Source organism: Patella vulgata, chromosome 2 (genome assembly GCF_932274485.2).
Source record: "Patella vulgata chromosome 2, xgPatVulg1.2, whole genome shotgun sequence".
Taxonomy (NCBI): Eukaryota; Metazoa; Mollusca; class Gastropoda; family Patellidae; genus Patella; species Patella vulgata.
In genome coordinates this window covers 62,155,688-62,299,866 of record NC_065880.2, presented here as the reverse complement: position 1 = coordinate 62,299,866, position 144,179 = coordinate 62,155,688, and the positions used below count along the sequence as shown (strand labels likewise).

The window sequence follows — 144,179 nt, the reverse complement described above, 5'->3', positions numbered from 1 at the left end:
GACTTTGAAACTTCAGAAGAAATTAAAACGTTTAGGCTAACAAGAGAAAAATTCTGGATTGACAAATTGAAAACAACAGCCCCCCTAGGTTTGAATATTCATACGGCTACCGCAATAGCTCATTTTGTAGTTCCATTTAGCGCAACAGCAGCAAGTGCGTCCAAAATTATCAGAAAACACTATACTGATCTCCAAGAAAATCACCCGAAAATATTCACACAGTAACTTATAATTGCATATTCTAAAAATAAAAATCTGAACGACATCCTAGTGCACAGTAAATTAGATTAAATAAGACCAGTCTCCACCCTGACCCAAAACAAACCATATATCAAATCCTATGCCTAACCGTTAGTAATTAAAATCAATTAGATATAAGAATCCCTAGCCGTAACCCGGTGATGTGGAACAAACACGATTTTTTAGAAAATCCAATCCGTAGTAGGAAACACACTAATGTGGCTCTCTCCAGAGAGCCTCAAATTTATTTTCTTTTTTCTTCAGAAACAATAATACCAGAATACCAGAAGCACCACCCAAGGAAGACCATCAGCGCCACCAACACCAATAAACAGTGAAAACGCCTTTGTATATAAATCTAATGTATTGTATGTATTTTAATAAAACTAGGAAATATCACGAACTAATTTTTCATCATCCTAGGTCAGTGCTTATGTGGAGACTTAACCTCTCCCCCAAATTCTTAAACCTAACCCAGGCACACAGAGGACCACGCTCCGGGTTACCTATTTAGGGTGCCAGTCTCCGGGTTACCTATTTAGGGTATTTTCCGGTATTTAGTGTGTTTTCCGGTATTTTCCGGTAATCAATATAAAATGGTGTTTTCCGGTTTTGTCCGGTGTTTTCCGGTTGTTTTTCGGTGTTTTCCTGTGTTTTCCGATGTTTTCCGGTATATAGTATTGCCGTCGAAGAGGTACCCTCTTCTTCTTCAAGGTAATAAATAAATATCCCTAACCCGAACCCTAACCCTAAAAATATTTCGATTAATATAATCCTATCCCTATCCCTAACCCTAATCCTAACCCTATGTGACGATCGTGTCGATCGTATCGATCGCGCGTTTCAATTGAAAATCCACTGAGTTGATTGATTCGACAGATGACGTTCGATTGAGAATCCACTGAGTTGATTGATTCGACAGATGACGTTCGATCGTTGTCGTATCGATCGTGCGTATCAATTAAAAATCCACTGAGTTGATTGATTCGACAGATGACGTTCGATCATTGTCGATCGTGTCGATCGTATCGATCGTGCGTTTCAATTGAGAATCCACTGAGTTGATTGATTTGACAGATGACGTTCAATCGTTGTCGATCGTATCGATCGTGCGTTTCAATTGAAAATCCACTGAGTTGATTGATTCGACAGATGACGTTCGATCGTTGTCGATCGTGTCGATCGTGTGTTTCAATTGAGAATCCACTGAGTTGATTGATTCGACAGATGACGTTCGATCGTGTCGATCGTATCGATCGTGCGTTTCAATTGAGAATCCACTGAGTTGATTGATTCGACAGATGACGTTACTATCAAGTCGTCCGTTTTTAAAATCTATTGAGTTGATTGAATCGACATGTGTTGTTGAATCAATCGATTGTCGGATCCTGTACCTTAATGTTTTCCACGCGCTCCTGTTTCCACACTTTTCGTCATAGTTCCCTATGACGTCATCTCTGTTTCCTTAGAGATTGTTTTTAAATGTTTTATTTATTACCTTGAAGAAGAAGAGGGTACCTCTTCGAAACGTTGGTCTAATTATATCTGACTATGAAAACAGTGTTAGTGTCTCTTTTGTTTATCTACTTTAATATTTATCTAGTGAAGAACACTTCCGTATCGGATTCCTCGAGCCATTATTTTCATATTCCTGTTGGACCACCCGATGCAACTGAGGTACACCCTATAGACCAATTTACCGGAAATCGTCATGAGGGAATTCCCTCAATTGGTGACGCGCATGCGCAAGGCGCGTAGGTCAAAAACATAAACATTGCAGACGGCCGATTCTCGAGAATTTATTGTTGACTGTACATTTTTCAAGAAGATAATGATGAGTGAATATTTGACGAATCTCTCGAATCCCGATATAAATTTGTATTGTCAGAAACTGATATCTGTTGGTATCAGTATCACTGATCCTCAAGTAAATGATCCCTTTTTACACCAGTCTTCTTGGCTAGACGATGTGTCGAAGTGGCCCACGGTTGATTTCGGTCAACTTTACGTCTATCTTATTGACAGTCCTGGGATTTTTACCAGGGAATCCATGAAAACCTACAAATCCTTAGAAGCGTACAATCAGTATGAAAGTGGTTGGGTGCATACGTGTTTTACGAAGATTGTAGGCAAGAATATTATTTTCAAAGCCAAAGTCAACAGGTCACAGGCAGTAACTGAGAAGCCCTACGAAGCTTGGGTAGCTGTCAACAACAGTGATGGGTCCATTATCACAGGTCACTGTACATGCATGGCAGGGTAAGTAGGTTTAGCATTTCATGATTAAAGATCTTTTATGTAAGATTTACATAAAGAGATGACAGTTCTTGCTACTGTAAAATAGTTAAAAACTACATGGAAAGGGAATATCTTGAAAATTTCAGTCAAATTACCTTGGAGTCTTAATTTTCATTGCTACTATTGTTACAATGGTAAACAAAGTCTTGATTCTCCATTTTTTAATTAAAACATTAACCGCCAACCGGGTTTAAATCCGTTGAAAATCTAGAGCATCAGATTCGATGGTATCAATAGAGTTGATTATGATCTTGGCAAGTTAAATGTCTAATAATAGTAATAATTTATATAACATTTAAGGCATAAAAAAAGACCTTGGGTACCAATCATCAATTGAATAATAGGAGAGATATGCCTAATTCAGGTGTCATAAAATATGTTACAGGCCAAGTCAAGCTTTATAACTAATGTAGTTTATTGATTCCATAATTAATCATAAATTGTGGAATTTCTTAATTCTTCAAACAATATAATGGCATTACTTTTTTTTACAGGCAAGGATCTGTTTGTTCTCACGTAGCGGCCATCTTATTTAAAGTAGAGGCATGTGGACGTTTGGGATTTAATCTACAGCTATCATGGACATCTGTTCCATGTATGTGGAATCAATATTATACAAAGAAGGTATGTTGATAAAATGACATCAGATTTTTAAATGTTTCACCTCATTGTACCTCTGCTCATGCTAGAATTTCAATGTACTGCCCTTCCCCTACTAAAATTAGTTTTTCGCCCCCAAGTCAGTATGAAATACTATAATATTATTTGAATTAAAGCTAAAATAAACACATTATGTTTAAAAGAAGTGATGATTATCCATGTTAGCAGATAGTTGAGTTCATAATAATGCAACTGTTTTTTGAGTTCATAATAATGCAACTGTTTTTTAAATAATATTTTTCAGGTAACTGGAGATACAATACATAATATCAATTTTAAAAAACCAAAGCTTTCAGTCAAGTTAGTAGTAACAGTCACAATATATTACCTTTGAAGCGTTCTTATAGTTTTCAAGATCCTCAATCATTTCTTGCTAAATTGAAACTATCAAAGCCAGATGCAGTGATTTTCACAATTAGAGAGCCAAAAATAGCTATGAAGATTAAAGATTCAACCTTTCCCCCAATTAAGGACAAATTTTACAGTTTCAATTTCAGTACATTATCAGATGAGCAACTAATAATCCAGTGTGAAAACACACTGTCATATTTACTAATTAATACTACAAGCAGTCAAATAGAAGAGCTATCAAAATTTACTTGTCAACAAAGCTTGGTATACCTACAGGAGAGGGAGGCTAACGGCTTCGAAGTTTCATGAAATTTTACATACTGACAATGAAACTCTTAAAAATAATGCAGTATACGTTAATCAATGAAGTGAAACCAGAGGCTATGCAATGGGGGATTGCTCATGAGAAGGAGGCTATTGAGGAATATTTGAAGAAAATGCGCAATTTTCATTCTAATTCTAATATTCAGCCAACAGGTTTTCATATCAGTCTTGAACACCCATATCTTGGAGCATCACCAGATGGATTGACCAATTGTGATTGTTGTGGGACTGGTGTAATTGAAGTCAAATGTCTATTTTCTCAAAGGAATTCATCTCCATGTCAAGATCGACTTGCCAAGACCCATAAATATTTTACACAAATTCAGGGGCAAATGTACATTCTTAATTTAAACCACTGTGACTTTATAGCATGGACACCCAAAGGATTGCACATTGAAAGAGTTTTTCTTGATAGTGTTTTTTGTAAGAATACGTTTACTGAACTGAAAAAATACTTTTCTAACATTGTTTTGCCAGAATTGTTAACTAAGAAATATTTTAACTCCACTAATCTCTTTTCTTCACATAATAAAATGTATTGCTTTTGTGGTCAGGATGAAACATTTGATAACATGATTGGTTGTGACAGTAAAAAATGCAAAACCAAATGGTATCATATGAAATGTGTTGGTTTGAATAGTACACCAGAAGGAATGTGGGTTTGTTTAAAGTGTAGATCATTTCAAAAAGGTAAAACTACGCCAGAAGTATAACAAATTTATTAACTAACAACAAAACTACTGTCGTCCCTTCATTTGTAAATAATATATTAAATCGTATGTACAGTTAGGCTACATATAAAATTATTACTATGTACATTTTTAATATAGTATAAAGTCATATTATGTACAGGTTTACATACAAAAAGCCTTCAATATTAAAGATGCATTATTCAAGAGCTAAATCTGCCTAACGTAGATCATTAATTAGAAATTTATTTACATGTAAGGCCCATAATCAAATCTCTAGAACTTCGGATGGTTTTGATTTTCAACAGATTTAAATACAATTGGGAGTTGATGATTTGATTTGAAAATGGATAATCAAGAATTTGTTTATTATCATAACAATGGTAGAAATGACAATCAAAACTATACTGTGCAAATGATGATGTTCCTTTTTATTATGTAATATATAACTATTATAGCGAGAACTGCCAGCTCTTTATATAAATCGTACATAATGCATCTTTATTTACATGTATGTTTTTAAAATTAGTATTCAAAATTTAATTATATTAAACAAAATAATTGAAAGAGTTAAATTATATCCAGATGTGTCTGATTCGTTTTATTAAGAAATGAAGTCATTATTATTTGTAGAATCCTGTGAATGCTCAGACAACAAACTTTATCATCTAATCTGCATGAATTTTATGTGCAATAGTCACATTAATAAAGTGAAAAAGCCTTTTTATTTTTAACAATTTCCATTAAGAAATTCTAGAGTTAATGCCCATGTTTCATTTTGTAGAACCTTGTAAATGTTTAAATTTTAGGACAAAAGTTTTCTGATCTGTATGAAATATTTATGAATTTTTTTGAAATAATAAAACAGAGAATTTCAACAATTCCCATTAAAAACTTCTAGACTTATGGTCCATGTTTTACTTTGTAGAACCCTGTCAACTTAACTGCACGAATTTTATGTGCATTACCACATAATTTAATTTCAACAATTTCCATTAAGAACTTCTAGAATGCTCGAATGACAAAGTCATCATCCAGTCTGTTTAAATAGATATGCTCACATTACCTAATAAGGAATAAATATGTGACAACTCTTGTCGACTGCTTGGAAGATATGACACCTATTGACAACCTATATTTTCAAAGAAGTAATAAAAAAAATGGTTGTACAGAAAATTAGATAATAACACCATATAGATACTACATATAGATCTATTTACAAAATGGGGCTATTCATATTAATGATGGCAGCAATAAGATAAATTATTTTGTCAATACTTGGAACACTCCCTTCATCGGTTGTTTTTTTAATCATGGTAATCGGTAAAATTCCTTGCAATATTTCAAAATCTTTCATTCTGCCTATGACACGTTCCACATGAATTCTAGCCCTTGACAACTGTCTTGATTCCTCCACCTCCTTAGCTGATAGTTGAGACTTTCCCTTCGTGAAATGAGGAAATTCTAGTTTCGTCTGACGAAAAGCAAATTCTTCCACCATGGTGAAGCCGCGGTCGGCTAGAACTACATCACCAGAAAGTAATTTATCAAGAAAACCGGATTCCATTGTAATTTGCTTATCGCTGGCTCTACCTCCATAACATTTGGATAAGAATATAATAGCACCAGTTGGGCTAATTTTAACTAAAAACTTGACGGTGTTGTGTCGTTTGTAATTTGAAAAAGTCTGAGCTCGAGGCTTCAACCCTGTTGGTCTTTCCATAAATATTTCAGAGCAATCAATTATACATCTAGTTTTTTTAAATCTATTGTTCCGGAAAACATCTGGTAGTTCCATGACATCAGATTCTGGCCACATGACAAGTCCCCCTAAATGTATATACATTAAATCTTGCCATTTATGAAATACTCGTGTCACAAATGAAGAGCTTACACCAAATCTATATTCTAAGTCAGACACAGTTAAATTTCTCTTTATACGAATAAGAGTTAAAAAAGGCTCATTTTGTTTGGAAGGGAATCATTCTTAATAGTTTCAAAAATGGCATTGAATGTTGAAACATTAGGCAGTCCTGTATAAAATTGTATTTTTTTGTCGTCATCATCTTTGATATTTTCAAAAGCCAAAACTTGGGAACTGTTTTTCTGTATAAGCTGACAATTTTGGTCTTTCAAGTTTTGTACTTGAGTCTCTAATTCAAACAAATTATCTTTTAATTCTTGTTTGTCAAGACAAGCTTGCTTCTTAATATCTTCACATTCAAAACTTTTCTGATCTACAGAATTTTTCAAATATTGGTTTGTGTATAAAATATTTTGTAAAAGACTAGAATGAATGTCAGTTTGTACAGAATTATCAAATAATAGTTTTCTTTCAGTTTGAGTCGATGTTCCAGGGGAATTGGGACAATAAGGCATATTTTCGTTGTCGTTATTAACATCTACTAAAACGACACCAGCGGTAATTGCCTGTTCACTGTTTTCTTTGCCTTGCTCTGTATCTGGAGTGTCTCTCTATATCTTCACCATGTTTTCTCTTTCTGACTTCAGGAGTGTAACTGAAAACTGACGGTACAAAATCAGGGCTGTTTGAGTCTTCTGAAGGATAACCTACAATTGAGAAAAATGCAAAATAAAATTGCTTAAAAATCCCCCCCCCCCCAATTAATACCGATATTAAAAAACATTGACAAAAAATCAAGGCTTGGGGGCAGCTAGCTACAAAAGGTCAAGAATGTCACTAAAAACATTGAGATAAATCTTTTTTTTTTAAAATTTCCAAGTCAAAATGAAAATGTATGCCTCGTCCGCTTTGATTGATGTCAGGTCATTTGCGCCTGTGTCAGGTTGGAATATGATTATATGCTCAAAGGAATAAACGGCAATAATAAACGACAAAAATATCAATCTTTTTAGAAAAAAATAGCCTAGGTCTAGTTGATAGTTTTTCTCCTGTCTTCTGTTAATGAATGTTGTTGTGATAAAGCTATAATACTACTACTAGGCCTACCGTCCATATCTCGAGACATGATGGGTTGAGATATGAGGTACCTTATCTAGAGGGCAATATAAAAGATATTAATTATATTACTAGTTTAGGCCCACTACAAATTCAATAGGCCTAGTGTACAGACATTTTTTTAATTTTTTTTTTTAAATTCTATTATAAGCTTAATTAAACATTATTTTTATTCAGTATATCTGAATAGGATCGTTGAACAGGCTTAGCCTATGTAAGGTGTTGGGCAAAATTAGAATGATTAAATACTAGAAATATATAGTTCTCTCTCTAATTCATAAATTAAAAGAAATAAAAAGACAGCATCAAATTCAAAAAAGCAGACGACACATTCTTAATGGGCCTACCTTGAATAAAGTGTTCACTGCAAATTCGACTGTGTTCGTTTGTTGTCCAATTTTCCCTTCTTATTGCTGCAATCCACTTCGTCTGAACATATTGGTCTTTAGGTATTCTAAAAAATCTCACGTTTGAACCATGTGCGTGTCTATTTTTACACCCAACACAACAACAAGTAGCCGGCATTGGGATTTGTTGACGCGTATCGAAGGAAGTGGCAATGTAGGTCAAATCGTTTTCTTGACCTACGCGACTTACGCTTGCGCACGCGAAAAGCATTATGGGATACATTCCAGAAGGATTCCCCAAGTACGGTAAAATCTATTCAATAAGCCTCTATGATTCAGTTCCACCCGGTTGAACAGGGGGTATATTATACTATAATAATATATATTATTGAGGTTGGTCGATTGAGTAGGGTAGAATAATAATACCATAGCCTTATGTACATACACATTAGCCAATCAGATTTCGTGTCTACGTCTTCAGATTCGAATGACGCAGGCTGGTAGTTTTAGGCGCGATACGACATCTTGGACCAGAATGAGAATTAGAGGAGTACTGTACGAATTTATGTCGACGACGAAACAGGTTTCTTCTACCCCTACGGCTACACTGCCACAATCAGAGGTAAGATTCTAAATACTTTGCACAGGTCCAGATTCTAAAATAGAATGGAATAGACTTGACTAGGTCGTTAAACTAGGCTAGCCTCCTAAACTACGGTAGGCCTTTTTTTTTATTTTTAACTAGGCTAGGTTTTATTTCTAGATTTAGCCTAGCCCCTTGCCTTCTTTGGCCTCAAATCCAAGATTATATCGGCTAGACCTTGTGTACAGGGTTGGGCCGAGACTGTTTTATTATGACTGCCCGTTCAAAGAACTTAATTTCGGGAAATCAATCGACAGTGCTACGTATAAACGCTCTACGCTTAGTAAGGATGAAATTATATCCAATCACAGATCTGTACTCACTTCATTTGGTACTCCATCTGGAGATACCTATACAGATCTACCCTTGTTATATTGGATACCTTAACTACATAAAAATCCCTACAAGCAACGTTTTATAGCAGGTTCATCCCGTTGTTCCACTAAACCACTTTCAAAAGTATTGACATCCATACTAACGGCAGTGAAAGAGGGTATTCAAAAATACTGTGACAAAATATACTCTCGTAGTGGTTTTAATCAAATGTGGATATTAAACAATTCCAAAGAATTACTTGATGGTTTACAATCTAGATCACTTGCTTTAATCTCATCCATAGTAAATTAAAAGCTCGGTTAAAAGACATTATTCACAGTGTCTTTTCATCTAAATCAGGAAATGTTAGATATCAATATTTAGTTGTTAATTACAATTCCACATATTTTGTCAAGAACCATAGTGATTCGAAAAATAAATTCACCGCCAACAAGATAATTCAGATGTTGGATTTTTTAATTGATAATATCTTTGTTACTGTGCACCTTTACTTGCTGATTTGTTTTTCTATTCCTACGAAACCGATTACATACAGGCAGACATTTAAATTTCACTTATCGATATATAGAATTCATATATCCTGATGAGCTCGAAATTAAAAACACTACTGACGGTGACAATTACGCTTTCTACTTGGATTTGCGTATCGATTTTGAGAATTGCCATAAACTTATAGCCCGTTCAGACGCTTAAGTTGAACTGGTTTAAAAACCCCGGGGATCGTTAAACCAGTTTAACTTAAGCGTCTGAACGCACATGTGGGGCAAATAAACCAGTTTAAAAAACCCAGCTCGCGACCTGTCTTCGAGAAGGCTTTTTATTTTAAACCGGTTCATCTTAGCCGTCTGAACGGGTTGGCTTAAAAACCCCAGCTCCAGCTTTCTTTGGACATGCGCAATACGTTACATTCCTGGGAAAATGGCGGCTTCATGCAGTGCCGATGCCAGTAATTATTGAAAACGACCGTAATAATAATAGAGGGGTGAACTGGGGTGACGAAGAAACACATTTCCTCATTTGTGTGTGGGGAGAGGACGCCATTCAAGCACAGCTGGATGGCACCGTCCGAAACAAAAAGGTGTGGCAGTCTATTGCCAATAGACTTGAGGTTAGTTATTTATTTTCTTTCTATATTGAATATTGATTCAAATCGCGGGTTGACTTATTTCTGACCTGATCAGTTCAGACGAGCCAGTCTTTATTTCTAACAAAATTGTATTTATAATTTATACCTATATGTATTTTGAAGTAATACTGTACCTTTAGAGAATATAATGCCGTCACATGAGTAAGGCCTACATTGGCTACAAATGCAAAATTTCTTTCCTGAATCGATAAATTTTTGATTCATCACACCTAATAGTAATACTATTTATAACAGCGTAAGCATTTTTCATAAATCCCGGTTTTCTCATATTCTAGTAGTAAATGTATTTTATATTTTCTATCTATCAGGAAAATGGGTACAAAAAATCTGCAGACGCCTGCAAGAATCGCATAAAGAATAGGAAGCATTCTTATAAAAAAATAAAGGACCACAACAATAAAAGTGGGAGTGGCAAGAAAACTACCAAGTTTTTTGATGCTATGGATAAAATATTAAGAACCAGACCCGCTACCCGTCCAACACATATTCTGGAGACAAGTATTAATTCAGGTTAGCGTACATGTTATTGTTATTATATTGTCAGGAGCAAGACTAAATCTATAAGCTTACAAACATGGGATCAAACTCACATATACACACAAAACAAATTAAATCAATTTTTTTTGCATAATAGCCATTGGAGAATTAGTGTTTTAAAATCAAAACTTATGGAAATTATATAATGGTATTTTGGGGGTTTTTTTTTATAGAAACACAAGATTTAGATGATTTTGATGATGATGATAATGATGAGGAACCAACAAGAGTCAATTTGGAAAATGAAGAAAATAAGCCTACAGAAACCGTCCTCCGTAAACAGCCAGAAAAAAAAGGTTCAGTTGCTATTTATTCTAAATGGTTATCAATATTTGAAAAGAGTACAACACTGGAGCTGCTTTTTTGTCTAAGAAAGTGGTAAACCGGTCACTAATTCCTTCTGTGATTCAATATAAATTTTAAAAAATGCTAGAATAACATCCCACTGAAAACTAGCTGTACGTATAGATGAGTGTTGTGCAGGACAAATGGTATGTTTACTGGTTATAAAGTACACGGAACATTTGATTTTGTATCCCAATCAAATTAGAAATTATAGGTGTTCAAAAAAGTCATACCTGTGACAACGCCCTTCACTACTTTATATAGCTATTATTTACCTAGAGAATTGTGTTTATGATTTTAATACATAATAAGATCGGATTCAAAATAGTGTAGCCATGAATAGGTAAAACAAAACAGAGGAGTGACTTAATAAGGTGTATACCTATATGGAAATAAAATGCAGGACTTGAAATGTTCTCTGACAGGTCTGGCAGGTAGTAAGTAGGTGGACTAAATTTACTTATGTTCAGGAAATTGACTCCAGACCACAATAGGCCTACTCACATATGATGTCACATTTATTTAATTATTCCTTTACAATATGGTTATTTTTGGTACATGCCTGACCTCCAGGGACAGAACCACGCCCAATTATTGTATAAGAAGATTAACATACCATCCACACTAGTTTTCATCTATAGCATTTTGAAGTATCTACACAGAAGTACGTGTGTAACGGCACCATGGTAAATATTGTGGTTGTTTTTGGATAATTAAGAGTGACAGGTTAGTTACTGAAGGGATATTTCGAGGCCCGAATTGTCAATCATTGTTCATTTATTTAAACATTAAAGAGTTATTTTATTTACTTACAGGACCAGAAAAGAAAAAAAGAAACAGAGAGGATATAATTCAACGTGTTTTGAATCAGGCAACAACCAGCTTTATAAATTATCAAAGAGAACAAGAAAGATCATATTTTGAATTCGAAGAAAAAAGAATGAGAATGGAGGCAGATTCATAGAGACTTAGAGAAGAGCAGAGACGGGAGGATTGACTTAGAGCTGAGGAACAACGACGCGGGGATAGGGAAAGAGATAGGCAACATGAATTAAGATTATGGAGTTTGTTTGCCAATCAGGGATTTCAGCAGCATCAATTTTCTCAACAACAAAATGGACATGTTCCGCAGCCACAATTTTTACAAGGAGCTAATGGACACACATATACAAATTTATAAAACCATATTATTTTCAAGACCTATCATTTTGTGCCAAAAGTTCTGCTATGTAGAGCATTTATTTTCATTGATAACAGTTTATTTTTGTTTTATTTATCATTCCATTGTGCCAAGGCTAGAGTTTTAATAAATTAATTTCCATGTTTTAATTATTAATATCCATATCATTAACTTAATGTATCATGAAGCTGAATCATATTATTTTCAAGATATACCATTTTGTACCAAAATATCTGACATGTAGCGCATTTATTGTTATTGATAACAGTTTATTTTTGTTTCTACAAATACATGAATTTTATTTGTCATTCCATTTTACCATGGCTCAAGTTTTAATAAATTTATTTCCATGTTTTAATTATTAATATCCATATCATTATCAAATGTGTCATGAAGCTGATATATGTACTTGGTTGTGAAAGTTAACTGTAGTTGTAACACGTTTTATGTGATTTCAGTTTTTATGAATTTAAATTACCAGTATGAGATTAATTGTTTCAATGGCATTTAGCAATTGAACTGGGAATACACAGGACAATCCTTGTTTATATCTAAAGCAAAGTTTTGACTTGGCTTCTTATCGTTATCAAATAATGCGAAACGGTAAATCAATTGATAAGCCCCTAATAAGAACAAAACAGTCTGTTATGTTTTCAAAAATGGTAAATTCTCTTTTATTTAATACATTAATTGAAAGACATAAATTAAAAATTGATCAATAACTTTATAGTGTAGGCTTGTACAGTGGACTCGGAATATTCCGAATTATTAGACCAATTTGGGGACCCCCGTTACACGATTTCCGTTGAATTAACATTGGATAATCCGGCCTTCAATCAGTGGGTGTTAACCGACAAGCAATCAATTATCGGTGAGCTTAAAGTATGTGTCAGTCTTTGTTAATAAAACCTTGATAATTTTATAATTTCTTGTAAGAGAGCGCTTGGTATTTCATTTGATTTTTTCACGTCAAATACATCAACATTAAATATAAATTGCTGAGATGAAGAATCACTATCATTATAATATTTTGTTCATAACGACGCACAAGTGTTTTGTACGCACCCAAAGTAAAAACATAATAATTTTATATAATAAAGTTTTAAATGTACAGAAAGGTTTATCATATTTTTAAGTTCTGGGTATTCGAAGGTGCATTAAAATAATACTTTGGTATTCGAGGTACAATAATACTTGCGGTTTTGAGACAATTAAGTATTCCGTCATGCTGTATAATCCGGCATTGTATCGGTCCTGTACAATGTTGAAAATGAAAGAGTCCACTGTATATTTTTAATTACATACACTTCTTCAATGATGGACAACAAAGATGACCATTGGACCTCTTATTATATAATCCAACTCTGGCCTAATGAGATGCATGGATCAAAAATCAAGATGCCAAAAGGTGTCAATTTAAATTCTGTATCCAAATACCCTTAAATTAGTATGTGACTTAGAAATATGCTTGGAATATTTAAATTTGAATGTACCATAATATTACTTTTAAGAAAGAAGAGATTGAAAATTTTGGAAACAAATTGAACTCCATAGCAACCATTTGGCCAGAGCTGATCACATATATAGTTATAATAGACCCACTGTGTTATAAGATTATCAGTTATTTTTCTGTTGTATGATTTTTATTATGAAAATAAACCAATTTAGTTTGACCATTTTTTAGTTTTCTGCAAACACACAAAATGAAACAATAAAAGTAAACAAAAGATGGCATATACACATAGAAATTCTTTGTAGTGAGTGTATGTAACAGTATGGCCAATTATTACTTTCTTAATTATTTGTTTTGTAAAATTAAATTATTCCTGGAAGTATTCAGCCAGGATATTTCTAATGTTAGTGCAGTCTGCATTGATTGCCTCTTCGTTACTTTGATTTGGCTGAGGCATTTGGTTTTCTCCCTTTGTTACATCCTCTAGCCATTCAACCCTAAATGGGTCTTTTGCTTGTTCGCATATGTTATGAAGTATGCAACAGGTCATAATAATATTGGGGACCTTGTCAACATTCATATCCAATCGCTTTAATAAGCAGCGCCAGCGACCTTTTAGGCGACCAAAGGAATTTTCTACCGTCATGCGTGAACTACTTAGCTTATAATTAAATGTCTTTTGTTTTTGGGTCAGGTGTCCATTGTCTGTGTATGGTTTCATTAGAAAGTTGGATAATGGATAAGCCGGATCACCTAACAAGACGATAAGCAGACGCACATTATTGACATCAATCATCTTGCCGGCAAATAATGTCCCAGACAGCCCTTTTGCATATATTTTGGAGTTTGCATAGACTCGTGCATCATGAACACTTCCTGGCCACCCGATATTTAGGTCTGTGAATTCATAACGATCATTCACAACTGCTTGAACAATGATGGAATACCACCCTTTTCTGTTATGGAAGTCAGCATGGTTCATGCTCGGTCCTAATATAGGAATATGACTGCCATCTATTGCTCCACCGGCATTTGGAAATCCCCATTTTGACCGATACCCATTTACAACTCTATTCAGTTCTTTACCTGATGGAAATTTAATGAATTTGTCCTTGATCGAAATCAGGGACTCACAAAATATGTGTATAATTGAACACACGGTTGACCGGCCAACCCCAAATAATGCAGCCACAGTTCTGTACTCAGCATTGGTTCCTAAAACCCATAAACTTATGCCAACCTGAAAAAAAAAGAGTTACCATACTTTAAATCGGAGGGGTAGAAGAGTGTTCTCAATATTTACAATCATTTTAGTTCAGTGATAAAAGCTATTTTTCAGTCTAGTATTAAATTGACAAAACTAGATTTGTTTTTTACTAAGGCCATCTACATGTACAAACAAATATCTACAATCAATCCAAATCAGTAGGCGGCCAACATAGAAAATAATAGTATGTGTTGCATGTTCTTATACTCTCCAAGCAGAAGTGAATATCTCAACCAATACAGCGATCATAAAATGCAAAATAGCCTACCTGTCGCTCAACAGATATTGGTTCCCTCATACTTGTTACTTGTTTCTCAAGAAATGGTCTCAAAATTCTGCACAGATATTCAAATGTACATTTTGACATTCTGAAGTTTTCCAAATACTGTATATCATCATAAAAGCTGAAAATAAAATGTAAAGGAATTAGATTAGGTAAATAATTAAACTGAAAGTAGTCAATATCATCCAAAATCTTCGACATTGAAAACACAAAGTATTTGTCAATTTCAATCAACATTGATCTTGTGATCTTAACGGGGAAAAGATGGGTTTCTAATATCCAATATTTGAGACAAAACAAACATTTAACCATTGGTACACGAATTGTGTAATGCATTTCAGTGTCATTTGTAACAAGGGACTAGAAGAACGAGGCTAGACATATTCCCACAAGTCATATTTTTATCTGGAGTGCATGTACAATAAATACTATCAGTGTAGACTGGAATAACCAGTTGCTAGACATTGCCATTCGATTTAGACATCTAGAGTATTTCGACGAATATAACTAATTAGAAATTATGTGTTGCGACCCATTTGTGTCAATTTCTAGATCCCAAATATTAGCAATTTAGCTCTTTTAAGCATGCAACTATTATTATTCGAAATTAAAAATTGTCTATATGGCACATATAATAGCACAGGCCTATTTGTGTGAAGATTGTTTTGTTTTTTTAGGTTGGTTTTTTTGTTTTTTTTTGGGGGGGACGTTATATTTTCTATAAATATTTAATTGATGACCCCTTGGTTAATATTTTTTTTATACACCTTGTCCGTGTACATATTTGACTACATTATAATGATTATAAATTTTTTAAAAAAATATATGAATATATCAAACCAAACCTGTATGCGTGATTCCACCAATTGTCACTGTGATACCGTGACCATATTCTCCTGTTGGTTGGCATGAATATCACAGAAGTGACACTCATTAGCATCAGAAAGAAGTACCTTTGTTGACTCTGTCGTTGTCTAAACTGTTTAATTCTATGTCTCAAAGCATTAGTATTCATTTCTAGGAAATGTGTATAAACTATCCGAGAGTAAGAGAAACAAATTTCGCGGATTTTTTTTCACAGGATGTTTACATATTTTACCAGGAAATGGTATGTACGCATGCGTAGTTAACTCTAACCTCCGACCGAAGAGGTCAGAATAGTTAAACTGGTTTGACTTATAGTACGTGTGAACGCAACACGACGCTGTCTTAAAAACCCCGGCCATTTTGAACTGGTTTAGAAGTAAGCGTCTGAACGGGGTATTAGTGTTAAATTGTACGATAAACGTGATGACTTTGACTTTCCGATTGTTAAGTTTCCATTTATTAGTAGTAACATTCCGATATCACCAGCTTATGGAGTGTTTGTGTCTCAACTAATTCGTTACGCGAGAGTTTGTTCATTTTATTCTGATTTTTTAAGTAGATCGAGGCATTTGTCATCTAAGCTTCAACTACAGAGATACTTGCGAACTAAACTTATTAAAACCTTTAAAAAGTTTTATGGCCGTCATATTGACTTGATTGGTAAATATAACATATCTCTCTCAGCTATTATTCTAGATATATTTAATTGACGCGTATACTATCTCCCTGATAATGTCTGTCTACTACATCGTTAACACTGTTCATCACGTGCATTTTGCATACCGATAGTCCATTGGCCAATCACGCTATTTTACCGAGATTTCGCCTAATAGTCTGGATGCAGCTATGGCGGGTGTGGCGCCAGACAGGGTAAGCTTACTCTTCCGGACACCTGTTACCACTGTTTGTCGTGTATTTTGTACACGGTGAACAGTCCATATGCTGATTACACTATTTTGCTTTATTACACTATTTTGCCTATAGGCTACCGTTTTTTAGGACCTTGTCCGTGTACATATTTGACTACATTATAATGATTATAAATTTTTTAAAAAAATATATGAATATATCAAACCAAACCTGTATGCGTGATTCCACCAATTGTCACTGTGATACCGTGACCATATTCTCCTGATGGTTGGCATGAATATCACAGAAGTGACACTCATTAGCATGAGTTTGGATTGTTCGTACTTGGTTTTATTTTATTCATGTTTTCATGATGCCTATTGCAATGCTAATTGCCAAGGCCTATGCGTTGTGACAGGCTGACTAGGGGCCGTAGCGTAGGGCCACGAGGGCCAGGCCCAGTTCCTAAAATTTAAGAACTTTACCACGATGTAGAGCAATAATGGATTTACTGAGAATTAGCATATTATGCATGCGTATTATTACATTTCTAAAATATTGCGCCGGGTTTTCATTTTATCAATTCGACAAGACTGCCGTGTCGGTAGTCGATCCAAGGGTGGTATCGAGTGCGCCCTCGTACCTCGTTTTGAATTAAAAACTGACCTTGAACTAGAAAAAAAGGCTTAGGCCCAAGAAGCTTCGGTTAGATCTAAATATTAAGCCGACCTGCAATACAATTTTCGTCAAGGTCACGAGATGTAAACAGGGCTAGCGCTAACCCTAGACCTAACCGCAACCCACATTCCTCAGAAACAAATTAAATCACGTTCTCTCTATGGCTTAGGCCTGTAGTGTTTACATCTCATGACCATGACGAAATCGCCAGGTGGCCTTGATATTTACACCCGACGTTCCATAGGCCTATTCGTGAGTATTTGCTCTACAGAAGCGGCAATATGGGTCTCACTACGAAGATATTATGGCCCCTCTCAGTCAATATTATTAATACTGTCGAATTCGGTTAGATTATAGATAATTTTAAATTAAAAGGGAACGGACATTGTACCACTTTAACGTTCTCATTTCACAGTTCAACGCAACAGTTCACTGGTTTTGAAATTAATTTTTTATAATAATAATATAAGATATAGTTTTCTTTCAAACGAGTCTCTGTAAAATTAAATACTTCGAGAGTTTCTTTAAAACGGCTCTTCAAAACAAAACCATGAGTATGGTTTACGGGTGTAAATACTTCCTTGATTTAAGCTTTATAAGTTTATTACACATCTCCTACAGTGTTTTCTGACAGTGTCATTAATGGATTGTCTTCATTTTTTTTCTTTCCTTTTTAGATAACATCAATATTGAAAGAGTTTTATAACAAGGGTATGACAACCAGGGCCAAGGCCCACAGCAACCTACATCACGAGGTAACTGTCCGAACGGGACTTCCCCTCCAAACTATATTGGCAAGTTCTTTAAATAGATAATATCAATATTGAAAGAGTTTTATAACAAGGGTATGACAACCAGGGCCAAGGCCCACAGCCACCTACATCACGAGGTAACTGTCCGAACGGGACTTCCCCTCCAAACTATATTGGCAAGTTCTTTAAATATCCTGAAAAACTGTTAGTGTTACTAACGATTATTGATTTGTCGAATTAAACATCTCTAGGGAGTTTGTCCTTATTAAACATGCAATATGAACATGCCGATTGATAGTATTTGCGCAGAACAGTAGGACGTTAAACCCCATTTCATTTCATTTCATTTATAGTAGTTGCACATGTCACCCTGGGTTGGAGTTATCATTCCCTTGACTTGTGCGCGCGATGTCCCTTTTCTCTCTTAAAAAGGCTGATAGACACACCTTCGTTAACTGGCAACACAATAGGCTATTATTATTATAAATTTTTTATTTTTGTTTTACTATTTGTCAGAGAGTATAATAAATTAGATAAGAGATTTATTTCAATGGTTAATTTTGATTAGAAAAACAACGTATCAGTCGTATAAATAGAGAATCTCCTACCTGTCTTTTTTGATATCAAAAAATATCAACACAAGTTGATAAAGTAACAAAAAACGAGGCTCTGCCGAGCTTTTTTTAAATTTATCAACGAGTGTTGATATTTTTTGATATCAAAAAAGACGAGTAGGAGATTTTATTTATCACCCAATCCCTTCTTACATGCACAAATAGATAAATACGGTGGACTCTGTCACATCCGATCTCTGATCACACCGGATTGCTGTGACATCCGGTATGATTTTCATGTCCCGAATTATTTCCTTATTACTTCAGCCAAAAAATCGCTGGTAAATCCGCATTCTGTATGTTCCGGATTCCGAAATCAATCAGCCGTCCCGTCACATAATTTCCATTGAATCGACACCGTATAATCCGTACTTCAAACGGTGGTTGTGAAGCATCCAATTATCGGTGAGATTAAAACTCAGTGGGTGTGAAGCCAGAAAAGATTAACAAGTAATCACCAATCAATTATCGGTGAGATTAAAACTGTGTTGATTACTTTGATCGGTAAAGCAGTGAGCCCGAGTTGTTTTAAGGGAGTGGACAAGATCTACCTGCCAGTCAATTGGTCGGCCAATCGCAAAGCTAGGATGACAGGTGCCGTTTACTTTGATTGGCTTGAAAAACTGGACATAGAACGACAGATTATAAATGACAATTGACTGAAGACGGGGACGATGAAGAATATACATTAACGACAGACTTGACCTATTCAAAATTCCTACGCATGCTCAACGACATGAAACACTTCGCACAGATTAAGGACGAAAAGATGATCGCAACAATTCATTTGTTAGAAGATGTTGGCCAGGACTCCGCCTTACGATATGCTTCCGGTAATCTTAACCAAGCAAACTACTTTAAACGATTACATGCATTGATATTTATAAATATATTGTACGCATGCATTGATATTACATGTAAACGATTTATGAATATATTGTACGCATGCATTGTTATTGTTAATTATTTAATATAATCAAATTTTGAAAGTACAGAAAAGTTTATCATTTATAAAGGGAATAGCATTCTGGTGATTCGAAGCTACAATATATAAATACTTCCGGTTTTCGAAGTTACAGTATTTCCGGTTTTGGAGAAAACTCGGTATTCCGAAACGCTGTGTGATCCGAATTATTGTAACGATCCCGCACGATGTCGGATGTGACAGAGTCCACTGTATAATTCTTTGCTGTAGATTTCACTTTTGCTGAACATTACGGCGTAGTGATACATCCTTTTTTGACAGCAATTCAACCATTGCAAAGTCCTTTATATTGACCCAGTGTTTCCATCAAGGTCAATTGAATAACAATAGTTCATTTTTAATCAAAAAAAAAGTTACTTTTAATATGAAATGAACTGTTCATTGAAAATAAAAAAAGCAGTTCCTTTTCAACTGACCAATCAAATTCATGTAAAGCTATATATCCTAAGGAGATATCGCAGTAGATTATGAAATATATCACACAAGCGATATCTACTGTAGAATGTATTATTGGGTGATAATGTTTCTTATATTTTTCAGAACTGGATTGGAAACTGCCAAAAGAAAGGTCAGCGGAAGAAAGTATCCCAGAAAAGTAACCGACTCTCGTGGCATGACAGCTTTTAATCTGTATGTACACGAAAACAAAGGTGACAATCTTGACCTTCTATGAATATTCATAAGCTTAAGCATGTTAGAAATTAAAGTAGGTTTAATCTTTATAAACGGTTTAAACCTCTCTGTTTTTTACGCCAAAATTTAATGTGGTCAGGTTATTTGCGGATATTTTCAGGTTTGAAACCTGTCGGAATTCAGGCCTTTTCTTCAATCGACAAACCAAAGCACGATATAGGCGGTTACAGTCCGGATCCAGAATACATATTTTTGATTCTGCAGGCCTTTCTGAGTATTTTTAACGCTATGAAAGTTGCTTTTATACAGCTAGGAATATTTATGCCAGGAGATGGAACATATCGGCCTCTTCGCACATGTATAAATCATTGGAATTTGTACGTTTAGATTGTTTCATTTTAATGTTTGATTTACAGATAACTTTCTCTTGCATGAAAACCACTTGTTGTTGTTTAAAGATAGTTAAAAAGTTATATACTCATGTGCGTTTATACATATGTTGCAGTAGGTATGGGTCTTAATTTATTTGTCTCTAGTCTATTACAAGGTTCCAAACGTGAAAAAATGCCAATGCGCCATGCTGCAGTATGATAATTCTAATTTCTATTGATAAATAAAAAGCATATCTTTAAAACATATCATTGCCCCGTACTACACCAGTGGAAAATCGATGATAAACTATATTCTGTTTATCTTCAGATTACTGACTTATCCGATGTAGGAGTCGATCTGGTTTGGGTAGGGAAGAACATGGAAGGTAACCAAATCATGTTTGGGCATGGAAAACCACTTTTTGTCCCATGGGTATGTAACAATTATTTGAATTATTATTAAACATGTTAAAGGGCATGTAATGTATTTATAGGGTTACGTTTTGTTAAATGGCTGTAGATATATGCCCCCTTGCACTATAAATAAATCAAAAAGTGTTTTTTGTCTTAGCATAATCTCTGACGCACTTGTTACTTTTGCTTTCAGGAGCTGGTGATTCCCATCATAGCCATATTCCCGATCGGAAAGCAGCACAGGACCATGTAAATAATCTGTATTGTGAGTTTTAAAAATTGCATTGTTGTTTGGTACCTCCTATTACATTTTATATATCCGGAATTAAAACTGGATAAGTGGATCAAAACAAGAATTTATAATTATTTTTAATAAGTCTATTTTTCTCTATAATGTTCGAATTCTTGATGATAAAAAGGATTATTTCACAATAACATATCGTCTGTAACTAGATTAGCGATCTTTATAAGAATATGTTTTTTAGGGTGGTCCTTATTTTGCAAAATTTTTGAAAGTTAAGTGGCTACCCTCAATTTATGTTGGAATCGATGAGAAAAAAATTAAAAAAAATAAATAATAGAACATTTTAGAGGGTGCTACCGTCTATCAAAGTTCCCCCAAAAATGTGACTTTTTAGCATTTTTTTGTATTAAAAAAAAGTTATACATGAAAATAAATGTTGTTTCCTGGCTAATTAGAATATAACAAGGCAAAAATAATGTTTATAAAAATAATGTCTATACAACTTATTCCAGTGTTTTTTATACAGAGGTTCAAGAATTGGCGATAATCAAGATTTTCCCGGGAAATTGTGTCCCTAGACCTTCTGCTGTGGCTTCTGGTATATGTCAAAGGATCCGTCCTCAGACTGATCTTGTTTGGCTTATACATTAAACAACTTGGTCTCATAGTGAGTCATCATGAATTATTATTTCATCTACATATCAGATGATACACAATTATACATTTTTTTATTATTATTATAAATTTATTTATTTTTTAATTTCTTATCAATTCCAACATAAATTGAGGGTAGCCCCTTAACTTTTCATAATTTTGCAAAATAAGGACCACCCTAATGTTCATAGATTTCACTGTTAACAAAGCAACAAGAAAAGGAGAAACAAAAGGGCCGTCAAATTTTGACTAGGGAAATTTTAAATAAATGTTCCTCGTGTTAATCTGTTTCATTGTGCATTACTAATTTGAATAAATTGTGTTTCAAGGGACTCTAATGATATGAGGTTGTAGTTTCTCTGGCAGAAGCCCACTCAGATTAGTGATAAAAATATCTACAAACGTCATAATAATGTATCTCCAATAAAGAGTGGAAAAATGAATCACCTTGTATCGGCAAGGAAGGATCGTTTATGCCCTACAAGAATATTAAAGATGGTACTATATATATATCAGTGGACTGCCAGCGAATAAGGATGTTACAGCCACCCTCCCAGTATGGTGCAAAGAAACTCAAAGAGATAATGGGGGTGGATGAAATTAAAATTGTCAGGTAAATGTGCTCTATTGTTAATTCAAATTACGGTTGGCCCCTCCCCCCTCCCTTTTTTTTATCAATCGGCACGGCACGCGGGCATTACTTTAGCTGTCTCTCCCGACATATGAATCATTAATAATCAAATGAATATGATCCACCTACTGTTGTGTTGAAACCTTGAGAAGCATTTTGTTTTAAGTATTTAATCTTAATTTTCACGGTAATTAGTTGTGTCAGTTTCTAATATGTCAAATTTCAGATGAATAATTATCATATTTCCATGGAAAGAGATTACTCTTTAAAACAATTATTAATCTGGAGCAAGTCTTCCAGACTGTTCAAAATATATTTTATAACTTTTCTATTTCCAATCAATGTTTTGCCTTTGCTTATATATTAATTTCAGTGATGATAACGTCACTGATGCACAAGTTGAAGAAAATCCAGATACAATACAGAGATCGAAGGTACTAATTTTCATATTATTGTTTATGTGTAATGCGTGTATACTTGTGTGTCTGTTTTCGTAACCCAGGTCCGTATGTATACATCATATTTAGCCATTTCTAGTACTCTGAATAATTACATATGATATGACAAAAAAGAAAAAAAAATATGTTACAAATTTATTTTATTATTCTTTTTTTTTAGATGCTAAGAAGATCGGAGAACCAGCAATATTTAGGAGCAATTCGTTGGAAACCGATCAAAAAGAGTGACTAAAGGTATATTCAATTTAAATTAAAAAAAAAATAAATAAAACTTTAAGGGTCGTCTTCATTAGCCCGATCGGTGCATGTTCATATTTAGAAATATTTAGGAGCAATTCGGTGGAAACCGATCAAAAAGAGTGACTAAAGGTATATTCAATTTAAATTTTAAAAAAAATAAATAAAACTATAAGGGTCGTCTTCATTAGCCCGATCGGTGCATGTTCATATTTAGAAAGTTATAGTATTTTGATGATAAGAGATTAAAAGAGCTAAGTTTGTCTATTGCGGGATTTTTTTATGGTTTAAAAAGTTATATGAATTATTACTTTTATTCACATGGTAAGCACATAACCGACTTTCTGGGGGATCAGATAGCTTAGATATTTAATGGATTAAATAATGCCAACCATGTGTTCGTTAAACGCTAATATTTTCCGGGCATGTATGATGTCACTCACAGAATGGCAATCAAGGCGGCGTTTTGTTATATTGGCAATGGTCCTTTACAATCGAGGCAGAGTTTATTATATTGGCAATTGAACTTGACAATCGAGACAGCGTTTATTATATTGACAATGGTACTTGACAATCTAGGGAGCGTTTAGTATATTGGTAATGATACTTGACAATCGAGGCAGTGTTTATTATATTGGCAATGGTACTTGATAATCGAGAATATGGACGGTGTGGAGTTTCCTGGTCAAAAGTTGAAAGAGTCATAACTTCGCTCAGAATATCAATAAAGTAATTTGACTGAAAATTTCAATATATTCATTCATTATATTCAATTAATTACATCTGACCTCGGAATTGTCCACAACATTGGAACGAAACTTCCAGGATTATGGCCCCCGATTGTACGAAAAATGATTGGGATTGAATTGCGTGAAAATCAGACCGAAACTGGTTGACAAAATGGTCGCTTTTCATTGCATTTTGACGACGCTCTAAATCAATGTTTATATCACAAAGATGTCGGATCCTTTTGATATTTGCGCATATCGGTTAGTAACTTCCTGGATTAAAAAAAACGTTTAAATATATCACCGTGACACCTCGAATTTCGTGAAAGTCCGACCGAAACCGCCCAACAAAATGGCCACTCTTTGTACGCAGATTGTGTAAAAATATGTAAGACCAAGGTCTTGGACCCTTAAGAAGTCACAAGTTTTATACGATTTTATAATGAATCTTTGAATGTATGTTTTGACCCAAAGATCTTTACAGTTTTTAAAGGGGTTTCTTTTATATTTAATGTCATAAATGATGTCATTGCCCTGTGCTCAATACATCAGTTTCATCTGAATCGGACCAATACATGTGGCCTCTGGAGGGTCCACGATCATCGTGCATATTTCACAATTATACGTAAAAGTTAGGGGGCCAATGTTGAACCAAGTCGCTACAGTTTTTAAAAGTTCTTTCTTCATATTTGATGTCATTCATTGGGACAATGAAAGGATAAACCCTGTCGATTTTCTCTGTTCTTGAACTTTGTCTTACAAATCAAAAGCATGATTATTCATTTGTTAACTACCATAAGTATTAATAAATTATCTTCAACTTTGTTTTATTTTATTTTTTCAAGGAGCAAGAAAGCGCTAAAGAACCGTCACTAATAATACCAGAAAGAGACGAAGCTATGACTACTGGTAAGGTTTGTTTATATTTCCGAAAACCTTGGGAATTTTATAGCGGTTTCAGTATTTAAAGGTTTTTTTTCATATTTGGTGTGAAATATACATAAAGGGTAGGGAGGGGCAGAATCGAACCTAGAGGTTACAGTTCAATTTTTAAAACAATTTTTTTGTAATATTTGATGTCATTAATTGGGACAATGAAAGGGTAAGTCCCGTCGATTTTCCTTGTTCTTGAACTTTCTGTTACAAAGCAATTATTATCTTTTTATCTTCAACTTTGTTTTATTTTTTTTTCAAGGAGCAAGAAAGCGCTAAAGAACAGTCACTAATAATCCCAGAACGAGACGAATCTATGGCTACTGGTAAGATTTGTTTATATTTCCGAAAACCTTGGGAATTTTATAGAGGCTACAGTTTTAAAAGTTTTTTCTTTTATATTTGGTGTCTTGAATTACCGCCATGCATATTACACCTACGTCACAACCTGACTTTCAGGTGATTTTAGTTGTCTGTACAAAACAAATTGAATTTTTTATTGAAATAAACAGAATCTTAAAATTATATTTTTCAGAATATGAAGTAGAGAAAGTTATAAAGAGAAGAAGGAGAAGAGGGAAATACGGTTTCCCTCCTTCCTCTGATTCATGGGAAACAGAGGACAATCTAAATCCCTATTTTTTAAAAATGATAAAGCATTTAAAAAATTTGTACATTAAACCATAAATAGAAAGAAAAAAGTGTGAATGTTGAACATTTTTAATTATAAACCCCCAACCCCCACTCCCCGGAGCATACTTCATCAGAAAATTAAGTATTTGCATCATGTGTACATGATATTTCAGACATACGGTATTTTGGGCTACCTTTCCAAGTGCAGGAGGACTATACTACAACCCCAACAGATAAAACCACAAAAACCTAAGATATCAACTATGTTGGAAGTACACGCTCATTCTCGGTAACAGTATTGTGGTAAACTTTATCCGGAATATTAAACATTTCGGGTAAAGGGTGGATTTTCATCACTTTGTTCACTGATACAGTAACTGTCTGGTCCGAGGGGTAGGTTTTGGCTGTAAATTTTGCTCTGTTAAGCGGTGGTTACACTAGCCGAATAAGTAAATGTCTGGTTATAGTCCAGGCATTTTAACTCAATTTCGCACCATTTCGGACAGTTGCTGCAATAGAAATGCCGACCACGTTTTATGGTCGATCTAGACGTATATTATCACCAAAAAAATGTCCCAGTCCGAAATCCGTGCCCAAATGGGTCAAATTGGCAAAAATCCAAAATGGCCGCCGGTTTTGACTGGAAATTAGTTATACCGCGGAGTCAATATTGGGAAATAATTCCAGATGGTGGCCAGTTTTGGCGGGAAAATTCGAATTTTACAAAATTACCACATTTGGTGTCAAAATATATGTTTTGGAGGCAGCTGATCTCATTTTCGACACATTGTTTTCATCTTGGTAATTAACTGATTCCCCTGGGTCAAAATAATGGGAAATCCCATTGGAGATTTGGGGATTACGAGTGGTCGAGTTCGCCCCAGATCTAATACGATGGCATTCATCAAGCATTAACTAAATTTCATTTAGACGCTCTGGTCGACCACTGCTCACTACGGAAGCAGCGTAGCAGGCATGACGAAAGGGGTCACTCTCAGCCCACTGTGGACGCAGTGTCGTGGGCGTGTCCGACTTCGATCACCAACCTCGAAAATTGAGCCAAGATGGCCAAACCTATTGAAGCACGTGGCGAATTTATTTCAGAAAATGATTCAAATGTTGAGACAAAGATGAATACAATATCGCCTGTTTGTCAGATATGCAGTGAACTACCCATCGTCATTCCCAAAATGACGGAAAGATAACGGGTATTGGGGGCCGACAAATAATGAGCCGATTAAGATTCCTGGCTTACGTTCAATAATGAGCGGAGATACCAATTTCAATGGCAGAAAATGTAGGACAGAATAAAACTTGGTGTAAAGTCATGACTAAGTTCAACAATAAGCCAAGGGTGTGCTAGGGCCTCCGAGGGTAGGCAGACCAAAGTTAGGGCACTTTAGGAGGGGTGGGGTAGGATCGGGGAAAATTTGAGTTCTGTGGCACATGGTAGAAGCGATTTGACGTATATACCATGACATACCATACACTGACACTTGGTTAAGGGATTATGATTAAGTCACAAAGATCCGAACATGAACATAGTTAGCTGCAGCCAAGAACTGAACGACCTGTGAGTAAAGAAAAACAAGCATCAAAAGGGACTGGTATTCCTTATAAAGGGTACCTGCCAAGTTTCATTCGATTCTGTTCCCTAATGAGGGTAGGGGTAGGGAGGTAGAATTGACAGTAGACTGACAACCCCAAGAACGAGACGACGATCAAAATACACTTTAAGCCAGGCCAAGGAAGTTACTGGTGACAGATTAAATGTCATTCGTTGTGACGGTTTGCGTATTGGCCCTGAGTATGCTAACCGGCAATAATGGTTCCCGTCGCCCGTGTTGCAATTTTCCTAAATTCATTTAGTTAAATAAATAAAACTAAGACAAATTAGTTGATTCTGAATATTATGGAAATATTAATCCGTCTGTAAAATCTATTCTGAAAGTCATCCGTGGAAATCATGGTCTGATTGAGCTTGTATGGGGCCCTTACATCATCAATGAAAAACGGACATTGTAGTATCTCTGGAGTTAGTTGGAACAAGGAAAGGGCAGCAGAAAAAGGGGGCACAATATTCGATGGCACATTTTCGGAAGAGAAGGCACATAGCCACCCCCTCTCCTTCCCATATACCTTGTTAGGAAATCTCATCGGATTCGAGCGTTATCAACCATTTCGAGTTTCTTTTATTTTTGAATTGATGAGGGCAGGGTAGGCGGTTTACTACCTAGCCAGCATGCCTCTGCAATTAGATTTTTTGCTTAGGTTACACAGAGTCAAGAACAATTTCTGTGCTAGATGTTTTATAGATAAGTTAGATGTGCAAGTAATTAATGAGTGTCATCTATTTAGGGACACCAGCCTCAATGCTGATTTATTAAATACAACTAGATTAATGTCAAGTCGTCATTTGTCCTGTCTTGGCTTGTCCAAAAAATAGGCATTGCGAGTTCTACTGTTTACTGTTGTAACAGCGGTCACCGATTATATATGTTGTAATGGACCGTCTGCTAGTCTTTCCTACAGACCATGTGAAAGACAACGGTCCGCAAAAATGAATTTTGGCACCGCGGACCCTTTAGACCTTGATACAGACTCCTCCACTTCATTAACCTTAAAACAATGACCAATAACTATGGGTTGTTCATTATTAAATGGTTCACTGCATATCTAACAAACAGGTGATACTGTATCCATCTGTGTCTGAACATCTGAATCAGTTTGTGCCACGTGCTTCAAAAGGCACGACCCGCTTCCGCAGTGACCTGAGAGTGACCCCAGTCGACATACCCCTATGCCGCTACCGCAGTGAACTGGAAGACACTCCAAATGAAATTTAGTTGATACTGGATGAAAGTCATTGTATTAGGTCTAAGGTAGGAGTATCATTAATCTCCAATCCCTAATCGGAAATCTAAATCCCAAATTAGAATTTCTCCTATATTGACACAGGGAATCACTTAATCACTAAAATATGTACAAAAATAGATTCAGCTACCTCCAAAACATATATTTTGACACCAAACTTATTCCTTATGTAAAATACGAATTTTCCCGCCAAAACTGACCACCATCTTGAATAACCCCTAATATTGACCCAGCGGTAACACGTATCACAAAAATGTGTATGGAAATGGATTCAGTTACCCCGAAAACGTATATTTGGATACCAAACTCGATCATATTGTGATAATTGGGTGGAAATTGGAATTTACAAGCCAAAAGCGGTGGCCATTTTGGATTTTGGCCAATTTGACCCATTTGGGCACGGATTTCGGACTGGGACTTTTTTTTAGTCATAATATACGACTAAACCGACAATAAACCGTGATCGGCATTTCTATTGCAGCAACTGCCCGCACTTTTGCTATCTTGCCTGGACTATTAGAGGGGTAGGTTTATCTAGAGGGAAGGATGGGTTTGGGCTTTAAAGGTAGCTCTGATAGATTCTTACTGATGACTGGTTGGAGGTTTAGATTTTGTTTGCAAATATCACTGTGTTAGATGCACCCAATGATAGATTCATAAACTTAATATCTGAGCAAAAAGTCAACCGACAAAGTAAATGTCTGCCCGGAGGGCTAGGTTTTGGCTCTAAATATCGTACTGTTAGATGCACACAATAAATATCTAGAGGAAAGGATGGGTTTGGGCTGTAAAGTTCACTCTGATAGAAGCATATATTAAATATCTGGGCAGAAAGGCCTCTATTCAACTGATACAGTACATGGCTGGGCGGAGGGTTAGGTTTTGTTTATAAAAATCGCTCTGATAGATTCATACATTAAATATCTGAGCAAAAAGTCGCTCTGTTCAACTGATACAGTACGTGTCCGGTCGGAGGGCTAGGTTTTGGCTCTAAATATCGCTCTGTTAGATGCACACACTAAAATCTAGAGGAAAGTATGGATTTGGGTTGTTAGATGCACACCATAAATATCTAGAGGAAGGAATATTTTTGGGCTGTAAAGGTCGCGCTGTTAGATACACACAATAAATATCTAGAGGAAAGGATAGGTTTGGGCTGTAAATGTCACTCTGTTAGATGCACACAATAAATATCTAGAGGAAGGGATATGTTTGGGCTGTAAAATTCGCGCTGTTAGAAACACACAATAAATATCTAGAGGAAAGGATGGGTTTGAATTGCAGCGTGGCGCATTGGCATTTTTGCACGTTTGGAACCTTGTAATAGACAAGAGACAAATAAATTAAGACCCATACCTACTGCAACATATCATGTATAAACGCACATGAGTATACTATCTTTAAACAACAACAAGTGGTTTTCATGCAAGAGAAAGTTATCTGTAAAACAAACATTAAAATGAAACAATCTAAACGTACAAATTCCAATGATTTATACATGGGCGAAGAGGCTGATATGTTCCATCTCCTGGCATAAATATTCCTAGCTGTATAAAAGCAACTTTCATAACGTTAATAATACTCAGAAAGGCCTGCAGAATCAAAAAGATGCATCCTGGATCCGGTCTGTAATCGCCTATATCGTGCTTTGGTTTGTCTTTTTAAAAAAAACCACACAAATCACGAAGAACTTATATTGTGAACATAAGCGTTCATAAGTTTGACCTTAAACCTGTAGCCTATGGCGAATGTAGCTACGCGATTTACGATCGGAGAAAAGGTCAAATATCCGCCAATAACCTGACCACATCAAATGCTGGCGTAAAAAACAGAGAGAGGTTTAAACTGTTTATAAAGATTAAACCTACTTTAATTTCTAACATACCTAAGGTTATGAATATTCACAGAAGGTCAAGATTGTCACCTTTGTTTTCGTGTGCATACAGATTAAAAGCTGTCATGCCACGAGAGTCGGTTACTTTTCTGGGATACTTTCTTCCGCTGACCTTTTTTTGGCAGTTTCCAATCCAGTTCTGAAAAATATAAGAAACATTATACGACTCATACGTTAATAAACTATAACACATACTTATGGAAGAACAATTACTGATTTATTTGGGCGACGTTTCAAAGAGTATTCTCTCAACGTTTTCAAGCAAGTACAGTACAGTCGATAAATAGCCATGGCATGTGCAATTCTCTACAAATATATCAACTATTACAGCCGTAAAAAATCTATTGTTGACGATTTTAACTTCTTGGTTATTACAGCAGCTTTAGAAATTACGTTTGTTTTATTTTTTAAATTGATTTATCATTAACTGTACCGTTAAGAGCGGCATCTTTTGGTTTAGTACAAATAATATCTCTGAATCACTTTCGTTAGCAGGAACATGATACTAGCAGTAGTTTCATTTTACTTTTACAAGTTTCTTAAAACAATTGTTGAGTTGTCTAAAGTGCTTATTTCTAAATTCAATTTCTTGTTCTAGCTTTCTGTTATGTTTCGTAAAAAAGTAGTCTTGATTATCCCGACCTGTCAATCAGACGTAGAATGGTCGATAGACTGGTTAAGCGAGACTAATTTCAAAACAAGGTCACGTAACCTATCTTTTACTCAAAAGTGTCTGGATGTTATGGACGACATTTGGAACCAGTTTTCAGTCTATTATTTATAGATGATTAATATTCATAGCTAATTAAGTACAACATGATCGTTTATTTAGTGACTATAATTGTGTGAAACTGATTTGAGGCTTGGCATATATATAAATATTGTGGCGTAATTGTCGAGATATTTGGAGATATTTATTTATGGTGGGTCACCCTACCCTTGTTATAAAACTCTTTCAATATTGATGTTATCTAAAAAGGAAAAAAATGAAGACAATACATTAATGAAAACACTGTAGGAGATGTGTAATAAATTTATAAAGCTTAAATCAAGGAATCTGAAGTATTTACATCCGTGAACCATACTCCTGGTTCTGTTTTTAAAGAAACTCTCGAAGTATTTAATTTTGCAGGGACTCGTTTGAAAGAAAACTATATCTTATATTATTAAACATACATTATGCAAGAGCTAAATCTGCCTATTGCACTGAATTGCAAGTATTTCTTTAGGCCTGAAATGTTATCTAAATTATTAATTAGACAATAATTAACCTATCCAGACCGTAATCAACTCTAGATGGCATCGCTAGCCTGCGATCTTAAGTGGATGTTGAGCCGATTTACTGCATAACTTTCCTTCACGATTTAACGATTAAATGGATAATCATGACTATGCTGTTTATCGTAGTGACTTTAGTAATGATGATAGGGGTTAGGCGGAAATTTCAAACTCTTAGTTCTCGGTTCATAACTTCATAGTGGATCAATTTAAATGAAATTTTCAGCAAATTGCCTTTACATTATCTATACTATTCAAAAAAAGTAGGGGATATTTGATTTTTAAGTGTTATTAAAGTCACCTAATGAAACTGACGAAGAAACAAATGACAAAATGAAATGAAGTTCACATTCATCGATTTATTCCAAATGATCGTTAGACTAAGTAAGGCACAGACTGACCATTATAAGGGTAAAATGATACCCGGGGTCAAACAGCAAAGTTACCACAGCATCACAACCAAGTCAGTAACGGGTAAATCCTCCTCTGTTTGCCAAACAAGCATTGATCCGACGTGGCATACTCCTAATGAGACGTCTAAGGTCATTTTGGTCCAAGCATGTCCCAGACATGCTCGATGGGGGAGAGGTCGGGACTCAGTGCTGGCCAAGATAATGTGGTGATGTTCTGTTGTTGGAGGTAACCTGTAACGATCCTGGCCCTGTGACATCTTGCGTTGTCATCCTGGAAGATGAAACGGCGGCCATGACGTCGTGCGAACGGCACAACATGGACTGCCAAGATGTTGTCCCGGTAGTACTGGCCTGTAACACGCCCTGCAACAACATGTAAAGCCGTTCTTCCAGCAACAGTGATGCCTCCCCACACCATAACAGAACCACCCCCAAATCGATCATGTCTGATGACGTTAACGTCTTGGAAGCGCTCGTTTCGACGACGCCACACCCTCCTACGTCTGTCCAAAAAATCAACAGTGAACCTTGACTCATCTGAAAACATCACATTGCTCCAGCGTCGATTATCCCAGTGTTGACGATCCCTACACCAACGACGTCTTGCCTGAATGTGATGATCTCTCAAACAAGGGATCACGCGAGGACGTCGGGCGCGAAGGTGACCCCTATGCAGTCGATTCCGAATCGTCTGGCCACTCACTCTCACACCAGTGTCTGTTTGAAGACGAGCGCTGATCTGATTTGCTGTGATGACACGATTTCTCAAGGCCAAGGTACGGATAAATCGATCCTGGGCTTGAGTTGTCGCCCTTGGTCGACCTGAGCGTGGTCTGTCCTGTACAGATTGTGTATCACGGTATCTGGACCATAGCCTGCTTATGACAGACTGAGAAACATTCATCGTCCGCGCCACAACCGCCTGTGTTGTGCCGATCTGTAGCATGCCAAGGGCACGTAACCTTTCATTTTGGGTAAGCCGACGCATATCAAAATTTGTTTTCTGGTCACTAAAACAATTAAACTGATGTTTCCACCCTGGAATTCAATGCCACAATGACTGTAACATTCAAAGTCAGAGTCGTGCAAATCTTGGGTTGGACCCCCATGATGATCCCAAGCATCACCTGCATTCCATGCGGTAGCTATTGGTGCGTTTGGGCGTCACATGTAACTGGAAATGTTTCTTCTGTTAGGTTCTATAGTGACTTTTTCGTAGTCATTTGCATATTTTAGTATTATGCCCCCAAAATCAAATATCCCCTACTTTTTTTGAATAGTATAGTTTTTAACTATTATAGTGAGAACTGCCAACTCGTTATCGAATCTCCCATCATAATGTATCTTTAAAGGCCCAATACCACTCTTGTTGTAACTGAATACTATGTCCCAATCTTTATTATGGTCAACAAATTGTACTATTTTACAATATTCCAATTAATTGGTGATATAAATTTCATCTTAACACACCTAATTTAAACAAATTGGAAAAATTCAACTAAATGATTTGAAAAGCCTGACGTAAAGCTTTTCAAATGTGACTGGGATTTAAAAATATTTTTGAACCCTCTAGACAAGTAAAATAGGATTTAATGGATAATTTACACAACAGGTCAAGCCAACTAGAGTGTTATTGTCCCTTTAAATATTAATTTCAAAACCAGTGACAGTGAGCTGTTGTGTTGAACTGTGAAATGAGAACGTTAAAGTAGTAGCCTACCATGTCCGTTCCCTTTTAATTTAAAATTATCTATAATCTAACCGAATTCGACAGTATTAATAATATTAATAGGGACTAAGAGGGGTCAAGGGAGGCCATAAAGGCATAATATCTTCGTAGTGAGACCGATATTACCGCTTCTGTAAAGCAAATACTCGCGAATAGGCCTATGGAACGTCGGGTGTAAATATCAAGGCCACCTGGAGATTCTGTCATGGTCATGAGATGTAAACAGTAAACACTACAGGCCTAAGCCCTAGAGAGAACGTGATTTAATTTGTTGCTGAGGAATGTGGGTTAGGGTTAAGTCTTTTTTTCTAGTTCAAGGTCAGTTTTAAATTCAAAAGGAGGTACGAGGGCGTACTCGATACCACCCTTGGATCGCCTACCGACACGGCAGTCTTGTCGAATTGATAAAATGAAAACCCGTCGCAATATTTTAAAAATGTAATACGCATGCATAATCTGCTAATTCTCAGTAAATCCATTATTGCTCTACATCGTGGCAGTCACAACGCATAGATAAGCATAGGCCTTGGCAATTGCAATAGGCATAGGCATGAAAACATGAATCAAACAGACTAGGCCCAAGTACACAAGGTCTAGCCGATTTATAATCTAGGATTTGAGGCCAAAGAAGGCAAGGGGCTAGGCTAAATCTAGAAATAAAACTTAGGCTTGCCTAGTTAAAAATGAAAGTAAAGGCCTGCCGTAGTTTTAAGTTTAGGAGGCTAGCCTAGTTACGACCTAGCCAAGTCTATTCCATTCTATTTTTGAATCTGGACCTATGCAAAGTATTTAGAATCTTACCTCTGATTGTGGCAGTGTAGCCGTAGGGGTAGAAGAAACCTGTTTCGTCGTCGACATCGTAAAGGTAAATTCGTACCGGTACAGTACTTCTAGAATCTAATTTTGGTCCAAGATGTCGTATAGCGCCTAAAACTACCAGCTACGTCATTAGACTCTGAAGACGTAGACACGAAATCTGATTGGCCAATGTGTATGTACATAAGGCTATGGTATTATTATTCCACCCTACCCAATCGACCAACCTCAATAATATATATTATTATATTATAATATACCCCCTGTTCAACCGGGTGGAACTGAATCATAGAGGCTTATTGAATCCCTAGGGTATACCTCAGTTGCATCGGGTTGTTGGACGCGGATTCTACACAAGTTTTGCATTTAATTAAAATAAAATTAAATTAAACAAAAATACATTTTATAAATCTGATATGACAAATGTCTGATTTGTAAAACAAATTTTGATTTTAAGATACAAATGTTAATTTTAGTGTTACAATAAATGTCGAAATACGACAACAAACGAAGAAATAAGAATTAGGGAATATGATTAAGAACTAAGAATTAAGAACACTGAATAAAGAGCTGTTTGTTCTTCCATAAAATATCATTACCCAAACGCTTCCCACCAACCTTGAATAAAAATCTGTTACAAACTAAAGCCTTTATCGCGTCCAAACTGTGTTTGGAAAAGGGTGCATAACTCTGGTAAGAAAGGAACGCTGAATATGAATAGGATTCGCCATTTCAACCAAATTGTTTCGCTCTGAACCGAAATATTCATTCTTCAATTTTAGGCTAGCCTCGAACGTTATTACTAACTTTGGTGCGATAATAAAGTCAAGTCTCGATTATCCATTTTTAAGTTAAATTATCCACTACAAAATGTACTCAAATCCAGTAAATAACCGTGGTCTGTCCCGAACAAGATGTATTTATCTATGAAAGCTATAATTTATAATAAAAAAAAGAATTAGCATATATATTTATTACCAGGAGCGTTCATATAATTTGAGTTGGAATGTTTGTAGAATTGGGTAGATCTGTGTTGGTTTTCTCGCGTTTGAAAATCCTCGACTTCTCGTTCACTCGAATTCTTGACTTCTTGCCCTCGAATTGTCGCTCCCCGACTGCCAAATACAAGAATTACTTAACCATATTATACGCCTCTTAAAATTTTGAATTTGTTTTTCAGGAGTCAGCTTTTATATCTTGAAATGTTGTCATATATCGTCGTCACCCCGTCCATCCGTCTTTCTTCCACAATTTCTTGTGGACCCTCTAGGGGCTAAACTTAGCGCCAGATTGACTTGAAATTTTTACACAGTGTATGCAACGAAGAAGCATATCGATTTTCAATGTTTGCTGTGGGAGTTATGTGCTTTGATCGATTTGAAAAATCTTATGGGTCCTCTATAGACTAAAGTGTATATGTGTACGGGATACAGAATCCTGTTGATGGTCAGCGATTTCCGAAAATAACTGGCAGGGTTCTGTCCCTTGATCATATTTAAAAACGTTGTGGACAGTCTAAAGTTATTACCCAAATCGCTTGAAATTTATACATACTGAAATGAAGAAGCTGGTAATTTTATTTGGAGTAACTGCCCTTGATCACTCTTAAAATATTGTGGTAGCTCTAGAGGCTAAAGTTATCATCTGATTGATTTGAAATGTATACCCAGTGTTTATGTTCATGAGACGAAGAATCCCATTGAAATCGAAAAGTTTAAGTTAACATCTGATTACTGGTACATGTTTTGTATAATAAATATGAGCACTATGGGGGACTTGAAACCAACCTAATTTTATTTCTGATCGTTACTTAAACTTTTATTCTTGGGAGGTTTTTAGTGTTTTCTAAATACCATCATATCTACTGAACAACAATTTTTGTTAGATTCAGATGAAAGTTAACAAATCTGTTAAGGGTCAAAAGATCTTAAATGTGTTTGATTTTGATGCGCAACTGAACGACTTTACATTGTTTCTTGCCAGACCCCCCGTTCTGCACCACGGACAAAAAGGTGTGGAGGTGGGGGGCTCGCCGGAAAATCACGATGAACAAAAATTTAAATAAAATTCTATAACATTGGTTTATTCAATGGAGTGTACCGTATCAACTATAAAGATTCTAAAATTCTCAGACCACGGTTACTTTTTTTTTAATTTCCTCCCTCGGATTAAAAAGGTGTGGGGGTGGGGGGCTCGCCGGAAAATCACGATGAACAAAAATTTAAATAAAATTCTATAACATTGGTTTATTCAATGGAGTGTACCGTATCAACTATAAAGATTCTAAAATTCTCAGAACACGGTTACTTTTTTTTTTAAATTCCTCCCTCGGATTATATTCGCACAGTGGACTGTGTATAATAGGTGTTTACTTAATATATTTTCCATTTTTTAATTATTGTATAAATAAAATTAATATTTTTTGATTCATTTTTGTTTTCTTTTTAAAACAATCCGTGATAAAGAAATGGTTTATCCATTACTAGTTTTAATGTCCCCAGCTGGAATGGTCAGGAGTATTTTTTAAGTCCCTGATTAATTCCTATCTTAAAGACATTAAACTCAAACACAGAATGATTCGATATATTTAGGATTGCCCCAACCAAGGCTTTCTTGTACACAACATACAAACTTTATTTTCTAATTAAACGAGGAAAAGACTATCAAACATTTGATAGCAGTGCATGTTTTAATACTTTCTGCCTTTTCCGATTGGATGGTTGATTTTTGGTTTAAAAGCGTAATCTATTATGACGTCAACAAATAAGGCGTAACGTCACAATCAGAATATAACTTGATATCACTATACGCCAGGTAATTACATTGTATTAAGAGGATTAAAGTGTTTTCGATCATTGGATAGTAATTACTATAAAAGCATTGTATCAAGAGGATTAAAGTGTTTTCGATCATTGGATACAGGAGTTGGTCCCAAAGAGTCATACAGGGGAAATGGCTACAATAACTCTATCCAAGCTCCTGGATCTGTCTGTTGGAACACCAGAAGTAGGCGCCGTAAATTTCAACCTATTATATCGACTTCTTCGTGTTATGTTGAAAAAATTAGAACTGGTGGATCATGAAATGCGTATACATGATCTTGATAAAGATTTTACCAGTTCAAAACTTTTGGCTTTGACCACAGATACCACACAGCCTACATCGTCACCATATCATGAACTGGAAAGAAAGGTTTTATGGATCACAAAGCAGATGGAACAACTTTGCGCACTGCCAACGACGATGGAGCTGAGTGAACAAGTTCGGACCCATGAAGATGGTGAAAAGCCCTTGTCAGAAATGTGGCAGTATATCAAATTGAAGAAACACGTGGAAGCCAACGAAGAGGGAATTAACAAGTTATTGACCATTACAGCAGATATAATGAAGAAAATAGATGAATTACTTGCAAGCAACCTATCCGTACTTGAAAAAATTGGGAATGTTAATCTTAAAAATTTATTTGATAAGATCAGTGAAATAGAGCTAGCAATAAGCATGCTAAATGATCGCTATAGTCAAATAAATCAACCTGATTACTTGAGTCAGTTTGTAACGTGGAATATGTTAGAAGATAGTTTGAAAGGTCTCCCATACAACCAGTCGTTTGATCTACGGAAAAATCTATTTGGTTATGGCTCGCAACTTCTTAGAATGAATCCAGAAGAAAGACACAATTTTATAGAAGAGGCAATCACGTCGGACACTCTTCACCAATACTTACCGAGAATAAATGCCGATTTTGTAAAACTGAAACCCGATGATCGTAAGCAAGTTATCGAAGATTCGATTGAGAAGGGTACATTCCAAGGTCTCTTGGCGAAGCATGGGAGTGATCTGCTCAAAATGAACCCGAAAGAGCGCGGAAATTTTATAGAAGAGACCACTTTGTCTGGTATTCTAAGAAATTATCTTCCAGGGTTAGATAACAATTTTGAGACAAAAGATCTGGCAGACAGAATTAAGATTATAGAAGACTCTTTACAAATAGGCAAACTGCATAAATATTTCCCTTCCAAATTTCAAAGTATTCGAGAAATGACAACACTACAGCGGAAATGTTCCATTGATAGTGCTATAAGAAATGGGTGTGTTGAAGATTATTTGCCGGGTGTCGGAATTATCTTTGAAAAAATGGATCACGCGGAACGTGAAAGGTTTGTAGAGAAAGCCGCAAAATCCGGATTGGTAGAAACGTACGAGCGTTTATCTGAAAAACAGCTCCCGCTTATTGCCGAAGACATACAAACAATTATCGAAAAGATCATAATCAAAGAATGTCAGACTTTGATGTATGTTGACAATGGAGCGGTTGAAACAGCGCTCGCAACCGATGTAGACCCAGATAAACCGGAACAATCTGTCTCAAAGAAATCGGAAATCGAAATTACATCACCTTCGTTACAGTCCGAAGCAAAAGTTTCATCAACAGCATCCATTACTCCACCCGAACAAAACCCAGGGTCATATACCAATTCCGCCTCCAGGCCAGGTACAAGTGCTAGTCGCCCATGTTCACGAGTCAGTACTCCAGGAACACTTTTAAGTTCTATGAGCATCGGTCCCTCTGCCGATCTGCTAGATATTTTAGATCGTCTTGGAACACTGTATGATCAGCATAACAAGTTGATAAGGTTTGTGAAATCCATCGATGAACTATTAAAAGAAAAGGCCGAAATGGATCATTTAAACAGATTAAACGAAAGAGTGACAATACTAGAAGAATTGCTAAACCAGAAGTTAGAGAAGTCGGATTTAGATAACCTTGTAGAAAAGGTAATCGGGTTACAAAAAGACATAGGAACCATTCAAGAGTGTGTTAATGCCACAGCAACAAACGAACCCCAAATGACCAAGGTATCTCTTCCTGACATCGACAACCTAGTTGAGAGTAAGACGACGTTTGGTTTAGATTCGTTAGTAGAAGAGAGATTGGCGGATTCACATGCTTTTGTAGACCTGATGGAGCGAGTTTGTGGATTAGAAAATAAGATATCAGTATTCCAAGAATCTCTTAAAGGGGGAGATAGCGCCTATTCTAGTGAACGGCCAGACGTTTTAACTAAGTTTGACAAGGCAAAAGAAGGAACCGTCACTCGTGATATCATGGATATGTTAGCAGATACAGTTCAGTATGATAGCGATGAGCCGGGTAAAGAAAGACTAATACGTTTAGGTTGGATATTGGATGATCAGCTTACTATGGTCCGAGACAAGATATCTGAATTGGATGGAGACTTGAAATTAATGGCAAGAGGTGTCGAACTTGCTATACAACGAGTTAAAGACGTTGATAGTACATCCAAATTGAAACAAAGCACAAGTAATGCTAAGAGTGCTGCTGTTTTAGATGGAGAAACTCTACAGCGTGCGCAAAATGCTATACTGGAATTACAAGGTGAAATTGATTGTCTCCAAGCCACGACACACAACATCATTCGAACCAATACTCTAAGACAACACCAGATTGAAGATATCATGCAAACAAGCAAAGAACTCTACGAGGGAAAAGCCGATAAAGACTATGTCTTAGGCGAATTCGACGTAAAGGCCGATAAACGCCTTTTAGAAAGTAAAGTAAACCATAGTCTATTCAACAAAGCTACAGATGAAATCAACAAGATGATTAAAGAAGTTGAAGTTAAGTTGGAAGGAAACGAGAGCTCCATGAATAATCTTTTCCATCAGTTAACAGAAGATGTGGACGGCAAACTTGATAGGCTAGAAATGGATCCACTAAAGGGTTGGGTGGAATCCCGATTAAAAGAGTTAAACCAGAAGATTGCCAAGTCACAACCCGGTTGGTCTGATAATGATGCAGCAGGTTTACGTAAGCAGTTAATTCAAAGATTCCATTGTCTTTCTTGTGATAAAAGTATCAATATGATGCCGAAAAATCCAATACCTTCTTTGCCATCGCAGGCCAGTATGTCAAACACGCGATCACCAAGGCCATACACTATATTTGAACTAAATCAAATTAGGCAACATTCGTCTAAAGGAATCATTAACCAGAACATTATGAATTTTGAACGCGCTCTACTAGAGAGACAACTTGCCAGAATCCGAAAATCAGACGTACGAGCCTTCATCGTCCACTATTCCAATGAACTGGAATCCTTGGGATTAAGAAAAAGCGTTGCTTTTGCTAGAAACCAAGACGTCAGTGATTACTACGCAAGGACGAGGGCTTGTGGTGGTCTTCATACGATGACTTTCCCACATAGAAGAACTATCCGTATTACTGGACTCAATAGAATAGTAAGTGAGGAGGATTTGAAGCAGAACAATATACCCGAAACTTATCAGCAATGTGGTGAAGAGGCAGACGTCCTGGGAGCAGATGGTATCATCTACAAAGGTCGATGTATGCACTCGAAAAAAAAACATGCGCCTAAAGGTATGAAAGCCATGCGCAAAGATACTTTTCCTTCAAACATACCACCATCAACTTCGCAACCATTTCCGGCATCACCTAGTCGCCCTGTTTCTGCTAAAAACAGATCACAGACACGTCCAGGTTCTGCACGGTCGGACTCGAGGCCTCTCTCCGCCCGCCCAAACACTGCCCATGCTATACGAGAAGATGAGCCCGTAAAAGTAATAACAATTACAACTCAAGAACGGAAAGCTGTTGAAAGAGGAACAGATGGAATCACACAACTGGACCCTTAACTGGTGATCAAATCAGTGTTCGAATACAAGTTTTAATGTTAATGCATCACAAATTAAACAAAATCAAAAAGCGATACCTGGACGTTTTTTTTTTAAATACACTTTGTATTCCATTCTAATTCCCATAGTGCAGTTTTAAGGGGTTCCGTGCACGCGGGTGAGGTAAGGTCCAAGACAAATATTTAGAGTATAAAATGTTAATAGGGAGGACAGCTGCAGTTGAATAGCGCGGTGTCAGTTGGTACCATTTGCCCATAGGCGTGCGAACCTCGGACATTATTAGTTTCGTAACAAAACACAACACAAGGTATATATGGATATAACTACTTCTCTATTATTTAATAACGACGTTTCGTAACACATACAGGTCACGTTCTCATGTTAATGATAAATATCCGTTGTTGTTTATTACAAATTTAACGTCCAAAACATTAGATATTATGGACAGGTTGATTTAATTAAATTATTTACACTTAAAGATACATTATAGGAAATAAGTAAAAGAGCTGACAATTCTCACTATATAATAGTAAAAAACTAGATAATGTAAAGGCAATTTGCTGAAAATTTCAGTCAAATTGATCCACTATGAACCGAGATTTTAGCGATTGAAGATTGGGACTAGTCTCGATCATCATTCCTAAAGTCGGCAAGATAAAAAAAACATAGTCTCGATTATCCACTTTTTAATTTAATTATGAATGGAAGTCGAACAGCAAATCGGAATGTAATCCAATAAACATCGCAGGCTAGCGATGCCATCGAGAGTTGATTATGGTCTGGATAAGTTAATAATTGTGTAATTAATAATTTAGATAACATTTCAGGCCTAATGAAAGACCTAAAATAGGCAGATTTAGCTCTTGCATAATGTATGTATATAATGGGTTGAAAATTGGTAAAAATATACAATACAAACATCCGTGTACATCAAAAGTCTCCTTAAAATTGGTTTACACACAAAATAAAAAGTCCTTGTATATTAAAACGTCAATTTAAAGCACACTTATAAAATCGCTGTCGTGAGAAGAGAGGGGGGGTCATCTTGTCCCTTTATCATAATAAAAACATGTTAAAACAGGGGGTCCAGCTGTCTGATGTTTGGCGCCATCAGTGCGGAAAAAGAATCCGCTAGCGTTATGTGGACCCGTGGTTTATTTAGATATTAAAAATTAAAAACGTCATCGATTAAAAGTTAAAGGCATTCCATTAGGGGTTTTCTTGCGTATGACTTTCCCCAGATAAACGTTACCTGAAAAGAAAAAGAAGAGCCAACAGCAACACAGAACAAGGCAATCAAAACAAATTAAAACATTTATACAAATAACACTTGACATTTAATATTTAGACATAAATAAAATTAATTTGATTGATATGCACTGTCATTGTTAATAATGGTTGTGTAGGTCCCTATACTTTTATTTTGTCATAATTTTCCCCTAGTATATTATTATATTAAATCATGCAGAAGGCTGATTAAAATTAATTCGGCTATTAACGTTTAAGTATCCGACACGCCAAAAGGCTTTTCAATTTTTCAATTACGACGTTAATCCGGTTGATTGGCTGGTGACGTCACAGGGACTACACATAATATACACATTATCTATACCATATATCACTGTCTGTACAATATATCACGGTCTATACACACCACCAATTGACAAGTGTGTATTGACGGCCCAGTTAACACGTGACTGGCCTAATCATAATCACTAAATTATCATCTTGCGTTGTTATAGATAAGACATTTGTGATTGGATTATTTTAGAGTAAATTTAAAATGCCGTAGATCCATTTAAGGTGCCATTGTTTAAATAGGCCACGTGACAAATGAAGATGACCCAAGCAATTAGCGCATTTACAGGTAATTTGGATAACCCCGTAATACTTGATATCCCAAACTATTCTCTATAAGTACAGAAATACAAATGGTGCCTGTCATTTGTCGACATATTCATTATCAATTAGCTATATAATAATAATAATAACCATTTCCATACACAAAGAACAACTTTTATCGTAACTCCATTTGAAATTCACAGCGAATATGGAATTTTTCGATGATTATGCATAACAATAGATCGCCCTCTTATTACCATGTATGGCTCCATGCATACTACGGACGTAGTAACTGAGGTTAAATTTTGGCGCGAAAATTACATGGGATTCATGGACATGAATATCAAATACATGTGATCATACGTGGATTTCCTGATGCCGTTTGCTGAGGGATTAAACTGTCAATGTAATTGTAAAATGCCTTTATTATAAAGAAGTTAAACGATGTTAGACATTAAAACCTAATCTTATCACAACCGTTTATCAATCGAATAATATATATTCAGATTTCTTATCAAGTCAATTAAATGGTGTTTAAACGCCAATCAACAAATAATACGAGGCTATTTTATTACAAAAACGTCGGTGAACAAAGCTAATTGATTACTGGGTAAAAAATAATTATAAACAACTGATGGGTAACACGTAATTATTTTATACAATTAACAAGTGTACGATTCTACGATTAGTTGTCGTGTGGAGAAACGTTTGTAGAAAAGTTCCCCCGTAACTTTTTTCGTTCGTTCGTGGGGTATTACGCACACGTTCCACCTAAATGTCTTTGATCTGACCGGCGTAAAAAAGATAATTACCTAATCAGCATTCTTAATCCCACATCGAGATGTAAATTATCTTATGACCCCATGTCTGTGCAACTTTAGTCGGATTGATTAATGACAGATATTAACGACACTACACTTGCCATATTATTATTAATACGCAAAGATAGTAAGATGACCCTTCTCAACCTGTTATTCGATTTAGATGGTTAGCAACAAAATTTATTTGTACTGTTAATTCTAACGTATATTGGGTTATTTTTTCGTATTTCATTTTTACGGTCTATTTCGGAGTAATGAAGTCAAATCCACATGCAGAAAGAAAGGCGCCGTACGATGAATACAGGAAAGCGAAATACAGTTGTCTACTCTGATAATGGATTGTAATTTACAAATCGTGTTTCAATCATGTATGACTTTTTTGATACATTTTGCATGACCACATCTTTTTACTCCTGTACTGTTTTACTCGGGGAAATTAGAACCACAATACTCTTCTGACGGAAATGCATCTCGAATCGTTTGGGCTGCACACGATGGTAGGGGGACTCTTATCAAAAAGTCACTTAAAATCGCTGTCGTGGGGAGAGAGGGTGGGACATTATGAAACAAATGCTAAATTGGATCTTAAATTAAAATAAATTACAAAACAAATTATTCCGTAGTCAATTGTTTTATTTAATAATGAGATTAAGGAACGAGTCAGGCATTAATGAATACACACGCCGGCTGTATATAGGTAAATAAACATTCCGAATATGCATTCGGTCACGTGACGTCACTGGCGTCTGAGAGGATTAAGAGTGTATTCGATAATTGGCAAAGTCGTTTTACGGGAGGTCTCTTTTTGCGACTTTGAATGAAGATAGCCGAACTAATTTTAATCAGATTGGTGTAAACTTGCCGTAAAGTGGATATAGTAACCATTGGCTATACGCACCGAAAAGTAATGTCGTCCATCTTATGTGCCCTTTATGTTATTTACATCTAATGAGTAATATATAGAAGATAGATAAAAAACACTAAATAATAAAAAGTTCTTGTATATCTAAAGATCATTTTAAAACACGGATTTAAAATCGCTGTAGTGAGAAGAAGGGGCGGGTCATCTTCTCACTTTGTTATAATGAAAACAAGTTAAAACAGGAGATCCAACTGTTTGATGCCATCGCAGTGGATTGACAAAAACCTTTCAGGGAAAACCGAAGTTCTCGCAGTAAAAACCACATAGCTGGATCCGTGGAGTATTTACAAATAAAAATGTCTGTGTGGTTCTTTCCACATAATAAAAGTTAGTTAAAAAGTCCTTTGACACACAGTTCACATATAATAAAAATTAGTTAAAAAGTCCTTTGACATAGATCACAATTTCGGTTTTTAAAATCATTTATTTTCTGCAGTCCATTAAAATTTTTCTTTGTGTGTGACTCTTCCCAGATAAAAGTTACCTGAAAAGTGAAAGAAGGGCCAGCAGCAACATAGAACAGAACAATTTAAACAATTATAAGAATAGTACTGTAAGCCACCCAGCATCCAAGCACTGCCGGCGAGACGTTACGGAAAAAATACAGAGACCTGTATTATCATACGCGGAGGGAGGAAGGGGGGGAGTATTCGAGTCCTTTCTCCATTCCTACGACAGCAATCCTTCCAGTACTATGGCTTTATATTAAGGCGCTCCTGTACGGGGCAGTTCCACCAAGGCCTCAATAGTTAATCGCCTCAATTCCTGATTTCCAATCAAAAAATCAAAAGTACCAATCAGCATGTTACTTTCAAAACATATCGATGTCAAGTCGGCCTTCTCAATGCAAGATATGTAAAGGCACGTACATCCTATATGGATAAAAGTGACTCTGTGAAAGATCTGATATTGGATAATAATCTTGAAGTTCTGGTAATCACTGAAACATGGTTACGAGACGGAGATATCGATAATCTGGTGATAAATAAAGTTACACCTCCAGGTTACAAGTTTGTCCACAATCCCCGGAGAGGGAAATGCGGTGGTAGTGTTGCCGTGGTGTTCAAAATGCTATACTGGAATTACAAGGTGAAATTGATTGTCTCCAAGCCACGACACACAACATCATTCGAACCAATACTCTAAGACAACACCAGATTGAAGATATCATGCAAACAAGCAAAGAACTCTACGAGGGAAAAGCCGATAAAGACTATGTCTTAGGCGAATTCGACGTAAAGGCCGATAAACGCCTTTTAGAAAGTAAAGTAAACCATAGTCTATTCAACAAAGCTACAGATGAAATCAACAAGATGATTAAAGAAGTTGAAGTTAAGTTGGAAGGAAACGAGAGCTCCATGAATAATCTTTTCCATCAGTTAACAGAAGATGTGGACGGCAAACTTGATAGGCTAGAAATGGATCCACTAAAGGGTTGGGTGGAATCCCGATTAAAAGAGTTAAACCAGAAGATTGCCAAGTCACAACCCGGTTGGTCTGATAATGATGCAGCAGGTTTACGTAAGCAGTTAATTCAAAGATTCCATTGTCTTTCTTGTGATAAAAGTATCAATATGATGCCGAAAAATCCAATACCTTCTTTGCCATCGCAGGCCAGTATGTCAAACACGCGATCACCAAGGCCATACACTATATTTGAACTAAATCAAATTAGGCAACATTCGTCTAAAGGAATCATTAACCAGAACATTATGAATTTTGAACGCGCTCTACTAGAGAGACAACTTGCCAGAATCCGAAAATCAGACGTACGAGCCTTCATCGTCCACTATTCCAATGAACTGGAATCCTTGGGATTAAGAAAAAGCGTTGCTTTTGCTAGAAACCAAGACGTCAGTGATTACTACGCAAGGACGAGGGCTTGTGGTGGTCTTCATACGATGACTTTCCCACATAGAAGAACTATCCGTATTACTGGACTCAATAGAATAGTAAGTGAGGAGGATTTGAAGCAGAACAATATACCCGAAACTTATCAGCAATGTGGTGAAGAGGCAGACGTCCTGGGAGCAGATGGTATCATCTACAAAGGTCGATGTATGCACTCGAAAAAAAAACATGCGCCTAAAGGTATGAAAGCCATGCGCAAAGATACTTTTCCTTCAAACATACCACCATCAACTTCGCAACCATTTCCGGCATCACCTAGTCGCCCTGTTTCTGCTAAAAACAGATCACAGACACGTCCAGGTTCTGCACGGTCGGACTCGAGGCCTCTCTCCGCCCGCCCAAACACTGCCCATGCTATACGAGAAGATGAGCCCGTAAAAGTAATAACAATTACAACTCAAGAACGGAAAGCTGTTGAAAGAGGAACAGATGGAATCACACAACTGGACCCTTAACTGGTGATCAAATCAGTGTTCGAATACAAGTTTTAATGTTAATGCATCACAAATTAAACAAAATCAAAAAGCGATACCTGGACGTTTTTTTTTTAAATACACTTTGTATTCCATTCTAATTCCCATAGTGCAGTTTTAAGGGGTTCCGTGCACGCGGGTGAGGTAAGGTCCAAGACAAATATTTAGAGTATAAAATGTTAATAGGGAGGACAGCTGCAGTTGAATAGCGCGGTGTCAGTTGGTACCATTTGCCCATAGGCGTGCGAACCTCGGACATTATTAGTTTCGTAACAAAACACAACACAAGGTATATATGGATATAACTACTTCTCTATTATTTAATAACGACGTTTCGTAACACATACAGGTCACGTTCTCATGTTAATGATAAATATCCGTTGTTGTTTATTACAAATTTAACGTCCAAAACATTAGATATTATGGACAGGTTGATTTAATTAAATTATTTACACTTAAAGATACATTATAGGAAATAAGTAAAAGAGCTGACAATTCTCACTATATAATAGTAAAAAACTAGATAATGTAAAGGCAATTTGCTGAAAATTTCAGTCAAATTGATCCACTATGAACCGAGATTTTAGCGATTGAAGATTGGGACTAGTCTCGATCATCATTCCTAAAGTCGGCAAGATAAAAAAAAACATAGTCTCGATTATCCACTTTTTAATTTAATTATGAATGGAAGTCGAACAGCAAATCGGAATGTAATCCAATAAACATCGCAGGCTAGCGATGCCATCGAGAGTTGATTATGGTCTGGATAAGTTAATAATTGTGTAATTAATAATTTAGATAACATTTCAGGCCTAATGAAAGACCTAAAATAGGCAGATTTAGCTCTTGCATAATGTATGTATATAATGGGTTGAAAATTGGTAAAAATATACAATACAAACATCCGTGTACATCAAAAGTCTCCTTAAAATTGGTTTACACACAAAATAAAAAGTCCTTGTATATTAAAACGTCAATTTAAAGCACACTTATAAAATCGCTGTCGTGAGAAGAGAGGGGGGGTCATCTTGTCCCTTTATCATAATAAAAACATGTTAAAACAGGGGGTCCAGCTGTCTGATGTTTGGCGCCATCAGTGCGGAAAAAGAATCCGCTAGCGTTATGTGGACCCGTGGTTTATTTAGATATTAAAAATTAAAAACGTCATCGATTAAAAGTTAAAGGCATTCCATTAGGGGTTTTCTTGCGTATGACTTTCCCCAGATAAACGTTACCTGAAAAGAAAAAGAAGAGCCAACAGCAACACAGAACAAGGCAATCAAAACAAATTAAAACATTTATACAAATAACACTTGACATTTAATATTTAGACATAAATAAAATTAATTTGATTGATATGCACTGTCATTGTTAATAATGGTTGTGTAGGTCCCTATACTTTTATTTTGTCATAATTTTCCCCTAGTATATTATTATATTAAATCATGCAGAAGGCTGATTAAAATTAATTCGGCTATTAACGTTTAAGTATCCGACACGCCAAAAGGCTTTTCAATTTTTCAATTACGACGTTAATCCGGTTGATTGGCTGGTGACGTCACAGGGACTACACATAATATACACATTATCTATACCATATATCACTGTCTGTACAATATATCACGGTCTATACACACCACCAATTGACAAGTGTGTATTGACGGCCCAGTTAACACGTGACTGGCCTAATCATAATCACTAAATTATCATCTTGCGTTGTTATAGATAAGACATTTGTGATTGGATTATTTTAGAGTAAATTTAAAATGCCGTAGATCCATTTAAGGTGCCATTGTTTAAATAGGCCACGTGACAAATGAAGATGACCCAAGCAATTAGCGCATTTACAGGTAATTTGGATAACCCCGTAATACTTGATATCCCAAACTATTCTCTATAAGTACAGAAATACAAATGGTGCCTGTCATTTGTCGACATATTCATTATCAATTAGCTATATAATAATAATAATAACCATTTCCATACACAAAGAACAACTTTTATCGTAACTCCATTTGAAATTCACAGCGAATATGGAATTTTTCGATGATTATGCATAACAATAGATCGCCCTCTTATTACCATGTATGGCTCCATGCATACTACGGACGTAGTAACTGAGGTTAAATTTTGGCGCGAAAATTACATGGGATTCATGGACATGAATATCAAATACATGTGATCATACGTGGATTTCCTGATGCCGTTTGCTGAGGGATTAAACTGTCAATGTAATTGTAAAATGCCTTTATTATAAAGAAGTTAAACGATGTTAGACATTAAAACCTAATCTTATCACAACCGTTTATCAATCGAATAATATATATTCAGATTTCTTATCAAGTCAATTAAATGGTGTTTAAACGCCAATCAACAAATAATACGAGGCTATTTTATTACAAAAACGTCGGTGAACAAAGCTAATTGATTACTGGGTAAAAAATAATTATAAACAACTGATGGGTAACACGTAATTATTTTATACAATTAACAAGTGTACGATTCTACGATTAGTTGTCGTGTGGAGAAACGTTTGTAGAAAAGTTCCCCCGTAACTTTTTTCGTTCGTTCGTGGGGTATTACGCACACGTTCCACCTAAATGTCTTTGATCTGACCGGCGTAAAAAAGATAATTACCTAATCAGCATTCTTAATCCCACATCGAGATGTAAATTATCTTATGACCCCATGTCTGTGCAACTTTAGTCGGATTGATTAATGACAGATATTAACGACACTACACTTGCCATATTATTATTAATACGCAAAGATAGTAAGATGACCCTTCTCAACCTGTTATTCGATTTAGATGGTTAGCAACAAAATTTATTTGTACTGTTAATTCTAACGTATATTGGGTTATTTTTTCGTATTTCATTTTTACGGTCTATTTCGGAGTAATGAAGTCAAATCCACATGCAGAAAGAAAGGCGCCGTACGATGAATACAGGAAAGCGAAATACAGTTGTCTACTCTGATAATGGATTGTAATTTACAAATCGTGTTTCAATCATGTATGACTTTTATGATACATTTTGGATGACCACATCTTTTTACTCCTGTACTGTTTTACTCGGGGAAATTAGAACCACAATACTCTTCTGACGGAAATGCATCTCGAATCGTTTGGGCTGCACACGATGGTAGGGGGACTCTTATCAAAAAGTCACTTAAAATCGCTGTCGTGGGGAGAGAGGGTGGGACATTATGAAACAAATGCTAAATTGGATCTTAAATTAAAATAAATTACAAAACAAATTATTCCGTAGTCAATTGTTTTATTTAATAATGAGATTAAGGAACGAGTCAGGCATTAATGAATACACACGCCGGCTGTATATAGGTAAATAAACATTCCGAATATGCATTCGGTCACGTGACGTCACTGGCGTCTGAGAGGATTAAGAGTGTATTCGATAATTGGCAAAGTCGTTTTACGGGAGGTCTCTTTTTGCGACTTTGAATGAAGATAGCCGAACTAATTTTAATCAGATTGGTGTAAACTTGCCGTAAAGTGGATATAGTAACCATTGGCTATACGCACCGAAAAGTAATGTCGTCCATCTTATGTGCCCTTTATGTTATTTACATCTAATGAGTAATATATAGAAGATAGATAAAAAACACTAAATAATAAAAAGTTCTTGTATATCTAAAGATCATTTTAAAACACGGATTTAAAATCGCTGTAGTGAGAAGAAGGGGCGGGTCATCTTCTCACTTTGTTATAATGAAAACAAGTTAAAACAGGAGATCCAACTGTTTGATGCCATCGCAGTGGATTGACAAAAACCTTTCAGGGAAAACCGAAGTTCTCGCAGTAAAAACCACATAGCTGGATCCGTGGAGTATTTACAAATAAAAATGTCTGTGTGGTTCTTTCCACATAATAAAAGTTAGTTAAAAAGTCCTTTGACACACAGTTCACATATAATAAAAATTAGTTAAAAAGTCCTTTGACATAGATCACAATTTCGGTTTTTAAAATCATTTATTTTCTGCAGTCCATTAAAATTTTTCTTTGTGTGTGACTCTTCCCAGATAAAAGTTACCTGAAAAGTGAAAGAAGGGCCAGCAGCAACATAGAACAGAACAATTTAAACAATTATAAGAATAGTACTGTAAGCCACCCAGCATCCAAGCACTGCCGGCGAGACGTTACGGAAAAAATACAGAGACCTGTATTATCATACGCGGAGGGAGGAAGGGGGGGAGTATTCGAGTCCTTTCTCCATTCCTACGACAGCAATCCTTCCAGTACTATGGCTTTATATTAAGGCGCTCCTGTACGGGGCAGTTCCACCAAGGCCTCAATAGTTAATCGCCTCAATTCCTGATTTCCAATCAAAAAATCAAAAGTACCAATCAGCATGTTACTTTCAAAACATATCGATGTCAAGTCGGCCTTCTCAATGCAAGATATGTAAAGGCACGTACATCCTATATGGATAAAAGTGACTCTGTGAAAGATCTGATATTGGATAATAATCTTGAAGTTCTGGTAATCACTGAAACATGGTTACGAGACGGAGATATCGATAATCTGGTGATAAATAAAGTTACACCTCCAGGTTACAAGTTTGTCCACAATCCCCGGAGAGGGAAATGCGGTGGTAGTGTTGCCGTGGTGTTCAAAGAGACCTTTAAATGTACCAAAGTAAACACTAGAAAAAAACAAAAATACTTTCGAGGAACTGTTGGTTAAGTTAAAATTCAAAGCCCAGACGTTAATCCTTTGTGGCATCTATAGGCCACCAGGCAGGATAGTTCTTCACAAGGACTCTGAATCAGAGACTGTCTATGATGAATTCTCGGGTCTGCTTGAACTTCTGAATACACATCAAGGAGAATTACTCGTTTGTGGAGACTTCAATATACATATGGAAGATAGCAACAGAACCGATACACATCAATTTTGTAGCCTCTTGGATTCGTTTAATCTGAAACAGCATGTACATGGCCCGACTCACCATCGTGGTCATACGCTTGACCTTGTAATTACAAGGAATGATGATTTGGATATCAGAAATGTACGCATGGATCAATCAGTGACATCTGATCATTATGCAGTTCTTATGTCAACCAGTTTTGAGAAGCCGGCGAGACCCAGGAAGAATATATCCTTCCGCAGATGGAAAAAGATTGACAAGAAGAACTTTGATGACTACACAGATAAGGGTGTAGTTGAATGTTGTAACCATTACGATTCTCAAACACGCTCTGTTGTAGATCAGCACGTGCCTCTACTCACCAAAATGGTGACAGTACTCACAAGAGAAGGCTGTTACAACGAAAGTATCCGGGAGGCAAAGCGTCAACGACGGAAACTTGAACGAAAAATAATGACTAGTAATTTGGCAGTTGATAAACAGATTCATTCGTCAGCTAGAAACTCAGTCACAGCTTTGGTCCAGGAATCAAAACGAGAGTATTTTGTTAATGCCATCGACGGTGCTAAAGACCAAAAGAAAGTGTACCAGATCACAAATAGACTCCTGTTTAAAAACAAGTCGCAAGTTCTTCCCAGTAGCAAGTCAAATGATGAAATAGCAAACGACTTTTCGCTGTTCTTTCAAGACAAGATACAGACAATTCGTTCAAGTCTTGTAGCAACTGGACCGGCAGATACAACACCGAGTTCGTTTCATATTCCGTGCCAATCTCTGTCAGGTTTTGAACTTACGACCGAACAGGAAATTAGACTGATTATTCAGAAATCACCGACCAAGTCTTGCAGTCTCGATCCACTACCAACATGGTTGCTGAAAGAATTTCTTGACAAAACTGTGCCCATAATCACTCACATTGTAAACTAATCCCTGGAGGAGTCTAAAGTTCCTGAAAGCATGAAGTATGCCCTAGTAACACCATTGATAAAAAGTCAAATCTAGATGCAGGTCTCCGCAACTACAGACCGGTTTCCAATTTGAATTTTGTTTCCAAAGTTTTAGAGCGAGTTGTGGTAGCCAGACTGAACCCTCATATTATGGCCACAGGCAATGCTGAAGAAATGCAGTCAGCGTACAGAAGCCGATACAGCACCGAAACTGCGCTTTTCAGAGTACGGAATGACATTTTGGAAGCTGTTGACATCAGTGGAGCTGCCATTCTAGTATTCTTAGATCTATCGGCAGCTTTCGACACCATTGATCAGGCAATCTTGCTGCAGACTCTAAACCAGAGATTTGGTGTCACTGATTCCGCCTGTGACTGGCTTCAGTCTTACCTAACAGGGCGAATGCAGGCCGTGAAGACAAAGTACGGCGTGTCCGCAAAAGTTGAACTCTCTTATGGAGTTCCTCAGGGATCCGTCCTTGGGCCGGTCTTGTTCACCATATACACCCCACCATAGCCCGACGTCATGGTTTATCAAGTCACCTCTACGCAGACGATACACAGCTATATCTAGCGTTCAAACCCACCTGCCAGAGATCTATTGACTCGGCCTTCACTCTGATGTCACTTTGTGCAGATGATATTAAACAGTGGATGTCTTGCAATTTTCTGAAGCTAAACAGTGACAAAACAGAACTAATAGTCTTCAGTTCTAAATCTGTACGACGGAGTTTGAATCTTCCGCCTTTCCAAATTGGAAGCCATAGCATAGAACCGGCACAGGAGGCGAGGAACCTTGGATTTGTGTATCAGTCTACTCTGTCAGCTGAATCACACATCAACAAAATATTCGCAATATTAGTCAGATTAGGAATTTCATCAATACCAAAGCTGCTGTCTCCCTGGTCCAGTCATGTGTACTGTCCCATTTAGACTATTGCAATGCCCTGCTTTACGGTGTACCAAAGACTCTCATCACCAAGCTGCAGAAGGTCCAAAATTCAGCAGCCAGAGTAGCGACAAGGACAAGGAAACACCAGTCTACATTGGCTGAAGGTGGAACAACGAATCAAGTATAAGCTACTGATGCATGTATTCAAATCCAAGCACAAACTTGCCCCGCCTTATCTTCAGGAACTAATCCAGGATCATCAGCCAGTCAGAACACTCAGATCAGCGAACAAATATCTACTTGACCCTCCATCCTCAAGGTCGGCAACATATGGCGACCGTAGATTTGCAGCAGCTGGTCCAGCCCTATGGAACTCACTGCCAGACAACATCAGATCCATTCCATCTCTGGATGACTTCAAGAGTGCAATAAAGACACACTTGTTCAAAGAGGCATATCCATAGACAATCCCTGTATTGTATATATCCATGTGTTGTCATACTCCAGCAGCGCCTTTGAGCAGTTGTACTCAACTGGTAAAGGCGCTATAGAAATACATAGTTATTATTATTATTATTATTTAGGTTCTCCATGCCTTCTCCTTTGTCACTGTCCTGTTAGACAAGCTCTCCATCACTCCGCCGTTGCTGCTCCAGGAATGCTGATGCCATTCCTCCCGTGAACAGGTAATTATGCGCTAGGAATATCTACGGTAGTTTGGGACCTTAAAGCGTGTAAAGGGGCATAACTCCATTGGGCATATCGCAGCCCGTTAACTAATAACCAAGTAACGCCGTATTTACCAAGGCCAATAAAGTTATTTATTCGATTAAGGCAACGGCGAATATGATTACTGTATGCAATATGTATTAAAATAAATATTTACAATTCATTGGAAAAACAATATTGAAAGCATAGCTTTCAATGTCCGACGTGGAGGGAGATAGCATATAGTCTAGAGCCAATTCCTTAAAGCGGCGAATAGTAGAAGCCGTTAAGCGCTTGAAAAACATCATGAAATATCGTATAATATTATAGGAATGAAAATGTACCGATCATGTTTTATAATAAATCCTCACCTAGTAAAACAATAGGTGCTACTACTGTTAGAATAGTTTGAAATATAAAGTGATTGATCTTAAGAATACTTGAAAGGCTCCAGGGTAGAGATGCTGCTTGACCGAAGTCGATTGCTATCTGCCATCACGTCGTTAACAGGGTCAAGGTTTCTAGTGGAAATGCTGCAGGGAGTTGGGGAACGTAAATAAGGTGGTCTGGAACCGAATTTGGGCACTAAAGGGGGATAACTTCTCTTGGGCTTGATATTTTTATTTACAGGAAAACCGTACCAATCCAGAAGTTCCTGAATCGTGTATGGCATACACCAAGTATCCTGATATATTCACAACTGTAAAAAACTAAGTACCGGTACTAATAATTATTTTCAACGTGGAACTAGTAAAACTTTTAACTTCAATGTACATTTTTAAATATTAAATATTAATTATTAATTATTAAATATTGTATTAATTATTATATATATTTATGTAATAAAGTTTGTGTTGTTCTTAATTGAAGTACTCTGTTATCTGTTCGTGTCTGGGTTATTGCAGGGGGTCTTCACCTACAGCTACAGAACGCCTGCAAATACGTTGGTTGCCAGCCGGAGGGTTGGTCACGCAACAATTGGTGTCAGAAGTGGGATCTAGTGAAGTTCTGTAGTTGGTGAACCCTTTTTCAGACATGAGCGATTCCGAGATCACATTCAAAGAGCAATCTGTGCCTTGTCATCAGAATTTAAATGATAGTATTGGATTCCCTCAAGAGGTTCTAGTATGGAAGACCCTGACTTCACCGTTTTGGATGAGACTGTTGATGACACTTTGTCCGTAGCTGATGTCCTCCAATCTGTGGAGAAACGAATAGAAGCTTCAATTTTTAGAAGTCAGGAAAACCTAAAAAAGAGAATAATAAATATGACTGAAAATATCTTGACAAATTATAACTCTATATCACATATGACCTTAGAAATTGAAAAGGTTAGTTCTGAGGTGAAGGAATTGAAAACCTCACGACAAACATGTGGTGTTCCAATACACACCCTACAAAATCCATGCAATGAGTTAACTACAGATATAAACAATAGTTATGGTAGAACCCCGGCTACAAGGTTAGGGACACAACCTGGTAGTAGTAGTTTGACATGTCAAGATGAACCCACACAGGGGTTTTATCATTCAAGGGAGACTACTCCAAATAATCATATGCCTGCTCCCACCAAAATGCGACCACCAAGTTACAATGGAAGTGAGGAGCTTGAAGATTATCTTGCTCAGTTTGGAGTCCTATCAGAATTAAATCGCTGGGATTATAAGACTAAGTCCCTATACCTAGCCAGTAGCCTTGAAGGAAGTGCAAGGTCCCTGCTAAATGAATTATCCCATGAGCAAAGGAGGGACTGTGATAATCTTGTTCAGATATTAAACCTTAGATTTGGCTCAACCAGTAGGTCTGAAATATTTAAGGCCACCCTTCAGACTAAAACCAAGCAGAGAAATGAAAGTATATCTGATCTTGCTCAGTCGATCAAGAAGCTTTCAAGACAAGCATACCCGGAAGCACCTACCAACGTGGTGTCAACCCTCGCAAGAGATTATTTTATAGATGCTTTACCAGATACCGATATGAGGCTTCGACTTCGTGAAGCCAGAGTCAAGGATATAGGTGAAGCTGAGCTGTTAGCTGTACAGCTGGAGGCTTTTAGAATGGCAGACCGACAGAAGACACATCGGGTCCATGCAGTCGGACAATCTAAGGAACAAAACCTGTCTGGAGATTGTCATGAACAGACAAAATTCAATGAAGCTGTCCAGGGTTTGCGACAGGATATGCAGCTTCTAACAAAGCATCTGCAGCGATTGTCCGCTTCTCACTTACAATCTGAAAGAAACAGAATAAATGATTACCAAAATAAGTCATATCAAAAAGGCGATGCTTACAATAACAATAGGAAAGAATGGCCTTGGAGAGGGAATCAGAAACCAAACCATTCTCAAGATTGGCGCCAAAATATAGATATAAAGCCGGGAAACGGGCAGACGTCGAGTTCGGAGGCCAGACCTCGACGAGAACAGAGACCAACCAGGTTTCAAAAAGGGCCTCAAAATATGGAGATGAGGGACTGTTTGTGCCAACACTAATTGCGGGTCTACCTGTCACAATGCTAGTGGACACTGGGGCCAATATTACAGTTTTAAATAGAGAAGTTGTCTCAAAAGTCCTCGTTTATAAAACTTTTGCCAGTTAAGTTGAGCATGGTAACTGCGACTGGAGAGTTGTCTCCCTTTCATGGAAAAACACACTTGAAAATAAAATTAGGGAAAAGTAATGTCACTCAAGAAGTTTATGTTACTGACATTCAAAACGATGGCATTTTGGGTTTAGATTTTTAAACAAATATAGGAGGAGATGTAATTCTTAGTAAGAATTGTTTAAATGTTAAAGGAGATGAAATTTCTTGTTACCTCTTCTTAGCTGATGCAGAGCCAAAAGTGTGCAGGCTTGCTGTAACTGAAGACACAGTTGTTCCCCCTGAAACAGAAATTATTGTTTCAGGAAAATTCATTGATCCTGTGATTAATATGAAAAAAGGAATTATAGAACCTTTGCCAGGGTTTACTAAAAAGACAGGACTCTTACTAGCTAAATGCTTTGTGAATACCAGGGGAGGGAATATTCCTCTACGTATTAATAATGTAACAGACCAACCTTGTAAGATTTATAAGAACACAGTAGCGGTTCAATGTGAAGTTGCTGAGGATATTATTAAAGTTGAACAGGATAATTCTGTTCAACCAGTATACAATGTGACTAAAACTCACATATTACCTGATCATGTCAGGGAAGTGCTCGATAGGAGTATACCAAATCTGAATGATTCTGAAAAAGAAAAATTAAAGAATCTATGATTCCTTAGATATAGGGGAGACAAATCTTGTGGAACATAAAATAAACACAGGTAATGCCATGCCTATAAAGCAGCCGCCCAGACGTATATCACTGGCTAAACTTCAGGAAGCCAGGGAAGAAATAGAAAAATGGCCAAACAGGGGATCATCTCTCCCTCGATCAGTCCTTGGTCATCCCCGGTGGTTTTAGTAAAGAAGAAGGATAACAGTACTAGATTTTGTGTTGATTACTGCAAGCTTAATGATGTGACTATTAAAGACTCCCACCCCCTTCCCAGGGTAGACGATATCTTGGATGCACTGTCTGGAGCAAAACTGTTTTCCACACTTGATCTTAAAAGTGGATACCGCCAAGTAAAATTAGCTGAGAGTGACAAAGAGAAATCAGCCTTTTCAGTATATGGTAGTGGCTTGTGGGAGTTCAATGTAATGAGTTTTCGGCTTTGTAGTGCCCATGGCAGTTTTGAAAGATTGATGGAGAGGTTGCTAAAAGGCTTATCCTGGCAAATCTGTTTGGTCTACCTTGGTGACATAATAGTGTATTCGAAGTCGTTCGAACAACACCTTGCAAATTTTACTAAGGTTTTTGAGTGCCTGAAGCAGGCTAACCTAAAGCTAAATCCAAAAAAATGTCATCTAATGAAAGAAAAAGTTACCTACCTTGGGCACATTGTTAGTGCAGAAGGTATTGCTACTGATCCTGCCAAAATCGAGGCTGTGAAAAACTGGCCAGTGCCTGTAAATGTAAAACAAATTAGAAGCTTTCTGGGACTTTGCTCCTATTACAGGAGATTTGTTAAGGGGTTTGCTGATATAGCAAGGCCATTACATAAGCTCACAGAGAAAACAAGGCCATTTAAGTGGACCGAGGAGTGTCATAAAGCCTTTTAAAGACTGCGGACGGCACTTACGGAGTCGCCAGTTCTCGCCTATCCGAATGACAATGACAGTTACATAGTAGATTGTGATGCTAGCAATGAAGGATTGGGATCTGTACTCTCCCAGGTGCAAGATGGTACAGAAAGAGTTAATTTGTTTTTACAGCAAAGCTTTCTCTTCAGCCGAAAGAAAGTATTGTGTATTTGTATGGAGCGTTGAGATGGTTGTTTAATTTCAAAAATCTCGAAGGGCAGATAGCTAGGTGGTTCGAAACCTTAGCTGCCTAAGAAAGTATTGTGTATTTGTATGGAGCGTTGAGATGGTTGTTTAATTTCAAAAATCTCGAAGGGCAGATAGCTAGGTGGTTCGAAACCTTAGCTGCCTATGATTTTGAAATTGAGCACCGTCCTGGACGAATCCACTCTAATGCTGATGCACTGTCAAGGCGACCATGCTTCGAACGTAACTGTTCGAAATGCTCTTCTGCTGAAGAGAGATATGGGGAATTTAGTCATGTTCGAAATGACGTAACCCCAATGGAAGATGTTGCACCAAAGCTGGTGCGAGCCAATAATGAAAATGTAAAACCTACCACTGACATAGAGGGAGATCCGATTCCACCTATATCATTCCGGATGGTTGGCATTGGCACTGCAGATATCACTAATATGCCTTCTACCTCTTATCAACAGGACCATTCATCTGGTTTTGAGGATCCTCTGAATAATGTTGATATTTCTACTAAACAGAGAGAAGATAATACTTTAGCCCAGGTCATTGACTGGAAGGAAATAAATAGAAAACCTCAATGGGAGGAAATTGCTAATAAAGATATATCTGTTAAATACTATTGGCACCGTTTTGAGTCTTTTGTTTTACGGGGGGGGGATGTTATATCGATCTTGGGAAAAAGAAACAGGAGATTTGACGTATCTCCTTGTTTTACCTTCTTGCTTAAAGAAATTAGCCTTTGAACACTTACATGACTCGCCGACTGGTGGGCATTTAGGGGTCAAGAAAACCTTGTACAAATTGAGATCTCGCTTTTCGTGGTATGGCATGAGATCTGACTAAAATATTGGGTAAATTGCTGTGACATTTGTTCGTCAAGGAAAAGACCGACGCATAAACCTAAGGCCCCTCTGAAATTATATTGTGTAGGAGCTCCCGTGGAAAGAATTGCCATGGATATCATGGGACCTATGCCACTGACCCTCAATGGAAATAAATATGTCCTAGTTGTGGGCGATTATTTCACTAAGTACACAGATGCGTATCCTATCAAAGATACAACTGCTCCCACAGTTGCTGATACTCTGATAGAAAGATTTGTAACTCATTTCGGTGTGCCTCTTTCACTGCACACCGATCAAGTGTCGAACTTTGGCTCCAAGGTATTTGCCTCTATGTGACAAACCTTGGGAATTCACAAGACTCGAACTACCCCTTTTCGCCCACAATCTGACGGAATGATTGAGAGGGCGAACCAAACAATAAAAAATATGCTTAGCGCCTTTGTAAATGAAAACCAAAATGATTGGGATAAATACTTACCTATGATAATGATGGCTTATCGTTCATCCGTTCATGAATCAACTAGAGTAACCCCAAATAAAATGATGTATGGAAGAGAGATAACTCTTCCTGTTGATTTGGTTTTTGGCACACCTGAAATGATAAATATAGAAAATTATTCATTAGATTTTAATTATGCATATGAATTACAACAAAAAATGTATAGAAGGCCGACTAAATACGGCCGGAGCAAGTATGAAAAGAAACTAGAATAAAAGGTTAGCTCGTAATAGTTATGAGGTTGGAACTCCAGTATGGGTTCACAACCCCAAGCCGAGGACGGGTTTAAATAGAAAACTGCAAATGGATTGGCAAGGCCCATATATTGTCACCCAGATAATTAATAGCGTAATTTACCGGGTACAAGAATCTCCCCGAGCTAAACCCAAAATATTTCATCATGACAAACTAAAACCATATGAGGGTAACTCTCCCCCAACATGGCACAGAGTGTAATATCAGTAATTTAATTGATTGTAGGCCTATAAAGTCGAAGTATTAATTATTATTAATTGACAACTTTCACTTACCTGTATGTTTTCACTCGCCTGTATATATACTTGATTTTTATATTTCATGTTACTTTCTGGGTCACTACTTACACCAGCCGCATATGTGAAAACTGCTACTGTCTGATTCATCGTAAATTTTAAACGGATTTCTTCGATTATGAACAAACTACTTAACGTTGGTTATTATAAACTTACCTGTGTGTTTGTAATGAACTCCCGTTCGATAAAATCCATTGCACAACTAATTATCACAACGATGAAAACAAGTTCTCTCTTGAAAAATTGAAATATCACAAACTTTTCCCAGAGAAAAATACCAATATGGAAGATGGTTACGTCACTCTGCGGAAGATATCATTTCGTATTAGGGGTGACAGCATAGGAAATTCAAGTACAATTACGACAAGAATCCATGACCACTCGGACCAAAGACCACTCGGTTCAAGACCAGTCGGACCAACTGATAGACCACTCAGCCCAAACAAATAGACTACTCGGACCATACAAAAAGACTATTCGGACCCAACAGAAAGACCACTCGGACCAATAATAAAATGTTGTTTTAATAAATTGATAATTGCGTTTGTTTTAATATAATTACTCGAACCAATAATAAAGTGTTATTTTAATAAATTGATAATTGTGTTTATTTTAATATGACTACTCGAACCAATAATAAAGTGTTATTTGAATAAATTGATAATTGTGTGTGTTTTAATATGACTACTCGAACTAATAATAACGTGTTGTTTGAATAAATTGATAATTGTATTCCAAATCGCAAAATATCGAGAACCACACTTGTAGTCACGTTTAAAAAGGGGCATATAAACGTCCGGTCTTCGTATTATTATGTGCTGTTTATATTAACGCATCAAGGGCGGATAACTTGAAAACGTGTCTCCACCCCCCACCCCCCATATATAGTAACCCAGGGGTTAGTGGGGTAGAACGGAATGAAACCACTGGGGATACCGCGAATGTGGAAAAAGTAAAATTAGGCTATCAGACAAGAACAGTATACCCGTATATGTAGAAACTGTCAAAAGTCTGGACATACCGAGTCTCATTGCAAGAGTAAAGAAAAATTAGATTGATATTTTTTTTTTGGCACCATTATTAATTAATTTTAAAACTAATCGTTGATTTATTTACCGTACACAAAATTGAACCAAACAACTCTAAATATAAGAATTCCGTATAAGAATTATTTGCTTCTTTGTATTGTGATTTAATAATAAATAAATAGCATATTGTCTAGCCTTATAATATAATTTAATTGGTCCGACTGGTCTTATTTTGGTCCGACTGGTCTTAGTCCGAGTAGTCTTTGGTCCGAGTGGTCTGGATACCTACGACAATTGGCATTGAGTTTGAGCGTTCGCACACATAACTACCCGCATTCCTGTATTTAGTTACCGTCTTTTACATTCTAGTAAAATCTCTGCAAATTTTATAGCTTTACTTTTTGAAATATTTTGTTCTAATTATTTGATTAGCGACTCGGATGGGATTATTTACTTTTGAACACGCATGCCGCACAAACACAACTATACATTCGTTTTACGGGCTTTATCACACTTCGGTCAAAACTGTCGAATCGAGAATTAATGTTCCGCTTCTTACGGGGTCATACGGGCTTAGTAGCATTATATACCCACCCGGGCACCCAATACGGCAATAGACACGCTGAGGGCTGCCGCAACACGCTTAAAGATGTTACTGAAGCGGTTATTATTCGATCGAAAGAATGCGTATAAAATTAAAAATACACTCAGAGAATTCGGAGGTAAGCTTCATGATCCTTGTTGAATTATTTATAACATAAAGAAGATAGGATATTTATAGTTTATTCATGACTTTATTTTTACGAGTATCCGTGCAATCAGTGATATTTTAATTGTGAAGAAAATTTGATAGACTGGCGATCAATGGTTTCCATATAAATCTCCTATGTAATTGCCTTCAATTGATATCTTTCGTCGCCCAAACCCATATACGATCAAAATGATCGCGCTGTCAAACTATCTTTCAATGTTAACAAACCCCCGCAACAGGTATATTGGATTCGACCATTACGTCACGAAGACATTGTTGACATCGACTCTGTCGAAATTACAAGTAAATTTTCAAATTTTTCAAGAGAGAAATTGTTCTCATCGTTGTGATAATTAGTTGTGCAATGGATTTTATCGAACGGGAGTTCATTACAAACACACAGGTAAGTTTATAATAACCAAAGTTAAGTAGTTTGTTCATAATCGAAGAAATCCGTTTAAAATTTACGATGAATCAGACAGTCTGATTCATCGTAAATTTTAAACGGATTTCTTCGATTATGAACAAACTACTTAACTTTGGTTATTATAAACTTACCTGTGTGTTTGTAATGAACTCCCGTTCGATAAAATCCATTGCACAACTAATTATCACAACGATGAGAACAATTTCTCTCTTGAAAAATTTGAAAATTTACTTGTAATTTCGACAGAGGCGATGTCAACAATGTCTTCGTGACGTATTGGTCGAATCCAATATACCTGTTGCGGGGGTTGGTTAACATTGAAAGATAGTTTGACAGCGCGATCATTTTGATCGTATATGGGTTTGGGCGACGAAAAATATCAATTGAAGGCAATTACATAGGAGATTTATATGGAAACCATTGATCGCCAGTCTATCAAATTTTCTTCACAATTAAAATATCACTGATTGCACGGATACTCGTAAAAATAAAGTCATGAATAAACTATAAATATCCTATCTTCTTTATGTTATAAATAATTTAACAATGATCATGAAGCTTACCTCCGAATTCTCTGAGTGTATTTTTAATTTTATACGCATTCTTTCGATCGAATAATAACCGCTTCAGTAACATCTTTAAGCGTGTTGCGGCAGCCCTCAGCGTGTCTATTGCCGTATTGGGTGCCCGTATGGGTATATAATGCTACTAAACCCGTATGACCCCGTAAGAAGCGGAACATTAATTCTCGATTCGACAGTTTTGACCGAAGTGTGATAAAGCCCGTAAAACGAATGTATAGTTGTGTTTGTGCGGCATGCGTGTTCAAAAGTAAATAATCCCATCCGAGTCGCTAATCAAATAATTAGAACAAAATATTTCAAAAAGTAAAGCTATAAAATTTGCAGAGATTTTACTAGAATGTAAAAGACGGTAACTAAATACAGGAATGCGGGTAGTTATGTGTGCGAACGCTCAAAGTCAATGCCAATTGTCGTAGGTATCCAGACCACTCGGACCAAAGACTACTCGGACTAAGACCAGTCGGACCAAAACAAGACCAGTCGGACCAATTAAATTATATTATAAGGCTAGACAATATGCTATTTATTTATTATTAAATCACAATACAAAGAAGCAAATAATTCTTATACGGAATTCTTATATTTAGAGTTGTTTGGTTCAATTTTGTGTACGTAAATAAATCAACGATTAGTTTTAAAATTAATTAATAATGGTGCCAAAAAAAAACATCAATCTAATTTTTCCTTACTCTTGCAATGAGACTCGGTATGTCCAGACTTTTGACAGTTTCTACATATACGGGTATACTGTTCTTGTCTGATAGCCTAATTTTACTTTTTCCACATTCGCGGTATCCCCAGTGGTTTCATTCCGTTCTACCCCACTAACCCCTGGGTTAATATGGGGGGGGGGGGTGGATACACGTTTTCAAGTTATCCGCCCTTGATGCGTTAATATAAACAGCACATAATAATACGAAGACCGGACGTTTATATGCCCCTTTTTAAACGTGACTACAAGTGTGGTTCTCGATATTTTGCGATTTGGAATACAATTATCAATTTATTCAAACAACACGTTATTATTAGTTCGAGTAGTCATATTAAAACACACACAATTATCAATTTATTCAAATAACACTTTATTATTGGTTCGAGTAGTCATATTAAAATAAACACAATTATCAATTTATTAAAATAACACTTTATTATTGGTTCGAGTAATTATATTAAAACAAACGCAATTATCAATTTATTAAAACAACATTTTATTATTGGTCCGAGTCGTCTTTCTGTTGGGTCCGAATAGTCTTTTTGTATGGTCCGAGTAGTCTATTTGTATGGGCTGAGTGGTCTATCACTTGGTCCGACTGGTCTTGAACCGAGTGATCTTTGGTCCGGGTGGTCATGGATTCTTGTCGTAATTGTACTTGAATTTCCTATGCTGTCACCCCTATTACGAAATGATATCTTCCGCAGAGTGACGTAACCATCTTCCATATTGGTATTTTTCTCTGGGAAAAGTTTGTGATATTTCAATTTTTCAAGAGAGAACTTGTTTTCATCGTTGTGATAATTAGTTGTGCAATGGATTTTATCGAACGGGAGTTCATTACAAACACATAGGTAAGTTTATAATAACCAACGTTAAGTAGTTTGTTCATAATCGAAGAAATCCGTTTAAAATTTACGATGAATCAGACAGTAGTCCTGCATTGACCTTACTGCCAACTTTTTGGGGGACCAAACCCGGACTGAGAGGGGGGCTGTGTTACGATCCTGTGAACACCCCTACCATGCATTTATTGTTTTTATTGTTGTATAAATTATTATATAATTTATAAGTTGTTGACTGTTATGAAGTATTTTAATCAGAACGTGCCTTTCTTTGTTAATGAGATCACTGGTTTGTTTACCTACACGAACTTGTTCTCCCTCGCGTCACAAATGGACTGCGCCATTTTTTCCACGCCGTTTTCTTCGCCGAAAGAAAGTATTGTGTATTTGTATGGAGCGTTGAGATGGTTGTTTAATTTCAAAAATCTCGAAGGGCAGATAGCTAGGTGGTTCGAAACCTTAGCTGCCTAAGAAAGTATTGTGTATTTGTATGGAGCGTTGAGATGGTTGTTTAATTTCAAAAATCTCGAAGGGCAGATAGCTAGGTGGTTCGAAACCTTAGCTGCCTATGATTTTGAAATTGAGCACCGTCCTGGACGAATCCACTCTAATGCTGATGCACTGTCAAGGCGACCATGCTTCGAACGTAACTGTTCGAAATGCTCTTCTGCTGAAGAGAGATATGGGGAATTTAGTCATGTTCGAAATGACGTAACCCCAATGGAAGATGTTGCACCAAAGCTGGTGCGAGCCAATAATGAAAATGTAAAACCTACCACTGACATAGAGGGAGATCCGATTCCACCTATATCATTCCGGATGGTTGGCATTGGCACTGCAGATATCACTCATCGTAAATTTTAAACGGATTTCTTCGATTATGAACAAACTACTTAACTTTGGTTATTATAAACTTACCTGTGTGTTTGTAATGAACTCCCGTTCGATAAAATCCATTGCACAACTAATTATCACAACGATGAGAACAATTTCTCTCTTGAAAAATTTGAAAATTTACTTGTAATTTCGACAGAGGCGATGTCAACAATGTCTTCGTGACGTATTGGTCGAATCCAATATACCTGTTGCGGGGGTTGGTTAACATTGAAAGATAGTTTGACAGCGCGATCATTTTGATCGTATATGGGTTTGGGCGACGAAAAATATCAATTGAAGGCAATTACATAGGAGATTTATATGGAAACCATTGATCGCCAGTCTATCAAATTTTCTTCACAATTAAAATATCACTGATTGCACGGATACTCGTAAAAATAAAGTCATGAATAAACTATAAATATCCTATCTTCTTTATGTTATAAATAATTCAACAAGGATCATGAAGCTTACCTCCGAATTCTCTGAGTGTATTTTTAATTTTATACGCATTCTTTCGATCGAATAATAACCGCTTCAGTAACATCTTTAAGCGTGTTGCGGCAGCCCTCAGCGTGTCTATTGCCGTATTGGGTGCCCGTATGGGTATATAATGCTACTAAGCCCGTATGACCCCGTAAGAAGCGGAACATTAATTCTCGATTCGACAGTTTTGACCGAAGTGTGATAAAGCCCGTAAAACGAATGTATAGTTGTGTTTGTGCGGCATGCGTGTTCAAAAGTAAATAATCCCATCCGAGTCGCTAATCAAATAATTAGAACAAAATATTTCAAAAAGTAAAGCTATAAAATTTGCAGAGATTTTACTAGAATGTAAAAGACGGTAACTAAATACAGGAATGCGGGTAGTTATGTGTGCGAACGCTCAAACTCAATGCCAATTGTCGTAGGTATCCAGACCACTCGGACCAAAGACTACTCGGACTAAGACCAGTCGGACCAAAATAAGACCAGTCGGACCAATTAAATTATATTATAAGGCTAGACAATATGCTATTTATTTATTATTAAATCACAATACAAAGAAGCAAATAATTCTTATACGGAATTCTTATATTTAGAGTTGTTTGGTTCAATTTTGTGTACGGTAAATAAATCAACGATTAGTTTTAAAATTAATTAATAATGGTGCCAAAAAAAAAATATCAATCTAATTTTTCTTTACTCTTGCAATGAGACTCGGTATGTCCAGACTTTTGACAGTTTCTACATATACGGGTATACTGTTCTTGTCTGATAGCCTAATTTTACTTTTTCCACATTCGCGGTATCCCCAGTGGTTTCATTCCGTTCTACCCCACTAACCCCTGGGTTACTATATATGGGGGGTGGGGGGTGGAGACACGTTTTCAAGTTATCCGCCCTTGATGCGTTAATATAAACAGCACATAATAATACGAAGACCGGACGTTTATATGCCCCTTTTTAAACGTGACTACAAGTGTGGTTCTCGATATTTTGCGATTTGGAATACAATTATCAATTTATTCAAACAACACGTTATTATTAGTTCGAGTAGTCATATTAAAACACACACAATTATCAATTTATTCAAATAACACTTTATTATTGGTTCGAGTAGTCATATTAAAATAAACACAATTATCAATTTATTAAAATAACACTTTATTATTGGTTCGAGTAATTATATTAAAACAAACGCAATTATCAATTTATTAAAACAACATTTTATTATTGGTCCGAGTCGTCTTTCTGTTGGGTCCGAATAGTCTTTTTGTATGGTCCGAGTAGTCTATTTGTATGGGCTGAGTGGTCTATCACTTGGTCCGACTGGTCTTGAACCGAGTGATCTTTGGTCCGGGTGGTCATGGATTCTTGTCGTAATTGTACTTGAATTTCCTATGCTGTCACCCCTATTACGAAATGATATCTTCCGCAGAGTGACGTAACCATCTTCCATATTGGTATTTTTCTCTGGGAAAAGTTTGTGATATTTCAATTTTTCAAGAGAGAACTTGTTTTCATCGTTGTGATAATTAGTTGTGCAATGGATTTTATCGAACGGGAGTTCATTACAAACACATAGGTAAGTTTATAATAACCAACGTTAAGTAGTTTGTTCATAATCGAAGAAATCCGTTTAAAATTTACGATGAATCAGACAGTAGTCCTGCATTGACCTTACTGCCAACTTTTTGGGGGACCAAACCCGGACTGAGAGGGGGGCTGTGTTACGATCCTGTGAACACCCCTACCATGCATTTATTGTTTTTATTGTTGTATAAATTATTATATAATTTATAAGTTGTTGACTGTTATGAAGTATTTTAATCAGAACGTGCCTTTCTTTGTTAATGAGATCACTGGTTTGTTTACCTACACGAACTTGTTCTCCCTCGCGTCACAAATGGACTGCGCCATTTTTTCCACGCCGTTTTCTTCGCCGGCTGCAAGTAGACGAAAACTCCTCATAGCTCCGTACAAATGGAGTGTCATGAACCAATGAGTCCATGGGCTACGCTACAGTATTAAACCCAATTATCGATATCTGCATATAAATAAATATATTTCTGCCTCGAGTCTTACCGTATTTTCGTTTGGAACATTGACGAGGTAACAGTCCGCCTAGACTGGACAACCTGCTCTAAATGACGTCAGGCTGGTTCCTACGTCACTGCGCTATTCTGACTTCAATATAGAGACAGGTAGCGGGCAACCATCTTGCCAGGAGGAATTCCTCCCGGCAGTGCGCATCGCTTTCTGCGCACATTACCAATGTAAACAAAAACATGATAACGTTCTATTCGGACGCTAAGTATCTATAGCAATAAGCTATTGATTATTAAGATGTCAACACCAATTAAATGCAGCGGTAGTTTATGTTTAGTTTAGAACCCAAAGAGGACAGGAAGATTGAAAATCTTCCAGATCTACATTTAAAATTACAAAAATACGGGGGAATAACTATAATAACGGGAATTATTTGTAGAAACTGCTTTCGGAGACTGCAGAACCTTCATGAGAAAACAGTTCAATTTTATGACGACTGTCAGAGAAATTATAAGAGGGTAAGTAAGATATCTAAATGATCGCTTAGACCTACATATATATATATATAGTTCATACTAATACTATAAACTGCTGAGGACAACTTATATAATAACTGTGGTTTTATTGACGAAATTGTGCTACGAAATAGTCAATCTTATTGCTGACAATGAATGAAGAGTGAAAAAATAATTTTTGTTCATTTTTTAGTTTATTCTTTTCTAGGTTTGTGGTAAACGAATGTTAATGCCAATGTCAGCCGAAATAGAGCTATCCCACAGACATAAGAAAATTCATACAAAGAGTATTGGTAATTTGCTTTTGATGTCATTCTTTATCATATGTCATGTAAATGTTGTCAAAATAAGAACACTGCGTCTGGGCCAAATTTGCCTCATCATATTCATAGCAAAGAAATGTTCTTACAGTTATATAAATCTCTTATTCGACCTCACTTGGAATACGCTGTGTATTAGAGCAGTTGAAAATGTACAACACAGAGCGACTAAACTAGTGAATAAGGGACTAAAAAATTTTAAACCTTGATTACCAGCAACACTTGTTAAGTCTCGGTTTGCCCTCGTTGGAAGGAAATGTTATGATGTCATCCAAGTCTACAGGATTCTTGAAGGAAAAGATATTGTTGATAATATTTAGACGAAACACTTTGAGAAATAAATTTATTTAGGACAAGATCTAGCTCAAACATGCGCAAACCTATCAATGCTAGAAGTAATAAAGGTGGTCAACAAGCCAGATGGTAGACCAAAGAAAAGGTATAAAAGGTATAGCACACTGCTTCGCATAAGCCTGTCTTCATTAGATAAAATGACACTATGACAGTGATGTTATTTCTTCAACATGTTGCTATTGTCTTCGATCCAGCTATATTCATGGCCATATATATTGTAACCAACTTGATTTGTAACCTTATTTCATTAATTAATAACAAGCTACAATTTATTGATATGTTTTATTTACTATAGTACTAGTGATAATACTATAATATTTCAGTTTTTCTGACTAAAATGATTTTTTTTTATATTTTAAGTTTGGCCGTCAAAAATAATTTCAAATGGTTCTGATATAGATAGTGGTAAAAATATAAATGGTAAAAATATAGCGCAAATTCCATCTTCAAGTTCAAGTGAAAATATCAAAACAGAAATCAGGAGCCTAGGTGAGCATCAGCAATTTCCTTTTTGTTTTGTCTATACAAAATTTTTGATATTCACAACAAAACACTTGGTGAAATTGAAAATGTAAGAATGTGGAAACCCACTCTAAATCTTTATTAAAGATGCATTATGTAAGAGCTAAATCTACCTATCACAAGTCTTTTTCTGGCTTCAAATGTTATATAAATTATAACTCAGACTTTTATTTATAATCAACTCTCTACTAGTCTAGATCAATAGTACTGTTGGTCCAAACCTTATTCATCTAAATTTTTTCAGTGATGCCTTCAGAAGTAGTTGTCAGTCTTGATGGTAAAATTCTAGCAAAAATGAACGAAGAAAACAGTAAATCAAATTTGGAAACACCACTTTCATCAGATGAAACTATTGGAAAAAAAATCAACTCAGGTGGGCAATATCATTTAAATAGATTGAATATTATTGTTATTGTATTTAAAGAAGCTAAATTGTTTCCGTTTCAAATCAGTTATGTCCAGCGAAATACGGCATGAGTCTAAACCGACTGGCAATTTCTAGCGTCTGGTTATTCCAGTCTATTGCGCAGGCTCTCCAGTTAAGATATGGCGTCACCGTTTGACATGAGTTATTCTATTACAATAATTAAAAAAAGATAATTAAATTAACAATACCAATGCAAAGTACATAACTATTAATAATTAATTAATAAGCTCACACATCATAATACATTAATGGGCATTAACATGATAATTCTCATATTTTTTCATTTTCCATCACATTCTTAATAATTTCACAAATTCTTAATTTTCGTTATTCTGGAAATTTTATATACATTTCTTAAATATATATTTTATATATATATATAAGATTTATGTACAACCATTTTATTATTTTCTCAAATGCCTTACTCATTCAATACCGAATAATCTCATGTTATTTTGACAATATGGCTTCTCCACACAGTTTACCCTGTCTTCAGTTTGTTCCCCCTGTATACATACTCACTACCCAATCAAGCTGTCACCATTATCATGCTTTCGTTGTACATAGTTTATTACGGTTACATCTCACTGTGCCCACTTTTGATTAATCCAATTAAGGTCTAATTAGGATTAGTGTATTAAGCGGATTAGGATTAGGTGTTATAGGTAATTAGATGGAAAAAAACAAATATTGAAAGTGACTAAATATTCAGTCTTATAATTGGTGAGATGAACTCACTGTAATCGTTAAAGTGATGAATTTTATTCAAAAAACGACACTTGAATATAATATGAATTATGTTCAGTAAGCCTACACATTACACGGTCTTTATAAGGACACACAGAAGTCAGTCTGTCATATTTCATCATGGCAAACGTTCAAGTAAACATCCAGTACATCCCCAATGCTCAAGGTGGAGAAAACTTAGTCCATGAAGAATACAAATTCCGAGTGAAGAATAGGAAGGCAGAACGAGTATACTGGAGATGTTGTATAAAAGGTTGTCCAGCAACCCTGAACACCCACCAAGGCTTTATTACCAAATATTCCAGAAACCACAACCATGTTGCTAACCACACAAGGTGGCAGTCGACAAATTTCTCGTTGCCATGAAAACCAAGGTGCAAGAGGAAACCAAACCAGTCTGTGCAATCTATCAAGAAGAAGTATCAGGTATGTATTTATCTCTAATGTTGTGTGCCGTTGATTTAAATGATTCAACGTTAAAGCATACTGAACATGTTCTTCCGTAACAAACCAATCGAGTGTCTGGTCGAGTATTAATGATATAATAATATGTATAATAAATATTTTCTTTTTGTTTGTTTACAGCCCTTCGATCTGACCGTGACTCAGGTGAGATGATCAGAGAGATTCCAACATTCTATAGTTGCTGTGCTTCCCTGTATAGAGCCCGAGCAAAGATCCTCCCAGCACTTCCTCAGACCCGCAACGATATCCAGCTTCCAGATTCTTACACCAAGACCACATCCGGAGACGACTTCCTTCTCCACGCAGCAGCCGACAACAGGTTTCTAGTGTTTTCCACACAAGAAAATCTTTACCATCTCGCCAATGCAGAGAGAGAGAGAGAAATGGGGTTTAACGTCCACTCGACACAAACTAGGTCATTTCGGGACTAACATATGGTTTAATTTTATTTCAATAATTCGCTTGCGCGTAGGGGTCTTTAGCAGTGGGAGGAAACCGGAGGACCCGGAGAAAACCCACGAGGCTGGACAGGCGACCCTACTCCTTGCCACGTACAACCGGGGATTCGAAACCACGCCAGTCGACTCAATGACAGACTTTATGATACAGCGCGCGCACGCTAACCATTCAGCCATCCAACCCCCCTCGCCAATGCAGACACTATATACTGTGATGGAACATTTAGCATGAGTCCTACCTTATTCACCCAGATCTACACTATACATGCTTTTGTACACAATAAAATGTTCCCTTTGGTGTATGCACTATTACCCGATAAGAAGGAGGCAACATATGTTGAGTTCCTCAGATGTGTTAGAGACAAAACATTGGCACTTGTCAATGTTAATCTTAACCCAGGCCATGTGTTTACAGATTTCGAAGTTAGTATGCAAAATGCTGTGAGAACTGTGTTGCCGAGGTCAGAACTAAAAGGTTGTTTTTTTCACTTTGGTCAGTGTATTTGGCGCAATGCGCAGAAATATGGACTACAAGCAGATTTTTCTCGGGTGCCAGAAATCAATAAAATCGTCAAGCAAGCAGCAGCATTACCATTAATTCCAATACAGCAGGTTGAAGATGTATGGCTGCATGCCCTTGATGATGCACCACTCCAAGATGCCAGAGTGTTGCAATTTGCAGATTACGTAACTGAGTTCTGGATGGAGGGGCAGCATGGCAGAATGATGTGGAACCATTTCCACACTGAAGGTCCACGCACAACGAACCATGTTGAAGGATGGCATTCCAAGATAACATCCATTATTGCCACCCCTCACCCAAATATTTTTAAGTTGGTGGCTTTTTTTAAGAATGAACAAGCTTACTACGAAGTAACCATACTCCAGTTAGGTGCCAACGGAAAATTACGGCCTAAGAGAAGAAAGTACAGGCAACTAGAAACCCGACTCCAAACTCTGACAACAGATCTTCAGAACGGTATAAAGACTGTATTCGAGTATGCCGATGGCGTAGCCCGTTTAACTACATTGTAAATTTTCATTGTTTATCTTGTTTTTGTGTGATGTATGATATACCCATGTATGTTATACTTTTATTACATATTTTATATATAAAACATCGAAAATTGTTATATTTTCATTAAATTATAAAGTGCTAATGTGATGTATGATATATCCATGTATGTTATATTTTTATTACATATTTTATATATAAAACATCGAAAATTGTTATATTTTCATTAAATTATAAAGTGCTAATGTGATGTATGATATATCCATGTATGTTATATTTTTATTAAATATTTTATATATAAAACATCGAAAATTGTTATATTTTCATTAAATTATAAAGTGCTAATGTGATGTATGATATATCCATGTATGTTATATTTTTATTAAATATATATAAAACATCGAAAAATAAAAAAAAAATTACATAAAATATTTGGGGTTTTTTCCATCTAATTACCTATAACACCTAATCCTAATCCGCTTAATCCACTAATCCTAATTAGACCTTAATTGGATTAATCAAAAGTGGACACAGTGAACACACCGTTTATTACTACCCAACCCTTATGCCCCCTCCCCCCTTATGGTTTCTAAATGATTATCTTTCGTTGTACATTAATGTTTTGTATATCTTTCAGGTATTGTAACTTGTATTTCGTATAATTGTGTCATGTGTTATTCTCATCCAGTTACTAAATGCAGCTTAAACAATTTAACACAGAAGTTATGGAAGAAATTAAATTAAATGCTTTTTCTCAATAATAATTATCCACATTCATTAACATGTAGCTTCCCATAGTTGGCCTTTTCTTCTGGAATCTCTTTGGGGCTGAATTATGAAATTATAGACAGTTACATGAGATTGTAGAGCAAACAGCCATGTTTTCAACTGATGCACTGATTTTGATAATGTTTGATTTCTTTAATAATAATAAAATAAAAGAGGTTAATTAATTTTTTAACTTCTTGCTTACAACATGTTTGACTTTATCAGTAACTTTATTTTCTTTTAGTGAGGATTTATGCGATCTGTATACGTAACCTTGACATGATATTTATTTAATGATAGGCAAGTGTTTAACCTGTATGATCTGTTCTTGAATTTTCAGATAAATCTAAAAGAACCAAATGTTGCAGGAGTTTACCATTCGAGTCTTGGGGCGAGCACAACTATTTTCAATCAAATGTACTTGGTTCGAAATTTAAGAAGAAAATGAATTCCTCAGTAAAGATGGAAACTAAAGACCCACTTCAAAACACATCTAGTGAATACCGAGAAGACTCATTTCAAAACACATCCCAACTGTCACTTAGAAAAAATATATACAAAATGATAGAAGAGAATTATTTCAATAAAGATGATCAAAACATTTTAGGTCCAGACGACAAATTCAAATTAATTAAAACAATAAAAGAAGAAAATATTAATAATATTTCTGAAACTATATTAGGCATTCCCCTTCTTTCCAGTTCAATAACATCTATCATTTCACGCAATATTAATAAATCTGTTGATGATTTGAGATTTAGGAAAGGTTGTAACACAAGTATTCTAATGCAGAAAAATATTGAGAATTTACAAACTTTTAACTGGCAAGCAGTAGTTTCAGAAATGAAACTAAAATTTCCTACACTATTTACACTCTTGATTTCATTGACTATATCACCATTAGAAACACGTAGTACAAAATATGCAAAGATCGATAAAATAATTCCAAGAATTGGTCTTGTGTATGGGATTCTGATGCAGATTAGAAATATGGAGTTGAGCCTCATTCAGAGAGTGACATCAATGTTGCTTTTTGACAATATATGTGATCAGAAGGTAAACTCTATAATCTGAAATTGAAATTATTTAATATTATAATTAAAGGCACAGTATTCTGTAATTAGTGACCATTCAAACTCCTTAATTAAGTTACATAACATTGTTATTGACAATTTGTTAAGCAAATCTATCAATTGATTTGAATACTTAAACTCACTTATATCAACAGTTTCCCCGTGAAATCTCGGACCGTTCCTCTAAATGATATATTTTCTCAACAGGTAAGAGCCTGAATACATACATGTAATTCCAAAATATGAAAACATATTAAATTATATAATAAATATGTTATAATTTCAGGTTTTTGATAGGTTTCAAAGTATGGGCGTATGTTTAAGCTATGGAAGGAGTCGCCAACTTGTGGAAATGGTTGGTGGTCATTTTAACCAGCAAGTTGTAAACGCAGTTCTGCAGAATAAAAGATTCCGCATTGTAGGAGATAACATTAATTGGACGGTTGGTGTCCATGATCAACCAATTAACAACACTGTGAAAATGGAACATGCATTTGGTTCTGCTGTGATAATACAAAATTTGAATTTCGATCATTTGAGTATTGAAAAGCCTTTAAGTCAAAAAGCAGATGGTGATATCCAGAAGTTATGTCTAACTTCAGATGACCTACAATTGATCAGGAATGATTATGTTATTTTAATGTCCAGGGCAGTAATGAAATTTATTCCTTACTTCCAAATATTTAAGGATATTCTGCCAGATATGATAAGCGAACCCATACACCCCAATATGATCAATAAAAATAAAGTTATACCATTACCTGTTCTATTTAAAAATGAACAAAACTATTCAGATGTTGTTGAGATTCTAGATTTTTATGAATCCACCATAGCTTCAATATTTCATTCTGCAGGGAAATCAACTGAAGGAACAAAACAAAAATTCATGTTGGGGGTGACCAACTAACACGAGAGAGGTTTTCTGGAGCAAAATCTTTGCGAGCTCACCATATTAATCCCAATGAAAAATTTGCACATTTAAGCCCAATTACATTTGAACTGTTCCATTTACTTATGAATATTCTAAAAACTATCTTCAAAAGGCTATACAGTAAAGAAAGCGGAAAAGAATTAGGAACTTTCATGGCTTTTCAAAATCGACTGTCTAGAACATCCGTGAATGAGAACATCAATGAACATTATGAAGCAAATAAGGATTTTACACTATCGATCACAGATGTTTATTCAGTAGAATGTTTTCTTGAATTTTTTGGGATGGAAGATGCCAACTCTTCTCCTACTTGGCACCAGCCACCAATATTTAAAAACCTATCTGAAAAAAAAACATGGTATTTTCAAACCATAGGAAAGTTGATAGATCAGATGTTTTTTGATCAAGCTCTATTTACAAATCGCAATGTTAAAGGTACAGTAGAAATCAGCTGGTCAAGTTGTCTCAATTGTTAAGTACATGTTCCATTCCAATAATAAATTACAATATTTGGGATTTTTAAGGGGCATTATGGAAGATTAGATAAAGAGCTGGCAGTTCTCACTATAATAGTTAAAAACTAGATAATGTAAAGGGAATATGCTCCACTTGAACTGAGATATTAGCCTTTGAATTTTAGCCTAGTCTCGATCATTATTACTAAAGTCAATAGGATAAAAAAACATAGTCTTGATTATCCATTTTTCGATTAAATCATCATGTATGTTTAATAAATCTTTGTATGTGAGCAAGACAATGCCTCTAATCAGGAAGTGTTACCTTTGTTTTTTTCTTTCTTTTCAGTTGATGGTCAGACACTAACACCAACTCTCTCTACAGGGAAATCTGTGACAAATGTTATCCCACTGAAAAAGCCAAAAGAAACAACTGACTTCATAACCAATTATGCCAAATTATGTTTAAATTTGGGTCTGCTGTACCGAAATTTTATTGACTTAATTAAACTTCCAGAAAGAAAACGTGGGATACGATTACTCAAACTGGCAATGGTATACCTTAAAGCTAACAACAACCACTCTAAATATGCTTTGGAGATTTTAAGATTACTTGTACACCAAAATCTTGTCTTATCAGAAAAAGCAGCAAATGAAGAATTTTATGGTATGTTTGTAAATACAACAGGAAAATATTTGGGACATATTGCAGTTGACAAAAGAATGGAACACCTAGTGAAAACTACAAAAGAACACATAAAGCACATGTATTCTAACAAAACCGAGAACAATATTTCTAAAAGAACTAGTGCAATTGCTAATATTCATGAGTTGGCCGACAATTTTGATAAAACCTCATCTGTATTAATAAGATACAAAAAAACATTCAGACAAGAGTTCCTTAGAAGATGAGCAAATTATGCTCAGTGATCTGCGTAAAGTGAGACCATTTAAATCTATACAAGGTCGCTTTCATCCATCATTTGAACAGATCTCAGGATCACTTGTGAATGATGAGGTACTTGAAAACATTCAAGAATGGATGGAGTCTCGGATTCCACAGTACAAATTTGAACTGGGAAATTAAAATAAAAGAATGTCTTTTTACTTACCGGTACTTGATTTAAATCATACTAGCATATAAATAATGATTTTGTAAAAACACCACATCAAAGGATTTTCATCAGTATAAATTACAGGTACTACTAACATCAGTTGTAACGCCCAAGCTCAGATATTATTATATACATGTATTTTTAAATAATTATCTCATTCTTTCCACCAAATGATTTCATCTAATCTGAATTCTGGGATAATCTCCTGTAATAATAATATTATATTATTAGTCTTTTACTGATTATTTCAAGGGACTAATGTAATTAATGTAAACAATGTACTAAACATCAGAATATGATCAGAAAAATGAGAAATCATTCAATAATTATCTTTTATTGTGACCTACATGTATTGTATTTCTTTCTTTTGAACTAACATCAATTTTAAGTTACCTAGAAGCTAACTGAGGTTAGTTTTTTTGATTTTGGTCACAAATATCACAGCAGGATTGGTTAATTTCATAGCTTGAACCAAAATGTTGGCATAAATATGCTCTTCTGCATGTCTCCAACATACAGTAATTATGCATTGTGTTGGTGACTTTAGTGTTGGAGGCAATATCACTACTATTGAAAAATAGTATTGCCTCACTTTGTATGCCATTCCGTCCAGCTCTTCCGATTTCTTGCATGTATGCTGTAAAATAATGTAATGATTTTGGCCATGTTACATCTTAATTATTAAAGCTGGTTAATATGCATTTTTATACGCCCACATTTTCATGTGGACGTATATTGTTGTTGCCCCTGTCCGTCCGGATGTCCGTCCACAATTGTTGGTTGACACTCTACAGGTCACAATTCTTATCCGATTTTGACGAAACTTGAAATATAGGTTTATCTCCAAAAGATCTCGCCTGCTTTTGATATTGGCATGTATCGGATCAAAACTTCATGGATTGTGGCCCCTGTTTGTACGAAAAATCACGTTTTTAGCTTGTGGACCCTATAGAGGTCACAATTTTTATCTAATTTTGTTGAAACTTGAAATCTAAGTTTATAACCCAAAGATCTTGGTTCCTTTCGATATTCGCGCATACCGGACCATAACTTCCTGAATTATGGCCCCTGATTGTACGAAAAATCGCGTTTTTAGCTTGTGGACCCTATAAAAGTCATAATTTTTATCCGATTTAAAAAAAAAGTTTTATAATATCATCTTGCATTTTTAATGTGGCTGTTGCTGTCATGGCTATTATTTTACTATTGGTTAAAATTGATAAGATTCTGCTTATTGATGAATATTCCGGCCTAAAACTGTCTCCCCAGTTTACAATGCAATGTGCCTCATCAATAGTAATATGCGATATTGTATCAACAAAACTGATGATGTCAAAAAAGGGTTTGGATAATAACTGTTCGGGATGGCCAATTAAAAAACTAAAATTTCCAGTAAGCAGTTTATCTAGGCCTATCTGATCATCAGATGAAACTGTGGAACCTGCAAAAATTTTCAAAATCCCAATCCTTCTGTAATATAGTGGCAATTTTTAAAAATTAAATATTATATAATAATTATTTATTTTGTATACCTGCACTAGGGCCTATTAATATTATTTATAAATTATTATTAATACTTTAAATTAATAATAATATGCCATATACTATGATTATGAACATCACTATTCATGTTAAAACATTTGAATTAAATGTACATATTCAATCAATTACTTACATAATACATGAACATCTATTTATTCTAATAATACTATTAATATTTATTGATTTTTTTGTAATCATTATTCATTATATTAATAAAAATTATATCATATTATTCATCACATACCTTTACTTCTTTCTGCTAGTTTTTTTTTTATTAAACATTGATTTATGAATACTGCCTTATCCCCAAAACTATGTAATTTTTCCTCAATAATCGAATTTAGTGGTACAATAATTAATATTTTAGAATTTGCGATATACGGTAATAAATCAAAAATGAGCGATTTACCATAGCCGGTAGGTAAATTTACGATTATATCTGAAATAAGAGCAGATTTTAAACTGTCGCTTTGTTTGGGTTTGAGATAACTATAGGTGGTTGCGCGATCTACGTTTAATTTGGCTAAAGCAATTTTAGACATCAAAGAAAAACTTAAAAATTCACCGATCTTACTCATTTTAACGCTGGACGCCAATGGGGTTGCCCGTCTATTTTTAGTAACAGTACGTCAAAACATGGCTGCCCACTACCTGTCTCCAAAGCCGTATATAGATAAAGTTGCGACAACTGTGAAGCCAGAAATTTCATATGACGTCATGAAAATATGACGTCAAATGTACAAAGACGCCATCTTGGGTCCCAAGTATTTGTACCTACTCACTATCTATTTTATGTCCTATCATACTGTTGTGTCGAAGTTGGCTGCCCCCGACAGGGATGTAGATAGATATGTCATAGAATTCCGCGAAAAAGAGATAAAACATACATATTTTAAACGAAAAGTATAGCTTAACAAACTATTATTATTATTATTATACAACAAAAAAGCGCACATTATTGTTATAATAATATAGTCTAATTCATAAGAAAATGAAATGAAAGATACACCAGATAAAAGCGCTATTAAATATATTTAACTTGCATACGCTTTTAAAAATCAGATTTATTGTGCAGACGGGTAAAGTGAAAAATGAAAATTTAAATAGTAATTTGGGAGATAAAACCATTTTGCCTTCTAGCCGGCAAAATAAATGCCTGAAATTCCATGATTTTTTGGTCTGGAGCCATTCCGGATTGTGTGTCAGTTTTCGGTCATCGATCATTAATTGTATCATCAATTTTTCGAAAATCAAAATTTCTTTAAATTGGCTAATGGATAAAACATTTAAAATCGGCGTAGCTTAAAACCAGTGTAAAATCAGTGTAATTTAAATAAAAGATGTCTAGTGTGACATGTGTTTCGGGCATATGTTTCATAAGTGACATGTGATACGAGGTATAGCTCTCCGAAACTTTCTGGTTTCTTATGCAATTTATTTGGGGAAAGACGTTATCACTCCCCACCCGTGTGTAAATAATAATATTAATCTAATATATAAACCGCACATATTTAACGGATACAAATAATGTACATGTTATTCCACAGGTAGACAGACATTGAAGGGCCCATTGAAGGAGACGCAGTTGGTTTAGAGTTTGTCCGACCCTTTTGGGTATTTGCGCCCCATTTCCAATGAAATATTCATGTTGTTCTGATGGTCAACTAGTATCAAATATGTATCTTGTCTGAGGTTTGTTCCATCATTAACTAGATGTTTAAAGCGCGCCAACATTTCAATGTAGCTAGAATTTTCTACACCAAGTCTATTGCATCTAGATGTTTAAAGCGCGTTAACAATATATTCATTTAAGAGCAACTATATGTCATTTCGGGATTAATATACCACATATTACAAGTCATACCCAACGGAAAGAAATGACGATTAATTAAAATTCCAACATTTTGGATTTTATTTTGCCGGCCATTTGAATTTCTACCATCAAGAATTCTCGAAATTAAATTTTTGAGATTATCGCTGCCCTTTTATTACCAAATTAATGTTGTTTTCTTTTTTTTTATTACCAAATTTGGCAGTCGTTTTTAAAGAAATGCCCGCCACCAAATGACAAATACATTTTTTAAATTGATATTTGTCAAATTCGATTTTTCGGCACATTTCGCTTGCATAACCACTATGTGTTTGAGGAATTTTTCTTGGCCGATTTTGAGTATGATTTTGTCTGACATATTTACCATTGAACCAAACTGCATTGGTTTCTTTTGCAATTTGTTTAGGACCCGTAAAACGTTATACCAAGAAAAAAATAAAACGTTTTGTTAAGTCATAGAAATATATACAGACGGAATGTCCACGCGAAGAGTTTAGCGTTATGACGTTGTATTATGTTGTGCAGCGCCTGCGCGAATAGGAGGATGCACAAGTGACTTCCGGTAGAATGAAGTCCTGCATGAAGTAATGGCAGATGCCAGTTATTTTCTGGAATTGGACGGCGTGATAGATGTAAAGTTATGAATGAAAAGATTAACCATTTGCTTTTAAAACCAAAATATCTGATCTAAATTACATCGGGGCGTCTCAGATATCATATAATAAAGTTTTTAATGAATTATAATGTAAATATTGTGCAATTCGTAATTTATCTCTGTACCGCCATAATCATAATAATACTACTTTACTAGGCTCTATATAAAAAAAATAGGCCTAACTCGCTTTTTTTTTTCGACGAGTGCAACTAGGCTATATAATAAATTTCTTCTGTTTATTTTCGCCACAGGAATTCTTCTCAGATTTTGTGGAGTCTGTCCCATATTACGATGATGGTGGAAAACCACTAAGTAAAAAAACTAAACAGGTAGGCCCTATATTGTACCCAAACCACGAAGTATTATTTTAATGATTATTTAATTTATTATCAAAGCGCCTATAGTAAGATTAAATTAACATTTTAAATTTCCTTTCTAGAGGCCTACTGCTGTAGAAAATTGTAGGCCTATATCATCTGTTCGGTTACAGAAAATAGCCAGTAACCTAACATCAACAAATCCATCATTTGCTTCTGTGCAGATATTGGATGGTAATATGCTTTTTAAATTTTATTCACAAAGTATTTGTTAGCCTTTATTTATAGTTCCAATGTTTAATTTTCATTTTATTTTTCTATTTTTCATTTTTGCTTGGTTATGATGAGTTCCTAAAGATAATTACACAGTCAACATTCTGTTAAAACGTCTATGCAAGCAATATCAGAAACATTTATATGAATCAAAAGAGAAAGATTTCAAGATTAAGTAGTTAATATATCTAAGAAACTGAACAGAAAACCATCCTGTTTGAATGCCTGTTCATTCACATCCATATGGAATCTCTGCATATATTTTGTGATGGATAATTTAACGTAAAAATTGATAATCGAGACTGTTAATTATAGAATTGGCGTTAGTAATGATGATCCAGGCTAGCTGAAAAATGAATCGATAGTATCTTGGTTCAGAGTGAAGTGATATGGCTGAAATTTTCAGCATTTTCTGTTTTCATTACCAGTATTAATTTTTAACTATATAGTGAAAACTGTCAGCTCTTTTACATATCTAATCTTTACCTAATGCCTCTTTAAACTTCTGTATAATCTCAATATTATCAGTTAAATCAATAGAATCTATACCGTAAACTCTTTAAAATATATCAATGGTAATTAATTGGATGGACATCGGTTTGCTTGATAAGGTAATATTGATTTATTATTCAAAAAATTACAGGGCATAATTTTAAGAGCATGGTTAGACAGTTTGCATTGATGCAGTACACTGACACTATTTCTGTTGATTCAAAATTGTTTTATTATACATTTAGTATGTATTATTTTAATACTAATATATATTTTATAACTTAACTTATGTATGTAACCTGCCAAATATAAATTGTACACATGTAATTATTATTATAGGCCCCAACATAAGTATGAGTGTATAATGCAGTTGCCCTTTCTGCTCACTAGAGGCCACAATTTTTGACGAATCTTTTTCAAACTTGCATTTGATCATAATCACATTTTACTTTCTGAGGTCATGGCACTTTAATTAGCGTAATTTTGCTTTTTCGCCACAGTCTATTGCTAAATGTTTTCATTACAAAACTGCTGTGTAGGTGTATTTCCATGCTTTGCGTGGCTATCTTGTTTTTATTTTAGTGTCATATATTTTTTTTTGGTATAAACTGGACATTAAATAGCTTTTTACAAGTAAATTTATGCTTTTTGTGTTGTATTTTCTATTGCAGTGTCTTCCATAATTGACTTTTTGCACTCCATTACTTTTCCTTTCGTCTGGTTCTTCATATAAAGAGCCTTGTGCGGAAAAAAGCTGGAGTACATTTCATACCAGTTTACCAGTTATATCTGAAGATCTAGTTCAACATTTTAATTTGGACAGAAATTTTATTACTCTTCTATGTATTAAATGACTCTCAGTTACAGGGTGTGAGTTCAGAGGAGAGCAATATTGTCATTTACATTGCTGGAAGTGTCATTAGTAAATTTCTTCACAAATATAATGAAACAGATCATAAAATTCGCCACGATATATTTAGTTGCATGAAAAGTGATAATTGTTCAACTGATTTTAATAATCAACATGATTTAGTTAAATTATTTGATAGAGGTGGCTTAACATATGTTACAAAGAAAACTGCAGATTTTTTTTAGGTTTAGAGATAAACAGATACATTTGAATTTGTCAAAGACAGATTTCAGAGTCAGTTGCATGACAAACACTTATTTTAAGAGCGATTTCTTTGACGCTACCAATCAAACAGAACAATTTACAGACAAAGGTTTAGAAGAATGTATGATTCTTTGCATAGACATGGTTTTTTTAATAAGAGCACATCACAAATGTAAGCGCATGATACAACATGTGAGAGAATGTAAAGGTAAAAAATTTAAAATCGACATAGGGCTACGAAAAAACTTAAAAAAGATGACAAAATAGGAATGTTAAACATTGTACATTTGTACAGTAATTAATATTCATTTTCATGATAAATACAATTTAAGGGCGTTGAGTACTCTAAAATGCACATTTTAAAGCTAGCACTGTAAGTTTTGTTCATAAGATATGTCCATTTTTGTTATTTGGGGTGATGAACTATTTTTAATCATCCAAAAAAATTGTATTTACCATCCATGTTCCAAACTTGGCCCAAAAGCCTGATAATAAAGGGTGCTGATGACAACAAAAGTCAAATTGTCTTAGTTATGCATCAAATTCAGCATGAACAATGCTAATTGCAAGTACAAAAAACATAAGGCAGATTTTTCGGCTATAAATTTTATTCATTCAAAAATGGTATTCTATTCGATCAACAGTGAGGCTGATGTCCCCCGCCGAAATCCCAAAATAAATAGATGACACATATTAATTAATTAATCGCACATTTATTTTTTTCAAAAGTATCAAGCAATCAAACTATACACTAAGTTTCATCACGCTCGATCAGATGGAATCAAGATTATCTTGTCCCAAAGCATCGAAATGAAATGAAATGAAATGGGGTTTAACGTCCTACTGTTCTGCTCCTAACCTGGGCTAATGAAGACGGGCATACGCCATACAGTGTGCTATGAGGGAAATTTTGCCCGGGCAGCGGCGCTACGGCCTACTCTTATATCGAATTCCAACTGCCAAGGGGTCTTTTACGTGCACGCCAATGTGTACGCGGGACCTCGGTTTTTTCGTCCCATCCGAACGACCCAAAGCATCGACCAATAAAATCGATTAGCTCTGCTTAGCTTCAGCACGAAATGTTAATCATTGAACTCAGTCAAGACATTCGCCTAATAAACATCTACATCAAGTTTAAACATTCTACTTCAATTAAAAGCAGAGTTGTTATGTTCCAAAGTCTTGACCAGAAAATTCTCACCATCGAACTTTGTCAAGATAATGATATAATGAATCTATATTCTGCTTACCCTCAACAGAAAATGTTCATTATCGAACTTAGTCAAGGTATTGATGTAATAAAGCTATTAATAAAGCCTACACCAATTTCGAACATTCTACCTCAATTAGAAGGATAGTTATTGTGTTCCAAAGGCTCTGCTTACCCTCAACAGAAAATGTTCATTATCGAACTTAGTCAAGGTATTGATGTAATAAAGCTATTAGAACAAGCCAACAGTGAGGCTGATGTCCCCGCCGAAATTGCAAAATAAATAGATGACACATATTAATCGCTTATTTATTTTTTTCACTAAGTTTCATCACTCTCTATCAGATAGAATCAAGATTATCTTGTCCCAAACCATCGACAAATGAAATCAATTAGCTCTGCTTGGCTTCAGCTCGAAATGTTAATCATTGAACTCAGTCAAGACATTCACCTAATGAACATCTACATCAAGTTTAAACATTCACCTAATAGACACCTACGCCAAGTTTGAACATTCTACCGCAATTAGAAGTAGAGTTATGGTGTTCCAAAGTCTAGACCAATCAAATTGCTTATCAATCTGCTTACCCTCAGCAAAAAATGTTCATTATCGAACTTAGTCAAGGTATTGAATTGATATAATAACGCTATACACCAAGTGTCCTCACGTTCACTTAATTAAAATTAAAGTTATCGTGTCCCAAAGCATCACACAATCAAACTGCTTATCTCTGCTTACCCTAAGCAGAAAATTCCCATCTTCAAACTCCATCAAGGCATTCACCTAATTGACACCTACGCCAAGTGTGAACATTCTAACTCAATTAGAATGAGTTATTGTGTTCCAAGGTCTCGACCAATCAACTCTGCTTACCCTGAGCAGAAAATGCCCATTATCGAACTCCATCAAGGCATTGACCTAATAAACACCTACACCAAGTTTGAACATTCTAGCTTAATTAGAAAGAGAGTTATTGTGTTCCAAAGTCTCGGCCAATTAAATTGCTTATCGCTCTGCTTACCCTGAGCAGAAAAAGCTCATTGTCAAACTTAGTCAAGGTATTGATGTAATAAAACTATACACCAAGTTTCATCACTCTCACTTGAAGGAGTAAAGTCGCTAATATTTGGGACCTAGAAATTGACACAAATGGGTCGCAACACATACAATAATCTAATATGAATGTATATAAAATCGTTTCTGTTTTTACTGTAATTTTTAATCAGTTAGGTTCGGTAACATACGCCAGTATTCTCAATCGAATTGGAATCTCTAGCTTCTGGTTATTCCAGTCTACGCCGATAGTATTTATTTGGCATGCTCTCCAGATAAGAATATAGCGTCACCGTTTGACATGACTTGTGGAATATGCCTAGCCTCGTTTTTCGAGTCCCTTATTACACATAGCGCTGAAACGCATTATGGTACACGATTCGTGTACAAATTGTAAAATGTTTATTTTGTCTTAAATATTGGATATCAGAAGGCCATCTTTTCCCGGTAAGATCACAACATCAATGTTGATTTAAACCGACAAATAAATCGTGTTTTCAATGTCGAAGATTTTGGATGATATTGAGTTAGAGACTTAGCTACTTTAAATAGAACTAAAGTTACCGTGTCCCAAAGCATCAACCAATCAAATTGCTTAGCTCTGCTTACCCTAAGCAGAAAATGCTCATCTTCGAACTCCATCAAGGCATTGACCTAATAAACACCTACACCAAGTTTGATCATTCTAGTTCAATTAGAAAGAGAGTTATTGTGTCCCAAAATGTGTGACGGACAAACAGACAGACGGACGAACCCATTTTAATAGTGCCCCCACCGACATCTTAAAATAAATAGATGACACATACTATTTACTAAACATACATTATGCAAGAGCTAAATCTGCCTATGAGCCTATGACAATCAACAAGGTTTTTAAAATGAGTATTTCTTGGCTTAGTGTGAAGTAATTTGACTGAAATTTTTAGAATATTCCTGTTACATTATCTATTACTTAACTGTTATAGTGAGAACTGTCAGCTCTTTGTCTAATCTTCCATAATATATCTTTAATTGCATATTTATCTTTTTAAAATGTATTGAGCAATCAAACCAATCATTTATACTTAGTCTAAGCAGAAGATGTTCACGATTGAACTCAGTCAAGGATTTGAAGTACCTGGAAGTGAAACTATACACTAAGTTTCATCGCGTTGCTTATCGCTACTTAGTCTAAGCAGAAAATTCTCATCATCGAACTTATTGGAGAATATACATGATCAAACCTTCAAGGCATTCACCTAATAAACACCTACAATGTACACCAAATTTGAAATTCTACCTCAATTTGAAGGAGAGTTGTTGTATTCCAAAGTCTTTATCAATCAAGACTCGGTCAAGGTTTTGAAGTATCTGGTAGTGAAACTATACACTCAGTTTCATTGAGTTGCTTATCGCTACTAAGTCTAAGTAGAAAATTCTCATCATCGAACTTAGTGGAAAATGCGCATGATCGAACTCTGTCAAGGCATTCGCCTAATAAACACCTGCACCAAATTTGAACATTCTACCTCAATTAGAAGGAGATATTGTGTTCCAAAGTCTTGAACAATCAGATCGAAGTCTTAACTTTGCCTAAGCAGAAAATGCTCAGCATCGAACCTTGTTAAGATAATGATGTAATGAAACTATACGAGCAGTTTCACCACTCTCACTCAATTAGAATCAAAGTTATCGAGCTCCAAAGTCCCGACCAATCAAATTGCTTATCGCTCCGCTTAACCTGCAAACAGAGTTCGCTCTATTACATAACAGCATCTTGACTTTTGAGAAATTACATTTGATCAGCAATAATTCATTTTGTGAAGTTACCAATTCAATAAAACAGACAGGCAGGCATACGGACAGACAGATAGAAATTATTTCTGGGTCGTTTGTCTTCTCTTTTTCAAAGGTGTTTTATCAAGATCAATTGCTGCTTTCCTTGTCCTGATGTTCCCATGTGGATGAAGTTGGAGAGAGAGAGCGCTGAAGGCGAAGTTTATTTTCCTGGTAACTGGAAATTAAATTAAAAATTCTTACTAATCTATGAAATGTACATTTCTTCAGACAACATACATTAATTTAAAAAAGATCAAAGAATAATCGACAGTGTCACCTCTGAGAATTTAAAAAAGATCAAAGAATAATCAACAGTGTCACCTCTAAGAATGTTAAGAATTATTAACACGCAGATGGGCTGACAGATAGTCCAATGCAAATGGTTGACAGTTGGGAGCCAAGTGGCTCTTAAAGGACAATATTGGTGTCAGTCATTATTACATATGTGATAGAACTGGTTAAATACATTCCAAATATAATTTTAACACAGAGATCATTGCTACGGGAGACGTGTAACAAACACGTGAAGAAACGGGAAGTGACGTCAAACATGACAAACAAGAGTTGTCCTTCTATATAACTGGCTGAAGTAACGAGCGATAACATACAAACGATCGAATTTCATTTCACTGATAATTCAGTTGAAAATGAAAAGTTGTTATACGAGACGATGAGAGTATATCTGACAATTAAAAAAAAGAATTGGCTGTCAGTAGATAAAAGATAACGAACAAATTAGAAAAAGTCCGTGCATTACCCTTTTTTATTAAGAACAGAATGAATAAAAACGGGAGTTTTCTATTTTTCTCGTGTCCCTTATCTAGTGACAGCCAATTCTATTTTTGAATTGTGAGATACCCTCTCACCGTCCCATATAATAACTTTTCAACTTCAACGGAATTATCAGTGAAATGAAATTCGATCGTTTGTCTGTTATCGCTCTTAACTTCAGCCAGCTATATAGGAGGACAACTCGTGTTTGTCATGTTTGACGTCACTTCCCTTTTCTTCACGTGCTTGTTACACATCTCCCGTAGCAATGATCTCTGTGTTAAAATTATATATGGGATGTATTTAACGAACTCTATCACATATTTTATAATGACTGACACCAATATTGTCCTTTAAATATTGTCTTAAAAATGGATTCAATTAATTTCATAAAATGGGACGTAAAAGCGTTCAATGGTAGTTTTTTTTAATTAAATCAATATATACAAATATGTCCCTTCAATTTACTATAAATATAAATTCATAGACTGTTGGGTTATCATTTCGCCTTCCCAGGGCCCTATGTCTGCCAATATGTTCTTCGAATGGGTCTTGACAAAATTTATTTGTCAAAACAAAACTGACCCCATTCTTAAGGAGAAACTTCGTTGCTTCCACAATTGATTTAACTATAGAAAAAAAAAGAAAACATTTAATATACATGTAGCTGGTGTAAAAATCTTTTATGGGTTTATTAAAATTACATACATTTTAAACACTGGATATGTCATGCAGAGTGGAGCAATTTAATTGAAATTTTCAACATATTCTACCTACGTTATGTATGTTTTAACTATTATAGCGAGAACAGTCAATTCTTCCATAATATTCCATAATGTATCTTTAATTAACCCACTTGACTAGACACATACCCTGTAAAACCTGTGACTTCTAATATAATAATAGGCTTGACAATGATGAAAATCCAAAATACATACCTGTAATTACTAATCCCTTGTAGGTTTGGTGAGTTAGGAACATTTTGGACTTTTCAATTTTACTAAATTCTGCTCGATCATTGACCTGCTTTTTCCAGTCTTCTAGTTATCCCAAGAAGTCATCAATAAGAAACTACATAAAATAAAAATCAGTCAAGTATATCTAGTATTTAATCAAATGTTTCCAATTATTTTCATTTACTAGAAATGATATAAAATACCAATCGGTCATTTTCTATATATATTTATCATTATTGTCATGTTATGTATAAATTAAATAAATGATGTATTAATGTGGAAAAGCCTCAAAGAATAAGTATGTTTTCAAATTTTTCTTTAATAATGCCAATGACGAACATGTTCTAATATTTTGAGGTGGTTTAGTACTTAATCAATGTTTCTGATTCTCTTCATTTACTAGAAAACATGAATATAAATACTGGTACGTAACTCACCTTGAACCTGGGATCATCAATACTTTCGTATGGCATTAGATCTGTTTTTCTTTTTCTCTGTCCTTCAAACTTTGATCTTACATTCAAACAACCAAAGAAACGATCAATTAACAGAATAAACTTAACAGTTTCCTGGGCCTCTTCTCCACCAAATTCTTCGATCACCTTGCCAACAGAACGACTAAAGACCTGCAAATATTTATGATGGAATAATAAATTATGGTATTAGTATTATAACAATTTCTATTTTGACTAAAATGAAGTGTATTTAAATTCAAGTACCTCTCATGAATCATGCCCCCACGCCCAACACAAAATCAATTTGTTGACAAATAGTGAACAATCAAATTTCCTAATGCATAAAAGCCTCTGATCCATAGATGAGTAAAATTTTACTGGATATCAGAAGGCATCTTCACATTAAAAGTTTAGTAATATATATATATTTACCTGGGCAGCAAAATTCACTTTCATAACAGAAAATGATGTTAAATGAATGTGATTGTAAGTTTTGTAACCTTGCTCAACTCATGAGCCATATCTCTTTCATATACATCTGGCACATGTTTCCATAAAAGATTTTGGTTGTTCTTCTGCAAATAAAATTTAAAGAGTGATTGTAGAATATGTCTACCAACTGATTTATCACTAAGTGTAAACTTCAAATGGCCAAAATTAATAAACTTTGTCTTTAAACCTATTCTGATTTTTATGTTGTCTCTAAGTCTTTCATGGATTGTCCCCTTGAGAGATGGAAACTTTTAGGTCCAGAGGAAATTTATGTGAAAATTGACTTACCCACAATAATCGACTGTTCCGATTACTACCAGAGGCAGCTAAGTTATTTCTTACAGTTTTGAGAAGATGAGGAGCATCAAAAAAGAAATATATTTCTTTTTCAGGAGCAAATAAGTTGGTTGTTTTATGAACATCTGGTCCATGAAGAAATATAAATCTCATATTTGAGGAGGTCTTGTCAGATATAAGAGCAATAACCTAAAAAAAATATAACAATTTAATTTTTTTTACGAGATGTATAAGAAACTAAATATTGATTCATCAGCAAATTTCCCGTCAGCGTAACTCACCAATCTGATCGAAAATTTCCATCAATTCTCCATCATAAATTCCGCAACTTCTCAATTTAATAATGAACCTTTTCCAATATTCACAGTAACAAGGTCTGATTCAGAAACCAACGATTGGGGTGCACGGGAGGTGAAGTGCTGAAGGTGCGAAACACCTTTGACTAATCCATTTATCATGCTTTGTTACTAACCTTTAGATTGCAAACAGTTTCTAGATGTCCTACAGATTCCAAAAAAATTGGATAAAGATTGCTGGCAGTTGCAGTTTTATTTGGAAACCATCCGATGGTATATTTGATGCTACTGTTGATACCAACATCCATAAATACCAAACAATGTGTTGCAACATTCTTTTTAAAATTACCTTCTTGATTTTAATCAACACTATAAAATAGAAAAAAAGTATAAGTTAAAATATTCAAACTCGGAAGAATGGAAGTGACGTTATAGCTTTATAGATCATACCAGTTTCATATCACCGATAGATTTAAAAATCTTCATATTCAGGTAGGTAGGCATATATTCCTGAATTACTTAGGGGATAAACAGTTAACACAGACTGTTTAGAATTTAGAAGACTGCTCGTCATTTGATACCGCTTATGCTAGTAGGTTCCCACTATCACAATTCATGCTACGTGGTTTTAATTGTGAAGTAATTGTGGGGATGCTATCAGATCCTATCATACATTGAGGTCAGTTGTAGCAATCATGTTGATCGTATCGAAACGTATCCAAGCATATCTGCACATCTGAGTTAATTCATTATTCAAAAGGACTGAGCAGAAAGCAATATACTGCCAAATTAACCTTTTTGCTGCATTGTCCTTTAATACCTAATATCACTTACTTGTTAATGAAACCAATAACATTTCCTGTCTGTCTATCAAAAACCAAATCAGATTTAATGCACATCTCAACCATAAGCAAGACAACCCATCTCTGCTCCTCTTTTAATTGATCAGCTGCTTCCTTTATTTCTTTCAGAACATCTGGATGAAATCCTGGTTGAGGTTTAATGAAGTTTGTAAAATCAAGAGAGTTGATTCTCCTGGAAATATTAAAATTCCACATTCTCGTAAAGATCCATAGGTAGATGGACTTTAAGAATGTAGAAGAATGGCCAGTCTGATCATCATTGGGTGCCAGCTGTGCCCTCTGTTTTTCTTAGAAAAGGCGCTTTTCTGTTCATTCCAAAAAAGTTTTACGAAAGGTTCAGTCACAGAGCTGCTATCCATTATACTGAACAGAGATTTGTGCACGTCTCTTTCAATGGGAATACATTCCTTGGCAAGTTGTTTTTTAATTTATTTTAGCTGTTTATTAACTTTCTTTAGTTGTTTTCGCGATTCTTTAAGAGCTCTAGTCACTATTCCCTTACTGACACGTTGTAATGGTGTTTTGGATGAAACTATTTTAAATGAATGGGTTCCAGTTACACGCTCATGTCGTCTAATTATATTTCTTTTGACCTGTCGACAGTTTGTACAAAGAAAAGTACTAGGTATTTTATTGTTATGATTGGAGATTCCTAAACATTGTTTAGAACGCACAGAGCTTGCATAACTGATACTACTTTCAGATGTTGAATTCATTAATAACTTGACATGACGAAAATGATTAGATGTTTCTGACTGCAGTTCAGAATATGACTGAAGTTCAGGAGATGTTATTCCCGTACAAAAATGAAGAGTTTCTATATAATTAATAATTGATGTTATGGAACTAGTTGAAACTATAAAAATATTTGGTATAAGATAATCATTAAGATGCACTGTAAAACTCATCGATTTATATACACTGGCAACAATTTGACAGCCTCCTAATCTAACAAGGATAATCTTATCAGGATCAGATGAATCACAACACCATCCATTTGGAATTTTTAATTTAGTAAATTCTTTCAATGCGTCAAATGTGACAGATGGACCAGTAGAACTACCACGAGGCAATACAGAAGATGAAATTCTTGATTTCTGTAAAGATAATTATAATAGTTACTTAGAATGTTTCAGAATATTTCAATTTCATAATTTAAAAAGTGAACCTATCAAAATTAAACGATTAATTAAACAGCCAAATAACTTAAACGTGCCTTATGTAAGATTATATTAAGAGCTGACATTTCTCGTTATATGTGTAATAGTTTAAAAAGATAGATAAATGACATTGAGAGTTGGTTATGGGCTTGGTAAGTTAATTCATGTTTAATTCATAATTTATATAACATGTAAAGGCACAAAGAAAGACCAGTAAAGGCAGACTCAGCTCTTGCATAATTTCATAATTAAACAGTATTTAGATAATAGTATAGTCAAATTATTGCAAGAATCAGATTCTCACAATTTCTAGTATTTCACATTAGGGGCCATACTGTATACCGGAAAACAGCGGAAAACAGCGGAAAACAACCGGAAAACAACTGGAAAACACCATTTTATACTGAATACCGGAAAACACCGAAAAAACACTAAATACCGGAAAACATTCTAAATACCGGAAAACACCCTAAATAGGTAACCCGGAGCCTGGTCCTCTGTGTGCGGTTTTGGACCAAGTGAGCGCCGATGAAGGAAGGTCAAGGTCATTACGATGTTCGTTTTACAAATAGCCCCCCCCCCCCCAAAAAAAAAAAAAAAAATTAAAAAAATTTCCATTTTTTTTTTCTCCAAAATTTTGTTGATGCCTATTATGCTTTGAATGTTTTAAAAGACGCAATCAGTCTACCTCCATCATTGACCATATTTTATTTTGTATTTTAATTTTAGTTTTCGGTAAATTTCAGTAGATTTCAGTGTTTCAGTATTTCAGTAGTTTAAACACAGCCCTCTGAGGGCCCCGTTATATGCCGGTTGCGCCGGTCTCCTGATTCTTACTAGTAACGCTGGCATCAGGGTTGTACGAATAAGTGGAAGGCGCGATTAGGCCAACTCCTCCCTAGGTAACAAAAAATCACATCATAAAACAGCAAAAAGCGAGTTAATAAATCTCTGAATAGTTCGAGTTGAAGTTCCAGGTTTAACCGCTATGTGTCCTAATCACCAAACGAAATGGGTGCCACGCAATCTCGGACAGGCTGTAATCTGAAAAGTGTCTATCCTTTCCAAGAGCTATCCATCTCGTTGGAAGGGCTAAAAATCTACTTGTTTCTGAGCTTACTTTCATTCCAGGGTCAAATATAATCACTTGAACCATAATAATATTCAACATATTCCATCATATTCCGAGGGCCGCACACAGGATTTTTTTCTGGATTACTTTTCGAGCTTTTTTCCCCAACTCGTTGACCAGTTTTCCTTGAGAAAACCCCAACTTTCGCCCAATTGTCCATGAGAAAACTACATATTCTATCTTACTGCATTGACGGGAAGTGGTAAGCTGGACGTCTGTGAAAAGGGTTGATCGATAAATTTTCAAGGAAGCAATTGTTGTTTTTGTTTGTGAAATAGAGGACTCTAGCCGATGAGGCTACTTTCACCCCGAGAACCTCAGGCAACCAATTTGTTTTATGTACTACTATCGTAATAAAACATTACTATATTAACCACTTCCTGGTGGCTGAAGACTTGCACCGAATGTGTATTCGGAAAAAAAATGTCCCCGAGAAAATGTTTTTTCCGACAATCGATATTCGAGATGTCTTCTGTTGCACAAATTATGCTGCACTGTGTAAGAACTCGCATCCTTTGATCTGAAGATTGTAGATGGAAAAGTATCAATTTCACTATTTCAAAGTAAACCTGCATTTTCGTATATCATCCCGTAATTTGTGATTAATGACAATGACTGTGGAAATAATATGGGTTGAGGAACGGAAGATCTATGTTCGTCACGTGACTGGACAATTCCACCCCGTCCCACCCTGACGATGATCCCTCCCGGAGCGGCGCGGCGCGGCACGCTCTCTAAAAAAAATCTCGGGCACAGTTTACTCTTCTAAGTTTTCCGGTAGCTATTTAGTTAGTATTCTAGTTCTATGGGTAAAGTAAAGCTATATGACGCCATGACGTCATAGTTTTTATGGCGTCATAGTTGGGACCCAAAATGGCGCCTGTAAATGAGTTGTCGTAACTTTCCCTCTATACAGGGCTTTGCCTGTCTCTATATACAAGTCAGAAAAGGAGTGACGTAGGAGCGAGTCTGACGTAATATGTAACAGGCATTGCCTGAGTAGAGCGAAGCTGATTATTGTTAAATATAAAACCTTCATTCATCATTAATTTTCTCAAGTGATACAAAAAATATTAAATACTTTAGTTTTTATTGAGATAAAAATTTTATACATTAATTTTGTTTTTAAAAAAAGAACAAAAAAGTGTGAGAATTATTTTCATTGACGTAAAAAATATGTGACGTCATTGATTAGACGCGTCATAGAAATAGTTCTATGAGGCGCGTAATCTCGCTTGGGCGAGATTTGGTGGATAGAATTATTTTTGTTAGTTACGTGATCTCGCTTGGGCGAGATTTCGTAAGTTGACATGCGCATTGCCTGTTTTGCCCAGTGTATCCGGTTCCGGCTGAATTTTTTTTTAATCAACAGTCTGTGGGTGACATTTTCAATTACGCTCCTGTGTTACCGGAAAAGAGCTTTGCTCAAAGCGCGGTGCTTTAGAGCTTCGCTCTATATTAGAGCAGGTTATCCAGTCTACAGTCCGCCAAACGACTAGCGACGACTGTTGGTCACGTGATACAACGTTGGGGGTAATATGACGTCAAAATTTGGTGACGTATTATGGCGCGCTGTACGAATCATTCCTTTCAGTTGGCCTTCGCAACCATAGATATCCTATAAAGACTAGATAGGCCACAAAGCCAAGTGCGCATCATCAGTAACGTCACAACGCGCCGCCATCTTGAAAGTTGTAGTCTATGTAAACAGGAAGTACTAAGTATTGGGGCATAAGCGTTAGATTTCATGTATTTTGTTTTTTCGCAATGGCTTCAAAAGGACCCCAATGCTATGCAATAAATTGTACCACGTACAAGAATCCACAGAGCCGAGCGGAAGGCGTCACATTTCACAAGTAAGTGTATTATAAGTTATTATTAGCCGACACGGCGACAGAGTATTTCATTGAAGTTGAAGTTTGAAGGAGGACCTCATCATCACACAAACCTGCGGATACACTACAGAGACGTTTATAAAAAAAAAATAAACAATAGGCCTATATCAAGAGAATGGATCCCGGGGCAAGCCGTAAGCGTCCACTGTGCTGTACAGTCCCGGTACTGTAATGATACAGCAAATTAGGCTTCTCTCAAAATGACACAAACTCACAATAAACAAAAGCTGACCGCCAGACGATCAATGATTGATCATGGCTTTCAGTCAGACTTGGATTTTCTTCTTTTTTTTTGTACCAGCAATAATCGAAAATCCTCCATTTTTAGTATAAATGACTCATATAATGATCTGACCATCGCATTTTTTAATAAATAATGAAACAGTAAAGAATTGAGGATCTTGACAGCTGTCGCCGAAGGTGAAATTAATTTTCTTTTTTAATTGTCAGGTTTCCAAGTGCTGAAAAAAATCCAGATCTTTTGCGTGTATGGATTCGCAACTGTAAGAGGATGAAACAACCGTCTAAATACAGCCTTGTGTGCAGTAAGCATTTTGAAGATGCTTGTTTTGACCGAACAGGCCAAATAACTCGCCTGAGAGAAGGAGTAGCCCCCACTATTTTCAATCTGCCTCCTCATTTACAGGTATGACTTTGCTGAAATTGGCTCTCACTCTCTAGATGTTTTATTCCGTGGGTATTATCTGTCATTGTCGATGTGATATTATTTTATTCGCTTTTTATACGCCCACATTTTCAAGTGGACGAATATTGTCGTTGCCCCTGTCTGTCCGTCCACAATTTTTTGGTGGACTCTCTACAGTTCACAATTCTTGTCCGATTTTGACGAAACTTGAAATGTTGGTTTATCCCAGTCCCAAAAGATCTCGACTGTTTTCGATATTGGCATGTAATGTTGTAATTGATTCACTAATGCATGACTTGTTGAATAAGTAATTCATGCCCCTAGATGATTAAATTCCTTACAGTGTATTTCTAGTTTCTATCATATTTTGTGATCAATAAATAAATCATTATTTTACTCTTTTAGCTCAAAACGTCCAAAGTAAGGAGTACCCTGAATTCATGCAATGAAAAGCTTGAAGGAATTGAATCATCTGCTGTTGACCCAAATGATGTAGAGTACTTAGATAAAATTGTAATAAATCAGGTAATTTCCATCTTTCTCTTAAAGGGACAATAACACTCTTGCTGGCTTGAAAGCTCCAGAAAATAAATAATATCTCTATCTAAGTACTAGATGTTTAAGTGTCCTACCTGTTGTCTAAATTATCCATTACATCCTATTTTAATAGTCCAGAGGGTTCGAAAATATTTTTAAATCGGAAGTTTCATAAAAGGTTTACGTTCGACGTTTCAAACCATTATGTTGAATTTTTCAAAATTTTTAAATTAGGTGTGTTAAGATTAAATTTGTATCATCAATTAATTGAAATATTGTAAAATAGTACAATTTGTTGACCAGAATAAAGATTGGGGCATATTATTCAGTTACAACAAGAGTGGTATTGAGCCTTTAATGGTTGTGACCAAGAATTACATGTATGTTATTCATTGTGATTGAATTGATAATCTGTAACATTAATTGTTTCCAGTGTTGTATATTTTAAATTATTCATTTAAACTATCTGCTTGATATTTACTCATAAAAAATGATGATATAAATTATTACATACATGAGATTTTATCACACATGCATAAGGTGAATTATGACCTAATGGTATTTATAGGGATTACACTTTTTGGATAAAGTAGGAATTCCGCTACTGAAAGTGGGTTTGTCCCATAATGGTATTTGAACCCACGTTCATTCCCAGAGTAAGGCCCAAATCATCAGCATAAATTCAATGTCAGTACTCTTCTGGCGAGTTAGCTTTAAGTGATAATGAATTGTGAAAATGTGCATTAAGTTATGCATTACATATATTTCATTACTGGATATTTGTATTAATAGTAACTTCTGTTTGTACATATATCTGTAGGATCATTCATATACCAGTTCCCCAATGAAATGGAAAAGGAAACTGCAGGAAGCGGAGGCAAAGCTTGAAACTGCCAGAAAGAAGTTACATAATTGCCAGAGACGAGAGCAAAGATCAAAACAAACTTGTCAAGTTCTGGTGCATGATCTATATGAAAAGAATATGATCAATATGGAATTACGCTCTAAGCTCGATTCATATGGAGGTATTTATTTTTGCACTTTGGAATAATATCTGTTTACTGAGTCTCAAAGTGTTAATATCACTGTTGTCATGAGGTCTGTTGTTACCTACATGTACTATAGATCCTATTCAATTACTTCAAATGATAGTAAAACATTCAGTCCGACATTCATTTAAAAAAAACAAAACAACATAATCTATTCTTTAACCATATGATTTTTAATGGATTCATCGAATTTTGAGTATAATATTTTTAAATTCTAATCTAATAACAGAAATACCTAATTATGTTCTCAATTCTTATGCACAATATTTTATAATTATTTACTTTGGCAGATATCCCATGTGAGCTTTTCAAGAGACCGTCAAAGGATTACACTAGTGATCAAAGAGATTTTGCCTTGTCTTTACACTTGAGTTCTCCAAAGGCATATGATTACCTTCGTGAAACTGTCAAGATTTGTCTTCCGCACCCAAGATCTCTGAGACGGTAATTTTATTTGAAATTATATATCTGTGATTGTGAACAATTTCTTACCTTACTTTCTCCCTTTCTTGAATGATGGAGAACCTCACCAAATTTAGAATTTTTGGACCAGGAACTGGACCCCAAGCGCTAATCATCTTTTTCTTCTTGTTGTTCTTATGGTGAAGCTCTTCGAAAAAGCCCAAGGCTCCATCAATTCAAGTCAAGTCTGATCGACATGAAAATAGCATGCTTGTTCTTCGAAAAATTACCTCATTGGTTTTCTCCGGGAACTCCAGCTTCCCCCCACTGCTAAAGACCCATACGGGCAAGCGAATTATTGAAATAAAATTAAACCATATGTTAGTCCCAAAATGACCTAGTTTGTGTCGAGTGGACGTTAAACTCTATTTCTCTCTCTCTCTTTGAACAATTCTGCATCGATTTAATGAATTAGATATGACGTCGCAATTCCAAGCTGGTGGTGATGACCTCCTGCTCGGTTTCTGGTCCATATAGTACTATCATAGAAGTTTATTTATTTGTGTGTGTATGTTTTTGAAAATATGCTTTGTCTTTTTTAGTTGGATAGAAAGTGTGGATTCGGCACCAGGATTGAATGTTGCAATGCTGGAGGTACTTAGAAAAAAAAAAAACACAGTCCCCAGATGAATATACAAGGTATGAGATAATTGTTCTTATGCACTAGGCCAAAAATAAAAATATTTTGTTTCTGGTAACCCGACCGACTCATAGTATAATTTTTCATATTGCCTGCATCATCTTTGAAAGCACACAACATAATTATTATGGATCTAGATATGAGTTTTTTTTAAAAAAATAACACCTACCTACCCTACCTATTTTCCATCCGTTACAGGAAATAGAACCCTTTTTTTTGGTCCTATATGTGTAAAACCATTCAATTTCCAGAAACTGTACCGAAACAAGTGATATTTGTTGGTCCACTATTTATTTTTTCAATATTGAGAGAATCCAGGAAAATGGACCTTTTTGGAGCAAGATTGTGAAAAATCTATTTATTTATTTAAAAGTAAAAGAGTATGTAGATATCTTATTTTTGAAACTAAACTCTGAGATATAACTATGGAATACAGTTACTTTGTTTATTTGTGTGTGACCTTTTGTAGAGTATTCTCAAGCAAGTTGTATGTTTAGCTCGGTATTTAGCAATATAATGATAACTTTTTACATTTTTTCAGTTGTTGCCTAATGATTGATGCTATGGCTATCCGTCGCCACATAGATTACAACTGGCATGATGGTACGTATAGTGGCTATGTAGATATGGGTCATGGTGCTGAAAATGGGGAAGCTAAAGAAGCTCTTGTCTTCATGTTAGTTGGACTGAGTGGTGGATGGAAAGCACCCATTGCTTACTTCTTCACCAAGGTCTTGACAGCTGAGACCCAGAAGCAACTGGTTCATCATACCATTGATAAACTGCATGAATTAGGCTTTCAGGTGCATGCATTAACTATGGATGGCCATGCCACCAATGTTTCCATGTGTACTTTGCTTGGTGCTAACTTTGATTTCACAGGAAATAATTTGCAAACATACATTACTACTGGTCTACCACACAAAACGTGCATAATTTTTGACGTCTGCCATATGATAAAACTTTTGAGAAACATGCTTCAGGCCTATGGTGCTTTAGTTACATCTGATGGTAAAGTTTCCTGGCAGTACCTGAGTTTGCTCAATACAGTGCAGGAAGAGGACGGTCTTAGATTGGGTAATAAGATATCATCTCGTCACATCATGTTTTTCAAGCAGAAAATGAAGGTGTCATTAGCTACACAGCTATTCTCTTCATCTGTTGCCAAGGCTCTACGTACCATGAAAGATATTGGTGATAGGAGGTTTGAGGATTGTCTTGCAACTGTAAAGTTTATTGAGGTAAATATATGTAGCTTTTATCCCAATCAGCCTAGATTTACAATAGTAAAGAAAACATATTTTAATTTTGTTTAGAGGATGACAATTAAATATCGAAATTTTTGTATCCATTATTTAGCGTATCGACAGACTGTTTGATATATTGAACAGTAGATCTCCCAGAGGTAAGGGCTACAAAAGCCCCATTAATGCTAGCAACTTGGCTGTTACTGAGTCATTTTTGAAAGATACAGAGGCATTTCTTCTGAACATCACAATGCTCGATGGCCAGCCCCTTTTGACAACTAAAAGGTAGCATAATGAGAGTTGGGCTTTGAAATGTTAGACAGTTAATGTTTCTGTATTAAATTTCTCAAGAGTTGTAATTTGTTTCTGTGCAGGAATGATTTTTTTCTTAAAGATGCATTATGCAAGAGCTAAATCTGCCTATTGCACGTTTTCTTTTGGCTTCAAATGTTATATAAATTATTATTTAGACATTTATTCACATGACATAATCAACCCTTTAGTGCATCGGATGCCCGAGATTAGAGCCATTTAAAAAAATTTAACATTAAAATGGATAGTCTAGATTGTCAAATATCGTTGCTAGGATAATAAACAATCTACGCTCTATCTTGTCAAAACTTCAAACACTTATAACTTAGCTCAGAATAAAGTAATTTGAAATTTTCAATATATTCATTTTTCATTAACTATTTATTTTAACTATTATAGCAAGAACGACCATCCCTTTATTTAAATCTTACATAATGCATCTTTAATTGTTTCTAATGTTTTATTAATTTCTATTTAAAGAATTATTTTTTGTTTAAGACTATTTTCCCATGAAATTTTGATATCACAGTTGTGTGGACATTTAGTCTGATAGGCAAAAAAATGTCTTTAAACTGATAGGTTGATTCTTTATCTGTAAATTTTACTGCCATACCAATTATTACTTGCCTTTAAATTTTTAAAAGACACAAATATCAAACATTATTATTATATGAAATGGATATTGCAGTAATTAGATTTGAATATTTAACCCATTAATTTTCACGTTGATGTATGTTTTAAAATCTATTTTCGTTGCATCTGGATTTGTTCTTCTAATTTATACATGTACTAAAATTATTCAACAGTCTTATTTTTTCTACGTCATGTATTATATTTTGTAATGGATTTGTACTAGATTAACTTTATTTTTTTCTCCCTAGGTCAATGTGTGGGAAAGGTTTAATTATTGCAATTGAATCTACATTGACCATAGCACACCAAGTTCTTGGTAATCAGAAATATCTGCTATGCTACAAATTAAGCCAGGACCACTTAGAATTGTTTTTCAATGCGATCCGGCGGGGTGGTAAGTAAAAAATTGTTGTAATTTTGCTTAAAGGGCATATGGGACCAATATGGAATTCTAATTTGTGTTTTTAATTTCGAATATTATGGATAATAAGTTAAAGGTTTAGCTCCTTTAAAATCAAGGTGCCACAACTCAATTTGTTCATCCAATATTTGATGTACATGTATGTTGTTATTTTTATCAACCAGATCTTGGATGAGGTTATCACCAAATCGGCCTTACAGGGATGTTTAGGACCATCCTATATTTGAAGATAATAATTGAGCTCGTGACTCGCTGTATGTGGCTTATCTTGCATTACATTTTGCTTGAAATTTCTTTCAGGTGGTTGGAATAACAATCCCTCTGCAAAAGTTTTTGAAAGCTCTTTCAAGAGAATCATTACCCATTGTGGTGCTTTGAAGGTGAGGAAAAAATTTTCAAGAGACAGCAATTGGAACTTGGTAGCTGTTGGTTTTCAAATCAATCTTGTTCAAAGTAAAAAATGTTCAGACATTTGTAATAGTGGTTTTGAATGCAGAAAATCTTTCCAGGTGTTTTGTCTCAGATTTAGTTAATATATTGCTACTTTCATCATGTAATTTTGAATGAACAAATTATTCACATGAATAGCAAAACATCATGGAGGTATTAAGAGGTATCAATCTAAATATAAGCACATCCATGCAGTGTGCTGAATACATATTGCCAATTTACAAAACATTTTTTTGTTTTGGGAGTAATTTTTGCCATACATATTTTTAGGTTTCCAAAGAAGGGAATTGTATCGCCCAGGATGACACAAGTCTTGTGCAAGCCAGTACATCGACTTACTTGCCACCAGATGCAGGGAAATCGGAAAATGATGATGATGGTAATGGTGAACTTGACTTGTATGAAGTAGAAGCAAGGAACCTCTTGGACCACAGCTACAGCAAAAACCAACTGTCTTTGGTTACCCTGAATATCATTGTGTACATTTCAGGGTGGATCATCCGTAAGCTTTCAACACAGTTGTCATGTCAAATCTGCAAAGATTCTTTGACTGGGTATCCCTCTGATAACTGTGGTGTCTTCCATCTTTTGAAGAACAAGCAAAATGGTGGACTGTTGACCCCATCACAAAGTCTAGTGTACGTAGTGATGTCTGCAGAAAAGCACTTAAGGAGGATGACAGATGTTTGTCGTGTGAACTCTTCATTAAACTTGTTGCGTCTTCAAACATGTGTTTTAACAGACTGTCTTGCTGTTGATTTATTTGACTCAAACCATGGCTATGAAACTCATGAAGGTGTTGAAAACCATAATTTGTCTTTAATTAGATCAGTTGTCTCAGTTTTCTTCAAACTAAGACAGCATCACATTGTAAAACTGCACAACCTCCACAAGCAATTTGATAACTGCAGACACACTTTAACAAAGTCCATTTTGTTTAAAGGACAATGAGCCTTTATTTTTTATATGGAAAGTAGAGGCACCCAATCTTACTAGAAAACTGGTGTATGTAGTAATGTCTGCAGAAAAGCACTTAAAGATTGGTTCCCGCGTACAAACTGGGTGATTTAATGGTATATATGGACTAAAAACATATTCAAACTAATTAATTTGTCATAATTATGCTTCAAATCCTTCTCAAACATTGTAATTACGAAGGAATGCCCTGCTATTAAAATTCGATCAAACCAGGTTATGTTAACGTCACGTCTTGGAAGTCAGAGGTGAATTCATTGAATACATAAGACGATGTTGTCTTTTATCGCTTACTATTATCGAATCCTAATTAAATTCTCGGATTATCCACTGTTCGCTTGTGACCTTTGACATCACGCATGCAGAAATTCTTAATCATCGGGCTGTTGATTAGGGGAACCCTTACATTTTTATCCTGTATACTCTCCATGAGTGTTTTTCGGGGAATCCAGTATTTTTCTAGTAAGATTGGATATCTCTACCTTCCATATATACCAAAATTGCCATACTTTTATTGGAAATAACCACCCTATAAATAATTTTCTGGGAACCCATCTTTAAGCAGGTTGACAGATGTTTGTCGTGTGAACTCTTCATTAAACTTGTTGCGGCCTCAAACATGTGTTTTAACAGACTGTCTTGCTGTTGATTTATTTGACTCAAACCATGGCTATGAAAATCATGAAGGTGTTGAAAACCATAACTTGTCTTTAATTAGATCAGTTGTCTCGGTTTTCTTCAAACTAAGACAGCATTGGCAACCTCCACAAGCAATTTGATAACTGCAGACACACTTTAACCAAGTCCATTTTGTTTAACTCTTAACTGACCCATGTGGACATTTATAACATTACCATTAAAGTACATATGTCGACTTTTGTCGACATTTCGGTTAGCCAAATGCAGCATTCATAGCTTAATGAGAGTTACTTCCCATATAAACAGACAACCTTCCTTGCTTTGTTTGACATGTTAAAACAGATATTTAAAAATCAGCACTTAACAGTGGTAAAAAAACAGATTTTAAGTTGAAATGAGAGTTGGTTTATTCATCATAACATTATGAGTTATAAGACCCTTTGTTACATGATTACATTAAATAATCAGGCGACGCCTTTATATATACAATGGTGGTGACATCGCAGGATTTTAAAATTTATAGGATTTACAATAAAAGATTGTTAAAACAAAAGTAGATTATTAAAGGAGCCAAGTCTCTAACTCAGTATTATCCATAATCTTCGACATAAGAGACACGAATTAGAATTTAATATTGGTCCATTTCATTCAATATTGATGTTATTATCTTGCCATGAACATAAGGGCTCCTGATATCCAATATTTAAGACACAATGAATGTTTTAAAATCAAAACACGAGTCGTGTACTCTAATGCTCTCAAGTGCCAGTTGTAATGAGGCGTATTGAGTAACGAGGCAAAGCATCAGTGCAGAAAAGAAATATCAAATCTTACTTGTGATGTAGACTGGACTTACCAGGCATGAGCGATTGGCATTCAATTTTCGACGAAAATAACTGATTAGAAGTTACAATTAAAATGTTGAAAATATGAATGTAAAGCAGTTTATATACACTCATATTACATTAATACGTGCTTTATGATCCATTTTAGGTGCCAAAGATTAGAGATTTAGCTCCTTTAAATTTATCCAAATTTAATGATTTACATGATTATTGGTAAAGATGCATTATTTAAGATTTATACAAAGAGCTGGCCATTCTCGCTATAATAGTTTAAAAATAGATAATTTAAAATGAATATATTGAAAATTTCAGTCAAATTACTTTATTCAGGGCGCATTTATGAGCTTTGGAAATGTTGAGAAGAAATAGCATACTTGTAGTCTCGATTGTCGATCAATATATTCCCAAGATAATAAGCGAAGACTCGATTGTCCACCAACCGCTAAGGTGATATTATTATTTAATGGGTGCGGTGTTCTAATCTACATAAAGTCGGAGCCATCCTATGGTCTAGAGAGTTTATTATGGCCTTGTTATGTAAATGTCTAAATAGTAATTTATATTACATTTGAATCCAGAAAAAGACCTGCAATAGGCAGATTTAGCTCTTACATAATGCATCTTTAAATAAAAAATGATTAATCAAATTATATAAAAAATAATATTATATAAATTGTGTTTAAAAAAATGATTATCACAAATTTAAGTAATTTTATAGTTATTGAATCAATCCAGTATTGAAAAGTTCATTTCTGCTAAAAAAAAAAAAAATAAAATCCTCCTTGATTTTTTTCTAAATTACTTCTTCTACCTCCTGGGTTCCAGAAAGTTTGGTTGTTGATTTTGTTTGAGTGACCTGTCTTCATTAGCCCAGTTGGAGCAGAGCAGTAGAACATTAATCCCATTTCATTTCATTTTGTTTGAGTGTTGATCAGGTTTTCTATTTCTATATTGATTGTAGTTGTATCGGGTGGGCTGTGAAGTTTTATTCTCCAATTTAACTTTGTGTTAAAAACAGTTACCAATATATTTATCCATGATCATCATTGAGACATTTTCACAGTATTTTATAGAACGGGCTGAGTAATTATATAGGCCCATTTATTATAAGAACTAGGTTGCACAAGCGTCAGTCTGACACTGTCTGTTGTTACCATGATTTTGATTACTGACCACAAAGCAGAATTATTTCATATGATCGAGAAAATGTATACAAATAATAAAACCCGATTCCAGTGTCACATTTCACCGCTGGTAACCGCCTGTACTAAGACACAAATATTATGAATCATCAACAGTACCACGGCCACTTTTCCTTGTTTACGTTAGGCCTACAATAGTCCAATACAATGACGAGTGTGGATCGAAGAAACTAAACCTCGGCTAGACCCCTTGGTTACGGCCAAATGATAGCTGTAAGGGGCTAAATTACAATTTAACGGCCTACACTAAGCCCGAGAACGCCCGTGGCATTGTAAATAAATGAACATGCGGTTATGTTATGCACTCGGTGTTTTGACAGACTACAACCAACGTAGCAACTTCCAATATGGCGACTCTATTCTACCGGAAGTCAGCAGCTTATTGCCTATCTAGTCTTTATAGGATATCTATGTTCGCAACTCACTGTGTACAGACGTGTTTTCTTGGAGTCTTGGGAACATGGCTCAAGCGTCCTGTAATATGCCTTCACTGGTAAGGAATTAATTGTATTGTAATAGGTTGTTTAACCTGTGCCTGTTGGGGAGCCTAATTAAGCTTCTTGTGATTTATAATAATAATTTCGGTGTTTACCGACATTATTAGGCCTACCGTGCCTTTGACTTTGTTTGTCTTTTGACCTCAAAGTCTAACTGTGAATTGACGTTTGGTTTTGACTCCATACATTTACACACCTATCTTGCCCTTTTTAGCCAAGGTGTTTTGCAATATTAACATATAGAACATTGTGATATAATTGATTAACCAGCTTTGCCTGTAGAACCTAAAGTGGTTTTACAACCAGTCATTGGTACTACAAAACCTGGTGTTTCGAACCGAATCTGGTGCGTGCCTGAATGATCTGGGTGCCTGGAACCGAATCTGGTGTTTTGAACCTAATCCGGTGCACAAGATATAAACCTGATTATTAATGTTACATAAGATATTGCGATTATTATTAGCAGCAAGGTTTCTAGTGGAAATGCTGCAGGGATTTGGGGAGCGTAAATAAGGTGGTCTGGAACCGAATTTGGGCACTAAAGGGGGATAACTCCTCTTGGGCTTGATATTTTTATTTACAAGAAAACCGTACCAATCCAGAAGTTCCTGAATCGTGTATCGCATACACCAAGTATCCTGATATATTCACAACTTTAAAAAACTAAGTACCGGTACTAATAATTATTCTCAACGTGGAACTAGTAAAACTTTTAACTTCAATGTACATTTTTAAATATTAAATATTAGATTATTATATATTGTTTTAATTATTATATATATTTATGTAATAAAGTTTGTGTTGTTCTTAATTGAAGTACTCTGTTATCTGTTCGTGTTATCTGGTCTTCACGTACACCTACAGAACGCCCGCAAATACGTTGGTTGCCAGCCGGAGGGTTGGTCGCGCAACAATTCATATCTGTATATTTCAGAACATAAATGATTTACCAGTGATAAAAAAGAGGCGAAGAGCATGTTCACTTCCAGTATGCGGATTATTGTGTGTAAGTAGTACATGCGGCATTTAAGTCAGGTTATGAGAAACAAACAATAAATTCCCCCCTGGGGTGTAGTGGGTGATAAGAATATACCCTTCGTATGTCCTGCGTGTCGTAAAAGGCGACGAAAAGAATCCCTGTAATGGGGCAACGTGTTTGGCGTGCGTTGCAACTCGTGTCGGTGGAGATTGGAATCCTGGTAATTGAGCGAACCCTTTCTTTGCAAACACATTACTTTGGCCCATGGTTCGCCTAGACGGGAGGTCAGAGTGACCGGCCCACTCTGATCAATCGGCTTTGGTCCTTTTGTTCATTAGAAGGTGTTAATTTTGTCTTTTTCTTGCTTCGTTTTATACCCAGCAGAATAGCCTTTGTATCCTAGTCGCCATCTTAAAGAGCACGGCTTGTGTCAATCAAGTTAGATTTATTTCAATATATTTCCGACTTGAGTATACCTCTTGTCTATCCCTGAGGCCACGCGCAGGATTTCCGTGCTAGTCCTCCCCGTGGTAGGCAGGGAAGTAACCTGGGGGACGATATGGATCCCCCATCCAACTCTCAACCTAATTTAAAAAGACCAACCAAGATCCGCAGATTCATGTAGCTCATCTAAAAATTTAAGAACATGGCCGAGGTTCCTCTTGGAAAGAGTACCTCTGAAGTTGATTTGTCGAAGATTTCGCCATTTGCCATTTGGAAAGAGCACCTCTGAAGTTGATTTGTCGAAGATTTCGCCATTTGCCATTTCAAAAGGCATCGCCGGTCTGGCTGGTGAGCCGAAATCTGTTAAAAATTTGAGAAATGGAACACTTTTAGTAGAATGTGCCAAAGAAAAGCATTCTGATTTACTTTTAAAATCTGAATCCTTGGCTAACATTTCCATCAAAGTGACACCACACAAATCATTAAACCCTTCAAGAGGTGTTATTCGCTGTCGGGACCTTGAAGGCAGCAGTGAGGCGGAAATGGTTGATAATCTATCGTCACAAGGCGTTACACACATTAAAAGACGTAACGATGTGGTTATCCCAACAAGTACAGATCCTCACTTTCGATCGTGCGAATTGCCGAAATGTATCAAAGCAGGGGTATTTAAATATACCTGTTGATCCATATATCTCCAATCCACTTAGATGTTTTAACTGCCAAAAGTTTGGACACAGTAAAAATATATGTAAGGGTAAATCTACCTGCGCTCGTTGTGGCCTTTCCGGGCATGATAGCGCTACTTTTCCTGTGTAAATTGTAAAGGAAAGCACTGTGCGTATTCTCGTGAGTGCCCAGTTTGGCAAAAGGAGAAACGGATCCAACAGGTTATATCTGAACGGAAAATTTCTTATTTCGATGCTAAGAAACAAGTGGAACTTACATCACTGTTCTCAACCACGCAAGTCGGTAAGTCGTTTTCTAGTGTCGTAAAAGTATCCACCAGAACCATATCCGTTCAGACAAGATTATACATAGCCCGATAAACCAAAGATCAGCATATACATAAAGCTTCCTCGAGCTCCTCTCAAACATTATAGAGAGCTCGATCATCAATTCTTCATCTGCGACTTCCTCTCACTATTCGTCTTCTTCTACGGAGAAGGCGAATACTGATAAACACCACTCTGGTAAATTCCATTATTCAATGAATTGTCGTGGTTTAAAACCAAATTTTAATGAAGTCCAATTATTAATTCAAAAATACAATCAACTTTTTTACGGAATTCTGACACTTTGTCTTTTAGACATTTTGTTGGTTACCATCATGTAGTTGGTGGTGGTAGAGCTCATGGGGGTGTTTCTATAATTCTTAATGGAGACATTCCTCAGGGTCAAGTCACCCTCTTCTCAAGAGAGAGATTGGTGACATCATAAGCTCAGGTCACCGAAACAAGTATACTATTCAAAAAAAAGTAGGGGATATTTGATTTTTAAGTGTTATTAAAGTCACCTAATGAAACTGACGAATAAACAAATGACAAAATGAAATGAAGTTCACATTCATCGATTTATTCCAAATAATCGTTAGACTAAGTAAGGCACAGACTGACCATTATAAGGGTAAAATGATACCCGGGGTCAAACAGCAAAGTTACCACAGCATCACAACCAAGTCAGTAACGGGTAAATCCTCCCCTGTTTGCCAAACAAGCATTGATCCGACGTGGCATACTCCTAATGAGGCGTCTAAGGTCATTTTGGTCCAGATTGTCCCATTCCTGTTGCAACGCAGCAGCAAGTTCTTGGACATTGGCAGGACGTTGTTGACGTTGACGTAACCTCTGTCCAAGCATGTCCCAGACATGCTCGATGGGGGAGAGGTCGGGACTCAGTGCTGGCCAAGGTAATGTGGTGATGTTCTGTTGTTGGAGGTAACCTGTAACGATCCTGGCCCTGTGACATCTTGCGTTGTCATCCTGGAAGATGAAACGGCGGCCATGACGTCGTGCGAACGGCACAACATGGACTGCCAAGATGTTGTCCCGGTAGTACTGGCCTGTAACACGCCCTGCAACAACATGTAAGCCGTTCTTCCATCAACAGTGATGCCTCCCCACACCATAACAGAACCACCCCCAAATCGATCATGTCTGATGACGTTAACGTCTGTCCAAAAAATCAACAGTGAACCTTGACTCATCTGAAAACATCACATTGCTCCAGCGTCGATTATCCCAGTGTTGACGATCCCTACACCAACGACGTCTTGCCTGAATGTGATGATCTCTCAAACAAGGGATCACGCGAGGACGTCGGGCGCGAAGGTGACCCCTATGCAGTCGATTCCGAATCGTCTGGCCACTCACTCTCACACCAGTGTCTGTTTGAAGACGAGCGCTGATTATTTGCATATTTTAGTATTATGCCCCCAAAATCAAATATCCCCTACTTTTTTTGAATAGTATATAAAGAATGATGATTCACTACGTGTGTGCTTTGACCCCCGCAAGCTCAATCAGGCACGTCGGAGATGTCCACATAAGATGAAAACTCCAGAGGAGACAACACATTCTTTTCATGGCGCCCAGTTTTTTTCAAAATTCGACGCAAAAGCAGGTTACTGGAGTGTCAACTTGGATGAACAGAGTCAATTACTCACCACTTCAAAACGCCGTTGGGCAGATATAAGTTCCTTCGTTTAACCTTTGGGATATGTGTTTCACAAGACATTTTCCAGCAACGTATTGATTCAATTTTAGATCAATGCCCTGGAACAATAGCCATTGCTGATGAACATGACAGAAATGATTTAACTTTAATGCAGGAAGCTAAACACAATGGTCTCACATTCAACAGCAAGAAATGTGTTTTCAAACAACCACAGACCTCAGAGGTGGAAGTTGCATAAAGTTGATTGGGCTTTGTTTGAATCTTTGTGTCTCTTCTCTTTTGATGCAAAGGACTTAGAAGATGCAGATGAGCCCATGGCCTTATTCACTTCGATTGAGCAGGGGATTCCAAAAACCACGAATAGACCAAAACGTTTCAATAAACCAGGGTATAATGACGATTGCAAATCCGCTCTTAAAGAGCGTGATCGTATCCTGAGACGATTAAAGAATCACCCTTCCATGGAGAATATTGCGGCATACCAAATGGTCCGGGCGAAGGCAAAAACGTCTTCATGGCAAGGTTAAGATCAATTCCCGTACCACATTCAAATCGGTATGGGATAGAATTCATAGGATTAAAGATAAAAGTAGTGTATTATCAGTTAACCACCTAAATGTTGATAATACCACCTTAACAACATTTCCTAATATTGCTAATTCTCTTGATCATCTCGTTCGATTTGAAACGTTCGTCAGGGGCGCTTTCATCCAGAAGCAACATTTACTTGCAATATTTTTCGATCTGGAGAAAGCTTATGATACTACATGGAAACATGGTAGCATGCCGACCTCCATTACCTCGGCCTACGAGGTCGCTTACCTATCTTTATTAAAAACGACTGTTATCAATATTCTCCGACCCTCAGGGAAGTATTTAATACCATCCCAGTGTGCCTTAACCAGGTACAAACGTTTCTGTTCGTCTTCCACCTGCGGCTTCTATCTTTACTGCCGAGCTCCAGGCAATTCTTCAGGCTTTGGAGTTCATAAAATTATCATCACATTTAAAACATATAATCTTTTCTGATTCTTTGTCCCCTTTACCATATCATGATTTTAAATCTTGCATTAATCATTTCATTTATGACCGCTGGCAACGGTCTTGGGATCTAGCAGACACAAATAAACTTCATCACATTAAGCCTCTCTTAGGAGACTGGCCCAACAGGAGGGATGAAGTTGTTTTGTGTCGCTCTCGCATTGGTCATAATTTTTTAACTCACTTTTTCATCTTGAAGCGAGAGCCTCAACCAGAATGTGAACACTGTCATGTTCCTTTGGCGGTGAAGCACATTTTGATTCAGTGCAAGCATCTTGGAAATATTAGATCAAAGTATTACCGTTGTCTGACATTACACCATTTATTTGCTCATCCTGAGCTATATTGTAAGGTCCTAAACTTTTTAAAAGAGACCAAATTTTATTATAAGTTTTTATTGTATATATGTAACCCGTCTTCTTTCATTTTAATTGTTTATATTCATAAAGTATTTCATGTTTATTTTTAATTTAATATATTATCTGTGCTATTTGTTTTTATTTATGGATATAAATATATTTCTGTCTCGAATAATTTCATCATATTTGTGGCGCAATATAGCCCGGTTGTATGGAAGACCAAATGGGACAATTTTCATGATCCTTGTTTCTACATTCCAGTTTGAACATTTTAGACACGAACGCAACATTCTAAACTAATGATTCTTGTTTCTACATTCTTATGTCAACATTTCATGCACAAAATCAACATTTTACACAAAAAATTGAATTATGTTTCATTTTCGGCGTTTTATAGGTATCTTTCATTTTAATTGTTTATATTCATAAAGTATTTCATGTTTATTTTTAATTTAATATATTATCTGTGATATTTGTTTTTATTTATGGATATAAATATATTTCTGTCTCGAATAATTTCACCATATTTGTGGCGCAATATAGCCCGGTTGTATGGAAGACCAAATGGGACAATTTTCATGATTCTTGTTTCTACATTCCAGTTTGAACATTTTAGACACGAACGCAACATTCTAAACTAATGATTCTTGTTTCTACATTCTTATGTCAAAGTAGACTTTTCCACTCGAAACACGCGTAGGTCTAATTTGCAAACACTATCTTATAGTTATAGTTAATATGAAAAAGTAAACAAATAACAGTGAATAGATTCCATTTAAAACACAGCATTATCATCCATTTTTGCCATATTCGAAACACGTGTAGGTCTAATTTGTAAACATATGAAAAAGTAAACAAATAACAGCGAATATGTAAGAAAGGCCTTTGTCCTAATTTTTCTAGCTGTTTAAATTATAGAAGTTATTTGTATTGTTATTATATCTAGAGCTTAATTTCTGTTTCATGCAACTATTTACTGTAAACACAACAGGGGCCCACTTCCACTCGTGGAAAAGTCTACTTTTGATTTCTAATCTATAGTCTGTATCAAAGTTGTACACATACGCTAACGCCCTCTGGTGTAATAATGTTAATAATTCATTATATTTTTCTGGACATTTTCATTTCAAGATTTATATTTCAAGACTTTTTGAAACGTAGAAAATATTTTCATAAGAGTTCAAATTCCAGATATTTTTTTAGATACTTTCAGAAACCAATGAATTGATTTCTTTGTCGTGTAAAATTAAGAAATTATTTTTTAATTTTAATATTTAATGATATATAAAAGTTACCTATAAAACGCCGAAAATGAAACATAATTCAATTTTTTGTGTAAAATGTTGATTTTGTGCATGAAATGTTGACATAAGAATGTAGAAACAAGAATCATTAGTTTAGAATGTTGCGTTCGTGTCTAAAATGTTCAAACTGGAATGTAGAAACAAGAATCATGAATAATGTCCCCTTTGGTCTTCCATACCTTTGGAGCTGACGTGCCATAAAACCACATTTCATTTCATTTCATTTACAAACAATAAAATAACCACGGCCTTATCAATGAAAATCTTGATTGTCAGTTTTAATATTTAATGAAGATGTCAGACATTAAAACATTTCTGTCGGCTTCCGTTAAACCGTAAACTGCAATGTCATCAGCAATGGCTATTGTTCCAGGGCATTGATCTAAAATGGAATCAATACGTTGCTGGAACACCCGATTAGATTTTATTACATACGTCGAGGAGGTATTTGTTGAGTTATAAAACCTTCTAGTAGTTTATCGAGGGTTGGCCGTCCTTACGGCACGGTACAAATATTATCACCACTAGAAGCAACAAATTCCAGAACAAGCCAGAACAGCGAATACTGATAAACACCACTCTGGTAAATTCCATTATTCAATGAAATGTCGTGGTTTAAAACCAAATTTTAATGAAGTCCAATTATTAATTCAAAAATACAATCAACTTTTTTACGGAATTCTGACACTTTGTCTTTTAGACATTTTGTTGGTTACCATCATGTAGTTGGTGGTGGTAGAGCTCATGGGGGTGTTTCTATAATTCTTAATGGAGACATTCCTCAGGGTCAAGTCACCCTCTTCTCAAGAGAGAGATTGGTGACATCATAAGCTCAGGTCACCGAAACAAGTATACTATTCAAAAAAAAGTAGGGGATATTTGATTTTTAAGTGTTATTAAAGTCACCTAATGAAACTGACGAATAAACAAATGACAAAATGAAATGAAGTTCACATTCATCGATTTATTCCAAATGATCGTTAGACTAAGTAAGGCACAGACTGACCATTATAAGGGTAAAATGATACCCGGGGTCAAACAGCAAAGTTACCACAGCATCACAACCAAGTCAGTAACGGGTAAATCCTCCTCTGTTTGCCAAACAAGCATTGATCCGACGTGGCATACTCCTAATGAGGCGTCTAAGGTCATTTTGGTCCAGATTGTCCCATTCCTGTTGCAACGCAGCAGCAAGTTCTTGGACATTGGCAGGACGTTGTTGACGTTGACGTAACCTCTGTCCAAGCATGTCCCAGACATGCTCGATGGGGGAGAGGTCGGGACTCAGTGCTGGCCAAGGTAATGTGGTGATGTTCTGTTGTTGGAGGTAACCTGTAACGATCCTGGCCCTGTGACATCTTGCGTTGTCATCCTGGAAGATGAAACGGCGGCCATGACGTCGTGCGAACGGCACAACATGGACTGCCAAGATGTTGTCCCGGTAGTACTGGCCTGTAACACGCCCTGCAACAACATGTAAAGCCGTTCTTCCAGCAACAGTGATGCCTCCCCACACCATAACAGAACCACCCCCAAATCGATCATGTCTGATGACGTTAACGTCTGTCCAAAAAATCAACAGTGAACCTTGACTCATCTGAAAACATCACATTGCTCCAGCGTCGATTATCCCAGTGTTGACGATCCCTACACCAACGACGTCTTGCCTGAATGTGATGATCACGCGAGGACGTCGGGCGCGAAGGTGACCCCTATGCAGTCGATTCCGAATCGTCTGGCCACTCACTCTCACACCAGTGTCTGTTTGAAGACGAGCGCTGATTATTTGCATATTTTAGTATTATGCCCCCAAAATCAAATATCCCCTACTTTTTTTGAATAGTATATAAAGAATGATGATTCACTACGTGTGTGCTTTGACCCCCGCAAGCTCAATCAGGCACGTCGGAGATGTCCACATAAGATGAAAACTCCAGAGGAGACAACACATTCTTTTCATGGCGCCCAGTTTTTTTCAAAATTCGACGCAAAAGCAGGTTACTGGAGTGTCAACTTGGATGAACAGAGTCAATTACTCACCACTTCAAAACGCCGTTGGGCAGATATAAGTTCCTTCGTTTAACCTTTGGGATATGTGTTTCACAAGACATTTTCCAGCAACGTATTGATTCAATTTTAGATCAATGCCCTGGAACAATAGCCATTGCTGATGAACATGACAGAAATGATTTGACTTTAATGCAGGAAGCTAAACACAATGGTCTCACATTCAACAGCAAGAAATGTGTTTTCAAACAACCACAGACCTCAGAGGTGGAAGTTGCATAAAGTTGATTGGGCTTTGTTTGAATCTTTGTGTCTCTTCTCTTTTGATGCAAAGGACTTAGAAGATGCAGATGAGCCCATGGCCTTATTCACTTCGATTGAGCAGGGGATTCCAAAAACCACGAATAGATCAAAACGTTTCAATAAACCAGGGTATAATGACGATTGCAAATCCGCTCTTAAAGAGCGTGATCGTATCCTGAGACGATTAAAGAATCACCCTTCCATGGAGAATATTGCGGCATACCAAATGGTCCGGGCGAAGGCAAAAACGTCTTCATGGCAAGGTTAAGATCAATTCCCGTACCACATTCAAATCGGTATGGGATAGAATTCATAGGATTAAAGATAAAAGTAGTGTATTATCAGTTAACCACCTAAATGTTGATAATACCACCTTAACAACATTTCCTAATATTGCTAATTCTCTTGATCATCTCGTTCGATTTGAAACGTTCGTCAGGGGCGCTTTCATCCAGAAGCAACATTTACTTGCAATATTTTTCGATCTGGAGAAAGCTTATGATACTACATGGAAACATGGTAGCATGCCGACCTCCATTACCTCGGCCTACGAGGTCGCTTACCTATCTTCATTAAAAACGACTGTGATCAATATTCTCCGACCCTCAGGGAAGTATTTAATACCATCCCAGTGTGCCTTAACCAGGTACAAACGTTTCTGTTCGTCTTCCACCTGCGGCTTCTATCTTTACTGCCGAGCTCCAGGCAATTCTTCAGGCTTTGGAGTTCATAAAATTATCATCACATTTAAAACATATAATCTTTTCTGATTCGTTGTCCCCTTTACAAGCAATAAAAAATAAACAGCTTGATCTTCTCATATATCAGTTTTCATTACCATATCATGATTTTAAATCTTGCATTAATCATTTCATTTATGACCCCTGGCAACGGTCTTGGGATCTAGCAGACACAAATAAACTTCATCACATTAAGCCTCTCTTAGGAGACTGGCCCAACAGGAGGGATGAAGTTGTTTTGTGTCGCTCTCGCATTGGTCATAATTTTTTAACTCACTTTTTCATCTTGAAGCCAGAGCCTCAACCAGAATGTGAACACTGTCATGTTCCTTTGGCGGTGAAGCACATTTTGATTCAGTGCAAGTATCTTGGAAATATTAGATCAAAGTATTACCGTTGTCTGACATTACACCATTTATTTGCTCATCCTGAGCTATATTGTAAGGTCCTAAACTTTTTAAAAGAGACAAAATTTTATTATAAGTTTTTATTGTATATATGTAACCCGTCTTCTTTCATTTTAATTGTTTATATTCATAAAGTATTTCATGTTTATTTTTAATTTAATATATTATCTGTGCTATTTGTTTTTATTTATGGATATAAATATATTTCTGTCTCGAATAATTTCATCATATTTGTGGCGCAATATAGCCCGGTTGTATGGAAGACCAAATGGGACAATTTTTATGATCCTTGTTTCTACATTCCAGTTTGAACATTTTAGACACGAACGAAACATTCTAAACTAATGATTCTTGTTTCTACATTCTTATGTCAACATTTCATGCACAAAATCAACATTTTACACAAAAAATTGAATTATGTTTCATTTTCGGCGTTTTATAGGTATCTTTCATTTTAATTGTTTATATTCATAAAGTATTTCATGTTTATTTTTAATTTAATATATTATCTGTGATATTTGTTTTTATTTATGGATATAAATATATTTCTGTCTCGAATAATTTCACCATATTTGTGGCGCAATATAGCCCGGTTGTATGGAAGACCAAATGGGACAATTTTCATGATTCTTGTTTCTACATTCCAGTTTGAACATTTTAGACACGAACGCAACATTCTAAACTAATGATTCTTGTTTCTACATTCTTATGTCAACATTTCATGCACAAATCAACATTTTAAACAAAAACTTGACTTTATGCTTCATTTTCGGCGTTTTATCGGTAACTTTTATATATCATTAAATATTAAAATTAAAAAATAATTTCTTAATTTTACACGACAAAGAAATCAATTCGTTGGTTTCTGAAAGTATCTAAAAAAAAATCTGGAATTTGAACTCTTATGAAAATATTTTCTACGTTTCAAAAAGTCTTGAAGTTAAAATCTTGCAATGAAAATGTCCAGAAAAATATAAATCTTGATTGTCAGTTTTAATATTTAATGAAGATGTCAGACATTAAAACATTTCTGTCGGCTTCCGTTAAACCGTAAACTGCAATGTCATCAGCAATGGCTATTGTTCCAGGGCATTGATCTAAAATGGAATCAATACGTTGCTGGAACACCCGATTAGATTTTATTACATACGTCGAGGAGGTATTTGTTGAGTAATAAAACCTTCTAGTAGTTTATCGAGGGTTGGCCGTCCTTACGGCACGGTACAAATATTATCACCACTAGAAGCAACAAATTCCAGAACAAGCCAGAACAGCGAATACTGATAAACACCACTCTGGTAAATTCCATTATTCAATGAATTGTCGTGGTTTAAAACCAAATTTTAATGAAGTCCAATTATTAATTCAAAAATACAATCAACTTTTTTACGGAATTCTGACACTTTGTCTTTTAGACATTTTGTTGGTTACCATCATGTAGTTGGTGGTGGTAGAGCTCATGGGGGTGTTTCTATAATTCTTAATGGAGACATTCCTCAGGGTCAAGTCACCCTCTTCTCAAGAGAGAGATTGATGACATCATAAGCTCAGGTCACCGAAACAAGTATACTATTCAAAAAAAGTAGGGGATATTTGATTTTTAAGTGTTATTAAAGTCACCTAATGAAACTGACGAATAAACAAATGACAAAATGAAATGAAGTTCATATTCATCGATTTATTCCAAATGATCGTTAGACTAAGTAAGGCACAGACTGACCATTATAAGGGTAAAATGATACCCGGGGTCAAACAGCAAAGTTACCACAGCATCACAACCAAGTCAGTAACGGGTAAATCCTCCTCTGTTTGCCAAACAAGCATTGATCCGACGTGGCATACTCCTAATGAGACGTCTAAGGTCATTTTGGTCCAGATTGTCCCATTCCTGTTGCAACGCAGCAGCAAGTTCTTGGACATTGGCAGGACGTTGTTGACGTTGACGTAACCTCTGTCCAAGCATGTCCCAGACATGCTCGATGGGGGAGAGGTCGGGACTCAGTGCTGGCCAAGGTAATGTGGTGATGTTCTGTTGTTGGAGGTAACCTGTAACGATCCTGGCCCTGTGACATCTTGCGTTGTCATCCTGGAAGATGAAACGGCGGCCATGACGTCGTGCGAACGGCACAACATGGACTGCCAAGATGTTGTCCCGGTAGTACTGGCCTGTAACACGCCCTGCAACAACATGTAAAGCCGTTCTTCCAGCAACAGTGATGCCTCCCCACACCATAACAGAACCACCCCCAAATCGATCATGTCTGATGACGTTAACGTCTGTCCAAAAAATCAACAGTGAACCTTGACTCATCTGAAAACATCACATTGCTCCAGCGTCGATTATCCCAGTGTTGACGATCCCTACACCAACGACGTCTTGCCTGAATGTGATGATCTCTCAAACAAGGGATCACGCGAGGACGTCGGGCGCGAAGGTGACCCCTATGCAGTCGATTCCGAATCGTCTGGCCACTCACTCTCACACCAGTGTCTGTTTGAAGACGAGCGCTGATTATTTGCATATTTTAGTATTATGCCCCCAAAATCAAATATCCCCTACTTTTTTTGAATAGTATATAAAGAATGATGATTCACTACGTGTGTGCTTTGACCCCCGCAAGCTCAATCAGGCACGTCGGAGATGTCCACATAAGATGAAAACTCCAGAGGAGACAACACATTCTTTTCATGGCGTTCAGTTTTTTTCAAAATTCGACGCAAAAGCAGGTTACTGGAGTGTCAACTTGGATGAACAGAGTCAATTACTCACCACTTCAAAACGCCGTTGGGCAGATATAAGTTCCTTCGTTTAACCTTTGGGATATGTGTTTCACAAGACATTTTCCAGCAACGTATTGATTCAATTTTAGATCAATGCCCTGGAACAATAGCCATTGCTGATGAACATGACAGAAATGATTTAACTTTAATGCAGGAAGCTAAACACAATGGTCTCACATTCAACAGCAAGAAATGTGTTTTCAAACAACCACAGACCTCAGAGGTGGAAGTTGCATAAAGTTGATTGGGCTTTGTTTGAATCTTTGTGTCTCTTCTCTTTTGATGCAAAGGACTTAGAAGATGCAGATGAGCCCCATGGCCTTATTCACTTCGATTGATGAGCAGGGGATTCCAAAAACCACGACTGGACCAAAACGTTTCAATAAACCAGGGTATAATGACGATTGCAAATCCGCTCTTAAAGAGCGTGATCGTATCCTGAGATATTGCTACTCCTAATATTGCTAATTCTCATACGAATCCTACCAACTATCGTCCGATCGCTTTAACTAGCTGTATTTGCTAAACCAAGGAGAGATTGGTCAATTGAAGGCTTGTTTGGTACCTTGAGTTCAACTACCTCCTTTACCGACCTCCAATGTGGATTTCGGTCTTGATCATCTCGTTCGATTTGAAACGTTCGTCAGGGGCGCTTTCATCCAGAAGCAACATTTAGTTGCAATATTTTTCGATCTGGAGAAAGCTTATGATACTACACGGAAACATGGTAGCATGCCGACCTCCATTACCTCGGCCTACGAGGTCGCTTACCTATCTTCATTAAAAACGACTGTGATCAATATTCTCCGACCCTCAGGGAAGTATTTAATTCCATCCCAGTGTGCCTTAACCAGGTACAAACGTTTCTGTTCGTCTTCCACCTACGGCTTCTATCTTTACTGCCGAGCTCCAGGCAATTCTTCAGGCTTTGGAGTTCATAAAATTATCATCACATTTAAAACATATAATCTTTTCTGATTCTTTGTCCCCTTTACAAGCAATAAAAAATAAACAGCTTGATCTTCTCATATATCAGTTTTCATTACCATATCATGATTTTAAATCTTGCATTAATCATTTCATTTATGACCGCTGGCAACGGTCTTGGGATCTAGCAGACACAAATAAACTTCATCACATTAAGCCTCTCTTAGGAGACTGGCCCAACAGGAGGGATGAAGTTGTTTTGTGTCGCTCTCGCATTGGTCATAATTTTTTAACTCACTTTTTCATCTTGAAGCCAGAGCCTCAACCAGAATGTAAACATTGTCATGTTCCTTTGGCGGTGAAGCACATTTTGATTCAGTGCAAGTATCTTGGAAATATTAGATCAAAGTATTACCGTTGTCTGACATTACACCATTTATTTGCTCATCCTGAGCTATATTGTAAGGTCCTAAACTTTTTAAAAGAGACAAAATTTTACTATAAGTTTTTATTGTATATATGTAACCCGTCTTCTTTCATTTTAATTGTTTATATTCATAAAGTATTTCATGTTTATTTTTAATTTAATATATTATCTGTGATATTTGTTTTTATTTATGGATATAAATATATTTCTGTCTCGAATAATTTCATCATATTTGTGGCGCAATATAGCCCGGTTGTATGGAAGACCAAATGGGACAATTTTCATGATCCTTGTTTCTACATTCCAGTTTGAACATTTTAGACACGAACGCAACATTCTAAACTAATGATTCTTGTTTCTACATTCTTATGTCAACATTTCATGCACAAAATCAACATTTTACACAAAAAATTGAATTATGTTTCATTTTCGGCGTTTTATAGGTAACTTTTATATATCATTAAATATTAAAATTAAAAAATAATTTCTTAATTTTACACGACAAAGAAATCAATTCATTGGTTTCTGAAAGTATCTAAAAAAAATATCTGGAATTTGAACTCTTATGAAAATATTTTCTACGTTTCAAAAAGTCTTGAAATATAAATCTTGAAATGAAAATGTCCAGAAAAATATAATGAATTATTAACATTATTACACCAGAGGGCGTTAGCGTATGTGTACAACTTTGATACAGACTATAAATTAGAAATCAAAAGTAGACTTTTCCACGGGTGGAAGTGGGCCCCTGTTGTGTTTACAGTAAATAGTTGCATGAAACAGAAATTAAGCTCTAGATATAATAACAATACAAATAACTTCTATAATTTAAACAGCTAGAAAAATTAGGACAAAGGCCTTTCTTACATATTCGCTGTTATTTGCTTACTTTTTCATATGTTTACATTATTAGACCTACACGTGTTTCGAATATGGCAAAAATGGATGATAATGCTGTGTTTTAAATGGAATCTATTCACTGTTATTTGTTTACTTTTTCATATTAACTATAACTATAAGATAGTGTTTGCAAATTAGACCTACGCGTGTTTCGAGTGGAAAAGTCTACTTTTGATTTCTAATCTAAAGTCTATATCAAAGTTGTACACATACGCTAACGCCCTCTGGTGTAATAATGTTGATAATTCATTATATTTTTCTGGACATTTTCATTGCAAGATTTTAACTTCAAGACTTTTTGAAACGTAGAAAATATATTTTCATAAGAGTTCAAATTCCAGATTTTTTTTTAGATACTTTCAGAAACCAACGAATTGATTTCTTTGTCGTGTAAAATTAAGAAATTATTTTTTAATTTTAATATTTAATGATATATAAAAGTTACCGATAAAACGCCGAAAATGAAACATAAAGTCAAGTTTTTGTTTAAAATGTTGATTTTGTGCATGAAATGTTGACATAAGAATTGTAGAAACAAGAATCATTAGTTTAGAATGTTGCGTTCGTGTCTAAAATGTTCAAACTGGAATGTAAGAAACAAGAATCATGAATATTGTCCCCTTTGGTCTTCCATACGGTTGGAGCTGACGTGCCATAAAACCACATTTCATTTCATTTCATTTACAAACAATAAAATAACCACGGCCTTATCAATGAAAATCTTGATTGTCAGTTTTAATATTTAATGAAGATGTCAGACATTAAAACATTTCTGTCGGCTTCCGTTAAACCGTAAACTGCAATGTCATCAGCAATGGCTATTGTTCCAGGGCATTGATCTAAAATGGAATCAATACGTTGCTGGAACACCCGATTAGATTTTATTACATACGTCGAGGAGGTATTTGTTGAGTAATAAAACCTTCTAGTAGTTTATCGAGGGTTGGCCGTCCTTACGGCACGGTACAAATATTATCACCACTAGAAGCAATAAATTCCAGAACAAGCCAGAACTCATACCAAAATGGCCGCTTTATACAAATGAGTGTTTAGGGGAATACTAACCCTAACCTAACCCTAACCCTTTTAAGAGAAGTAAAAACTAAATTAGACCCAAGTTCAGTCTTTTAAAAAGGGTTAGGGTTAGGGTTCGGGTTAGTTATCCCCCAAATTCTCATTTATATAAAGCGGCCAATTTGGACTCCGGAAGCACCCGAACCTCGATAAACTACTAGAAGGTTTTATTACTCAACAAATACCTTCTCGAAGTATGTAATAAAATCAACCGTGCGGTAAGGACGGCCAGCCCTCGATAAACTACTATAAGGTTTTGTTACTCAACAAATACCTTCTCGAAGTATGTAATAAAATCTAATCGGGTGGCTGGAAAATGTTTTGTGAAACACATAACCCAAAAGGTTAAACGAAGGAACTTATATCTGCCAAACCGTAAACTGCAATGTCATCAGCAATGGCTATTGTTCCAGGGCATTGATCTAAAATAAAATCAATACGTTGCTGGAAAATGTTTTGTGTAACACATAACTTATATCAGCCAAACGGCGTTCTGAAAGTGGTGATAGTCCAGGAGCTAATGACAAAATAATATGGTCATCAGTTAATAAGGTTTGAACACCCAAATTCGTAGCAGGTGTCCGTACGAGTAAAAATCAGTTGGTCAGATCGGGCACTGCTGGGCGTATAGCCACCAGCAGCACCTTAAAGTAGGCCCCAGAGGGCCTAAAATTAGGTCATAAGTTACATGGCTGAAACTTTGTAGGGACAATGGTATCCATAGTCGGAGTAAATATTTCACAAATCTAACCAAAATTTCCGGGGCTTTCCCCAAGTCAGACCACGCCCAATATCGCCTCACGGTGCTAATAATATGGTCATAAGTTACATGGCTGAAACTTACCAGAAACAAAGATCCACACTTGGTAAATACAATTTTCAAAAATCTAACCAAAAATTTGGGGGCTTTCCCCAAGTCAGATCGCTCTAAAGTATGTCCGACCACACCCTAAAAATGGGGCTTTTTATATGGTCATAAGTTACATGGCTGAAACCTACCAGAAACAAAGATCCACACTTGGTAAATACAATTTTCAAAAATCTAACCAAAAATTTGGGGGCTTTCCCCAAGTCAGATCGCTCTAAAGTATGTCCGACCACACCCTAAAAATGGGACTTTTTATATGGTCATCAGTTACATGGCTGAAACTTACCAGAAACAAAGATCCATACTTGGAAAACATATTTTTCAAAAATCTAACCAAAAATGTTGGGGCTTTCCTCAAGTCAGATCGTCCTAAAGCCCACCTGGCCACGCCCTAAAAGTGGGACTTTTTATATGGTCATTAGTTACATGGCTGAAACTTACCAGAAATATTGTTCTATGCATGAAAAATGTATTTTTCGAAAATCTAACCATAAATGTGGGGGCTTTCCCCCAAGTCAGACGGGCCTTAAAATTGCAGCCCCACCCACCCCCTCTATATAAAGCTTATAATAAGGTAACAAGATCCGCAACAAGATTCAAAATTATAGCACAAAAATAGAACAATTTAATGTTTATTAGCTATGTGAAATCCTAAAATGAGCAATGGTATCAAGTGTTGTAGGAAGAGTAAGCATGTCATACCTCATTCACGACACATGTCATGAATAGATAGTTAGGACTGATGTTACATTTATGTCTTCAAACGTTCTGTATTCCATCACAACAACCCATTCAACGATGATTCAGAATGTTATTCAATATCTTATATCAAAGTGGAAAATTCAAACAAATATTTCGAAAGTATTTATTGTATTAAAGATATATTATGTAAGATTTAGATAAAGAACTAGCCATTCTTGCCTATAATAGTTCGAAAGTAGATGATGTAAAATGAATAATTTGAAAATTTCATTTAAATTACTCTATTGCAAGCGAAGATATTAGCCTTTGAAGGTTTGACAGACGTGTGCAATAATTTCAACCACCGCACTGGTTGATCGAAGCTAAGTCTCGGTCCTCCATATTTGATTAAATCAAAGTATCGCTGAACCATTCTAATCTATTCAATATCGGAGAAAACTGATGCCATCGAGAGTTGATTAAGGCCTGGATCAGTTAATTAATGTCTAATTAATACTTTAGAAAACATTTCAGACCTAAAGAAAGACCTGCAATACGCAGATTTAGCTCTTGCATAATGCATATTTAATAAGTTGCTTTGGTTTGAATTCGGTAGTTTTTGCCTTTCCCGATCTTCGATCATGAATAACAACCTAATGGATTTTTAAAAATGTTAGTCAGTGATGAATTTCTGAAATTATGAAATCTATTCATAGTTTTAATACATATAACTTTAGTTATCCTTCCTCATCATTGGTTCCACATAACATTTTAATGATTTAAAATAAGTGAGCAAGCGTGGCTGGATGACGCAAATAGTTAAACTGTCACACTTTCATCATCACTACAAGGATTGTTTGATTCGTCATCGAAGTCATTGCTTTCTTCGTCACTATCTTCATCTATGCAAATACTCTCAACTAACACGGGAGCAACATCACCATCAAACCACTTTAATTCATACACCCCATCATCATTTAAAATCCTCCTTCTATTCTCTGGATGGAAATTGGGGAGATTATTCTTTGATGCATTTATCCAGATACTACAAATATAATTCGCTCTCTTGATTTTCAAAGTTAATACCTGTGAGCATGGCGGCAAAGGACTTACTTCTATGCCTTTAATACCAGAAAGGCATCCATTTTTAGGCATCCAAACAAATCCTTCAATAACTATACTATTCAAAAAAAGTAGGGGATATTTGATTTTGGGGGCATAATACTAAAATATGCAAATGACTACGAAAAAAGTCACTATAGAACCTAACAGAAGAAACATTTCCAGTTACATGTGACGCCCAAACGCACCAATAGCTACCGCATATAATGCAGGTGATGCTTGGGATCATCATGGGGGTCCAACCCAATATTTGCACGACTCTGACTTTGAATGTTACAGTCATTGTGGCATTGAATTCCAGGGTGGAAACATCAGTTTAATTGTTTTAGTGACCAGAAAACAAATTTTGATATGCGTCGGCTTACCCAAAATGAAAGGTTACGTGCCCTTGGCATGCTACAGATCGGCACAACACAGGCGGTTGTGGCGCGGACGATGAATGTTTTTCAGTCTGTCATAAGCAGGCTATGGTCCAGATACCGTGATACACAATCTGTACAGGACAGACCACGCTCAGGTCGACCAAGGGCGACAACTCAAGCCCAGGATCGATTTATCCGTACCTTGGCCTTGAGAAATCGTGTCATCACAGCAAATCAGATCAGCGCTCGTCTTCAAACAGACACTGGTGTGAGAGTGAGTGGCCAGACGATTCGGAATCGACTGCATAGGGGTCACCTTCGCGCCCGACGTCGTTGGTGTAGGGATCGTCAACACTGGGATAATCGACGCTGGAGCAATGTGATGTTTTCAGATGAGTCAAGGTTCACTGTTGATTTTTTGGACAGACGTAGGAGGGTGTGGCGTCGTCGAAACGAGCGCTTCCAAGACGTTAACGTCATCAGACATGATCGATTTGGGGGTGGTTCTGTTATGGTGTGGGGAGGCATCACTGTTGCTGGAAGAACGGCTTTACATGTTGTTGCAGGGCGTGTTACAGGCCAGTACTACCGGGACAACATCTTGGCAGTCCATGTTGTGCCGTTCGCACGACGTCATGGCCGCCGTTTCATCTTCCAGGATGACAACGCAAGATGTCACAGGGCCAGGATCGTTACAGGTTACCTCCAACAACAGAACATCACCACATTACCTTGGCCAGCACTGAGTCCCGACCTCTCCCCCATCGAGCATGTCTGGGACATGCTTGGACAGAGGTTACGTCAACGTCAACAACGTCCTGCCAATGTCCAAGAACTTGCTGCTGCGTTGCAACAGGAATGGGACAATCTGGACCAAAATGACCTTAGACGTCTCATTAGGAGTATGCCACGTCGGATCAATGCTTGTTTGGCAAACAGAGGAGGATTTACCCGTTACTGACTTGGTTGTGATGCTGTGGTAACTTTGCTGTTTGACCCCGGGTATCATTTTACCCTTATAATGGTCAGTCTGTGCCTTACTTAGTCTAACGATCATTTGGAATAAATCGATGAATGTGAACTTCATTTCATTTTGTCATTTGTTTCTTCGTCAGTTTCATTAGGTGACTTTAATAACACTTAAAAATCAAATATCCCCTACTTTTTTTGAATAGTATATTTACTCCAGAAAGAATGGATTCGCTTCTACCGAGAGAAAACAAGGCTTTCTGGACATAACAGCCTTTTCTAATAATTTTAAAGGTCGGGCATTCCCTTTCCTATTAAACGATGTAGTATGATCAAAGCCAGTGAGTGCATGGATGCTTCAAATCTTTTTCTCCTTTTACGGCTGATTGGTTTATATGCAATTATTGGCGATTGGTTGAATGCCTACTGTATCAAGAAGAGTGTCTTTACCAGAAAGAATTTCAACAAATCTATCGTAATTTTTAAAAACAATCCCAGTTGATAGGTGTGGTGACACCATCATGCCAATGGGTGTTTCTTGGTTGCGCTCAGTGGATGTAAATGTCAATTCTGTTCGAGTTCCTCAATGCTATTGTAACTTAATGTATGTCCCAAACAATTAGGAATCTCAATAACTTTTTTACTGCCTGTAAGACTTTTCACTGCAAGACCCAGTTATAGGTGTTTTGATGGCTTAGTTCTACCCCTGATTAAAGAATAAATGACATGCTGACTAATGGAATTAATTCTCTTGACTTTGTTTTATCCACAATTAGATTATGGACCAACTAGTATATGTGTAAAGAAAGCGGAGACCATGTCTGGTACTGCTATTTTACCAATTATGATATGTTGTATGGTTAAATTTTCAGGCAGTTTAATTTTCTTTGTACTGAATATTTCTCATCGGAGTAAGAAAGTGACACCCTGAACTGTATGTTCAGTTTCTCTGGCGTTGCCAGATGCCTTGCGAACAGCGTCATCAACATTTAAACCTTTACTGAAGACAATATTACCATATTTATTTCCACTGTCAATTGAAATATTCTCACCAAAGAATTTATATAACCAGCTTGTTCTGCAAATCGCTGGGCAAAATACCTAACTCTGTATAGTTTCCGCCATCAAATTCTAATAAACATGACTGATAGTATTGCAGTAAGCTATTTAACAGGTAGATCTCTTGTTTTTCCAGAATAATATCAGTCACAAAACTACATAAAGCATCAAATGCTTTGGTATGTATATTCCTAGCATCATGTCATTCACTTTTATCATATGACCCGCTTACTTCTCGCATCTTTTCAGCTCTGCGTTGATATTCTATTCTGCACATTACATGATAACGAATGTCTTTGCCAATGAAATCTATATCTTGGATGTTCTTAAGCATATTTTCATCCTGAAGAATTGTTGCATATTCTTTAATATTTTTTTCGATTGTCTTTGTGACACAGGTTACTTTCTGTTTCTGACCTTGATGTTTTCGGTTTGATTTTCTGCAAAACAGGCAGACCTTCTCGAACACACCGGAACTGGATGCAGAAGTCAATGTTAAACATGATCTCATCAATTTGGGATTTGAATTTGGATTGTCATTTTCTTGTACTTCATCATTCTGTTTCTTTTGAATTTTAGATAGCTCCGTAAATCTTTTACATCATTTCATATGAAATCCTTGAAACTCATTAACAACTTTGGGGAGCATAATTTCAGCATACTTCAAACGTGACTTTTTCCGGATTTCTAAAATTTGTTGACAGTTTTGTAGAGTATCTTAAGTTTCTTAAAAACAAAAATCCGACCGACATCGGGACCATTGCCAGAATGAAGACAGCACCAGCCTTCGTACGATATGATGTATACCAGAATATAGAAGTAAGGGTGGTTGATTTTTCCAACTTGACGTATTTGTATTTTTGTATGTATTTATCTACATGGACATATTTGTACTGGATCTACTCTAATCTATATACATGCTTATATATATTACTGCTTGACTTTACGCCTTAATTCAGAATATTTGTAAATTTCAGTTATATTACCAATTGGATTGATTTTAACATCGTCTTTTTCAATTTCCATGTTGTAATGAGTTCTTAGGCTTCAACTTGCAAAATGAATGAAATTTGTTCCGACTGTAAAAATTGCATACCTGTTGTGTGGAAGAAAACAAGACTGAAGACTAATATACAATACATGTACACCTATAGAATATTATATTGTACAAAATATTTATATTATGAGATAAAAAAGTTCATTGATGGTAGCACAAAAATAAATTGTTCTAATGATCACCATGGGAACTGCCAGACCCAAGTTATAAACCATACTACAACACTGTTATTTAATTTTAAATGTAAATATGTTTAGATGATTTTATATAGAGGGGGTGGGTGGGACTGCAATGGTAAGGCCCTTCTGACTTGGGGAAAGCCCCCCACATTAATGGTTAGATTTTCGAAAAATACATTTTCCATGCATGGGACAATATTTCTGGTAAGTTGCAGCCATTTAACTGATGACCATATAAAAAGTCCCATTTTTAGGGCGTGGCTAGGTGGGCTTTAGGACCATCTGACTTGAGGAAAGCCCCAACATTTTTGGTTAGATTTTTGAAAAATATGTTTTCCAAGTATTGATCTTTGTTTCCAGTAAGTTTCAGCCATGTAACTTATGACCATATAAAAAGCCCCATTTTTAGGGTGTGGTCGGACATACTTTAGAGCGATCTGACTTGGGGAAAGCCCCCAAATTTTTGGTTAGATTTTTGAAAATTGTATTTACCAAGTGTGGATCTTTTGTTTCTGGTAAGTTTCAGCCATGTAACTTATGACCATATAAAAAGCCCCATTTTTAGGGTGTGGTCGGACATACTTTAAAGCGATCTGACTTAGGGAAAGCCCCCAAATTTTTGGTTAGATTTTTGAAAATTGTATTTACCAAGTGTGGATCTTTGTTTCTGGTAAGTTTCAGCCATGTAACTGATGACCATATTATTAGCCCCACGAGGCGATATTGGGTGTGGTCTGACTTGGGGAAAGCCACGGAAATTTTGGTTAGATTTGTGAAATATTTACTCCGACTATGGATACTATTGTCCCTACAAAGTTTCAGCCATGTAACTTATGACTTAATTTTAGGCCCCCTGGGGCCTACTTTAAGGTGCTGCTGCGGCTATACGCCCCAGCAGTGCCCGATCTGACCAACTGATTTTTACTCGTACGGACACCTGCTACGAATTTGGGGGGTCAAACCTTTTGTAACTGATGACCATATTATTTTGTCATTAGCTCCTGGACTATGAGTTATTGACTCTGTTCATCCAAGTTGACACTCCAGTAACCTACTTTTGCGTCAAATTTTGAAAAAAACTGGGCGCCATGAAAAGAATGTTGTCTCCTCTGGAGTTTACATCTTATGTGGACATCTACGAAGTGCTTGATTGGGCTTGCGGGGGTTAAGGCACACACGTAGTGAATCATCCTTCTTAATACTTGTAGTGAGACTGTTACACCAGTCACTATGTTCGGTGACCTGAGCTATGATACCATTATCCTCCATGTCATCAATCTCTCTCTTGAGAAGATCCTTGAGATGTATGGAGTATTTCCTGGGAGGGTCAATAAAGGGTGTTGCATCTTCTTTGAGGTATAAATGTGCCACCCTAGGTAGATTCTTATCAACTGTTCCAGAAATTGGTGTTGGAGATCTGAGATACTGTGTAAAACAGATGTTGGTGCATCATTCACACGTTGTTGGGTTTGATAGGTGTTCAATATACTGCAGTTCATTGTCAATATGTTGAGTTGTTCGCAAGTTAGGGATTGCTGGTCCTGCAGGGTATGTCAATGCGACCGAAACATTTTATTTCTGATCCGTTATATGCTACTAAGCGAATGTTCTTTGGACTTTGTTGCTATCGGGAAAACCATCAGTATTTAGACGATCGGGCATAACCTGTCTGAATATACGTAAAGGAAGAGTATCACCTATAGCACCAGTATCTTCCTTGAATTTGACACTCCTTCTGATCGGGGTACCATCTTGGTTGTGGCTTTGTTGTTGTGGGAGCTTTAGTTCTACAGGAGCAAAGGCTGTTTCTCTGGATTGGGGGCTCTTACGCACGCTGTGCAGCGACGTCGCATGGAATTTACCAATGTTTGAAAGAAGGCCTGGGGCAAATTGTTCAATGTTTGGACAAGAGCAGCTTCTAAAGCAGCAATGGTGTGCATCTGTGGTCTCCGATACAGACGGCGTCCAATCTCATCCCAGACATGTTCTATCGGTGCCATGTCCGGAGACATGGCTGGCCAGTCCAAGACATTGATGTTGTTAGCAGCCAGGTAAGTCCATACTAAACCGGGCGGTATTGCAATCGTGCATTATCCTGTTGGACGTGCTGAAGTTGTGGGTGCGCTCGAAACATCGGAACAACAATTGGTTGCAAGACATCATCACGGTAGGCTACAGCATTAACGCGACCCCTGCAAATGTGTAGGGCGGTCCGGTGATGAAATGTGAAGCCTCTCCACACCATTACACTTCCCCCACCCCATCGATTCGTTTCGAAGACGCAGTAGTCTGCAAGACGTTCCCCAAAACGTCTCCACACACGTTGAGGCCATCAGCATGATAAAGATGAAAGCGACTCTCATCACTGAAGAGCAAACTTTGCCAGTCTACTCTTCTCCATGTCTGGTGTCCTTGAGCCCATATCAAACGCCGCTGACGGTGATGATCCCTGATTATAGCTCCATCATAGGTCGTCGTCCACGGAGTTCTACTTCTCCTAGACGACGTCTTACGGTCTTCCGACGACTGCTGCCTATGTTGGAGTCGCTGGGCGGAATCTGTCACGCAGGTGAGTGCCCCGGATGTAGCGGTCTTGAGCCTGGGTTGTAACGCGTTGTGGACCAGGACGTTGACGGTCACGTGTTGATCCAGTAACTCGAACACGTTCCACCAACCTTACAATAGTGGACTGATGACAATTGAAGTGTCTGGCAATAGCACGTGTAGACATGCCAGCCCTGGACATTCCCATGGCTTCATTCCGTTGATTTTCAGTAAGTCTCGGCATCTCTAGCTCGATTCCTTCACACGTCCAAATTACGACAGATTGACGTTTCACAGTTCATTTACTGCACATTAAGTTGAAAACATGCTTTTAAAGGGCTGCACGTGAATATTGGGTTTTTCATGTGCATCTCGTGAAATTTTTTTTGTGCACACGGGCCGATATTTTTTGCGTTTGGGAAGCATTGTGTGAAACAATAGTTCAATAGTATTGCATAATATTATACATACAAAACCAATCAATATGTGACTTTGGTTGTGTCGCTTTTGTAAGTACAAATAAAACAGCTTTTGCTAAACTAGATAGTTTACAATATCAGGCAATAAAGATAGCAACGAAATCTTCATTTGGCACAAAACGGGAAAGTCTTTTGCAGGAAGTAGGTGAAATGTCATTCGAATTCAGGCGAAACTATCTGGCATTGAGATATTTGGCGAAGTTACAGTATCTTGGGGACTGTTGTCCGACATTTAAGTGTACAAAAACGTCAAGGAAAAAATTCAAAAGAAATATCAAATCAGAGACTCAGCCGTTGGGTCACAGAGCAAAGACCTAAGATTAGATCACTATCAGATTACTGACAGGGTATTTTCGTATCAAGCCCCATGGACTTTTTAAAACCCAAACTATGACATAAGCCTAGGTAACGTTGTCAAGAAAAAAGAAAATCCACAACACGCTCTAATGCTATCGAGGGAATTTTTGAACGACAAAAGGTCATCGCATGTGAAAATATAAACGGATAGGTCTCACGATCTAAACACTACCAAAACTACATTAGGTGTGGTAATTCCCGAATTTAATATTAATATATTGAAAAGGCTACCAGATGGATGCTACTAAAGGCAATATCCACAGTTCTTGAGTGGCTCGTGTCATCCACCGTTCAAAGAGCAGTCATTGTGTCAGACTCTCTTAGCAGCATATTGTAAATAATACATGACAAAAAATCACCTAGACCAGAAATTGTTCAGAATATTCGAGCAAGTGTTTATTCCCTCCGAAACAAAAATAAAACCGTAGAATTTACATGGATACCATCCCATGTTGGCATCGCAGGCAATAAGTCTGCAGACAATCTGGCTCGCAAAGGACTGAGCCGAAAGTCCTTGACATTGATAACGTTCATGATGTCACAGTACCCCCCAAAATGAAATTCACAGACTTGGAGAACAATCGGAATAAAGTGTTTAGTAACGGTTGTGGCCTCCTCTAGCGTCTCGTACTGCCACACAACGTCTTCTCATGGATCTCAGAACATTAGTAAACACTAACCGAGGAAGACGTCGCCACTGCTCAGCAAGAGCATGTTGAAGGTCCTGCAACGTCAGTGGTGGATTCACTTGCTGACGAACACGTCGACTCAGTTCGTCCCAGATGTGTTCAATAGGATTAAGGTCGGGGCTTAGCGACGGCCAATCCAGGACTTGGACACCGGCATTTCTTAAAAAATTGTGGGTAGCAATTTGCTGTATGGGGTCGAGCATTGTCTTGTTGAAACGTTAGTCCAGGCCCATAAACGGAAGAAGAACAGGTTGCAAAATCTGATCCCTGTACCGGACAGCATTTAAGTTCCCTTGGACAACAACAAGAGGAGAACGTCCATGTGCACAAAAAAAACCCCAAACCATGACGCTGCCGCCACCAAATCAGTCAACTTCTCTGACGCATACTTGAGCGTAACGTTCACCTCGTCTGCGGTACACTCGGACCCTGCCATCGGCAAATCTCAAAGTGAATCGAGATTCGTTACTAAAGACAACCGAATTCCACTGTCTTTGAGTAAATCTTATGTGTCTTGTGGCCCACACAAGTCGGTTACGGCGATGAAGAGGTTTCAATATTGGTCCATTATAGGGCCTCCGAGCTCGAAGACCACCAGCCTGCAAGCGATTTCGAACAGTTTGTGCAGTTACCCTTCCACCAAACATCTCTCTACTTGTGGAGGTTGCAGTGACAAATCTGTTTCTAAAATGACGTAATCGTATTACTTGATCTTTCTTGGAGTGACGTCGCACGTGGCGCTCGTGCCCTTGGGCGGTCGGCAATAGTTCCAGTTTGAAGCACTCTCATTCTAAGATTAATTATTGTCTGGCGTGAACAATTAAAGGCTCTTGCAACAGTGACCACAGACTGACAAGTTTAAGCAAACTTGCATCGATTAACCTCACGAGTTTGTGTTTGCACGTGTTTTTCAGGTTTTTCATCTTTATATGCTCAAAAGTCGCCCTCTCTATCTCACGACAGCGGTTTTATAAATGTGCTTTAAGGTACATTTGTTATCCGTTTACCTTTTTTTTTTTTCTTTTTTTTTTTAATTTGTGTTTTTAACAATTTTCAAGTGTAAATAATTTAATTAAATCAACCTGTCCATAGTATCATATTTATTGTACATTTAACATGTGTAATAAACAACAACACAATCATCAGACAACTAGGATCTGGGGGCAGACTGCTCCCAAAAGAAGAAAGTACCACCGCCTTGATGAGAGAATCGTACAATGTGCCAAGACTGTTATGAATTTTGTTGGCCTGTGAATTGTCATGTTTATCAAACTCTTTATAAATATTTATACTATACTTTTCAAAAAAAAGTAGGGGATATTCAGAAACAATACAAAACTGCGGAAATGCACTGCTGTTTTTATTAGAGTTCATATGGGCGACTTATCTCGCAGAGATACACTGCCAAAAGTGAAAATTGACGTTTTTGATTTTTGTCTTAATAATGAGTAATTGCTCCATAAATCCTCAGACATTCAGCAATTCGTCATGGCATGCTTCTAATCAACCGTCCAATCACGATTTGGGGCAATCTGACCCACCCCTCGTGCAGTGCCATGGCCAATTCTTGCAGTGTTCGTCGACATCAACGTCAACCGACAACATGTCCAAATGCCCGTATAGGGGAAACGTCGGGACTCATGGCTGGTCAAGGCATATCATCTGGACAATATGGTGACGCTGGAGGTAGTCATTCATGACACGAACGCGGTGGGTAAAGATGAAACGTCGACCTGCACGTTGAGCACACGGTAGAACTATCGGTGCCAGGATGTGGTCGCGGTAGTACACGCCAGTCAGACCCACACCCGAATCTGTCATGCTGTCTGGCGTTAACGTTGGCGTAAACGTTGGCGTTAATGTTAGCATCACACTCATTTACACGTATCCAAACGCGAGCATACCTATTGGTGAAATCTAGAGTAAATCTGGACTCATCTGAGAAAACATCGACGATTTACCCCAATTTCTACGCTGACTACACTTTGCGATGTGCTGGCGAGTTAATGGAGGCACACACAACACATGGTCGTCGCGCATGAAAATGGGGCTGCATGTAGCCGATTTCTAATCGTTTGGGGTGAAACTCGAATTCCTGTAGCTTGGTACAAGTTTACAGAAAGCTGATTGTCCGTTTGTCCTCGATTTCGCAGGGCCTGTGTACGAATGTGTCGATTCTGGGCTTGTTTAGTGTCGAATTTCGATTCACTTTGAGATTTGCAGACGAGGTGAACGTTACGCTCAAGTATGCGTCAGAGAAGTTGACCGATTTGTTGGCGGTAGCGTCATGGTTTGAGATTCTTTTTGTGCACATGGACTTAAATGCTGTCCAGTACAGGGATCAGATTTTGCAACCTGTTCTTCTTCCGTTTATGCAGAGACATGGGCCTGGACTAACGCTTCAACAAGACAATGCTCGACCCCATACAGCAATTGCTACCCAGAATTTTTAAAGAAATGCCGGTGTCCAAGTCCTGGATTGGCCGTCGCTTAAGCCCTGACCTTAATCCTATTGAACACATCTGGGACGAACTGAGTCGACGTGTTCGTCAGCAAGTGAATCCACCACTGACGTTGCAGGACCTTCGACATGCTCTTGCTCAGCAGTCTGACTTTTCTCCAAGTCTGTGAATTTCATTTTGGGGAGTAATGTGACATCACGAACGTTATCAATGTCAAGGACTTTCGGTGAGACGTATTCTTGCTTTCTGTTGATGTCAAGGTCGTCTGTGCACAACATAACACTAAAATAGTTGCCTTAAACCAAATATTAAAAATCTAGTCCCAAAAATCCCGAGTCAGGGCCTATTTTAAGGTTTTATTGACGAAGCACGGTTTCCGGAGATGGAAGTTTTTTGACTGGGTTTCCCCCTTTGGTTTCCGACAAAATTTCCAAAACATGACTCACGATTTTCCACACAGAACTTGTTAGCTCAATTTAGCTTCTTCCATCATCGTTATTAGCTCTAATGCGTTGGAATAAACCTTCTGAAATCGTGACCAAATTAGTTGTGACCAAAACAAAGCACCAGAAGTGAAGTGAAATAAAAACTTCCTGAATTATCACCACGCTTACACTTTTAAAACAAAACAAGCGGTTGGCATACACGATACGCCGAGATTCTGTAAGATATGGATAGGGAACAGGGAAAATCGATAGGGCTCAACCTCTAATTGTCCCAATGCTACACATCGAATATGAAACTGTAGCCTATATCGCGTTCACAACATCTAAAACTTTCAAAAATTGAGGCGTAAATTAAAATTTGCGTATCATTGGCAGTCCAAAGAAACGCCCAAAAGCAGACGAACCTTTACTGTAACATGCAGCTGACTACTTGCGTCAACAACTGCTTTATTTTTTGACATTTACATACAATCCACGAAATTGAATCGAAACCAAACGCATTGATTGATGATCACAATGATTGTTAAGGACACACTTGCTAAATTTCCTCATGCGATCTTTTCAGATTCACAAGGATACATAACATACCATTATACCATCTTTTCAAATCATGAATTTTAGATTCTCCAGGCACGGCTTTTTCATTTCGAGGCACGTCCGTGTCTGTAGGCACGTTAAAATAGGCCCTGTCCCTAGTGTCAAGTTTTTAATTTGGCTGAGTATATCTTCCACCAAGTTTACATTTGAACCCTAGAGATCTTGATGTCCTTGTTGCACAATTTCCTCTCCCGTTTATTATTACGGGCGATTTCAATGGCCATCATTCACTCTGGGGTAGTTCAGATGATAACAGCAGAGGTAAACAAATAGCGGACTTCATTAACATGGAGGGTAAATGAAGATCTGTGTGGTAGTGATCATTTTCCTATCTTGATTGATAATAATGGTCTCTCTCCGGTTGAAAGACCTCAGAGGTGGAAGTTGCATAAAGTTGATTGGGCTTTGTTTGAATCTTTGTGTCTCTTCTCTTTTGATGCAAAGGAGTTAGAAGTTGCAGATGAGCCCATGGCCTTATTTTCGTATCAAGCCCCATGGACTTTTTAAAACCCAAACTATGACATAAGCCTAGGTAACGTTGTCAAGAAAAAAGAAAATCCACAACACGCTCTAATGCTATCGAGGGAATTTTTGAACGACAAAAGGTCATCGCATGTGAAAATATAAACGGATAGGTCTCACGATCTAAACACTACCAAAACTACATTAGGTGTGGTAATTCCCGAATTTAATATTAATATATTGAAAAGGCTACCAGATGGATGCTACTAAAGGCAATATCCACAGTTCTTGAGTGGCTCGTGTCATCCACCGTTCAAAGAGCAGTCATTGTGTCAGACTCTCTTAGCAGCATATTGTAAATAATACATGACAAAAAATCACCTAGACCAGAAATTGTTCAGAATATTCGAGCAAGTGTTTATTCCCTCCGAAACAAAAATAAAACCGTAGAATTTACATGGATACCATCCCATGTTGGCATCGCAGGCAATAAGTCTGCAGACAATCTGGCTCGCAAAGGACTGAGCCGAAAGTCCTTGACATTGATAACGTTCATGATGTCACAGTACCCCCCAAAATGAAATTCACAGACTTGGAGAACAATCGGAATAAAGTGTTTAGTAACGGTTGTGGCCTCCTCTAGCGTCTCGTACTGCCACACAACGTCTTCTCATGGATCTCAGAACATTAGTAAACACTAACCGAGGAAGACGTCGCCACTGCTCAGCAAGAGCATGTTGAAGGTCCTGCAACGTCAGTGGTGGATTCACTTGCTGACGAACACGTCGACTCAGTTCGTCCCAGATGTGTTCAATAGGATTAAGGTCGGGGCTTAGCGACGGCCAATCCAGGACTTGGACACCGGCATTTCTTAAAAAATTGTGGGTAGCAATTTGCTGTATGGGGTCGAGCATTGTCTTGTTGAAACGTTAGTCCAGGCCCATGTCTCTGCATAAACGGAAGAAGAACAGGTTGCAAAATCTGATCCCTGTACCGGACAGCATTTAAGTTCCCTTGGACAACAACAAGAGGAGAACGTCCATGTGCACAAAAAAAACCCCAAACCATGACGCTGCCGCCACCAAATCAGTCAACTTCTCTGACGCATACTTGAGCGTAACGTTCACCTCGTCTGCGGTACACTCGGACCCTGCCATCGGCAAATCTCAAAGTGAATCGAGATTCGTTACTAAAGACAACCGAATTCCACTGTCTTTGAGTAAATCTTATGTGTCTTGTGGCCCACACAAGTCGGTTACGGCGATGAAGAGGTTTCAATATTGGTCCATTATAGGGCCTCCGAGCTCGAAGACCACCAGCCTGCAAGCGATTTCGAACAGTTTGTGCAGTTACCCTTCCACCAAACATCTCTCTACTTGTGGAGGTTGCAGTGACAAATCTGTTTCTAAAATGACGTAATCGTATTACTTGATCTTTCTTGGAGTGACGTCGCACGTGGCGCTCGTGCCCTTGGGCGGTCGGCAATAGTTCCAGTTTGAAGCACTCTCATTCTAAGATTAATTATTGTCTGGCGTGAACAATTAAAGGCTCTTGCAACAGTGACCACAGACTGACAAGTTTAAGCAAACTTGCATCGATTAACCTCACGAGTTTGTGTTTGCACGTGTTTTTCAGGTTTTTCATCTTTATATGCTCAAAAGTCGCCCTCTCTATCTCACGACAGCGGTTTTATAAATGTGCTTTAAGGTACATTTGTTATCCGTTTACCTTTTTTTTTTTTCTTTTTTTTTTTAATTTGTGTTTTTAACAATTTTCAAGTGTAAATAATTTAATTAAATCAACCTGTCCATAGTATCATATTTATTGTACATTTAACATGTGTAATAAACAACAACACAATCATCAGACAACTAGGATCTGGGGGCAGACTGCTCCCAAAAGAAGAAAGTACCACCGCCTTGATGAGAGAATCGTACAATGTGCCAAGACTGTTATGAATTTTGTTGGCCTGTGAATTGTCATGTTTATCAAACTCTTTATAAATATTTATACTATACTTTTCAAAAAAAAGTAGGGGATATTCAGAAACAATACAAAACTGCGGAAATGCACTGCTGTTTTTATTAGAGTTCATATGGGCGACTTATCTCGCAGAGATACACTGCCAAAAGTGAAAATTGACGTTTTTGATTTTTGTCTTAATAATGAGTAATTGCTCCATAAATCCTCAGACATTCAGCAATTCGTCATGGCATGCTTCTAATCAACCGTCCAATCACGATTTGGGGCAATCTGACCCACCCCTCGTGCAGTGCCATGGCCAATTCTTGCAGTGTTCGTCGACATCAACGTCAACCGACAACATGTCCAAATGCCCGTATAGGGGAAACGTCGGGACTCATGGCTGGTCAAGGCATATCATCTGGACAATATGGTGACGCTGGAGGTAGTCATTCATGACACGAACGCGGTGGGTAAAGATGAAACGTCGACCTGCACGTTGAGCACACGGTAGAACTATCGGTGCCAGGATGTGGTCGCGGTAGTACACGCCAGTCAGACCCACACCCGAATCTGTCATGCTGTCTGGCGTTAACGTTGGCGTAAACGTTGGCGTTAATGTTAGCATCACACTCATTTACACGTATCCAAACGCGAGCATACCTATTGGTGAAATCTAGAGTAAATCTGGACTCATCTGAGAAAACATCGACGATTTACCCCAATTTCTACGCTGACTACACTTTGCGATGTGCTGGCGAGTTAATGGAGGCACACACAACACATGGTCGTCGCGCATGAAAATGGGGCTGCATGTAGCCGATTTCTAATCGTTTGGGGTGAAACTCGAATTCCTGTAGCTTGGTACAAGTTTACAGAAAGCTGATTGTCCGTTTGTCCTCGATTTCGCAGGGCCTGTGTACGAATGTGTCGATTCTGGGCTTGTTTAGTGTCGAATTTCGATTCACTTTGAGATTTGCAGACGAGGTGAACGTTACGCTCAAGTATGCGTCAGAGAAGTTGACCGATTTGTTGGCGGTAGCGTCATGGTTTGAGATTCTTTTTGTGCACATGGACTTAAATGCTGTCCAGTACAGGGATCAGATTTTGCAACCTGTTCTTCTTCCGTTTATGCAGAGACATGGGCCTGGACTAACGCTTCAACAAGACAATGCTCGACCCCATACAGCAATTGCTACCCAGAATTTTTAAAGAAATGCCGGTGTCCAAGTCCTGGATTGGCCGTCGCTTAAGCCCTGACCTTAATCCTATTGAACACATCTGGGACGAACTGAGTCGACGTGTTCGTCAGCAAGTGAATCCACCACTGACGTTGCAGGACCTTCGACATGCTCTTGCTCAGCAGTCTGACTTTTCTCCAAGTCTGTGAATTTCATTTTGGGGAGTAATGTGACATCACGAACGTTATCAATGTCAAGGACTTTCGGTGAGACGTATTCTTGCTTTCTGTTGATGTCAAGGTCGTCTGTGCACAACATAACACTAAAATAGTTGCCTTAAACCAAATATTAAAAATCTAGTCCCAAAAATCCCGAGTCAGGGCCTATTTTAAGGTTTTATTGACGAAGCACGGTTTCCGGAGATGGAAGTTTTTTGACTGGGTTTCCCCCTTTGGTTTCCGACAAAATTTCCAAAACATGACTCACGATTTTCCACACAGAACTTGTTAGCTCAATTTAGCTTCTTCCATCATCGTTATTAGCTCTAATGCGTTGGAATAAACCTTCTGAAATCGTGACCAAATTAGTTGTGACCAAAACAAAGCACCAGAAGTGAAGTGAAATAAAAACTTCCTGAATTATCACCACGCTTACACTTTTAAAACAAAACAAGCGGTTGGCATACACGATACGCCGAGATTCTGTAAGATATGGATAGGGAACAGGGAAAATCGATAGGGCTCAACCTCTAATTGTCCCAATGCTACACATCGAATATGAAACTGTAGCCTATATCGCGTTCACAACATCTAAAACTTTCAAAAATTGAGGCGTAAATTAAAATTTGCGTATCATTGGCAGTCCAAAGAAACGCCCAAAAGCAGACGAACCTTTACTGTAACATGCAGCTGACTACTTGCGTCAACAACTGCTTTATTTTTTGACATTTACATACAATCCACGAAATTGAATCGAAACCAAACGCATTGATTGATGATCACAATGATTGTTAAGGACACACTTGCTAAATTTCCTCATGCGATCTTTTCAGATTCACAAGGATACATAACATACCATTATACCATCTTTTCAAATCATGAATTTTAGATTCTCCAGGCACGGCTTTTTCATTTCGAGGCACGTCCGTGTCTGTAGGCACGTTAAAATAGGCCCTGTCCCTAGTGTCAAGTTTTTAATTTGGCTGAGTATATCTTCCACCAAGTTTACATTTGAACCCTAGAGATCTTGATGTCCTTGTTGCACAATTTCCTCTCCCGTTTATTATTACGGGCGATTTCAATGGCCATCATTCACTCTGGGGTAGTTCAGATGATAACAGCAGAGGTAAACAAATAGCGGACTTCATTAACATGGAGGGTAAATGAAGATCTGTGTGGTAGTGATCATTTTCCTATCTTGATTGATAATAATGGTCTCTCTCCGGTTGAAAGACCTCAGAGGTGGAAGTTGCATAAAGTTGATTGGGCTTTGTTTGAATCTTTGTGTCTCTTCTCTTTTGATGCAAAGGAGTTAGAAGTTGCAGATGAGCCCATGGCCTTATTTTCGTATCAAGCCCCATGGACTTTTTAAAACCCAAACTATGACATAAGCCTAGGTAACGTTGTCAAGAAAAAAGAAAATCCACAACACGCTCTAATGCTATCGAGGGAATTTTTGAACGACAAAAGGTCATCGCATGTGAAAATATAAACGGATAGGTCTCACGATCTAAACACTACCAAAACTACATTAGGTGTATTAATTCCCGAATTTAATATTAATATATTGAAAAGGCTACCAGATGGATGCTACTAAAGGCAATATCCACAGTTCTTGAGTGGCTCGTGTCATCCACCGTTCAAAGAGCAGTCATTGTGTCAGACTCTCTTAGCAGCATATTGTAAATAATACATGACAAAAAATCACCTAGACCAGAACTTGTTCAGAATATTCGAGCAAGTGTTTATTCCCTCCGAAACAAAAATAAAACCGTAGAATTTACATGGATACAATCCCATGTTGGCATCGCAGGCAATAAGTCTGCAGACAATCTGGCTCGCAAAGGACTGAGCCGAAAGTCCTTGACATTGATAACGTTCATGATGTCACAGTACCCCCCAAAATGAAATTCACAGACTTGGAGAACAATCGGAATAAAGTGTTTAGTAACGGTTGTGGCCTCCTCTAGCGTCTTGTACTGCCACACAACGTCTTCTCATGGATCTCAGAACATTAGTAAACACTAACCGAGGAAGACGTCGCCACTGCTCAGCAAGAGCATGTTGAAGGTCCTGCAACGTCAGTGGTGGATTCACTTGCTGACGAACACGTCGACTCAGTTCGTCCCAGATGTGTTCAATAGGATTAAGGTCGGGGCTTAGCGACGGCCAATCCAGGACTTGGACACCGGCATTTCTTTAAAAATTCTGGGTAGCAATTGCTGTATGGGGTCGAGCATTGTCTTGTTGAAGCGTTAGTCCAGGCCCATGTCTCTGCATAAACGGAAGAAGAACAGGTTGCAAAATATGATCCCTGTACTGGACAGCATTTAAGTTCCCTTGGACAACAACAAGAGTAGAACGTCCATGTGCACAAAAAGAATCCCAAACCATGACGCTACCGCCAACAAATCGGTCAACTTCTCTGACGCATACTTGAGCGTAACGTTCACCTCGTCTGTAAATCTCAAAGTGAATCGAAATTCGACACTAAACAAGCCCAGAATCGACACATTCGTACACAGGCCCTGCGAAATCGAGGACAAACGGACAATCAGCTTTCTTTTTTTAGATACTTTCAGAAACCAACGAATTGATTTCTTTGTCGTGTAAAATTAAGAAATTATTTTTTAATTTTAATATTTAATGATATATAAAAGTTACCGATAAAACGCCGAAAATGAAACATAAAGTCAAGTTTTTGTTTAAAATGTTGATTTTGTGCATGAAATGTTGACATAAGAATTGTAGAAACAAGAATCATTAGTTTAGAATGTTGCGTTCGTGTCTAAAATGTTCAAACTGGAATGTAAGAAACAAGAATCATGAATATTGTCCCCTTTGGTCTTCCATACGGTTGGAGCTGACGTGCCATAAAACCACATTTCATTTCATTTCATTTACAAACA

The 144,179-nt window shown here is 36.6% G+C and overlaps 4 protein-coding genes, 2 long non-coding RNA genes and 1 pseudogene across 10 annotated transcripts; 5 read left to right on the top strand and 2 right to left on the bottom strand.

The window, feature by feature from the left end:
- Positions 1 to 37,717: 37,717 nt before the first annotated feature.
- LOC126812604 (glutamine-rich protein 2-like) lies at positions 37,718 to 41,579 on the top strand. The gene is made up of 4 exons (XM_056099174.1): positions 37,718 to 38,342; positions 39,306 to 39,472; positions 39,950 to 41,132; positions 41,569 to 41,579. The coding sequence occupies exons 1-4, from the start codon at positions 37,718 to 37,720 to the stop codon at positions 41,577 to 41,579; spliced, it is 1,986 nt and encodes a 661-aa protein (XP_055955149.1).
- Positions 41,580 to 46,194: 4,615 nt separating this feature from the next.
- Positions 46,195 to 47,530, top strand: LOC130010928 (glutamine-rich protein 2-like). The gene is made up of 2 exons (XM_056099172.1): positions 46,195 to 46,954; positions 47,520 to 47,530. Exons 1-2 carry the CDS (start codon positions 46,195 to 46,197, stop codon positions 47,528 to 47,530), a joined length of 771 nt encoding a protein of 256 aa, XP_055955147.1.
- A 7,396-nt stretch (positions 47,531 to 54,926) lies between these two features.
- LOC126811282 (uncharacterized) lies at positions 54,927 to 69,042 on the bottom strand. 5 transcript variants are annotated; one of them, XR_007675507.2, is made up of 8 exons: positions 68,901 to 69,042; positions 60,538 to 60,651; positions 59,576 to 59,764; positions 58,765 to 58,840; positions 58,025 to 58,075; positions 57,661 to 57,727; positions 56,810 to 57,076; positions 54,927 to 56,091 (listed from the first exon to the last, which is right to left on the bottom strand). It is a non-coding gene; the product is annotated as an uncharacterized LOC126811282 (long non-coding RNA). The 5 variants fall into 5 exon arrangements; XR_007675509.2 differs by having other exon boundaries at positions 57,905 to 58,075; positions 59,576 to 59,721; XR_008786209.1 differs by having other exon boundaries at positions 54,927 to 56,044; positions 56,160 to 57,076; positions 59,576 to 59,721.
- Positions 69,043 to 69,193: 151 nt separating this feature from the next.
- On the top strand, positions 69,194 to 78,001 carry LOC126812605 (uncharacterized; annotated as a pseudogene).
- A 41-nt stretch (positions 78,002 to 78,042) lies between these two features.
- LOC126812606 (uncharacterized) lies at positions 78,043 to 80,113 on the bottom strand. Its single transcript, XM_050539074.1, has 3 exons — positions 79,953 to 80,113; positions 78,547 to 78,662; positions 78,043 to 78,047 (listed from the first exon to the last, which is right to left on the bottom strand). The coding sequence occupies exons 1-3, from the start codon at positions 80,111 to 80,113 to the stop codon at positions 78,043 to 78,045; spliced, it is 282 nt and encodes a 93-aa protein (XP_050395031.1).
- Positions 80,114 to 96,447: 16,334 nt separating this feature from the next.
- LOC130010915 (uncharacterized) lies at positions 96,448 to 98,831 on the top strand. The gene is made up of 4 exons (XR_008786203.1): positions 96,448 to 96,613; positions 97,103 to 97,298; positions 97,704 to 97,823; positions 98,656 to 98,831. It is a non-coding gene; the product is annotated as an uncharacterized LOC130010915 (long non-coding RNA).
- A 353-nt stretch (positions 98,832 to 99,184) lies between these two features.
- Positions 99,185 to 104,968, top strand: LOC130010914 (uncharacterized). Its single transcript, XM_056099127.1, has 6 exons — positions 99,185 to 99,328; positions 99,889 to 99,985; positions 100,528 to 101,227; positions 102,427 to 102,572; positions 102,900 to 102,979; positions 103,320 to 104,968. The coding sequence occupies exons 4-6, from the start codon at positions 102,431 to 102,433 to the stop codon at positions 103,998 to 104,000; spliced, it is 903 nt and encodes a 300-aa protein (XP_055955102.1). The 5' UTR covers positions 99,185 to 99,328; positions 99,889 to 99,985; positions 100,528 to 101,227; positions 102,427 to 102,430; the 3' UTR covers positions 104,001 to 104,968.
- Positions 104,969 to 144,179: the final 39,211 nt, after the last annotated feature.

Coding starts and splice junctions, on each gene's coding strand:
- LOC126812604 (XM_056099174.1), top strand. CDS start 37,718: ATGGCTACAATAACTCTATCCAAGCTCCTGGATCTGTCTGTTGGAACA. Junction 38,343..39,305: donor GTGGAATATGTTAGAAGATA/GTTTGAAAGGTC, acceptor CTCCAGGAACAC/TTTTAAGTTCTATGAGCATC. Junction 39,473..39,949: donor TAAACAGATTAAACGAAAGA/GTGACAATACTA, acceptor TTAGGTTGGATA/TTGGATGATCAGCTTACTAT.
- LOC130010928 (XM_056099172.1), top strand. CDS start 46,195: ATGCAAACAAGCAAAGAACTCTACGAGGGAAAAGCCGATAAAGACTAT.
- LOC126812606 (XM_050539074.1), bottom strand. CDS start 80,113: ATGTCTAAAATTGCTTTAGCCAAATTAAACGTAGATCGCGCAACCACC. Junction 78,663..79,952: donor CTCATTTTTGATTTATTACC/GTATATCGCAAA, acceptor TTTTACAGCATA/CATGCAAGAAATCGGAAGAG.
- LOC130010914 (XM_056099127.1), top strand. CDS start 102,431: ATGTGTGGGAAAGGTTTAATTATTGCAATTGAATCTACATTGACCATA. Junction 102,573..102,899: donor CAATGCGATCCGGCGGGGTG/GTAAGTAAAAAA, acceptor AATTTCTTTCAG/GTGGTTGGAATAACAATCCC. Junction 102,980..103,319: donor CCCATTGTGGTGCTTTGAAG/GTGAGGAAAAAA, acceptor ACATATTTTTAG/GTTTCCAAAGAAGGGAATTG.